This window comes from Pagrus major, chromosome 6 (assembly GCF_040436345.1).
Source record: "Pagrus major chromosome 6, Pma_NU_1.0".
Classification (NCBI taxonomy): Eukaryota; Metazoa; Chordata; class Actinopteri; order Spariformes; family Sparidae; genus Pagrus; species Pagrus major.
In genome coordinates this window covers 12,516,409-12,660,587 of record NC_133220.1, presented here as the reverse complement: position 1 = coordinate 12,660,587, position 144,179 = coordinate 12,516,409, and the positions used below count along the sequence as shown (strand labels likewise).

The window sequence follows — 144,179 nt, the reverse complement described above, 5'->3', positions numbered from 1 at the left end:
GGCAACGGATAATTCTCGCAGAAAAACCTGCCCCTGAAATGCCTTGTCAGTTGTCCCGCCTTTAATTATTTGACTTTGCGACATCACGCTACTTCATCGCGTCACACATTTGCATAATTTACGCAGAGCAGTGAGTTTGGCACGTAAGAACTGATTGAGCACTGCTGCTCTGTTGTTGTTAGTGGTACTGGGTCAGGCGTGTGAGAGCTGACCAATCAGAGGATCTGCAAAATTTGTTGAAGTTTCCTCATTGTGTGTCCCCGAAAGTGTTACATCTGGAACATACACAGACCAGAGAATGGGTATTTATGCCTTCAGAGTTCCTAAAATTATGTTTGTGCTTGCATTTCAGTCAGCCAAACATCAACTCAGTCCAAATGACCTCCATTCCAGCCAGTCAAGAGAGATTGTAAATAATGTTCCACTGAATTAAGAGGCCTAAATCCTGGAGCTTCATCTTGCTGACAGAGTCTGTGGCTTGTAATCTGGACACACAGTTCCGGGCCAACTGGGTTTTCAGGCGATAGCTTTTTTTGTAATGCCACGGAGAGGACAAAGTTTGTGTGATTAGACTCAAGTCAGACTGTAATTAACATAGTTAAATAGCTGCAACCGCAATCTCCAGGGACGGATGCATGTTATACTCAAGGTAAGGGAGGAGTAGGTGGTTTGGAGATGTAAAGCGAGTAATTAAATGAAGATTGTAGGCTATTGAGTTATCTCCTGGGCAAATACAGCAGCCCCTCTCCTTCCTCCCTCCTCTCCCTCCTTCCTCCCTCCTCTCCTTCCCTCCTCCAGCCCTCGCTCTCTAGCCTTGCACCTGAGATGAAAATGACAGTTAATGATGGTGTTTTTTAAAAACCACTTTAGCTCGTGCCCTATAGCTCACTCTCGCTCTCTCCAGACAGACCGAGGTTATTTTTTTCGCCTCCTCTTTCATCCTTTACTGAGATAGGCCCACATCATTTTTTCCTCCATGTTCCATTAGCAGATTGCCTCCCCCTCTTTCTCTACTCTTTGTTTCCACCTTCCCACCTGCCCCCCTAACCCTCCCATTAAAAAATCTAACTGGGGAATTCATTCATTTAGACTGGAAAAACAATGAGGTTCACTCCGGGGTCTGTTTTATTTTTCAGAAGTCCGAGAGGAGCCAGAGAGCGTGAGAGAGACTAATGTTAGATGGCATAGTAAAGACAACCTGAAGGACCTGGGAGCCATCATTCGCACAGAGTGGCAGCAAGGTCATCTGGCCAAGAGATGGTGAGTCTGTTATTTGCATATGCCGTGGGCTATGAGGTAATAAGGTCTGCTTGGCTCCACCATTTTAATCATTTTAAAAAGTGTTAAGACAACCATTAGTAAACTGACCAGAAGACTGTTTGATATGCACCGCTATTATCTACTTTCATGCATGCGTTGGCCTAGATAGGATCGTCCTACACATCTTTCAGAGAATGAAAAAAGAAAAACACAAGCTGTATAATTTTTTCGTCAGGCTGTTGATAACAGCCATAAAACTTGAATTTAGTATCGCACCCAGTAAGTGGATGACAGATCACAAAATTAATGGTTTGGATTTAGGATTAATAATTAAAGCATCTACAATGAACTTTCTTTCGTTGACTCTGGTGATCCCTGTGGACAAAAGTGGTATGAGCACACCACCTCGTGTAGTTGAGATCTTTTCTAGTCAGCATGTACACTACCACTACTACTACTACTTTAAACAGCTGTTTACAGCATGCATACGAATGAGGCAATGTATCTTTCTGTGGCTATGTAAGATACATAACTGTAATATGATGATGGTGAAACAAACGTTTCGGAGTACACAAAACATTTCTAGAGCTTCACAGCAAAACAGCATTGCAGCATTCTCCTAAACAACTGAAGTAGATGGGGACATGTCTTAAAATGTAAAAAAAAAAAAAAAAGGAAAAAACATAAAATGGCTCCATAGCTTGTCTGCCATAATCCCATTCTCTGGAAGCCCCAAGATCCCTAATTGATCCGGGTGTCCGGAAGGCTGGGATTACGCTGAAGACTGGGATTATGCCGGATTAATTGTATGGAGACGTCTTATGTTTGGTTTTTTTGGTTTGTTTGCTTGTTTGTTTTTTCTCTTTTTGTTCCTCCATTCAAAACAAGTCCCCATCTACTTCAGTGGTCAGGAAAATGCTGCAGCACTGTTTTTTCTGAGAAGCTCCAGAAATGTTTTGTGGACTACAAAACCCTACTGTTACTACTACTACTACTACTACTACTACTACTACTACTACTACTACTACTACTACTTCACCCAACTTTCCATTGGCACGGGGGTGACAAGATAATGACTGAATTAAATTTTTTGGTTGAACTAATCCTTTAAGAAAAACTATAAAGAGATAGCCTCTGGTCTCGATTGCTTATGTAGGTCAAATGGAGGCATTAGTATTAAATTGAGACTTTCATAACCAGTTAAAAACTACTTTTAGTGCATTTGAAATCATTCCACTGTAAAGCACAAGAGACAGCATTAACTCTCATGGTCTGAGTAGCATATAATCACAACAAAACCTCTTGCCGAATAAATACATTAATCTGATCCGTTATTACTAATCAATCTATTACATCCACGACATATTTGTATGCACAACACAACAGCTGCAATACATTTGGGGTAATCAGCACTTGATTACCATAATAAAATAAATCATTTTGTTAAAGCCGAGTCAATTAAATAGAGAGAGAGATGGGGGGAGAGAGATGGTGTTTCCGATCCGTGTGTGATTCACTCAATATTCTCACCTCATTTGTGTTTCACTACAGTATCTGTTTTTCCAAAGCTCTGGATAAACCCACATCCAAAAACTGCTGAGTCAGCCAGCTTAGCGCCCCTCGCAGACCGCTACTTGTCTTAATATGTCTGGTCCTGTGTCAGGTCTTTTGGGTATCAGGGTTAATATCTAACTGAAGGATCCAATCTTCAAGATTATGCGTGTTTGATTTTGTTTACAGCATCTGCCATCAGATGTAATTGAATGTACTGCATAGTATAATCTGATACATCCGGGGGTGATGTTCTGCTACTGCTGTCGTTTCATGCGTTTATGTCTGTGTGTGTGTGTGTGTGTGTGTGTGTGTGTGTGTGTGTGTGTGTGTGTGTGTGTGCGTGCGTGCGTGTGCAGTGTCCCATAGCCCATAGATGCCCTGTAGAAATCCAAAATAGCCTGTAGATGTCCTGCAGGAATATGTCCCTGCCTTATGGTGAATCATGCTCTCTTTTCTTAGGCCTTATATCGTTACAGTAATATCCTCTGCTTATGATTAAGGTGTTGAAGGATGCTGAACATCCTAATGAAAGCAAAGAGGGGGGGAAATCTGATCAACAAATACATGACATTTACTCAAGAGCAATTCCCAAGGGGAGCACTAAAAGTTGAACTGTAACTCTAACAAACACGCTGTCAACCTGCCTGCTAAAGAACGCTACATTGCATTGCCAGCTTCTCTCACTGACCCAAATTCAGCTGCTAAGACTGGTTGATGCTCCTTGCTGGCAAACGTCAGCTAACGGCATGCTAACATGAAGAGTCATCTTTTCATTTGTGTATGTGTTGTGTTTCCCAGAGACCTGAATCCAAACAGAGCTCTTCCTCGTAAGTTCATCTAGTTCATCTAACATATTCTCTATTTAGCTTTTGCACGTTTTTGTCCATGTAACGTATGTTTTCTAAGTTTGATTCAAGCCTTTTAATGGAGCAATAGGTTACCGCTGTGAATATTCAACACTGCTGTCCTCATGTACCACGACCTGAAGCATTTGATACTTGGACTTGACATACACATTAACATTTGAGTCTGATGCTGCCATGTAGAGTGATGAGTGAGCAGGAACAGTAGGGGGTTCAGTGTCAGGCTCAAGGACACTTCGACAGGGCACAAGGCTGCTGCTGGGACAAATCAGCTCTTGAGGTGATTAAATTGTCCCTATTTTAACCAGGTGTCTAACTGGCTGTCATACAATGAGACAGTAGTTCCAACTGTTCATACCCTCCTTTAGTAACTGCATGTGGACCTCAAATACTATCAGCTTAAGTAAGGAGTTTGACATCCTCTTTATCTCTGTTAAACCATTAGTTCTAAAGTTGGGGATATAAGTTTATTTTAGGTTTATTTTAGGCTTTAGGTGATAGCCAACTTATCATCAAAGGTCTGATTTGTAAGGTAGTTGGTAGATCGTGCCGCCTACCAGCCCAAGCTGTCAGTATTTAATGAGTTGACTCAACAATGAACTATCTTGCAAATTGGACTTTTAAGAGTGGAAGCAGAGGGAAATAGCTGGCCCGGCTGGACTATCTCTGGACCAGATCCAGTGTCTTCCTGTAGTGTTGTCATCACAGTGAGAATCAGACGCAACCGTATGTGACCTTGTTGTTGATTTTTTACACAACAGTTTTGCAAAGACTAAAAAAAAAAAACTAATGGGATATAATGTTTTAATTAGTGAGCTTTAGACAGAGCCAGGCTAGCTGTTTTCCTCTGCTCTCTATGCTAAGCTAAGCTAACATCCCCACCTTGTTGCATCAATAAACCTGTTTCCCAAAATGTTTAACTATTTAAGGGAGACCTATTATGTTTTTTACGCCTCGTCAGTAGTCCCTACTTCAATTCAGTGACTTCTTGACATCACACTACGTCACCATGTCACACATTTACATAATTTATGCCTATATTTCTCGGTAGAAGTGAAGCTACCTGGAAGAGGACAGAGCCAACAGGAGTCACTTTGAGCGATGCTGTCTCAGGTGTGTGTGAGCTGACCAATCAGAAGAGACAGGGTATTCAGGAGAGAGGCCTTACAGAGACAACAGAGCATCTCAGACATGGGGGAATACAGTGCTGTTACAATGGACGGTAAAATAAAACTGATGTTTTTCATAGCATTGAAGCATGTAAACCTATTTTAGTAGTAAAAATTTGAAAATGAGCGTAATATGACTTTAACTGAAATTCACAGTATTACCCATATATCCTACCAACATCCTGTAAACCTAGCATTAATACCCACCCGTCATGTGAAATGTAAATACATTTTTTTGGGTCCATATACGGCTCAGCAAAAGCATTTGTCGACATAAAAAACATCAGCTACAGTAGACTTCAAAGCTGTATCCAGATAAATACAAAAAGAGGATGTTACATGTGATTTGTTTTTTTCCCACTCCACAGAGCATCTGTAGTTCAAAGAGGTAGACTAGTGAAAAGTATGTCACTGGTACCAAGCCAGGATAAGGTATTACTAGCTTAAATCCTTCAGCTCTGATCAAAACCAGACTTACTACACACAGAGAAACTTGCACATTTAATAACACATGGCCCTCGTACACACATACACGCACAAACACATGCTTTGATGACTATAACTTGAACAATAGCACAAACAACAGTGACCTTTTTTCGGTTCGGTTCACAGGCCAGATGACAGTCAGCAGTAGATCATACCATGTGGCCGGAGATGCCTTTGTACGGTACTCCCTCGCTTTCATCACAGTGTCTAACCCTACATTTATTTTGTCCATTTTTAACAACTGCAGCATTATCAATAATGCATCAAAAAACAAGGCCAAAACATTGTTGTTTTTCTCCGACTATATTAGTCTCACAGATGTGGCTTTTGTACTGTAGTTGCAGTGTTCCTGTGTATAATGATTCAGCCTTTTACACCTATAAAAATTATGTTTTCCATGCTATATTTCTATTCTAATCAATTGTACCGTTACCACGGAACAATAACTTCACATTCAAAATGTGGCCTTAGAGGCAGTTTTGCTCCGGGATACTGAAATGATGAGAGATGGGAAATGCTCTTCAGAGTATGTTGCTCCAGCCCTAGAGATTTAACAACTAAAGATTTGGATTAACCTCTTCCAATGAAAATATGACTCTTAAGTCTGCAAGTCTGAGTTGCAGGGTTTTAGAGGCTTTTCCAAATCTCAAATTCTCACAGTTTAGTAAAATCTTTAATGTGCAAGCCTTAAAAAACATGGGTGAATATTTACAATATATCTGTGTGTGTGTGTGTCTGTCTATCTTGGTTTCTTCCATCAGTGTGTTTATACGTACACTAGGTATCTGTAACTGTGTGTGTATGAGAGTGGGACAGACTTTCAGTTCATTTGCTCATGCTTGTGTACTCACATGCCTCCATATGTCTCATAATCCAGGAGACTGGCACACATCACAGCGTTGGGAGCTGGGGAATTCAGAGCCGTTCTGCCACATTCATCAGTCTAAAGAAACAGACAGAGCGAACTTATGTGGCTGTGTTTAGCATATTACACAAAATAAAGAAAGATTCTGACTGTGCGCGGGGAACGGCTGCCTCACTGAATGAGGAATCCGCTGTGGAGGAGATTCAAAGGGGCAATTTTACACCAGCTTATGAGCAAGGGAGTGAATAGAGGGATGCACACTACCGAGAGACCGCCAGATGTTACACAAGGGAATCCATCCACAGCAAGATTGACCAAGGGTGGAATGATTCTAAATTGGCTCTGAAAAATTGGGTCCTCACACGCAAACAGATGAAGGAAATATTTAGGGAACAGAGTGTTTTATGAATAGCGGGTGCCAATTTAATTCAACGTCTTTTTCATTACCTCTGCCAAGAAGGTTATGTTATCTGCTCTGTTTTTCCGCCTGTTGTTAGTTTGTACGATATCTTAAAAACTACATAACAGATTTTCAACCACATTCAGTGGGAAGTCCAGCCACTGGCCAAGGAACGATTTGTTTTTGGTATGGATCCGAATTCAGATTTGGTAACGTTACAGCATTTTTCCTATCAACTACTGTGCATAATTAGAAAATGTCTCCTTTTCACACCTCTATTCAAATGTATGTTCAAGTGTAGTGCATATTAGACATTATTGAGATATTCCTATTATTAAAACAATAACACATGTAGATGATTGTGGAGATGTTGGAGTGCTGTTGAAGTAGCAGAGACGTGCTAGCATGCTTTGTACAATGTATAATGAGGTTGTGTGTGTTTAATTCAGAACCACACACAGTATACTCTTTATGCCAGTGCTATTATCGTGCACTGGCATATCTTTGCTCATGAAGTTTAAGTAATTCATAACACAATAGATTCAGGGACATTGAGTTGCTGCCTTAAAACTGAGTTAAATCAAAACTAGATAAATAAATGACGCAATAACTTAATTAATATGCCATTAAATGCACCAAAAATAATACTGCAGGCATTAATTAATGTGATGTAAATTGACATTTATGTTTTAATGTGCTTCTCTTTTTATTTACCTTCATTTTCATATTGATATTCTGTTATTTTTTATATTAGCTGTTTCGGTCTTCCATAGACCGAATCACTGTGACATTTCGGTGACAACAATTGAAATCGGCAAACGTATTTGTTTGCATTTTCATTTTTAGCTGTGACAGTAACATTTAAAGATATGTTGTAAAACATGTTGGTCTGACCTCTCTGAGGTTTCGACTGTGATTATATTATGTACTGTGTTGCTCTGCTAGCGTTTTTTAAATCTAGCCAGCAGCGTCATCTCAGACTGTTTACGCTAGTCATTTTAAGATATAAGATATGACAGCATCAAACATTCATTTCAGATTCATTATATGTATACACTATTAAATAACATCATGAAAAAAGACAATTCAATTGTGTGCAAGTTAATGCGCATTGCAGGGGTTTTCTACCTGAAGTTATCGTAAACAAACATTGTGACTCGGTCTATACAAAACCGTTCATAATCCAATGAGAATAATAGCATCATATCCTGTAAAGGCTTGAAAAAAAGTGTTAATTATTATCAACAGCCCCACATAGCACAAACATTTGATCTGGGTAGGACCTTCACATTTAAATGACATACATTTTGTTCTCAAGTCTCTTGAGGTAGAGTATTCAGCAGCGTAGAGTGGTTAAAGATGGATAACATTTTACAAATACCAGAAACGGGACAAGAAAATGTATAATATAAAGGTCACATAGGAAAACAGCTGCCTAAGCAGCCTAAAAGCATGTACTGGTAAATAGCTTGTGTCATACGTCCTTTATAAAGGCTACCTGGTCATTCCATTTGCTCCCAGCACCTAACAGTCCCCGGGAACGATGTCACATGAGGTTGACATTGAAGAAATAGCCACAAAGCAGGGCTGTAGAAGCAACGTGGTTACCACCAAAGATAATAATGGTCAAACTTTTTTCTAGCTATGATGGCGCACCAACAAATAGATGAATTTATATAGATGCTGCTTCAGTAATCCTATAAACACAATAAAAAACACAACCCAGCATGAGGCTGCCTTTTGTTCAAACGCTGTTATCCATCTCCAGAGATGCTGTGATTCCATGGCAGATGGGAGAGGTGAGAGGCAACAGCATAGTGCACACTGATCATTACATTGGGCAAACTGTGTCTGTCTGTGTGTTTGTGTGTATCCACAAGATTGAAGCAACCACTGATCTAATCATTCAGTGTGTTAGCTATGGCAGGTGGCTGGCAGTCAAGCATGCTCCATGTGAAATCCAGCTCCTGTTGCGTTTATTGATCTTTTATCTCTTCAGAAACGACAGACAGGTCTTTTGTTCTTCGCATCTGTAAACGTTGGTGGTTGTTGTAGGCGGTGGAGTTGATGTAGACAGTGATTGTGACTGATTAAAGGGCAGTCTATATCCAGTTGGTGCAGTAAGGTGTGGAAGATTTGCAAGAATTGGAAGTCTTTTGAGGGTAACGCTGGATAGATCCAGAGTCGTCTTCCTTCAGCAAGGGCTACCATAATATAAATCAAGCAGACGTTCTTCTTAGCTTGTTTTACAGTACATGTCTGTATTACTGTATTGTAATTGCGTGCCTCTATGAGATAAACAGCCAACTCAGGATGCTCATGTGATTCATACATTCAAACTAATAAGTTCCCATAAGTCCTTTCTCTCTGTTTCAAAAGCTTCCGTCGCATTCTGAACGCTTTCAGTCCTTCTTTGACTTCCTTTTCTATCTTGCACCAGCTGAAAATAAAAGAGAAAACCCACAGACATGAAACCGGAATGAAAATGCTGCCAGGCGCTGCCACCTCCTCAGATGCAATAGTGAACTGAGCGAGGGGATCTTTGAGGAAGCAAAGGGACTTTTAATGAACAGGCCCTTTATTGATCTGTGGACAAAACAGTCGTTAATTATGTGCAGGCTGGGCATTTAATTGAGGGAGCGAAACAAGGTCCCTGCTTGCTAAGCGAATACATGGTCAAGAATGAAGAGCATTTGATTGAGTCCTGTGCCATTGGGGTAAAGGATGAGACATGGCGGTCACCCAGCCAATGCCTCTGGATCTTCCCTTCTCCCTCTTGCTCTTGTGTCTTTCCTCTCCTCTGCCTCTTGCTGCCTCTCACTTTCTTTGTCTTTGAGTAAGTGACATTTGCCGGCTTATTCCACTCTCCCTTTGTTTCCAAATTAAGAGGAAATGCCCCCCATCTCCTCATTTTCCTCAGCTCTGTGTGCTCTTTTGTCATCCGTTGAGCCCAGTCTGCCTCGTGCATCTTTGATTTTCTGACTTGTATAAATGGCAGCAGTGAGAAAGTGCCTAAACCAACAGAGAAGAGGAGCGTATTGACTCAGTAGGCTGTGTTTATGGGTTGAGAGAGAGAGTTTATGTGTTATAGCACCCACATTTCTGCGGTTTGTGCATCCTAGTGTAACTCTTTCATTTGTCGCTGTCAGTCATCATCAGGCAGCCAGTTGTCTTATGGCTCTGCTCAGTGAGTCTTATTATGTGCAAGCACAACTCTCCATCTCTGCTGACCGTCTGTTGCATTGTCTCTGTGAACCCTCTGAAACCGATGGTCATTTTTTTTCTCAGTAGTTTGAGTCAGTGATTGTAAGCGTTCACAGGTCAAACTTCAATGGTTATTAAGTTTTCTTACAAGAGTTGAGAAATTAAGCCAAGGAGATGAATGCATTTTAAAATAGATAATTGCTACTGACAAATTGGTTAAATAAGAATAACAATGTAGACTTTAGCTTAAGATTTTGAGATACATCATAAGTCAATGACACGCTCATCGATCACCTGTTAGCAAAATTAGCACAATAACACAGAATATTCATGGAATTTTGAAATTATATACCACGCAAGTTTAAGTACTTTATTGCCATATGCACAGTGAAGTAGTCACTGACAATCCACCCTCTGAGCTCCACCAATCAACAAGCTCTTATGAAAAATGTGTAAAGAAGAATCACATAAGTCGAACAAAATCTAATAAGATTCTATAAGAGAAATATTGCCCCAGCAAAATATAGAAAAATAAGATGATATTATATGTTATGAAATCAAATGTAAAATAAAATATAGTACTGTGTAAGACAGATGGCAACCGTCGAAGCCCGGTGAATAACAGTAGTGGAAAATAACTAAGTACATTTACTCAAGAACCGCTTGCAAGTATTTCAAATATTGTACTTTTTTACTTCGATACATTCATTTTGCAACTTAAGCCACTATTGACTTTGCGGATTTAGATTACTAATACAAAATAAAATCAATAAATAAATTATAATGTAAAATTAAAGCTTTACTGGTGCCAGAGGGGAAATTATCTACCAGCAGATAAACTATATAAAGTAGTTAAACCACCTTTACCAGATTCAGCATTTAAGTGATGAACATATTAAGTCATCAACAATTGTAAAACAATATTATTATATACAGTACATTATTATGACATATGGCATTCTGCATGATGAGTACTTTTAGTTTTGGTATTTTCTTGTCATGCTAATACTAATAACTAATAAACTACTACTACTTTCTACTTTTGATTAAGTAAAAATGTAAATGTACGACTTTTACTTGTAACAGAGAATAGCATCACTGTAGTACATGTCTATGCATAATGAGAACAGGTTGTAAACAGGTATGCATATCGAGATACAGACAGTACTATGATGACACATGGGGTTATTTGAGTCACTAGTGTGAAAGCAGTCAGATGAGGCATTAGTCATCAGTCTCAGTGTGGTGTATATACCATAGGCAACAACATACCCTACGTCAGTCACACTGCACTTCTGGAGATGAATGGGTGGTGTTTAACTGAAGAACCACACAAGGTGTAATCCCTCAGGGGATGAGTTGTGTTGCTTGAGTATGAGTGTATAAGCTCAGCAGGAGTTAGATTCTCATTAAAAGAGGCTTATTTATCTCTACACTTCCTAAAGAATCAAGGCTGGCGTCTTCAAGTCTTTGGGCTGGCAGCAATTACCATACCTATCAAGTAGCTTTTATAACGCCTGTTCTGTGTCATAAGAAAGATGTGCCAAGCCATTACTCAAGCTGCCGGCACTTTTCACAAGGTGTAAGTGCTGAATGCGCTCTCAAAATGGATTTATGTAAAGGGATCAGTTTCTGTGCATGGGAAAAAAAAAACACATCCATTTTAGAAGTTAAAAATACAGCTTTGCCATCTTTGCCTGTCTGGAGAAAAGGGAATAGTAGCTTGCAGTTGTAAGTTGTTGAAACATCTTGTGTTGGGGTTTTTAACTGCAGCTACATTATACTTTGAATTTGTCAACACTAACTTTAGACAATGTTATATTAAACATCCAGCAAGCGCTTGCCTTTTAATGCTACCAGCAGTCAGCATCTTAAAGACAGATTTATGGAGAAAAATGTCATTCTGGTACTTGTTTATTCTAATTCCCTTTGATCATTGTTTTAACCATTAATTAGTCATCTCTAGAAATATGAAAGAAGAAAAAGAAAATTAAAAACATGCAGTATTTTCCCAAATCCAATCCTTTAAAATGCTATAATTTGTTTAATTTTACATGTTCGTGTCATAGGGAAGCCGACTATCACTCATAATAAATCCTGTGCATGTCAGTATTCTAATAGATGCTTTGACTTACATCAGCTCAGTCGAACAAAACCCTCATTTAATGTTATTTTATAGATTAACTCACTCTGCTTGTCAGCCAGAGCTTTGAAAGCACATAAGTTAATCCCCTCCTTCAGTGTGAACTGAACTGAATATTTACAGAATATTTCCATTGTGTCTCCTCCCTCTCGCATTACAATAACGTGAGACATATGTCAGAAACAGTGATGCCATTCCTTCCCACATGTAAACTTTTACTCCATGCTGAAAGCGAATGTAGAGGGCTTCAGAAATAACACGAGTCATACTGGTGGGAGTAATTTTAGTGCTAGTTTAAATTTCACTGCAATTCCTCACAGTGAGAGTGGATTGCCTTCTAAATAAGAGTGCTGATACTATATGATGAAACTCAAAGCAACTCCTTGAGCTCAAGGTATCCCGTGCTAATTTAGCATATGAAAACAAGAAATCCATTTATTAGCGTAAGTGGAGCTCTAGATCTTTAGTAATGCTAACAGACCTCCAAATGTTCACCCAGTGTCAGGATCTGGTTATCGAGAATTCCTCCGCTGTGTAGGAGCACATGGCTGTGTTCCTTTATATCTTTGATGTGAGGCCCTGTGTTTCTTATCACCTCTGTTTTTAAGTTTGAAGCAACTCTACAGGAAGAGAGGCGCCATCTTATCGCCTGGCATGAGAGGACAGTGTTTTTCTTGGTTGTAAATACTTCATATGAAGACACTTTTAATTAATTTACAACTCAAAGCCTTTGGATGAACCTCCTCTCCCTTGCAAGCACACATATCCTCTTTCACAGGTCATGGGGAGGCCTCTGTGAAGCTTACCAGGAGGGACAACTGGCCATCGGAAGGTGTCAATACAGAGTCTTTATATATGTAAATTAACTCACATCAAATGTTTTTCTTTCTTTGTTTTAGAGTATCTCTCTCTTTACCTGTGTCTCTCTCCTCACCTCTAACTTCTAAAGCACACATTAGCTTTTAAGAGAACACTGGAAACCTTCTGACTTGTTCTATGCAAACACTTCAGGTCTGAATTTATTACCCGTCTGGAGGTAATCTGGATCACATTCCACACCAAATGGTCTCTGTGTTCCTCCAGATTTCAGACCATTTCTAATTAACCATTAAGTCAGGATCTCATTCTCTTAATTCCAACAGATTAAGGGTCAGTAAGAGAAGCTCATAAAACTGATCTTTCTCCCGTTTCTCTGTGATGAAATTTGGCTAAAATCAAATTTAATGTTTAATTGTGTCATGTGTTTGGTGGAACCACAGTGCCCTCCAGTGGTGAGTCCGGGTACAAAGAAATTAAACTTTCAAGATATCTATGTTTTAATATGTTTTCCTGATTAAAAGTCTGTAATATGTTTCTTCATTTACAGGTATTAGAACTATAAGAAATGCTTATATATGTGGTCAGATTCTATCAGTTCTACTGTATCTTTAAGTGTTTTCATGTTTGATCCAGTGTTAATTTCTTTTATTCGTTCAGCGAATTTAATCAGGTCATATTATTTCATTAAGTCCATTTATTTTGCCATGGTAAGGTCCTGAGAAAGGTGAAGCACGATCGCGAAACATTAAATTGGTTTAATTTAATTTAAGTTTCGTAAGTGTCGAGTGATATGATCCACAGTGAACTCGCCTCCGCCCCTTAGGAACCGCCTGCTGATATGGACTACAAATACCAAGAGACAACGGCTCACTCGCTCTCTTGCTGTAATCTCTTGCTGTAACCTCTTTTTAAAATTTCTCTTCTTCTAAATTTTTCTTAGCTTTACTTTAAACCTTTACCTTTTGTATTTTTGCGACACGCTCTTAGGCAGAAATCTCCGCACAATTGACCACGTGCGATTTTTACCTCAATCTTCTAATTTGAGGACGCACTGATTCAAAGTGCTTTCGTTTTGTTAAGTATCGTTATTTTACTCAGTAGAAGTTAATTTGACTTAATTCGTCTTGTTTTGAGTAATAACTGAGGACTCGCCAGGCCAGCGTTATTCTCTAGTTATTTTCGTCAAGAAAGTTGAATTAGTTCGATCAAAAGTTCAGAGTCACCACTTCAGGCAAGAAGAAGACTTTTTATTACAACAACCAGCTTTGTGCAGTAATTGCCTGCATCAACAAACCGTGTGACGGTTTGCAACAATAGACATTTGCCAAGCCAAGACCGGCTCGCCCCCAACGCTCACAAGCGGTGCCATCCCGCTGGGCAGTGGACCGGGACCTTCCTGCCGGGTACTGGACAGACTGCGCTCTCCCTCCGACACCTGGACGAGAGAAACCCACTGGGAGACCGGACGAGCTGCGACATCCATCCGGCTCGAGCGGCATCTTCAAGCTGCAGACGATCCGCGACTCAGCTCCTTCTCCTGGACCGACACCTCAAGCCGAGGTCAAGCTATCAGCTCCGGAGAGGTCCAAAGTGGTGAACGTCTCCCAGTCTTCAGGGAAAGTAGGCTAAACACCCACGCACACTGCTGGAGTCACACGCATGTTCTTGAGTTGGTGGTGTCTCTTTTCTTTTGATTCATAGTAATCTTTAATTAATAAGAAATCCGGTTAGGTCTCGTTAGTGTCAAAATTACTATAGTAATCTTTGAATGCTTCCCAGACTCGTGACTTTACCATCCGCTCATCTCCATCCATTCATTACCATGATCATTTAGCCTCTACATTTTATGTTATCATTATTGTTTGTTTGAATCATCCTTTCATTTATTCACCTTGATTTATTTAGTAAATAAACAAAGTTAACCGTACGTCGTTGTCTGTGCAGGTTTGTTTTAATGTGGAGAACCGATGGATATGTGTAGAATTCACTCCTTCATATATGAGATGAATAAATTGATCTGAAATTGATTAGAATTGATACAAGTTAAACTTGTCCAGTCGAATTTGATTAATTACCTCCGGATTATTCAAATAGACAAAATAACGGAGGTGGTGCCCCATTAACGAGTGTTTATTATTAGTGTATCTCCTACAGCTGATAGTATTGTGTGACTAGGCATAATATCCCACTGCCGCTTGGAGGGCTATTACTGTCATAGTAACCCAACAGGGTGTCATTATATGGCTAGCAGCTGCGACTATTTGTTTTTTCCTGTTAACTCGGCCTCACAGCTGTGTTTGTGTCTGTCTATGTGCATGAAGAGGAATGTGTACTGTACATGTGTTGTTGTGTGTGTGCAGAGCTACATATGTGTGTGTATGTTTATCATGCATCTGTTCTTATAGCATGTATCAAGAGTGCCACTGTGAGCGTGTGTGTGTGCGTAATCTACAATGCTCTTTTCTCCCAGGGTCCATAACCTCCCATTGCTGTATGATAAATGTGTGGTACTGTGGTGCATGTGTGGCCTTAAAATGAAACGGTCGGCTGGTCCCTGCAGGAGGAAAGTGCACACTGTTTTCAGGCACATCATTACTGGTATGGATCTATCGATTGTTTGCTTGTGTGTTTTGTTTTGTTTTTCCTTTTCGTTGTGTTGGTTTTTTTTTTTCCCTTTCAATTAGCAGCACAACACAGGTGACGCATGCCAAATTATTTATCCAGTTGAAGTATACCCTTTGTCTTTTGAGACTGTCCTCAGCAGAAAAACAAAAGCACCGCTCATTCAAATACTTTTTTCTAACCTTTCTTCCATGTGAGACACGATTTTTCCCACAAAAAAGTCTGCATTGGTTTTTGTTCCATAGAAATACATTCAGTAGCAATGGTACTAGTATGACATCCTCCTGAATAAAAGTCTTGGGAGCGAGGTCAGTGTGGATCGATGGACATAGAAAGCGCCTGACTCTGACAACAGAGTCTGGGCTTTGAATCACGTCTCCAACAAATACACAGTGTTGATCTCTTCTCAGCATGAAGGTAATCCTTCCCTGACGTTGACTGAGAAGTTTTATTTCCCTAAACTTGATGATATATTTAAAAACATAGGAAATACATATCAGAAAATGCTCATATGATTCCTTTTGCACTGATTGACAAACTACCTGCTGTATTTCGTTGTTGAGGCATAATGAGCCTCAGGTCCATGACATTACAGTTTGGCTTCAGACCTCATTTGTCTCTAGCATGCCTTTGGGCCATATTTAAACGGTCTGTAGCGCATGGTCTACAGTGCATGGCACAAGTACATTTAGGGCGTTTTCAACTTTCTATTGCCAGTCCGACAATCCATAATCAGAGTGCGACTCAGGCGCAAGGCACAAAAGGGGTTGTATTTAGTCGCTTAATTAATCTTGGGTGTTTTGCTCATAACATAAACAAATCAGAGTGTCATCTCTCATTCCCTTTAAAACCCAGCTGCGCCTGCACCTGGGCATCGCAGTTTTAAAAAACATAACTCGTCTACGCTGAGGGACAGGTGGTCCAGGTGACCCTCTGCCTCTGCCGTCTCCTAATCTTCTGTCCCATCAACAACTCCATTTGACTGCATATGAGCAAATGCACCAATATTAAACTGAGGAGGAGGAGGAGGAGGACTACTGCTGTGCATGCCTCTGTGTAATTCACAGATTGGGCGTGCCGGGTCATAAAAATTATGGGTGAATTAATAATTATTTTTTTAATAAAAAAATAAGGACATTTTAATGACATTACCTGCAGCGATCCAACGAGAAGCATAAATGCACATTTATGCACGAGGCACAGCAGCTTAGCTTCATTAATTATTTAAGTCTCCTAACACAAGACTGTTCAACATCTACTCGTAGTTAATGTTCTGTGTTTTTACACACCCAAAAGGTCGTAGGAGTAAAGCAGCTGTCCTCCTGATAAATCCTGAGCCTCATCAGAGCTGTCTAACAAATATTTATTTCAGAAGATAAAAGTTTATTTCAGGGTCCTCTGGAGAGTTTGCACTGTCCTGTCAAGTTCATAACCACGATTTTTAGTCTTTTGCGCACAGATGGGCCCAAGTGCTACTTAAACAACCTGGGTTGTTGGACGCTAGCAATGACACTGGCACTTCGCCGTCCACAGGTCCCTTGGTGTCAGATAATACTGTTTATCATTATAAGCGCATAAATGTATGTATGTATATGTATATATATATGTATATCGTTTACTGGTACACATAATAGACATTAAATAGCTGTGTTAAGCAAAACCCTAAAAGCTGTTGTGTTTTGAAAATAGCCCAAAGGATGGGATTAGTATATGTTTTTTTAAGTTATTGTCATTCACTTTTTGTGTATCATTAGAGACATTAGCAAGGCTATAGGTGAAAATCTATAGGTGAAGTATTACTCGTATTATTGGTGTGTGCTGGATCTTACCTGAACAGTCATTAATTATCTTTCCTTGTGAAAAACATTTATTGATCACAGAAATTATATATGCCCATAAATTGTTAATGTGACAAATGTATACATATGAGATGTGTGTGAGTGATTTAGCCATGTCCATGCACTTCCTTCACTTGTCAGTCTGTCACTCATCACAACACAAGGCCTGCGTATTTTTGCTCAGTGTGAGGTCAGATGCAGCCAGTATCTTGCAGCCTTGGACAGGAATGCCTACCCACACACTGTTACCATTTTGACTGAACACCTTCAGGGCCTAACAGTCTCCAGCTCAACACTGTTTGGAACCGATCAATCATTTTATTTTTCTCAAGACTGCACGTGTCCCTGTCAATTCTTTAGCAAAGCATTCAGAACCTACAAGTCTTTTCCCTCCCTATAGTAAATGATAGTGTGGGTATGAAAGTTTAATTGTAAGTATTTTATTAAAGGTTATTGGCTGCACAATGTGGGTCGAGGGCTGTGTGTGTGACTTCTCTGTGAGGAGACACTTAACAATTTGTATAAGAATACAGAACTAATGTGTTTTTGATGCAAAACCAATCTGCCTTGACTTATCAGTGCAGTTGCTCCCCCTCTCCCTCCCCAAAAGCACTTGAAACCTGACAAGAGATTTTCAATTTCCAGCAGCGATCTTTGCTAACAACCCTGGCCTATCAGGATATATAAGGCTATTACCATTCATAGGAACAGCAAGAAACAAGGCAGAGCAGATGTCCCATAAGACTAACAGCAAATGCATGGTCTTGTCTCCTTGTGTTAAGTCAACATTACGCTCTATTTAAAAATGATTTTTTTAGGAAACTCTGCCCACACTGTTTGTATCTTTGCTGTCTGTGAAATGTGTTCCTTCTGAAGTAGGATCAGACGAGCCCTAATGCTTTATTTTGGCAAGGCGGCACGGCAAACTTAGAGGACACTGATTGCTTGTGTCCTCCACTCTAATGGTCTTGTTAATTCTCCAATGAAGCTGATTGCCACATTCAGATGTGCGGAGGGGGTTAGAGAGGAAAACCGTTAGCGGTGCAGTGACGAGGTCCTGCGGCAGGCTGCCATTAATTCAGCCACTGAGTTGTTTCACCTCTCGTCTTTTCCTCTTGCTCTCTCACTCGCATTCGTCTCACCCTCTCTCTCTCCCTTTTTCTGTCCCTCAACCGCTTCACATAACGCTCTAGGAATTAAATTAGGCCTTGCGAAATCTTCAGACATGCTTATTACCGGGCTGGCATTGTTGTAATGTGTCTGACCTTGACCTGTTAAGGATTAATCCAAGCAGACAGGGCTGAGCAGGCGCCCCGGCTGATTCCCATGCAGAGCACAGGCACCAGTTGTGTTTACCAATCTGAGATAGAAGAGGAGAACAAACAACAAGTACCAGCTCCTCACTCAAGTAGAGCAGTTCGGACTGGACTCACTGTGTCACATCAGACTGCGGGAGGGAAGGAGCTGTGACAATGAATGTGCGTGTGTTTGTGCGCTTTGTGTCTGTTAAGGATGCACTATTCTGACTCATTGGATGGAGATGGTGGTACAAGCCTGCATGTTCCTGTCTCTATGGGCAACATCCTCCGAGCTAGCAAAAATGTCAAGTTCACACTAACCTGGTCGCTAACAGTGGAAATAAGCTTGCAGCTGTTACCTTTTCTCTTGTGAGGATTTAGCCATTTTTATGCCATGTGCAAAACAAGTTTCCCCCAACACTATTTTGCAGGAGCACTGTCACCTCATATTGGGCTTAGTGCTGCCTAAGCCGATTGTGATTGGTTTAAAGAAATCCAAACAATCCAGAGCGTCTTTTTTCATCCTATACCAGAATGTGAAATGGTGTAGTCAGACCTTTCTCCATCGCAGACACAGCGCTTTGGAGATTGGTCTGGCTATGCAAGGCTAAGGATGTAGAAACTCATGTTCTGCGCTGTTTCTATGGTCAGCATCATCAACACCAGTATGTATATGAATATTCCAACATGTTGTCACTCCCAACTCGTCAATTACAAAAGCTTGGTCAGTGGACTTAGGCTTGAAGATGCAACACGAAAAACGCAAAATCCAGTTATGCTTTCAAAATAAAGCTTGCTGACAAACAGTTCACATATTTGACATTTTCTGACTTTTGGACAGTTGTTAATGTTGTCATTTGGGACAAAAACCACCCCAACCACCCCTTGGACTTTTCTTTACTTTATACTACTGCACTAGAGGGGTGCTTCAAGATGGGTACTGCATAAAAAAAATTAAAAAAAGCGTAGGGCCACTAACAAGCCTGGTGTATTTGACTAGTTGGGATTGAGAAAAGTCCTGGAATATTCAGTGTCCTTATTTGCGATAAGCGCTAACACCGAAAGAACAAAGAGTCACTTACACCCCAGTCAGAAGGTCCATGCATCACACTTAGGTTAGTAATGGGCTCAGTTCAGGTTACCATATGGACTCTAATGAGGCCAAAGTGGGCTCCAAGTGGGGGCCTAGTGAGCAACCACCCTTGGTTGCTTATATGGGTCATTTGGTACCCATGCACTGTTTGGGCCAGGGTACACTTCCACAAGTATTCAATTATTTGTTCATTATTTTCCAATTTTATCCAATCCCTCCCATTTTTAAACACAGAAAGCAAACATTGACTGTGATTACCCAAGGAATTATCCATATTGTTTCTCTTTCTGGATATATAATAATAAATCCAACAAGCCTATGATTTGAAAGCTATACTGCTGGACAGCACTGATCTCCCGTGCGATGCAGAGTGGGCTTTATATAAGCCCTTGAATAGAGCAACTTTAAACATTTGAAAAGGCCTCATAAAGGACTAATTAAATGCAGCCGAACTTAAGTTTTAGCAAAAGGCAATATCTGTAATGGCCTAAAACAGTTCTGTAAATAGAGCTGCCAACAAATTCAAAATGTTTTAAATAAGGTTTTCAGACTAATACAACAGAACTAGAGTGTTGGCCATGTAATTTTATATTTAAGATGGTGGAGTCAAAGAGCATTTCATCCTCTTATCCACTTCCCTTAATTTAGGGGTGTTGCAATTAATTATGGACCGTCTGCACAAGAGGGTATTTTGGATTTCCTGACATTTCTCGTACAGTCTGTTTCTTCGTGACATCTCACCATCCACAACTTAAAAACCTCACAGATGTATCAGACATCAGACACACTTATATTATAGGTTCTGTGCAGCTTCTGTGCAGATCTAAACAGGCTTTAGTGGTCCCCTAATCTGACAATCTATCAGACACTCTCATAACTTGAAGACCAGCAGTCCTCTAGTTGACCTGAGATGTTGACTTCAGAAGAAGAGATGTCTGATGTGTCTGACTGCTGAGGAATGCACATATCAGAATAGATTGTTCACACCTATACAGAACTTTCCCTTTGAAAGCTGATGTCTGTTCTGCCTGTCTGGTACTACACAGGGCCAGACAAGGGCCAGCTACGGTCTTACAGCTGTCCACATATGACCCTTGTTCTATTAGATCTGGACCATGTTTTTGTGTAACTCTAGTGTAAGTGGGCTGTGTGGCTCTTTGCCAGGCCAGACCAATTTTGTTATGTGGGAAGTGGCAGGAAAAGAGAAAAATAAATGGTCAAGAAAGCAAAATATGTCACAGTTTGGTGCATATCTCAAAGAAGCCACAAGTTGAATTAATAAACACTGATGAAAACACACGCCTTGATTTAAAAGTAACAACTCTTGCCAAGCAGAAAGCAGCTTCACCATGAGTGCAATTAAATGTGGAAACAAGCTAGACCTGAGAGGTGAAATGTGTTTGAATTTTGGTCCTTAAAACATAAAAACAGGCTAGAAGTCAGTGCAGTGGGAGCTGGAGTGATGTACTCAGCTGCCTTTGTTAAGACCGGAGCAGCAGTCTTCAGAGTCAGCTGTCTGGGGGCTTTTATAGAGACCTGTGAAAAGCTCATTATAATAGACTAAACTACCAAAGATGCAGTTATGGATTAGTTTTTCTAAACCTTTTTTAGAAATCCTTTCGGCATCTGTTTTTATTCTTGTTCTGATGGGGCTTTTCTAAATCCATCACTGCACCATGGTTTCTCATTTGGGTTGTCAGTTGGCAATGGGAGTTTAGATGATCATCCGCTTTCACTCTCTATTCTTTGGCACTGAAAATATTTTCTTTTTCTTTTTGTCCTTATTCAAGCAAAGGACATTTTTGGCAACACCAGTCACTGATCCAGTGCTCAATGCACTTCTGGGACTGTTTTCAGTAACAATATAAATGAAATAAGAAAATTTAGTTGATTGTTGTCAACTGTGTAAATGGGATGTATTCTTTATGCTCAAAACTTTCACCTTTTGTATTCGCCATTAAAAACTGGAGCACGCAGTTTAATCACTTTTGCTTCTCATGTCAGGGTCCAGGCTCCGGTGCTTTCCTCTGAAAGTTGAGAGAGCAATTTCTATTGCCTTTTTTAAAAAAAAAAAAAACATTAAAGCAAAAACAACAACTTTTGAACCCACTGTCTTTGAAATTGCTCCATATAGTCCTGTGTCTTTTCGTGAGCCTTGGTTGCTCCTATGTCCTAAGCTCCATCAATTCCCGGGGCTGCTCTTCTTTCATCAGGAGCCAGTTTGCTACGCTGCAGGAGGGAAGCACAGAGTACAAGGGTGACCATCTACATCTTGATTATAGTAAGAGTAAGAATTCCTCAAACTGAGCACAGCACTAACCGGGACCCTTACGAAAATGTCAGATGTGACATTTGCCTTTTCACATGTGAAAGTCAGAATTTAAAATCTTAATCGAAAATTAAAATAACATTTAAAGGGAAAGAATGTCACGTACAAACTGAACATTTTCATAAGTGAATTACACACGTGGAGTAACATGCAGAAAAAAACATGTAAAATACATACATACAAAATACATACATGCATGCATACAACTATTGTAGATCAGGTCTCAGTACCTGAGTACACCTGCAGCATTCAGCTGGGTGTGGGATGCAACAAGCACGAGAAAACCACTTAAATGCATTATAGTTGGCAGGTAGGCGGGAGGGTCGTGATCAAAAAATAGCAGTTTGATGGTGTGAGATCATCGCTTGTTGGGGCTGAAGTTGTTCAAAGGCGAACTACAAGTAAGTAAAGATCAGAGAGGGGGAACACGCAACATTTTTAGTCAGCATCACGCAATATACTACCACTGGTTAAGGCAGCGTTTGAATCAATCTTCCAAGTGTCATACAGTCTATCCTCCTAAACCAAGTAAAAGGATGTTTATCATGTCCACATAGTACTTGTGTGTTTTCTGTGCCGAATTCAAATGCAGAGGAAACCACTGCAAACAGAATATATGATATAAAATATACACTTCCAAAGTCTATTAGTTCTGAGGTATCCCTTGCTCACAACATGCAGAGTGAATCTAGTGGCAAGGTGACGCCTTTCAAAAAGGCCATATACCCTGCTCCTATGTAGGTCATTAGTTCTCAAAATCCTCTACTCTCAACGGTGTTAATCTGTTGCCTAAATTTAGTAATCCTTTGGCAGAGAGGGCAGAGATTCTGTTAGTTTGAGCCTGCAGAAATGTTGTGTCGCCGGTTAAGCTTGTCTCAGTATCTTCGACTGTAGAAATTGCTGAATGAGATTTGATTTTTTTTTTTTACAATTTATTTCATTCGACGTTCTATCAGTGCATTTATACAGTATTGATTCAGACATAATGGCTTCCGCCCGTGGTCAGTAAACCCAACTAGCCACGGAATAAATAAATAATAATGAAGTACCTATCATGTCTCTGGTGCATGCAAACCACAGCTACACAGTCTTAGTCTCCTTCTCTTCTTCAGACACCTTAATGCCAGTGTTTACCCAGGCTCCAATTAGTATCGAATATTCTTTGCATTTCCAGCATACCCAGTCTTATCTTTAACGCAGTAATGTAAAAACGAGGAGGAATGGAGTTATCGCCGTTTCCAGTTGTTTCTATAGCAGCCTGCAAACTCGAGTCCCTGACCCCTCATTTGGACTCTCGCCTGGCCCTGTAGCCCCTATTATCCCTAAAAGAGTCCTTCTCTCCGACGTATCTCTTATTCTTCTCCCTTTTTGTCTAATTTCTTCTCCATTTCCTCCTTTAACCGCAGTGACTTATCCTCTCTGTCTCACTCTTTCTCATCCACATTTCGGTCTCTCTCCCCCTCTCCTCCTCCCTCCTTGTCTTTGTCTCCATTCCTCTTTTCTCCCTCAGCAATGTTTTGTGATTGGCAGCTGAAGCTTGACTGCAGTAGAGTTAATAGAGAATACAGAGGAATACCTAGAGGATTTACAGCTGAGTGGAGACGCACAAATAAGATAATGACTTGGGAATAACAATTTCGCAGCACCGTTCAGGAAGGCACTGGAGAGAGAGAAAGAGACAGAGGGCGGAAAGAGAGAGAAAAGACAAAAGACAATGAAAGTCTTAAAGACAGTGAGGATGAGAGGGGGGGGGAAGGAGGCAGACATAAGTGAACAAATTCCAGGGGCGGCCGACTTAACAAGATTTTTCTAAATTGGAGAAAATAGTCCGAATCCCTGTGGGTTCTCTGAAACGATAAAGCTTTGTATTTTTATACAAGTACCGCTGATGAGCTAAAACTGCTATTTTCCTTCCTGATGCATTTGTTTTGATACGAATGTCTGGTTGATTGCTGACCATATCTTTTGTTTCCTAATGGGATACGAACGACATTTTGAATATTAATATTACAAGACAATGTTCATTTTGTCTCTCTGTGTGTGTGCGTGTGTGTGTGTGTGTGCGTGTGTGGTGTGGGGTGACTGTGCATCTGTCTTATATCGAGCTTTGTTTGCGCTGTTTACATTCCTCATCCGAGACAATGGCTAAGTACCGATATAAGGACATTTTTTCCACAATGGGAGAGGCGCCTGCTGAGGGGAGATAACCCGCTAAAATTCATAATGCCCAAGCATCCCTTCAACTTGCCAGACAGGAGTGGGTCACCCATCAAAACCATAATCTACAGTCATTTAGTTGTCAGAGTTGTTGGTTGAGTTATAGAGGCTGGCGGCACTCAGAAGGCCTTCTTAAGGGACCTAATCTCACACTAAAGACAAGGGCTCTCGGTGATATCATTTTCCCCCTCTCGCTTCACTGCTCTGTCCCTCCATCATCTCTTTGACATCACTCAACGCTCAACAAAGTAGCTAATGAAGCAGAAGAGGAGAGAATATTTGCCCGGTAATTAAGAAAAATGAAAGGAAGTGGAGTTTGAAAGCTGACACGGGTGCACACTGTAATTGTCCTCTCCTTGACGTGGGAGTACGACGTAGGCTATACTTTTCCAGTGCACTCTTCTTAATTCAAGTCTCATTAGCGTCTCACTCTTTGCAGCCCTAAGATCTCCGTCTATCTCACTATTTCTTTGTCAAGTCATTTCTCCATCTTTCTGTTAAGTCGAGATGGCATTCATTTGTTGCATTTGTCAAGGAGCTGGGGCAAAGAAACGCAACATGTGGTTGTAATTCAGGTCTTTATAAATTCTAAGAAATACTGATCTGGGTGCTGACGTCAATGCTTCTGCATCAAATCACCTCCTCAAACCAGTTCTGCCTAAAATGCTGACCTCAAATTATCAGTAATATGCTGCTGAGTGTACCCAGCACTGAATGCAAAGGGTTGAAGGTGTGCTCAACAGCTTGTGCTCATCGTTGGAAATTTCACTCTTGTTGAGAACAAAGCTGGTCGGCTGTAGGTACCAATTTTTCACGCATTTTCTTCAATTTAGTGTAAATGCTGGAAGAATTGCTGTGAGTCACCTGGGATTATGCCTGTTTAAACCGACGGAAACATTTCAGATATTTTTTTCCTGCTAATCAGAAGCTATCCATTCGAAATGAACCAGAGGCTTAAAGAGTAGAGAGAGGATTACTTCATCTTACCTGACCTTCATCTGAAAGGCAGATGTGTACCGTAGAAAACTTATGCACTTAGGAATGTAATTTGCCTCGAACAGTGACTTTAAAGTGGCAGCAGACAACTTTTTCCTCCGAGTTGTATTATCGTTGGTGCCACTGTTGCAAAGATTACTGTGTCGTTTTTGTTTTCCTAAGAGGTGCATGTGACAAAAAAAGCAGGACAACACATGAGTCTATTCAATCATTTAGTCTATAATGGAAATGGATCAGCAATTAGCCTTCCATTTCCCAGGTGACTGCATGCCCGGTGGCAGAAAAAATGGTATAGTGAAAGCAACATTTAGAGGGAATATATTAATCATATTACACAAGTTCAATGTAAAGGGTCAAATTTAATGTCATTTCTTTCTGTCATGTTGAGTCACTGTGTTAAATGCCCAGCTATGTGATTACAAGACACATAATAACCAGTCGAAACAATTAATTGTATGTAATACTTGAAAAATACAAATTTGAAAAACATTACATTTATGTAGAAATCCCCCTTAACTGTCAATATAATAAGCAAATAAAAACATAAGGTTTATGTATAAGTCTATAAATTAATTGAATTAAATCAGACAGTTATTTGATGTATCTACATTGACTGAACACAATAGAAAAAAAACCCTAAAACACTGACTATATGTAATTCAGTTAAATTAATTACATATAGGAATTCCATGTAATTAAATTACATAATCCGTACGTAGGAGTACATCATTCAATGGAAATTATTGTTTTATCACGCTGAGTTGATGTGAATAATTAAAATAACTTAGTCTTATTACAAAACTTGAAAAATTCCATTAACTTCATTAAAGGAGTGATGGAAATACTTTGCAGTGAATGATATACTAACAGTGGGGTTAACTGAGGTGTAATTGTTATTATTGTAATATATAACCTTAACATTTACTAAGCGGTTCTGATTTATAGGTACGTTTTAATGTAAAGCATATACACAAATTCTGACTGGCCGTCAAACCAATCAGAGACATTCAGTCATGACTAGTAACTCATAACTAATGTCAGATTAGACTAAAGTCTTTCATGGATATTGTTGTTCAAACATGCAGTCAACATTTAACAAATCACAAAAATCACATTGTTTTTATCTCTTCGTTTACTTTATGTTGCTTATACCGTGGTGTCTTTTTGAGGATTTAGTGGGGAAGTTACAGAGAGATCTATACCTTTAGTGGTCGGGTAATCAAAGCAATTAATAGTGAAGTATAATCCTAATCATGACATCCCCGAGGGAATACTTCGGCTGTGTAAACTCATTTTGAATGATTGACCTGTGCCAATTACAAATCTGACCTTCAGTTTTTACATTGACTAACAATATTTTCACATCTTAATTCTGTTTCATTTCACTCATTTGAGGGTATTAGTGTGCAAATTGCACTCGATTTTTCTATTCTATTAAAAAAGAGGGGTTTACTACTGTGTAATTGAAACAATTTTATTCTTCAATTCCCCACTCATAAATAATTGTAATCCTTAAAGTAGCTTGTCATGCATCCATTTTTCATCTAAAACAGCCTGTTCTTCCACAAAACATTGAACAAAAGAACACTAGAACTTATATCTTTATGTGCCCACGTCCGTTGTTCTATTCTCTGATGTCTGCGAAATAATGTGCAAACATTTCAAGCAATTATTGTTACATAACAGCTACAATAGTTTCATAACACAGCAGACGAATAGAATTGTCTGCAATCTATAGAGTAATGTTCCGTTTGCATCATATTGTACCCGCCAGTGAAATGAGGTATTTTTACTTGCTGATGAAGTCCAAGAAGTCGAGCTAGTTCGGCTGACTTTAACCCCATCCCCAGAACTAACACAGCCGCCCTCCTCCTGCCGGTCCACTTCTGGCCACATGCCGTGATTCTGATTGTCTTCTGATGGACATTATTCTTTTTATGATGGTAATAATAACCTCAATGCTGTCCTAATGACAGTGATCATAACGCTGGGAACTTACTCTCCCGATAGCGTGTTGATAGCCATACGGAAACCTCAGCGGGGAGTGAGTGAGCTGACTTCAAAAGGTGTGATTTACCTCACAGTGGAGTGCGGGGCATTGCAGCACATGCGGGTGGCCGTCATTTTCTTGGAGAACTTCTCCTTTTTGTGATCTTGTAGTTCAATATTAGTGCAGGCACTTGAGGAGTTGAGAAAAAAGGTCTTCAGTGATATTTTTCTCTCTTTTTTTACTGGAGCTCATACCTTGTCCTCCATATAGTATCTCTATAGATAGTGCACAAATTCTGTTATATCACCATTATGGCGATCTTGGCCACGCACTGTAGTGCCAGTTTTGATTAGACCAAGAAGGAAAGTTACACAGCACTCATCTTGACATTAATATTGATCAGTTCGCCAGTAAACGCCACTACTTTGCTCAGCCGCAAATTGAACCCTAACACTCATCCACTCCCCTCGTCTCTCCTTGGAATCCTTCCTGCACTGGCCCCATCATTTTCATGCAAAAGATTGCCTTTTTCTGCCTCGAGGAGAACACAATGAATAGATTGATTAGGTAATATCGTAATGGGGATAGGGTAATGAGCCTGTCAATCATACAGTGGCCAGTGTCTGACAGAGAAAATACGCCCAGGCAGCAGAATTACTTTAATAGCGGACAGGCATGGAGGGCAAAAAAAAAAATGACTGAGCGCGAGTCAAAGAGGAGCAGAAACAGAAACTATTTGGGCAAAAGATTATTTTTTTCTCTTTTTTATGCAACAGGCAAACTAACCAGAATGGAAGCGAGCCAAAGGAAGCATTTTAGGGTTTATTAAGTTAATCCATCAGAAAAAGTTAATCCATTAAAAATAAAATATTTATTTGTTGACAGTTCACAATGAGGATTTGTATTCATCTAAAGTCTAAAAAAACTACTGAATAAATAATGTTGATGCCTACCTAAATACCCAAACCCCAGATCAAAGCATGAAGCTGCTGAATTTGTTAGCACTGAAATTAAGAGCTCTTTAATCCTCTCATGAAAACAAAGGCTTCCCACTGACAGGAGTGAACAGTGACATCCTTATTTACCGGCAATAAACTGACAAGAAAGAAAGTCATAATCAGTAGATTTGCATTTCATGTCACCCTCTATGTCTTTCTCTTTTTTGTCTTGGATGTGAAGTAACTCAGAGGTGAAGAGTCACATTTCACATTTTCTAACGTGCACCTACCTTTCAGTGGATTTCTTCCCACTGAAAATAAAAAAGATTTACTGAAAAAAGTGCCAAAACATTTGTGCTTATAATACGTAAAACTAGAGTTATTGCATGGCGATTGTATGCCTCCGCGCACCAGTCATGTTGCTGCTTCAGAGCTGTGGTGTTGAATAATGGCCAGAACATGTCATTTAACCTCTGATCTTTTGGACATCAGATATCATAATGTCATCATTTTTTGTCAGTTCGTCTTTGAGTCCGAGTAAGCATTTGTACTAAACTTGAAGAAATTCCCTTCTGGCGTTCTTGAGATACTCTCAAAAGAAAGCACACACATGAGTTATATTAATGCCTTCCGCAGGGCCCAGTCCATTCCAGTGCGAACAAGTGCGTTATAAACCTAAAAGGAAGGCAACCTTCTCCGTGCCATCCCATTTGTTTTGCTGCTTGGCATGAAGAGCAAATTCGCTTGTATCTGAGGCTGAGGCAATTTGTTTTATTTGACTTCTTGCCCCATAAACTGTCAACTGTGGTTCCTCTAACCTAGAAGAAGTTCGCCGCAGAAAACAAATGGGCGCCGTAATGACCCTCTCCAGCGGAGTTCAGTTTTGGGGTGTGATCTATGTATTTATCCAAGAGCGCCGTCTCTGTTTATCTACGACTGGGCGGATAAGCAGCGGGTTTCTCCCCTTGCGCCTCAGTGCTTGTCCTTATCTTTGCGTGGATCCCTTCATTTCGTTACGGGGATGTTAGAAAATTGTGAGGAAAGTATTTAAATGGATTCAGAAAAAGCTGTTAAATGTATTTTTTTAGACGCAGACCTTTAAGGCACCTTGCACACCACTATTACTATAAATGTGTGTGTTTCTGTGTCTGAGCATGCTGCAGGGAGACAAAGAGAGAGAAGGATAAGCATTTGTGTTCATGTGTTTCAAACTATGAAGGAGTGAGTGTTCAGCCAACTATTGATTTTGGAAAAAAGCCTCTCACTGAGATGATGAGGAGGTGTGTCCTGTGAAGTGGCTATTATGTGAAATCAGTTGCCGTTGGCTGATTCTGTGTATTCTATATTCATCGCTTCCAGTTCTCCAAAATAGCTTAGGCTGCATCCTCCTTAGAATGCGCCAAATTACATTCAAATCCCCCAGTTTAAAGAACAACCAGTGCCTAAACATGATTTGCAGGTGCAGCCGCCGTGATTGCTCCAGCTCGAGGCGGAATTGTATTAATTGTTTTTTAAACTTGTTTATCTTGGACATTTGCGAGATTTAAAGGGAGATTTGTGTGGAAAGCCACCAAATCCATTTTCTCCACTTTAAAGAAAGTGTGTGGTGGTTGCCACAATGCTAATGCTGAGCAGGTGCAGGAGATTTTCACTTTTAATCACTTTGAATACAGAGTGGGAGGATGTGTTGTGTTCTTTCTCGGAGTATGAGCCAAGATATGTGCGCGAGGATTTCAAAGATGTGCTTGTAGTTGATTAAATAATGACATGATATTGGCTGTTTGTATAGGAAAATACTTGTCTCAGTAATGTAATGTTTAGATTTTGTGAAATCACTTACAGTACTCGCCTTATGAAAACTGTGTCATTGTATTAGTAAAACAAAACAACAACAACAAAAAAAGCTCAACAGAATCACACCTGTCTCAAAATCTGTGAAGGTACTTTGCTCAACGGTTTTGTGCACATTCAGAAATGCACAAGAACCCACACACTTCCTTGAATGCTCGCAAAGAAGCATATTAACATTTGATAAGCAATCAAGATTAAAATACTGTACAAAAATCGTGACCAAAACGTGGTGAAGTGCCCTCTAGGGTGCCCTTTTTATCGTTCCGCCCATGCCCCTCAAACATCCTGAGTGCGCCACTGCCATACAGCAAATTTAACAGAATAAAAAAGAATCTTGTTACAGATATTACTGAGAATGACTCAACCTCCACTTAAAAGCCAAAGTCCATTTTGTGTCAGGCTGTGTACTGTAATGGAGAAAATGCTGCTCATCACAGCCTTTCAGACAAATTCTGAACAAGATATGAAAGACGGGCAAAGAGTGGTATACGTCACTGAGTAAATAAACCTTATTTAAAAGGTGCAGTCTGTAGGATTTAGGGGCGGAAATGGAACATACTACTGAGAATTATGTTTTCATTAGTGTATAATCACCTAAGAAGGGCTCACCCTTTATATCTACAGTTTGATTCCTCTTTAAGGAGTCTGGCATGTTGCACCACCATGTTTCTACAGTAGCCTGGAACAGACAAACCGGCTGTAGAGAGGGCCTTTTACGATTTTAGCAGCCACTGTAGAGGAGGGTGAGACGAGTTCTCCTTCATACATCACCCCAGACCAGGGGTGTTCAGTTGGTTACAAACTGCAACCACACCGTTAGATACCACTAAATCCTACACACTGGACACACTTTAACTAATTACTTTTGTCAAGTCACTTCCTCACCAGTGACATTTGCCAACCCGCGGATGAGGATACAAACAGGCTGTGTCCTGGCTGTTGACATTTGACATGAAGTTCCCTCTAATTCCTGAGCAGCTACATAATAATTACTGCAGTTATACAACCTGTCCCCGGGCTTGGAGGCTTGACCTTTCTGCAAATAACATGTTCATTTCCCTTAATGTGAAAAACAAGGATGTCATTTCCTATTGTGCACTCCGAACTTAACGCAGATGTCATCTCGCATGAACTGCATGTACAATTAGCTTGTAAGTGCATGTCTGTTTTTTTGTTTTTGTTTCTGTGACTCTCTATATATGACTCACATGTAACCTATTCACCATCCATCCATCTATCCATCTATCCATCTATCTATCTAAATATATATAATATATTGGAGTAACGATCGCCCAGCCCTCACTAGGGTAGTTCTGCATGCGGGACTTCGAAAGGGAAGTGTTTGGGGTGGGGGGGTGGGCTTCACACATAAATTCACAAGCACAAACTCACTCACACACACACACACACACAGCCATCACAGAGTTGTCAAGGGTGAGAAGAAACACACAGTCAGGTTTGGTCCTTTCTGACCACAATCTGGCCTAATGGGAATCTTATGGCTGAGTGCACCACACAGCACACAGAGTCAGGATGTATGGCCACCTAGTGAAAGCATTCCAGCAGGAAAAAATGAACTACACTGAGAAAAAGAAAAAAAAAAATCGTAGGGCCATATTATGGGGGGATGAAGGGAGGACAGAGATGGGGTGGTGGTGGTGGAAAAGAAACAACGGGGTTGGTGATAAAGAGGTTACAGTGTGTTTCCTTTCTTTTTATGAGACACAGGAGTTCAGGTCTTATTTTCGTTTTTGCTCATATTGTTTTCACGTATTCAATTATTGAATAATTGGCTTTAATAGACTGACTTTTGCACACATTCCAGGCCTCGGTCGAAACCGACATGGAGCCGTGTGCAGTGTTTGCCTCGTCTTTTACTCTGTACATATTTGCTCCTCGCTTTGAGGTTTGAGATTGGCTGTTGTCACAACATATTGCTTCTCCGGGCTCACACGGCGATGAAGACGAAAGCAAAATAAACATGTAACTGCCTCTGAAGTCCTCTTGAAATGTTTATTCCTCTGAATATATTAAAGGATTAGAGATTGTATGTAACATGATTATGAACAAAGCAGCTGAAGTGCGATCAAAGTGAGGGAGAGAGTAAACACAGACGCACGCTCGCAGACGCATTCACGGGAGACAGGAAAAGGTGAGGGATAAACAGAAATTATTAGACGGATTAAGAGATTACTCCAGCACAAGATTTTTTTCATTAATTAAACAAACATAAGCAACATACCTTGGTAGGGAGGATATGTAGAACCTGGAAAAAGCACTTTTTAAGTTTTACCTGTGATTATTTGTTCTGACAGCTCTTATTCAAGTGTGAAAACTAACAAACCATAATTGAGTTCTTGACTTCTTTTAATCAGTATTTATTCTTCCCAGTGTGAATTCATTGTTTTTGTTTATATGCTTCACTGGTGTGTATTAGAGACGCTTAAATAGGATAAGGTTCAAATGCTAAAACAATGTAGTGACATAGAAATAGCCAAATACCATTGAGAGGTATGCAAGTAAATATTTAAATGTACAAAAAAATGCAGTTTTATTCATTTATCACTGGGTGTTAATTAGTTGTTCATCCATTTAAGTATCTATTTAGCTGTATTTAGCTCTGGAAACTAGTTTAAATACACTAAACAATAGATGTGGCCGACCAGTTTTGATCCCTAATTGCCACTCATTTAGTTATTCTTATCATTTAACCTTTGATCTTATTTTACTCACTCGATTTTCCCCGCTTATTGCTTGCTTGCTTTTGTATTAATTAAATAAAATGCATTACCCTGTCGTTATAGTAAGATTTATCCATATTTTATGCCAAAGGGCTCAAGTTCATGCATTCAATTTTAAAGTGTTATAATTTCCTCTGTGAGTAGGGTAATATTACGGATGAAGTCAGTTATGGTTGGTTGTGTGCCAGGTCCACAAAAGTCAAATAGAGCTAGTATTGTTTCACTTAAATAACCACAAGCAGCAGCAGAGTATGCTGGGTATGTGTGGAGCTCTAGAAAGTAGAAGGTTTACTTTCATCAAAATCAGGTTCCTTGCTTAAGAATCCTAAACTATTTACCATGCGTGGGCATGATATCCACCTGAAAGTGAGGCTGAACTGTGCTTGTCTGCTGACATGGAGGTACCTGCCTGAGGTTCTTCTTTAGTTTCTCAAAAGCCTGCTTCCAAATCATCTTCTTACTCTCACTTCCTCAGTCACCAGTGAGATTTGATGTCAATTACTGACAAAACAACATCCCCAAAGCCCTCATCTTCCCTCTAGTTTCCCCCTTTGGCGCTTCCATATACGCTGGGGCTGCTCCAAACACACTGGTGAATATATCATGTGCAGGTGACAAATGTGGGGAATGCTGATTTTGCTTAAGGGATGAGGGATGACAAATTGAGAAACAAGAGCAAATTGGATGACATAGTATGAAATGCTGAATTTGCCCTCTGTACCTACGTGTCTATTTTTACGTTTTCATGCAAGGAGTAAATATAGTTACAAGATACTTGCAGAGAAAATTGCCTATCCGTGTTGTTGCAGAGTCTTATTCTTGTCTAACAGCTTTACACAACAGAACAGGTTGCTTCAGCCGCGGGTGCCCATGGCGCATATACCGATTTATAGGCAGATGTTATCACGACTCCATGCCAAGTGAACCTAGGGCCAGTGTGCAGAAGTGTACGAGTCCATAGCTCTAAAATGCTCAAAATATGATGCAAATCCCTTTTCCCCAGACTAGCCTCCTGATCCACTGTGCATCAAGCTTCATTTCATAGAAAGAGCAAAGAAACCTGTCATACTTGTTCTGCAAGATACTCAACTTGTTGACATCATGGCAGCCCATCCAACTCACTCGCATTTGCATTGGCTTGAAGCAGCTCTGAAAGGCACCAGTGGTCTCTGGTTGTCCTGGGAGGGTCCTAAGTATAGTCAGTCTGAAGTTAAGGGCAGAGGCAGAGCAGTGTGTTGACAGACACCAACGCTCTTCTTACCATCCTGGGTCCATGTGCACTGACAGCTGTCATCTACCTTGGCCATCACCTGTCTTTGGCGGAGACGCACACATGCCACTACATGTATGCATGAACGCGCACATTGACACGCATAATATTTCCGTTGCACGCATACATGCACACACACAGGCATACATTTGCAAGTAGAACCACACACACACACACACACAAAGCCACAGAGGAGCAAGCTTTTGGCTCTGGCTCTTAGTCCGGTCCACGCCTCCAGAACGTACTGCACTGCCCTTTTCCTTTTTTTTTTGTTTCATTCATATACTACCTCACTTTCTCTTTCTCTCTCTCTCTCCCTCCAAGCCAAAGCTGGGGATACAGAGCGCCAGCCACCCGTGAGATGAGCGATTTAGTAATTGTGCAGCTGGCAGCCCAGGCATGGGGGCCTGTGCAGCAGTAGTGGACACTGTGGCATGTATGGGCACAAAGACTAGTCAAATGGAGAGAGAAGAGAGAAAGACAGAAAGACAAAGACAGACAGGCAGAGACAGAGGAGATGATTGAAACAGTTTTTAAAAAATAAAATAATAAACTTTAGAAAAATTAATGGATGTAAAGCGAGCAAAAAGAGAGTGGGTGCAGGCTCATCTTGGTATGTGGGTGGAAGCTTTTGAGTTTTGAAGAGTAGCAGCAGTATTGGCATGGGAGAGAGGGAACAAGGGAGGGGGAGAAGGAGGGGGTTGGAGAAATTTGAAGAGAAAGGAGGGGGAGGGAGGGACGGGGGTGGAAAAGCAGCAATTAGTGTAATTAGGAGGCCAGCTTTAGCAAGGCACTGACAATATGTCACCTCTCATTATAACCCATAAGCAAACACAGCAGCCTAATGCAAGGCAGCACCCATTCTCCAGACAGTTCCCTGTGTCAATGCAGATTTTGTTCTCCCCAGTCATGCTCGGCTGCATATCATTGACTTGCCAATACAACATGGGGGTTTTGGATTCAGAATATAGAGTCCGGTTGAGGAAAGAGAGAGACCCAAACAACAGCAAGGTCCAACTAGCATGCTGCCGGAGTGCACGGGATGTTTGGCAACCGGACAGAAAGGAGTCTGGATCCTTGTTAGACTACAGTGGGAGTGATTAATGCAGATGGATGAAATGTGTTAGGTGTTGGTGCTGAGCTGGTTTGAATGCAGGATTGTGTGTTGTGGTTAGTTGGAATTGATGTCTGGACAATTATGGCACGAGTACCGCATTGTGCTTTGAAGCTGTGAATGATTTGCATCAACATTTCATTTGACCATTGTAGAGACTTTGAACATAATATTATTTTACTTTGTGCTTTTCAAAAGCAATGCTGACATTATGTACAGTAGGCAACATTGTACATTGTACAACATTGTACAACATTGTAGCTGCATTTAATAAGACACATCATGGCCGTGCATCCTATGAATAGCTGAATAGACTGTGTACAGAATGAAGATAGCTTTGTCATCATGGGACGTTTCTCTGAGTTGCGTTTTGATCATCTCTGCCCATTTCTGAATATTTACATCTTTGAGCCAGTGCACTTGTTTTCATGGCAACCATATTGTGCTCCAAAGCATTTTTATTTTGTCTATTTTGTCTGACCAGCAGCAAACAGGCCATTAAAACTTTACCATTGCTATAGAAACACTTTAAAGACACAGGCATGTTTTTTGTTGTGCCTCTGGTTCTTTTTTTTTCACCCCTCTGTGACACGGCACGGGGGGCGCTGAGCCAAGTGACTGTGACAAATTGGGATTGGAAATGACAAAATAGGCTATTTAATAAGCATGGCGGAGGGGATTGGACTCTGGTGTCGGGTTCACTCGAATAAGCAGACTGTCTGAACTCCTCCTGGGCCCGGCTTTGATGGCAGCTTTCATCCATCTGATGGCGAGATTCTGGCAATGGAAGATGGAGCCGGGGTCTGTCTCGCTATCTACAGTGTGTATGTGTGTGTGTGTGTGTGTGTGTGTTAAGCTGTGCATGCTTGTGACTGTGCACAGGGACGGCTTTTGAGTTAATGCAAAATCAGTGCACACATCAATCCGAGGCAGAGATATACTGTGGCGAGCGAGTAGGCCAGGGGGGAGTAAATATGGCCATGAGTTAACCTCAGGCTATTAACTTCTAAATATAAACTCCTTCCCTCAGATAGTAATCACTTGTGCCAGTTCTTTTTTTTTTTTTTTGTCACATTGGCACCTGAAATGAGAAGTTGTTATTAGAGAGAGATAGAGATCATATTCCGTTATAACACCAAGCTGAACTGAGCTGACATATTGTATGTTTGGGCATGTGAGGCTGCAGAGAAAAATGTATGCAAGGATGTGCCGAAACACGGAAGGAAGTCAATTAAAATGTGCATTTTTAACTCCAACATACATCACTGACTCGAGACCTGTGTTTAGTAAAGCAGGATGGAACTGAGCATGATGAAGGAGTAAAAGGAGAGATAGACGGATTAAAACAGTTGGAAAAAGAAGACGAACAGATAATCCCACAAAGGGAGCGATGCTGGGACTGTTAAGCAGACAACGGGCGAAACAGGCAATAAAAGAACAAATAAAAATGACAGTGGAGTGCAAAGGAGAGATGAGTGAGAAAGATGATGTGGATGGGAAAACGTGCGTACGGGATGGTGGATAAAAGTGCAGCGGCAGTGTGACGGAGGAAAAGACTGAAGAGACAGAAAAGACAACAAAAGAAAGTGACAGAGAGAGGAAAAAAGCAGAAGGCTGAAAAGCAATAGGTTTTAGAACTTGTTGACAGTGAGTTAGACACGGAGACAGAGAGAGAAAAAGATCGAGAAGGCAAAGGGGCGCATAGAATATAGAATAAGATGGTGGAGGAAGGTGAGAGATAAAGAGTGACGGAGACGACTAATGGTGGGATAGGTGATGGAGCGACAGGGAGTGTGTGCCTTTGTGCACGTGGTGCTTGGACACATTACAAAACCATATGTTACTCAAGTTTGCATACGTATATGTGTGAAAAATATGTCTCTGCGTTTGCGCTCATGTCCATGTCTCTGAGTGACTCTTGTGTGTCTTTGCATGCATTCAGTTTTGTGATTACCAGCCTCGAAGGAAGGCAAAAGTTTCAGTCCAGTAGGAGAAGACGGCATTTCTGACCAGCTCCAACACACACTAATGTCTGTGAAAACATGAATTATGAATTAAAGCATGACATTTTCTGCTAATGCACAAATTCAATCCTATGAGGAATGTATTATTTCCCTGCCTCAAAATATTGCATGGTTGAAACTTTGGTTCGAGGGTATAACTCACACAGCTGCAAAGACTTCTGCGACAGATCCAGCTAAGCTCTCACTGCTAGCTGTCACTTGAGAATGCCTGTACATTCTTCTGACGGGCAGAGATGACTGCAGGGTCAATGTTTTTGTTTCTGTACCTGTAATGAAGGAATTGTTAAGAGTTCAAAAGGGTTTGCTGGCTGATGAGAGATGCAACAACATCCCTTTATACAGCCTTGAGCCCGTGAACCACTCAACTACGATATATTAGCTATGTTTTCCTAAGCAGTGAATAGACATAATAGTTTGGTCACATTCATCTGAAGATGAATGAAGTGAAGTGAATGTGTCCAAACTGAAGTTCTCACTTGTGTGAACATCTCTGATAGCGCGTGTTGTCATGCCTTTTGGACTCCATTTTGAAGCTCATTCTGTTGCTATTTTACAGCCCCTTTTAATGACATCTATGGTTATAAAAATCAGTCAGTTTTCTTGATGTCTAAGGAGATTTGTATCATTATAATATAGTTTCCCATTACAGGACAAAGAGTAGCCTAAGAGTCTGCAGCAGTGGCTTTGAGCTAAATGCTAACGTCGGCATAAAAAAATGTGCTTAGAATGATGACATTAACATACATCGTAATAACATGCTAACATTTGCATTAGCTTTGCAGGAATTCTGTCATTGGACAAGAGCATTTTTCACCGTATGCTGGTGCTAGATTAAAAGCTATCGGATCACCAAAGTTATTACGGTTTCTCCTGAGGGTAACAAATGGGTGTACCAAATTTAATGGTAATCCATCCAACAACAATGGAGATATTTAGCACAAAACAATAAATATTAATCTGCATGTGGCGCTAAATGAGAAAATCATTAGGAGGCTATCCTCATGGGCACTTAAATTGACCAAATTTGTACCAAATTTAATTGCAAGATACTTCAGCCGAGTCTGTTCTTGCACTTTATAGATAATCTGTCCAACACACTGATTGAGGTGTCTTTAGAAATCCACCAATACCTCAGCAAGATGGGGGAGGGGAAGAAAAATCTGGAATTTTAGGACACTGAAACTGCTCTCTATTCATTTGTCCTGCCAGTACATTAAAGGATCTGATGAGTTGTTGTCATCTACCTGCTTTGCCAGCTTTTGTCACAGCCATGGAGTCTGTGTTTGCAATAATTGTCAGTGCCTTAGAAATGAGCCAGCTTGATCTGCTTTACTTTGATCTCTGACAAATGGTACAAATACTCGCAGAGACTGATTCATCATTTTCAAGCCATGTTAAAAGGTGTTTCTGTGCAAAAAAAGAGAAGCAGCCTTGTGTTTTGCACTCAGTAATTCGCAGTACTCGTATGCACTCCACACAACTCACTGAAGTGGCACCTAATCTGATTGGTCAGAGAGGGCACGATAGAGAGGGAGAGTGAGCTAATGGCAGAGCAGACAGGCAAAGATAACGAGCTTATCACAGCGTGAAAAAAAAGTGAGCAAAATCTTGTTTTGGAGTCAAACTAAAAAGAAAAAGTAATGGACCAATCAGCTGCCAAGCCAGCCTCATGCTGGCACATGGCGTCAAAAATCCTTAACACCAATCACTGCAAAAGCTGCAGGAAATGATTGCAATGGAAGCAATTTTGTTCCATTTCCTTATTTTTCAGTCGTGCAAATATATATTCTTTTGTGTATATTGCCAGGTGTGACGCCCTTTCTTTATTTATATATGATTCTGATTTCCTCATATATAAGCTTTCCAAAATAGGGCCATTATCCCCTTCCCTCTACATCTGGTACTGTCTTTAACAAATGATCAGGTGTACATTTTAAACATGCAACAAAAGATTGAATTCATCACCACATAAAATATCACTGTCCACTTACATATGTATTTCTTTAAGATAGTGTGTAAAATCCACCTATATGCCTCCTACTGCTTTGAAACCAGTTTTGCAAAGAGCACAGTGCTTTGGCTGCCTCGCTTAGCTCTGCCTTTATATACTGCCTCTACCTTCTTTCTTTCGATTGCACTGACTGTAAACAATGAGCAACAACCATAATGACGCTTATCCATTAAAGCCAGATCAACCTCATTTAACCAAACTCAACAATTAGCCCATTACAGCTAAATACAATCAACAGAAGGACCATTGCGGTGTTAAGCAACTAAAAGCTCTAAGATATGTAATGAAACCAGCAATCAACAGGATGCAAACAATGACAATTTACTTACATCCATTTACACTGGATGACATTTGATGCACTCTCATTAACTGCTAATTGAGTTAACGATGCTACTTTCCAGGCTGAACCACAACAACCAATAGAGAGAGGCATCAAGCAATGGTAAACGTTTGTTAGCTGGCATACTACTGTTGACAGAAACTTATAATCTCGCCTCCAGTTCTCGCTGAGGAATAGAAAACCTGCACTGACCATGTCTCACCACTTTGCAGACTCTCACAATAAAAATCCTACCAAAATACCATCAAACTAGTCATTATAATGAAGTAAAATTTTCATTTTTAATTATTTAACTGCTTCTTTAGGCAGTTTTGACTACAGCAATGCAAAACCAAAAAGACAACCGGTTTAAGCCACTATGGCCAAATGGTACTTTGTGCTCACACACACACACACACACACACACATAGAATTATTGCATGCCTGTGAATGTTTTTGCATGTGTGAGAGTGTATGTCAGAGAGACAGAGAGGGCTGTCTGCCAGCCATTGGCCCCGTGCCTATCAGTTCGCAGTGATCAGTCTTGCTTGGCTGTCGTCTGTCCACTGCCAGCTGTCAAAGGGCCTGCTCTGGGCATGCCCACTGATGAGAGGCTGCAGCCATGCTCTAGAATCAATCCAGCTCTCTAATAGGTCACGTATGGCTGCACAGTGCTTGCCAATAGCTTTGGATTGGAGAACGAGTTGAGTAGGGAATGGAAAGGAAAGATGTAGAGGAAAGAGAGAGATACACAGGGAAAGACAGATATGTCAGCCATATTTTTATCATCAACAACAAGTTTTGCTGGCCACCGCTGAAAAAGAAAGGGCAGTAATTGACTTGCCACTAATTTGCCTCTGCTAGTGAAGACTTCTGACTCCGCTGCAATGATGGCCAAGTTTGAGTGAAACCAGAACACACTAAGATAAATCTCTGCTCCTCTGTCTCCCCCTCCAACTCATTAGAGTTTCCTACTTTTAGACCTAATTATGAGTAAATGTGTACACACTTAATGAAATTCCCCTGAGATTCATTTGAGGAGTGTGGATTTTGTTTTTAGATACCAAGAGCAGTTGGTGCTCAGAAAATGTTTCAGTTTGCAAAGCAACTTCTGGGCCGTTGGTGCACGCAGAAAAATATTTGATACAAATGCTCTCTAATTAAACATATTCGAACTGCCTGCCGCACTGTTAAGTCATCTACTGTAAGGGAACAGAGAAAGTGTAGATAGGCAAAAACGAATTAATTCTATCCTCTCAATGCTTTTTTGCCTTTGAGGCACAGATGAATAAACTGTATGTTTTTATTTCTTTGAAGTTATCACTCCACAGCTCAAACATATCTAATTGGAAACTTGAAAAGAAATATTTTTGATCAATTTAAGTCAAGCGAGAGACTTCAGATGAGTTTTATTTCCTCTTCTTTGAATCTGCCATTCAAAATGAAACAAGAGATTCACTTCTTTTTATCTAACTAAAGGTATACGTGATTCATTTTTCACAGAAACATAGCAACCTTTAATTGGAACTTGTGTTGTGGTTGACTCCTACATGATGCCATAAAGCGTTCCTTCTAAGTTACAATCCCTCAGAACTGTCTGTTCTGATCTGCTGTGTAATAAATAAATCGAGCATCCGTGTAAAATGTACTGGCTTGCAAGAGTGGTGCATTAGTTGGACATGATTCACAGAAAAAATAACAATGTCTGTGTTACTCGATCCGCAGTGATCTGCAAGCACGAGGCGAACCACCAGGCACCTGCCTTATATGTTTATTGTCAAAGTGCAGACCTGAAATAACTTTCTATTAAAAATCCATGAGTGGCTACATTGGCGTGGGTGTGTTGGAAAAATTGAATAAGATCAAGCAAGTCCACTTTCACTGCCTTGCAGAGTTCCAGACTCTGCACAACAGTTTCTATCCCTGTGAGTGTAGATTTGATCTGTAGAAAGTTATCTTGTCAGCAATCAATCTCTTGATCCAACTTGATGATTGCAAGAGAGATGATAGAATTAGCACAATGCTACATCGTTCACGCAGAAGATAATCTACCTAGAATCTGCGTGTATTTTTTTGGCCAGTGCTAAGTGTGTGTTGTCTGATGATCTTCTAACTCTCTGAGTGTACAGGAAAGCCCTAGTGTTACCATCAGTAGCCGTTCTGCCACAGAGGAGGGATCACAAAAAGAGACACATGCTGTGGCCTAGTGCCTCCTTGTACCTGAGCAGATGGTGTAGGTGCAGGACATTGTTCATATCTGGAACAGATTATTAATCTCAGGGTTAGTGATGCAGCAGACAGATCAGCATTGATGTGACAGCAGGATTGTCTGTAACTTTTACACATAGTCGGCCAGAACCTTGGCTCACAGTGACTCTGTAACTGGAGACACGGAAATGTTGGAACTTGCTCTTTAACATCACAATAGGGAATGCCTGGCTGCTGTGACACACAATTCTGCCTCACCATCTCCACTGCCAGGCAGCATGGATTGGCCATCATGCTCTGCAGGGGCAAGTGGTGAATCTTAGAGAAGGGCACAGGGCACAGTCGAGAAGAGCCCAGTCACATTCTGTCTCACTTCTGTCAGAGCAAGGCTCCATCTGAGGAGAATGCTGGAAAATAGGCCTATCACTGCCAACAAGCACATTCACCCCTACTGTTAGTGGACGCAGGCAGTGACATGTTCAGTGCCGAGGCACACAGTGCATCGCCAGGGTTGGTCTGCCATGCCAATCAGTCCAGGGCACGAAGGTGAGAGTCTATCTGTGTCAAGGGACAAAGTTACCCTTGGCTGCTGAATTGTCTCGCTCAGAGTTCAGTGTTGTCATGTCTGTTTTACAGGGGAAGTGTATGGGAAACTGGGTCAGAGCAGCTATTTTCTGTCTACAAGGGCTGTCTGCAAGTTCATCATTGATTGTCTGACCGTGAATGCACAAATTTCAGTTAATGGCTTCTGCGGTCAGGTGTGATCATTAGGTGGTTTAAGCGCCAATGACAACAACACCACAAGGCTTTTGCAGCTGATACCAGTACAGTTTTGAGGACACTCCAGCAAATCATCCTAGGGAGTCCAACTTAGCCTGTGAAAACATTTGTATACTGCCATGCCAATGGAAAAACCAATGCTAGTAAAAGGAGGGTCTAATGAAAGATGTTACATGAAAATTGCATCATGGGACTGTATCTACTGTTTCTGGAGCTTGACCCATATCGGGGTAAAAAAAATGATATCTCAGCCTCATATTTAATTTCTGTTTTTAGCCACACCAGCAGTCTGTTGACGAGTCCATTACTCCGGTCAAGACTGGAATATGCATATATAATATACAGCTACTGAATGGATTCCATGAAATTTACTGAAATCACTCACAGTCCCTAGAGAATGAAGTCTACTGACTGACCTTAGTGATCCATTGACTTTTCTTATAACACCACCATGAAGTTGACCTTTTTTGTTTTTTAAAGGTCACTTTGATAACATTTGTATGCAGACAAATCATTTTTGAAAACTAATACATCTACAGAGCTTTGGTGTGAACTGATCATTTTAAAAATGTCCAAAATGATTGTTTTGTTCATCTCTGTGTACAAATTCTGACCAGTTAGTTAGTTCCAGCTTCTAACGGTGATTGTGAACCAATAGACCTTTCTCACGACAGACAATCTGCGATTTGAACAAATGCGGTGTTGTGATGTGAATGCAATGATAGGGGGAGATGGAATGCCACATTTAGTGGCTTATTGTTATCAGTAACACCCTAAAGTGAAATATCTCAACAACTATTGGATGGACTGCCATGAAATTTGGTAAACACGTTCATGACTCCTTCGGGTGACCCTGACTTTTCATCAAGTGCTATCATCTTGGCTAAATTTAAATCTGTCCAATTATTTGGTTTATGACCATACACCTACTAAAATAATGATGTCATCAGCCAAAGTCATACTTTAGTTTTGTGCTAATCAGAATGTTACATTACACATACTGTACATGCTAACCTTTATGTGCCTCACAGAGTCCCCCCAGCTTGTTCAATACTGGAGCACCATTCAAGATCAGTATCAGTTACCCTACAAGTGTTGCACCAAACTGTGTAGGCATACAGCTAACACATATAATGTGAAACCACATGAGTGAATACACTTTATCTTCAATAATGTAACCAATGTATATGTGCAAATCCCCATATAGTTCCTCTTTTAACAACACCAAGTGTACCAAGCAAACATTGAGGTCTGAGCTGTTGAAGTTGCTCTTTAACTGTTTGCTCTGGAGATTGGACACCCCTGAAGCAGCTGGTTTCCAATACCATGGACATTGCCTTAACCAACAGTCTGAGAAGGAATTATTTCCGGAAGCTCGAAGCACGCTACCGGGCAGGAGGAAAGTGAGATTAGAAGTCCTCTCCAAGCCGGCAGAAACACAATAGGTTAAAACCACCTGCTGGCCTCAGGAGTTTTTCTTCGACTGGTGTTGCAATCTTCCTTTGTTGGGGTCGTAAGGCCAGAGACATACTAAATGTTACTGTTTCTCCTTACTTCTGTCATCCACCTCTTGTTCTGAATGTTCAAAGAAACCGTTGATCACAGCCAGACGCAACAGAACACAGTCTGTCTTGTTCCCTCTTTCAGTCTTTCACCCATTATTTTATTCTCTATTTGTCTCGCATCTTCGTCATTCATCACCCCTCCCTCTAACCCCTCTTTCTGTCTCTGCTCCGTCAGCTCGGTCTTTCTGCATAACCTCTGTGCATGTTTCACAACAGCCAAGAAGCGTATCTGGCCCCCCCTACTTTCCAATGTTTGTCTGAAGTATTAGGGAGTTGTTGCCTCATTGGATAGAATTAATTGATTAATACTTTTATCCAATTAGTGCTCCCTCATGCAATTAATCAGCTGGCTGATGTTAGGGTCGCTCCATCAGTCGGACGAAAGGCAGACAGATGCTTTGGGTCTGGTGCGTGATGAACAATGACCTCTTTCTCTCTCTTTCTCTCTCTCTCCTTCCTCTTTTCCACACACCTGGTTTCCTGTCCTCTTTTCACTGTTCTGCCATTGCTCTCCAGCTCATAGCACATTATTAGAATCCTTGCTGAACACAAGCATCTCTGGTGGAAAACAGTCTCCTCCAGATAATCCTAACAAAACCAACACATTATGGGGTTTGTAGCACAGAACACACAGAGGAAATGCAAGATGAATGGGGTATGGTATCTTTACTGTAAAATTTAAAAAAGCTGAGAAACTGATTTTGATGCTCAGAAGGACATTTTAAAAGTACGAAGTAGAAATCCCCTCCGTATCCTGCCCAAATGACAAGAACCGTGATAACAGCAGTTTTCTTTTATGTCTTACAGGTTTGTCCTTTTCCTGCCTTTGAATCGCTGATGGAGTTATCATGATGGCCACAGAAATACCATAGGACCTTTGAAGAATGAACTTTCAAAACCACTGGATTGTTCTTGGGAAAGTCATCGAAGATCAGACAAAATCACCAACAGAAAAGTCAGTTGACCTTTTCTCAGTTCAAGGACTCTGCTTCAGGAAGCAAAACCGGTCATTAAAAGGGATTTTTGTGGACTACCGAAATACTTTCTCTGCAAAAAAGTTCAGTAGAGTCATTTTTGGACAGCTTAGTGTCAAACCACCTGAAACAACCATTGGAAGTGGCCAGAAGTGAAATTGGGAGCAGCACAAAAGTCAAAATCAAGAATGGATGGAGAGCATCACTCTTCAGGGGCGTGTTCCTCAATGCCATTGCATCCCTGCTTCCCCCACATGTTCCCCTCTGATCAGTGAGCCATCCCAGTAAAATCTGTTATTTTTGTTGCCTTCAAAATTTCAGCTTGAAAGTCTGTTTGTGTCACTACTTTCTTTAAAAACTATCAGAAACTGTAAGATACCAGACGAATCACAATGACCGACCATGTTACAGTACAAAAAGAACTCTGCAGGAGGTAGGAATCCAATATGCTCCATGACCTGCTCTGTATTCAGCAGAAAACTTCAGCTTTATTCTCGATCCCATGGATTAACTTTCAAGTTCTCACACAAAGACCTTTTAAGTTTGTCTTAGTGGAGTTTTATTTGGTATAAAACTACAACCTGAAAACTATTCCTGTCTGCATGCATCTTGTATATTACATGTAGACCCAAGCCAGATTTCTGTCTTTTTTTTTCTTTTTTTTTCCTCTATTTTTTTTTTTATCAAAATGGCCCTTTCTTGGACAGTCGGAGCTGGGACACTGTTGGCAGCCTTGGGTCTTCTTAGTTGCTGTAGTTTTGGCTGGTGTGAGGTCTCAAGGACTAGTAGTTCAACCTCTGGAGGGAGTAAAGAGGAGCAAGGAGCCTCGTCGCTGGAACGAGTTAAGAGAGGATGGGTGTGGAACCAGTTTTTTGTGGTGGAGGAGTACACAGGCACAGAGCCGCTATACGTAGGAAAGGTAAGACATCTTTTTCTATCTCACTATGAAGCAAGGAATCTCTGTTTGTCTGTCTGCTACTCACATATCTCAAGAACCGTTCATCCGATCGACGATGTCGAATTTGGCGCAATATGGACACGCGACACGTTCAATATTAGCAGACATAAACAAAATAGAGGTTAGTCTGGTGCAAGAACTTGCTGTAGTAACACAATGCAGTTAGAAAAAGGGTTAAACGAGTGTGATTGACACAGGTCAGCTCAGGTTTTCTTTTCTTTTGCAACAACTGGAGGTGAGATTTTAAGTTTCTGTCAGTATGCTAGCTAACATTAACCTCAAGGGCCAGAATGTTTACTGTTGCTTGACAGCACCATCGCCCGCTCCAGGATGCCTCTCTCATTGTTTTTTGTGATCTGGCTTGGAAAATACCGATGTAATCTTCCAGAAATATCATCCATCAATATCAAACATGTTTGATTTTATCGGGGCGGCCCAGATAAGTCTGTGAGCAATTCAGCAGGGCTTAAGACTGGATCTGTAAACCCATCACATTACCAGATAATCTGTGCCGAATGGCATGCATTGAACGGGCACTGCACTAGTGATGTAAATAACAACTTTGCAAAGTGTTCTTTCCTTGAACAATTGCTCTTGCAAAGAAAAAAAACAATAAAACAAACCTGCCTCTGACAAGATTAAAAGGGATTTTTGTACGACAAGTTCTGAAGTTATAGTACAAGTAGGGCAGATTTATGCATGTTTCTGTTGTCAAAATGAATGCATTATTAGTAAGAAGCTCAGTCGCATCAGCTCCACACAGCAGCAGCTATTCCTTTTAATGAGCAGAATTAAAGTCAAGACCAGTTCCTCTAAAGTGAAAACTGTTCTTGTCCTTGAGGAGCAGAGTCCTAAAATGTAACTGTACAGCACCCAAATATAAGAATGTAACAAAACAAATAGGCTTCGAAGGGCAGAAATCAGTTTCTTATTCTCAACATGTTTTTTTTATACATTGTGACACATACAAGGTTCTTTAGAAGACAATACAATATCTGCATCCATCCATCATCTGTAACCACTTATCCTTTTCAGGGTCACGGGGGTGGGGCTGACATTTGGCGAGCGGTGGGGTACACCCTGGATAAGTCGTCAGTTCATCACATATAGGGACAAACAACCATTCACGCTCACATTCACACCTACGAACAATGGAGAGTAAACGATTAACCTAACTTCTTTGGATCGTGGGAGGAAGCCGGAGTACATGGAGAGACCCCGTGAGAACCCCCAGACACGGGGAGAACAAACTCCGCACAGAAAGGCACTGCCCCAGCCAATCTCTGCAGTGAGGGTGTAATAAATTAAATTAGTATAAGTTGTCATGGATTTCTTGCTTCTACTTTTATCAACTGAAGTGACTCAGAAGGTTTCTTTAAGTTAGTCATATTTGATTGTATTTAGAAGTGAATGACAGTGCCACTATTGTATGTATTGTAAAAAGTGATTACATAGACTGACAGCTCCCCATCAAAAAAACCCTTTAATAATCCAGTTTACATAACAGCATAGCAGAGACATTTTTTATGAGAAAAAAAAAATGTGATTTGAGTTTTATTTTTTGCAACCAGTGACATCATTATTGTTAATAATAGTCCATTAATCTAACTGAGCTCACAAATGAAACATTAATCACAATAACTGCACTACCCTGTGAAAGGAGGTCAAGATGTATTAAAAGGTGTTCATTTTCTAAACTTGTAACCATGTGACACCACAAAAAATAACCACAAAGGGTGCTCAGTGCATTTGTGTTGTAGAAAAACTGCATGACCTTAACATCAGTATAAACACTCCACCCACCTCAGCTTCAAGGTTGGTTCGGAGGAATTATTTTACAAAAAGACACAAGCATAAAAAAGACTTCAATTCTATGCCACTGGCAAGATGGCACCTGCATGGAGATACAGTGCACAGCACCTGAGGTCAAACCATAAAATGTGTTTAAGAACAAGGAAGAGATAAAGAAGGAGTCCCCGTGGTTTTCTGCAAAGGACTACCTCTGAAAGGTCCTCTTTCACCAGTAAACAAGCTGTAAAACTCTGCCACTGCAAAGACATTAGAAATTAAAAATTAAAAGCCCTGGAGACACTGTTGCCTCCATTGCATTGCCCAAATATATACAGTATTTTTCCCTGTCATTTTTTTTCATTCCATTTTGCTTTGGCGAACCCTGGTATGCCACAAATGTGAGCTCATGCACTAAAGAGAAGCAGACTTTTTTTTGTGTGTCTACCTTCAGCTGTCAGTAGTTTTGGAGCTCTTGTGCAATGTAGGAGTTGTGGTTTTGAGTTCTATTTTACTCCTACGTTCTTGTTCTCGTTGTTATCTAATGATGGGAGCCTCATTGTTCTCTGATCCACTCTGTGAGGCTGTAGAAACTCTGAAACCTGTATAAGTCCATTGGCTACTTTTAATGCAAACGGAGTAATTAATGCGAATGCTTCAAGTGAAAAGTTTTGAGGTGAACTGCTGAAACATTTTTATCGTAAAGCAGCTACACTTTCACTTTAAGATGCAACATGCCTTTTTTGAAAGTCTGAACTGGTCTATAATTCATGGCTTACTCTACATTCTTCATGAGATTTGAAATTCTTTGTATCAATTTTAAAATATTGCTTGAGGTGAATGGATCGGAAGAAGAAGCGCTTGACCTCGTATCATCATTACATATGGAAAATACTGGCAGTTGGCCTGAATCAAACATTCTCATCAGGAAAATGTATTTAAATTACCTTTTGAACTACGAAAAGTCGACAAAAGTTTTTTTTCCATGACTGACTGACGTCATCCACTATCCAATTATACAACCCAGTAATTCTATTTCATTTCATTTGTCTTGCAAATAAACAGAAGGAACTTTTCTGAGAGTTCAGGAACCATTTTAGGAGCAGGAGCCTGACTCAACTACCCACCAGAGGAACCGGGATCCAAGCAGGCATGGCCGGGCCTCTTAATTACCGAAGTTAATACCGTCTGCTTTCCTCTGACGGTTTTCAGTCTCAAGCGGAAGTGACTGATATCATGCTGTGGAAAAAGACATTTTCAATGCAGAGAAAACATATTATTTACCTGCGGCAGTTTATAACAAACAGTGGACACAGAGAATAATGCTCAAATTGGGCTAAAATTAAACATATGTCTATTATGTTTGGGCTATTATTTTCTGTGGATTGTGTAGACCAATACATCAATCGTTAAGAGGAAATACCAACTTGTTTGGATGATGTGGCTGGATAATTATTTCTTTACATTTATTGCAAGGAGAGAGAGTGAGAGATTGACTGATGGGTGAGCTAGATTGACTTTCAACAAGCAAGAGAGCATCATCAGTTCAGCAGCATGTCTCAACAGAAACCGTCTACTATGCTTTCAAGGCATTAATGAGACAATCAAGTCAGGCAGGTCCTGTCCTGTCTACAGTTTTCTGGCTTCTTCTAGTCTCAGTTGGAAAAGCATTTGCAGTTACGAAATTAAAAAGTGACGACTTCCTAACAGTGACATGCGTGTGTGGGCTACAAGGGCGGTTCCCCTCTTGTGACCGGTCCAGACCTCACATTTGATAGTAGCCAGATGAATGTTGTCTTAGAAATGAAAATGATTTTGAGTATTTGTTGGGTATTTAAATGTTAATTAAAATAATTAGAAATAAAGGTTAAGAAAATGCATTCTCCTAGTCTTTTAGGATGGGCCAGTTGTAAAAGTGGGTCGGCCCAGGCCTGTTAGTCCAGTGTACAGGGTTCCTACACCTCTTCAATGGTCCAATTTGAGCACTTTTTTCTAGCCAGAGTTTACACCAGCCATTTAAAACAGTATTAAATCACAAAAATTACAAAAAAACACTATCCACTTTCTTAAAATGTGTCACCTGTGAGTGAGTAGACTTGGCATCCTGTATAACCAGGTTGAGCCAATACAAAACACTCAAACATTCACTAGACAGTTACTTGAATTTCAATAAAACTTCAAGTTTGATGACATCAGTTCTCCACTTCTTTATCTAAAAACCAAACTATTCAGTCAGTTAGCCATTCATCACTGAAGTTATGCAGTCAAACAGTTTTTAGGATTTCCACCACCTTGGTCCTTTTGCCGTAATTCCTGGATAACAAAAAGTCTCTGCTCTCGAGGCCATAGCAAACACAAACAACTTCATTCTTAGTGTTTAAGCAACAAGAGATTGAACAAGACACGATTTGCCAACTTTTTCATTGCTGTCCCCAAGCAAACTAATTAAACTAATTTGTGGGATCTTCGCAGTTGCTCAGATGCTGTGGAGACTTAGTGTGTAAAAGAGACCTTGTTTAGTTCCTGGAACTATTTGGTCCAACGGTGGGAATTACTCAGTGATGGCAGCCTCGACAATGTCCTTCTCTTTCGTGTTGAGGACGTCTCGACACCAGAAATGCAATAATATTATTGAATGTTATTCTTCTAATGTAATTACGGATGATAAAAAAACATGTCAAACAAAATCTTGTTCGCTATCATCTTGGTGCCATGAGTATGTTTGGGAATATTTTGCCCCCCCCCCCATCTTCTCATTCACATCCCATTCATCAGCTGCTTCTCAAACGAACCTCAGTGAGTTGATGAGAGCGGACAGCACGTATGATTCGATTGCCTTGCATGGGACGTGATGTGAAAAGACGGAATATTAATGCAGACAGCATGAGACTCAGCGTTGAGTCACACACATCAATCACGCGATCCCCTTGTTTCTAATCATTTAGACATGCCAATTGACCGGCTAATATTGCATCTGCATATATTGATCTCTCTATTCTTACAAATGAATGAAGATGTTTGTGCAGCAGGGCAGCTTGTTACAAAATAATTATCCTTTGGCCATTATTTGTCTGCCATTGTGATTGCGCTTCATCCCTGCTGGCAAGACCGACAACAAGGCTAACAGCCAGTGCTGTGTCTGTCTGCTGGGGGACGGAGAGCTAGGCACAGAGAAATTGAGCGTTACGTGAGGGAAGGAGTGGAGAGGGAAAAGGGAAGGCTGCAAAGGGAGCCTGGGAGAGAAGACACTTCATACTCTGACTTGTGATTCATTACTGGACAGGGTGCCCAGGGAAGGCAGTGAACTGATATAAAAGGGCTGAAGGGAGCTCGAGGGAGTGACACAGCAGGAGGGGAAAGAAAGATGATTTTATTAATAAAATTATCTGAAGTTATTGCACTTCATGCGACTAGGGCACCGTCCGGCACTATCAGTGCCATTAATGGTGTGTGTGTGTGTGAGTGTGGATGTGACTTTCTGTCCATCCGTCTGTGTGTATCTCTCTCTCTCTCTCTCTCTCTCTCTCTCTCTCTCTCTCTCTCACACACACACACACACACACACACACACACACACACACCCAGATGGACTCTGCTGGATTTTTGGTATCAACACTTTAAATTGAGCAGTAGCGGATTAAAGCCAAGCAGTGTGCCTCTGTACTGGATAATTACAACAAGCTTTTTTTTTCATATTGCTTTACTCCAACTCAGCAAACTTGCCAAGCTCGCTCCATCTCACACTGTGGCTGCCACTACTCTGCTAATGAAATCACATTTACCAATAAAATGGTCACTCATATGACATTAAACTGGCTGCTTTGGTCAGGACATTTAGGTAATAAATCCCTGTGGACTTTAAACAATACATCTATACATGTTTTCTTGCCAACTACCTTCGAAAAGGTGCCGTATAGTGGGAAGGGGAGGTGGCGGTGCTTTTGTAAGAGTTGCTGTTGAGCCCAGATAATCCTAAATGGCGGTTGTTAAAGGAAGTAAAGGACACAGAAATGACACATTCTTCTCCCCGGTCATGTTGCTCTCTCCTCTACTTTGACAAAAGCTGTCAAAAATAAATCCATGGGTTGTGTGTGTGTGCAAGAGAGAGAGGGAGAGATTGTGGGACTTTATGTAGCATGCGACTGTGCGTTTATTCTTCCTCAGCACTAACTGAAGAAAGTGCCTGTAGACTCCATGTTCAGCGTGCTTCTTCGTCCCTTCTTAACTTTTCTGCATTCAACCAGGAGCCAAATGAAGCAGATGGCCTCGTAGTTTTTGCCCACTGAAACGTCTAGATTCTTCTGAAGAATATCAGTTTGATTTATGGCGTATGGTAGTCTGTTGTTCTGGTTTGGACAACAGCAGGTTTGGTGTGGTCTTGGATATAAAATACTTTCAAATCCTCAAGCACGAGTAAGGATTTTGTATCTAGTTTTTTTTTCCTATTGCTGTTTTCCTTTACTGTGGTTGGTAGAGGAAATTTAATCTGTTTCATGTTTTGTCTGATTCGATATTTTTCTTTTGACACCTGAATAGTCTCTGGGTGGCATATTTTTAATGCCATGTCTGAGTTATGAATGAGAATAAAAGGTGTTTGGCCATGGACAGAGGCAGTCAGACAACAGAAAAATGCACATAGTATGCCTGTTAAAGTAATTCTCCTCGTCGCAGTGATCCAAGCTATAATTAGTCAAATCTAAGTCCAATTGTAACAACATCACAAGACTGTCATCAAAGAGGAACAAAGCAGCTTAAGATGAGGGGTGAAAAAAAAAACCACACTGTTCTGTCACTGGGTATGGCGTTTTAGCGATCCGCGTTACCCATTTTGGACGATGAGAAAGCCTTTTGTTTGCTCTGTGTTATCAGCTTTCAGAATTATTTATACATAAAGTCATCGTAATGTCATGATGTTCTTTTCTCTCCTCTATCCCCCATCTAAGCCTCTGCAGCTCTGCCTCTCATTCCAGCACATCCCAGCAATAGTATCCACCTAGGCTGTCTCTGATACAGTCACCTTGTTAACACTTTGAAGCTGTTAAGATCAGAGAGCTTGACAAGCTGCAGTGAAATGTGGCAGGCCTACTCCTGATTACACAGACTTAAATATAAGACAGCCAATTTGCTCCCGCTTTGAAACCCTCAATAAACCGAGGATTCAGTGCAGCCCACGTTCTGCTATCTCCACTGGAAATGTAAAATCCTGCTCCCCAAATATCTCCCTATTCTAACGTATTCTATTTTTTTCTTCTGTCGTGTTATGCTGGTTACTTTATAGTATGTTTACCTGTGCTTAGAAGCCTGTAAGTATTTAAAACTTTAAACACACTTCCAAGTCACGTGTGACTTGGAAGTGCTGCAGGTGTTTTCAGGAGACATATTATGCTCATTTTCAGGTTCATAATTTTATTTTGGATTACTTCGAGAATAGGCTTACATGCTTTAATGCTCAAAAAACACATCAGTTTTCTCATATTGTCCAATACAGCAGCATTGTATTCCCCCTCTGTCTGAAACGCTCCTGTCTCTTTAAGGGCCCCCCTCCTGAATACCCAGTATCCTCCGATTGGTCAGCATGCACATGCCTGAGCTAGCATCACTGACAACAACAGCGCAGCCTCACGTAATTAATTCTTAAGCGCAGAACTAGCCTCTTGGCATAAATTATGCAAATGTGTGACATAGTGACGTAGCGTGATGTCAAGAAGTCACGTCACGTTTCAGGAGCAGTGTTTTCTGAAGGGGAGAATAGCTGTTTTTGGTGTGGACTTTCATCTTTTTAACTTTCAAGATCTTTTACATGCACAAGAACTTTTATAAAACACTGAAGGAAAGGAATAAACCAAAAAGCATAATAGGTCTCCTTTAGGTTTCTAAAAATAGCGCCTTTTCAAAAGCAAATTATCACTAAACACTCTCATAGGTTAGTTTAGTCTGAGTTTGATCTTTAACATACTCTCAGTCAACAAAAGAGCTGACTACCGCATAAGAAGGAAACTTTCCGTCACTGCATGTGAGTCATATGTCATCCCCTTCAGCAGGTTAGCCCACAGTGACAGCTAGACACTTTGTTATGACCCAAAGGTGAACCTGACAGGGCATCATCAACCTCACTCTCCCCTGAGTCACCACACTGTAAACCCCAAGGCATTGCTTACTACTACTCGCATGAAGTTTGGACTTAAATCCAGACAATGAGTCATAATAAGTGCCGAGCTACATTTAAAAATACACATTTTTAGTAAGACATATTATTTTTATGCCTCTACTATATTCCAATGCCAGATTTTTGAGGGAGTTCGCTGTAACTGTTTCGCTGTAACCTTCCATACTGGCCGTGAGGTAATCCGTTGAGTAAGAACTTCACATGGTTCTGTGCAAAAATACCTTCCAAAGTTTAGGACAGGGCTTTTATTTGTTTATTTTATTTATTTTGGCCACACATGCAGTCCAACTAAACATTTTGCACTGTTCGCACTGGTGCGCTTGAAATTTAGTTTGCCTTTTAAAGAGAGATTATCGCCGTTACTTTTTGTGTGTGCTGTGGTTCAGAAATACTTGACGAAAAGTATGTATTGCACCTTTTTTCCTGTTATCAATCATTTACTGTACACCTGTTCACTTGAATTATGTGCACCTTAATGCTAAAAAGTTAGGCGCACCTGTTTAAAAAAAGTTAGTCCGAAGCCCTGCAGAAGCAATATGAGGCTGCAGCACTCAGCGGCCAAATAAGGGTGAATTTCAAGGGTGATTACAACCAGTAACTCTTAAATTATATAAATTATATATGCTTGATGTCCACTAATCATTAAATATGCGTATTGTCTAGCAAATCCCTGATGACACTGGGCTATCACTGGTTTTCCTGACAACTTTCCTGAGGCCAATTAATAATAGACCACTGACTTTTTGTACCCCATAGTTTGAAAGCCTCTGGGTTGGCATGATGACACATGAAGTTAGCAGACCCAAAAAATCCTCCACAAAATGTCAAACTTAAATTGTTGACAGTCGAGTCACAGAGAAATATTTGGCATTTAAAGTTCCTCCAAACCACTGATACACAGTCGTACAGGTCACAGGCTTTGTGCTATATTGATATTCCAACAAAATATAATATATATATATATATACGAAATCACATGAGCTGACATTGAGTTTGTGGTGACAAAAAACAGGTATTATAAAAACCAAAACATGATCTTTTCCTAACCCTAACCAAGTGGGGTTTTTTTTTGGTCTACACCTAACCAGAGCATTTGTACGGCATTGTCTAAAAATAAAATAAAAAATTGAAGCTGAAGAAAAGTAAAGTTGCAACATAAAGAAATGTAAACTTTCAACATATCTATGGTTTGCATTTATTCTGCCTGCTGGGTTGTGATAGAATTGATTTCAAGTGAGCAATGACAGTGCCATAGTACACCACTGATGCAACACACTGTTTTATGTAGGCCTGTTTCACATGTTGCAGAAAATCTGTATTGGACTGACCAATATTCATACTCCATCTTTGTAAGTAGATGTGTGCTCCTGCCTTTAATGTCAACACATTATGCCTGCATCCAGGGGGTAGTAAAACTCCCTCCCCCAAAATGTTAATGTCAAACCAAATAGTGAAAACTCTTCCTGCAGCTTTGAAAAGTGGTTCTAAAGTGTTTTGTACTTTCCTCACAGACTGGGATCGGTGGCAGTGGTTAGCTTGAATTCAGCCTGTAATAATGGAATCCAATGGTGACCCATTTTCACTGTGGGAGAACGACCATAATCACTGCTGGAATCAGTTGTTAGCGACTGAACTCAAGCTGACCGAAAGCTGCTGCTCTCTGTCAATGAGGAAACTACATTTTTTTTATTTTTTTTTATGACCACCTTTCTAGGCCGCAGGGGGAGTGTTTTATCAACAAATGGTAGATTTTGTGTGGAGTATCGATTTACCATTTATGAGGAGTTTTTTGTGGGTCAGGATGTATACGTTTTTTAGAGTTTAACCTCTCAAGACTATTGAGCTGGCCAGTGAAAATCTTACATGCCCCTGGTCAAGCAAAAAGGGTGGATTATTATATATTTTTCTCATCGTATTACTGTATTTATCTGACGTCACAGCTGCGGTATCTAAAACATGACGTGTTCACGAAGATGCATCAAAGATTAGACCAATGAAGCGGTCATGACTACTACTCAGCTGTAGTGGAGAATTTGTTTCCTCTCCATCTTCTTCTCATGCAAATTTGTTAATGGGACTTTGGACTCCTGGTTATTTTGCAAAGTAAGTGACGTCCTGGCTCTGACCTTTAGTTAGAACGACTTAGCTAAGCGTAGTGTTTGTGTTTTTCAAGCTGCCAACTTGAATCACTCCAGCGAGGATAGACTGACAGACGGATGGGTATATCCAGCCTGAGGGGGGAGAAATAGCATCATCCCAGCAGAATGATGAACCCACTGTGTGTGTGTGCAAGCATGCACAGTAGGTAGGTGTGTGTGGCTGCGTATGCACATACAGTAGGTAAGAAGTTGGCGTGCATGGTGACAGCATTTGCGCAATTGAATTAACACTTGATGACAACATTTCACACACATTCTTGTCTGCAGAATCTAATTTAGAAATACAGAAACAGGGTTAGCGAGAGGGAGAGTGATATCCAGTTGGGCATGACTATGCACATTTTTATTGGATAACCCTCACGGTTTGGACCAATGAAACTTCTTTTATTATAACTGAAATATTGATACCACCAAAGTATTCGGCAGTATATTTTCTCAGAGCGTTCATGTATTTGTCTTCAGGATGATTCAGAATGGTGGGAAAAAGGCAAAAACAGATAGATAAAAAGGGAGGGGAAAATGGATGAGGGAAGCAATATCACGGCGCAGGCTTGCATTATTCCGCAGTTTTACGACAAATACTTAATGAAAACCCCCGCGAGGGTGATAGAAGCCTGTATTTAATTAAGCCTTTATAAAATATTAACCAGGGAGGCCAGGGCGATTTCCCCTCTCCCCTGGTCTGCTCAGTAGATTGAACCACAGTTACACTGCATAGACAGCTCTGAATTATAATTTCGGATGGAAGGTAAGCGAGGGAGGGAGAGAGAGAGGGAGCAGGTCTAGTGCTCACTAAAGAGCCAAAGGGGAGGTTGGGATGGGGGACCGATGCTGCTCCTATTGCTGCCTCTGGAATGTCTTCTAATCACATTAGGGGGGAACTATAGCTCTGATTTATAAGGGCTCTTTTAAGTTCACTTTTCAGCCCCGGCACCTCCATGTCTCTACCTTTAACAATCTTTGAAATGACTTTGATCTCCTAGTTTGGGCGTCACATCCTGTGAAGGGCAATATGTGCAGGAAAGGTGTAAATCATCGCTAGAAGTGCGGTGTCTTTTTTTCCTCTGACAACGATGATGGCTGGGCTGCGGGGAGCTCTCAGAGGGCCTTAAGCTGCAATTGCTATTGGGGAATAAGATAAGGGAATGGGTGGAAGAAATGTGCTAATTTCTTTTGGTCACGGCTGATGACAAAATGTCATTTTCTGACAACTATCAATTACCAAAACCCTCAGCTTCCACAGCAGCTGAAACTAAATAAAATTCCTTGCAGAATGTGTGACATAATCTCAACTCAAAGGTCCAGGTGCTAGTTTTTCTGCACTTTCAACTGCATCTCACAGTATTCATCAATGAATGGAGCTCAGGTCTCTTAATGTGATCTAAGTGTGGAGTGTGAGTCATGTGATAGAGAGTGGCCTAAATATCGGGGGAAATTGTAACGTCTTATCTCTCTGTTGTCACTGACTGGATCGTGATTGATGACTTTGAACCCTTCCCAGTTGACGCTGCGACTTGTGTTGTCTGCTTCAAAATGTAATAAAAGTGTAAAATGGTTTCAAGAACTCATCTTTTGATTATAACTTCGTAGTCTGCCTTCAAATGTACTCCAACAAAAATGGTACTTGAATTTAATCATAATAAATTACAGTATCTGCTGCATGTAAAAGCATTCTCTGAATGATTCATTTATATAGAAGACTTGATTAGATTAACCTTCATGAATGTCCCTTTAACTTTACCTCTAAGCAGTTTTAAAGCTAGAAAATAATCTCTCAAATTGTATTATAACATATTTTGTATTTAATTGTTCAAACATGTCTTTTAAGCTATATTTGTTTGATTGATAATAATGACATGTCTGATGAAGAAAATCTACTAAAACTGAGGTCGGCCGTAATTTTCATGGCTGTAACATCACATGAGAACTAAATAATCATAATCTTGTACATTTTCATGCAAATATCCCCAAAAATTCAGTTAGCTATTTTTGATAAATTTGAGATTTTGACTAATTAGATGTTTTGTCTGAACAAAATTGAGTTGCATCGATGATCCCTGTGTTAGGTCTAGGTTGAAAAGGTTAAAGTAAATAACCTGTGGATTCTAACATTTGAATGTTAAACTCGTTGCTAAGTATTCAGTCCATTGGTTAAATAACTTTAACCAAAATGTCTAGCGATGTTAAAAAAAGTGAGAAAAAGTTCCTCCATCCCTTTATCCGGATCCGCTCCAAAACTTAATGAGTTCTATTCTGTGCTGAGACCCATCCTCCATCCATCCTAACCCAACAACCAACCAATAATGACTAAAAACAAAACCTCCTTTGCAGAAGTAAAAAACAAAATGCTTTTGTCACTATGAGCAGACGTAGTGTAAGAGCTGATATTATAGGGAATACAAATTAATTATATTGTCAGTGAATGCTTGGCAAATATGTTAATTAACAATGTTAATAGCAGCATTAATTTACATTTCAAACAAAATGTAATTACTGTTGCAGATTACTATTACGTAAATGTAATATCTAGAGTAAGGGGGTTACAATGACTGACAATGAATGTTCCTCCTATAATGAACTCACTGTCCTCACATTTATTTTTGCATCAATCCACAGATCCATACTGACTCTGACGAAGGTGAGGGCAACATCAAGTACACCATCTCTGGAGAAGGGGCGGGCACCATCTTCATCATCGATGAGCTAACAGGAGACATCCACGCCACAGAGAGACTGGACCGAGAAGAGAAGGCCTTTTACACACTTCGGGCTCAGGCCCGCGACCGTCTCTCCAACGGCCCTCTGGAACCAGAGTCGGAGTTTGTCATCAAGGTCCAGGACATCAACGACAGCGAGCCCAAGTTCTTGGAGGGTCCTTATATCGGCAGTGTGGCGGAGCTGTCACCAATAGGTAAGGCGGGAAACATGCAGTGCAGTGAGACAGGGACCATCTGGATAGTTGTTTCAAGCTTTGAGCTTTGGATGGCCCAAAGGTGCAGATGCTGTACAGAATTACCGGTTATATTACAGCTATTTTCATGATGCATAAGTAGGGTCTGCAACATAATGCTTTGTCCCGGGCTCAGGGGAAGCTGAAAAGTGCCAGGAAGAGCAGTATGCTAAAATTCTGCCCCATTGTGGAGATGGAAATAGGAAAAAGCAGACAGGAGATTAGATGAAAATAGATGTGGAGTCAGTGAATTCATTGTGGATGAGGAAGAAGTAGAATGGTGACATGGACATTTGAGGAGGATCCCCGCACGGACTGACTCAGAGCTATGACCCGTAGTTAGGAATGAGATGGGAAATGAAGGAGACGGCGTAGGCATATAGAGAAAGGAGAAATGAATTGCATTACAGCCAGATGAGCTTTGTGGCTGTGTTCTGACACACTGCTATGAAGCAAATGATGAAAGTGGGAATACAGGGGAAAGAGGAGAGGTGCTTCAGAAGAGTAGATAATGGCGAGGGTACACCACATTTCCATGAACGCTTTTGACACGGAAAACACAATGCTTTTAATCTCAACAAACATGTTTTTTATTGTGAGCCACAGTATTAGCGGCGCCTCACGGCTGCTTAAAATTCTCAGCGAAATGGAAGAGACAGGTGAATGAGGGTGTCAGGGGCTTCATTAGCATGGTATTAATGTCAACGACACAGCCGATGTGCAATAAACAAAATTCTGTTTGGCTGCTAAGCGATAGCACAATAACACGTGTGCTGAGAATGTTGTGTGTGTGAGTCTGAATGTGTGTATGTGTGTGTGTATGTGTGTGTTCATGCATATGCAGTAGAGGTGGGGGTGCTTCTTGTTTGAGTGACTCCAGGAGTGGTGCAAAATGGAATGGCTCTTCCCTGTTCTAGCCTGATTGGAATTAATTCCTGCTTCCTCAGCATGATCCAAACCAATGGCATTTCTGCCTACAGTGCTTTCTAAAACTTGAATGGTGAGTGCGTATGTGTGTGCAGAGAGAGAGAGTGAGGGACAGAGCAATTGAAAGGCAGTAAAAAAAAAAAAACAGGAGAGAGAAAAAGAGAATAGAAATAACGGATTTGTAGAAAGAGATGCCACACCTTGGGAGGCAAGAGAGAATTGGAGTCACGTAGACCATGCTTAGGTAATGTTAGTTAATATTATCTTAATGATCATGACCCTTCCACTTTGCGCCCCCTTGTTCGACCCTGTCGCACCTCAGTCAAATTACGCGCTAAATGAGTGTGCAGTTCATGTTTTAAACATCATTGTGGAGCACCAGCCCTAATGAGGTAACAGCTACTGCTTAGTCAAGCATTCTCCTGCCCTGTCCCTGCTTCTTTTCTTTTCCGCTGTTCTCCTGTTGAACATCTGCGAAGGTCAGCAGTATTTTTTTGGCATGTCGGTGATGAGGTCACAAGCACAATTGCAATAACTTTACAACAAAATAAAAAGGGACTCCGGACAGAGAGACCAGCATGACTGCCACCTGTCACATCCCAGCTTGTGGGCTGCATAATGTCGTTCCACACCGATTGTTTGAAGACTGAAAAGGTGGAATAAAAATGTATCACTCGTCTTCAAGGGTGATTGATAAACAAGGATATGAATTGATCCTACTAAGAAATACTGTCTGTTACAACTAACTACAACTAATTATTACATATTCTCACTCTCAACTTCTCACTTTGATGCTCTACCTACCCCTCTAGTATCAGTTTTGCACGTGAAGGGCTCTGTAATATGTAATATGTAATATGCAACGTCTGGTTAGACTTTCAAAATGAAGCTTGCTGACAGCTGTTCACATATTAAGCCATGGGCCACGGTTTGGTTAGGTTAAGAGAAAGATCATACTTTGGGTTAAAATAACTACTTTCAGTCTCGTAACTTACATAACGCTTGTTATGTGACGCATCTCAGGTCATGTAGTGTCAGTCAATAAATAACTTTTAAGTCACAAACAGGAAAGTCTAGTGTATGAAGCATCAAACCACCCCGCTTTTGACTTTTCTGGCTCTTCATAGCCTAGCATGGCACTTCAAGAGGTGATACTAGAGGGGTTCCTACAGCTACAACCTACAACTTAGAGGGTCAGAGCCACTGACCAGGCTGCTGTATTTGACAATTTGTGAGTGAGAACAGGCTGTACATGCACACTGGTGAGCCATGAAGTTGACGTGTTTCTTCTTTACGATGAACCGTCACAGGCGCTGAAGTTTATTTTGGGTCTATTCTACAGATACTATTCTGCTGCCGCGACTACTCACAGCATTAAACGTGTATTAATCGAGAGCTAAAAATAACCCTCTAGAAAAGTACTGTTTACTCCTGTTTGAGTGACGCTGGATAAAGATTGCAGTGCCTAGCTGTTGCTTAGCTGTCTTCAAAATCAAATTTTTATTTTTGTACCTGTCCTAAAAGATTTGTATCAATACAAATGGGCATGGGGCTGAGTGCTGTAGACAGAGAAGGTAAGTCAGAAAGTATTGACGGACAGAATGAGTGTATTGTTGTTTTAGTCTTTTCAAACTATAGAAACACCAGGCTCATTGTTTAAAATAAAGTGTTTTTCCAAAGGTTTGATAGTTTGTGGGTTTGTTTGTTTGCTTTTGCGACATTTCCTTTTTGGCTGTGTCAAAGACATCCGCAATTTGCTTTAATTTTTTTACCAGCTATGAGTAGCTCCTTTATTTCTTCTGTGCACTACACTGTCAGATAATCGTCAGTTAATGCCGCATAAAGAGATGTTATAAGCATACCCGACTTTGTCACTTTACTTAAATGAATGCGCTACATACTCAAAACCTGGTGAGAATCAGTATATTTTATGTAATTTCGACACAGCTGCTGTGATCTGAAGCAGGGTTGCGTTTTATGCGGTGATGGAAGCAGGTTGCAAGCATTAGCCACACCAGTGATATGCTCACTGTGCTGTTTTACAGCCCGCCATAGAGCAAACTGCCTTGGAAACGTGAGGCCATAATAGTAAGAAAGTAATCAGTAGTCAGCTGCCTGAGGCATATTCATTTTTACTTATCACTCCTGTCATGTCTCCCAGTGCACGTCTTTGTCACAGCTTTACAGCCTCTATACCTGCCTATATCCTCTTTTTGCAAAGGCTTCCTGTCTGTCTCTCTGACTGTCTGTCTGTCTTTTCAGCATCTGCTCCCAAAAACATGTACATAGCCTGTTTGTTTTTCAGGGTTGGTTAACTCTAAAAAGAAGAGGGGGCAAATAAAACTGGATTGGCAAAGATGATGATGAAGTGTGAGGGCCTGAGCTCTGCATGTGTTGTCCTCTGGAAAATGTGCGGCTAATGAAATTGAAGTCTTAAATCAAATTTGCAGTGCATGGGTGATTGAATGTTGCTTTGAGGAGCGTGCATGTCTTTATGTCGGGGCAGACGAGGAAACATGGACGGAGTCACTCTGCAGAATGCTGGCTGTGTCCTCTGACTTGTGATGATAAAGACTGTGAAAAATTGATTTAATACAGTGTCTTGGTAGAGGACATCCTGGAAAAAGAAACCGACCAGAAAAGGTTGCTCAGGGATTTCCTGTATTAATTATAACCCAAATAAATATGTGTTCACTTTCTGTATTTCTGTAGATTCAAGCTCTGTAAAAACAGTTTAGGTGAAGCAAACTGAGTGGCCTTGAGGTGAAGAGCTTCACTAGAAAATGTCAGCTTTCTGGCTTACTTATCATCACCAAAAGGAGGGTACATTTTTAGCTGGAGTGAAAAAAAAGACAAGCACATTGGTGTTTTTTTAAAATTGATGTCTAAGCTACTTCAACAGTGTATTCTGACAGGAGTGCACTAACTAGTAGGATGGTGTTTAGCACTATGGCAACAAGGTTATTATTTTTTTTTTTTTGACAGAGACAGTGCACAGCTTCTTAGCTGTACCAGAGTTAGCTGAAAGCTAATTTACATCTGCAGTCCCTGGGCAGGAGACAGAGACAAACAGACCTGAGGCCGTTTGCAAAAATTCTCTGAAATTTGCCTATTCTCCAAGTATCCACTCTATGATTGACTGGCCACCTGTTCATGGTGTTTCCCTGCCTCTCTCTCCTGTGCATGCATGATCAGCAGATTGAGCAAATGGATGGATATGGCTGTTGTCTGGTCAAAGAAATAAATGTATCTGTGTGAGAAGATACATTGCATACATTTAGTGGCGCAATGAATCCTCCATCTGCCTTTTATTTACCTTCCTCCCTTTTGTGGTTGCTAATTCATTGTTTTCTTGTCTTTTCTCCTGCATCTTTATCCAACAGATGCGGGAGGATCAGCCTTCTTAAATAGTTATCTTTTAAAAACCAAAGCAAACCACAGTAATTGCTCACCACTATTAGCCTGTGACAGGAGTACATTTAACAGCATGCTGCACAGTGTAACACATGAAAAGAGACAATATATGAATATCTGACCTGAACCTGAATTCTACAAGCTTTAGAGTAGCTGCATAGCCTTGAACTGACTTCAACTTTTGTTCCAAAACATTCTCTAGGTGAGCTGCACTGTAAAAGTTATGTGCATATGCATTGTATGAATGTATGTGTGTATGCTTAGGTGGAAAGAAAACAGAAGCACTTTATCTGGTAGAAGAATGATGCATTTTTACTTGCCTTCTGTTCGAAGTTTTAATTTACTACATGTTTTTTCGGGCTTAAAAGAGATAAAGCTGTATTGTATTCTGAAATCAAAAACTGTGTATTGTAGGTCTGTTTGATTAATGGATGTTCACCACAATACAACAGGTCATCTTTCTTTTTATGGCTCATCGTCTTCGTATTTTCTGAATAAAATATGGACTCGTCATTAATGTTAATCACCTGTGATGTTAAAAGCTAATGTTGCCTCATGTCCATTTGCAAAGTAATGTTAGGGGGACAGGTCTCTCCATTTTAAAACACCCATCCTTCCATTACAAAAGGCCTCAAATTCATCTTTGGCAAAAAGCCTTGGGTCATCATAAAAATCTTAATAACATTCACTTAGACCACTTAAAGTTACAAAATGTATAACCTACCACCTCAAATGCTGGAAGTTTTGTTTTTTTAAGAAAATAACATCAAAGACAACTTAGAAGCAGGTACAACAGAACAGTAATATATATGATACATCATTTTTAGCAAATTGTTTGACATTTTTGGAGACTGTGGATTCACTTTCTTGCAGAGAAGCTTAATATATATATTCTGTATGGACCAAGAACATTGTAGATCTAGAGCATAAGATAGATGATCTTGGCATGAAGACTGGAAAAAAAGGGGGAAAAGGCTAGCCTGCCTCTGTCAAAAGGTAAAATCCTACCTGCCAGCCCCTCAAAGCTCACTAAATAGCACAATATATCCATTGACTGTATAAAGAGCCATTATAAAGTCAGTATTGTGGCTCTGGATGTTGCCATCCTGGCAGTGTCTGACTCTAAAAAACTCATGGCCAATCCAAAAATGGACAAAAAGGTGAAGCATGGTGGGGTTCTGGTGGGTCGAATGAATCTGAATATGTGAGTTTCATAAGAATTCATCTCCCACACAGTTGCATAGAACAGGGGAAATTAGTTAGAGAGAAAAACTGTCTTTTGTACCAGCCTGTGTGAAAAAGTGTGTATTTCAGCTGTTAAGTTGGGCATTCTAATATGGAAGTCGAAGGGATTTGATTGCTTTTGGAGCCAGCCTCAAGTGGAACTGTTTTTGGCACTTCTGTGTTGGCTTCTTTTTTCAGCCCCAGACGTTGGCACTTCATTATATGTCATTTGTTAAAACCATACAAAAACTGCAATAGTATAACAGTGTTTTGAACCTTCCCATCACTGTGAGGCAACCCAGAGACTCCAGAAAGTCAATGAACCAACTAACAAATATTTCCAAAACCTACTTTCCAGCAAAACCACAACCTTGTTGGCACATTGTTATTTTTTTTAATTAAACAAACACAATGTGATGTGTCAATTAGTGAGCTTTGAATGTGCTGGCATATGCATTTTATTTACCTTTAGACAGAGCCTGAACTGTGTGCCCTGCTGAGAGTGGTGTTAAGCACTTTATCTAACTCTTTCCAATTATAAATGAGGAGACTGCAGACAGGACAACTACAATATGTTTAGTTTTGCATATTATGTTGGTGTGTGTACAAATAATTGTTAATGTAGGTACTGTAGACCATATTGTGTATGGTGTATGAGTCATTTAATGGCATGTATATATGGGGAATATGTCATCTGAAAGGTGAAGTATGGTCTGATGGATCTTAGCTTGAGTGTGTCTTTTAATGGCCAGAAATGGTTTTGTAGAAATAGCACTATTTCATCTGCATAAAGTATGATTGTACATGTGAGGTAGTATGGTGAAAGTCCATGTCTGTGTCATTTCTTTCAGTGAAGTGGAATTATGAATAGACGTCAAAGCAAGGTCTGTGCAGTGTTTCAATAGAAGCATGATTGTGGTTAGATTTACATTGTAAGGGAATCTCCACAGAGTTTTAAATTGAATGTTGTACAATCAAAAAGAGGAGCTACAATACTCAAGAGGTACTTGTTTGAGTCAGGGGAAAGCCATCAGGTCCTGATTTTGTTATTTAGTTGAGAGTTTATGTGAATTGGCTTCAAGGGTTCATTTGAAAAACAGATTATCTCTGTTTTCATTTATTTTTCTGGATCATGTCTTTTTACTGAACATTCAAGGGAATATCAAAACTGGTGTTGGAGTTTTCATTTTAAGACTGGCAGTTATCTGTTTTTTTTTTTAAAAAATGTCTTTGGTGAGATTTAGCAGATAAATAGAGCTGATGCCTCCTTGATTTGGGCTCTGTTTTGTTGCATATTAGTTGGATTAAAACCTTTGAAAATAATTTCTTATTTCCTAAAGAGACTGTGTGGTGTCCCTGCTGACTGTAATAACTGCTGTTTTTCTTGTCTAATTTAATTATATTTTCCATGTATTTTTCTTATTTTTTACTGCTTAAAATGTCCAGGTCTGCATCTGTTAGGGCTGTTAGGAATTGAGTTTTCCTATTAATAAAACCTAATTTAGTTGAAGTTTATTTGTTTGTTTCTTAGTTCATTCTAGGTTTCCTTGGCTGATTTATATCCACTGGTGATTTCTAATTATCTAGTTTTATATTCCAAATTAGCCTTCCATTCCTTGTGTATCTTTGTTTATCAAAGTGGGATTATTTTTTCCTCTAAGCAGAGCTTTTCCCAAAGTAATGTTGAATTTTTGCTTGCAGCAAAGCTTGCAGATGCTTGAAAAGTGAATGAGTCAGGTGGGATTTGTCTTTAAAGATTCTAAAATACACTTGGCTGAAAATAATAAAATATTCGTATAATGATGATAACACGTATTAGACGTATTAGACAGATGGATTGGCACATGTTGTGGTTTAGGTGATATATCTATTTAAAGAATGTAATGGACATCTATATTGGTGCAATGTGATAAGTGACTGTAAAGTTAAAGAGATGGGAAAATATTTTCCTCAGATTCTTGTTTTGCATAGCACTTATAAATACATTTTCTACTTGAACAACAGCTTTCACATGGTGCTTAGTGTATTTGGTAATATTCGTGGTTAGGATGACCTGTTGCGCTAATGTTTATGTTTTTGGAAAGCCTGATCATTAATATTTGAATCAGATCCATCTCTTTTCCTTTTGGTTTTCCCCAGCCATAAGTGTTTAAATATTTATGTAGCTTTGAGCTAGGCCCTCAAAAGTTTTAAAAACCCATTGGCCCTATCTATTTAAAAACCTCAAGCAAAGTCAAACTGGTCTGCTGCCCGACAAAACTATAGTGTAGCCCTGCATCATCAACAGTTAAGCACTGGATAGATTGAGATTTTAGACTCACTATATAGCACACATACTGCAGAGACATTATTGGTAGTGACACTGTGGCACCCCAAACTAATGCTTATGCTCCACACGCCCAGCTAATATTGAAGTAATAAAGACAGGCCTTTTCCAATTTGAAATCAGTATTACACCGTGTTACAACATGCATACTAAGACATCCACCAATCTGTTTTTTCAGTCTTTATGCGAGTTGACTGACTAAGTAGCACAGTTTGCTGGGTTTGAAGCCATTTATTCACAGAAGCAGACATCCTTTCCCAACACTCAAAGGCTGTGTGACAACAAGCGAGTCGGGTGGAAATGCGGCTGGGAGAGGCAGCTCTTGATGGTGGAATCACAACAGGGTGAAAAGTTTCCACGGAGCTAATCCTGTGATTGATGTGGTTCCATTAGAGAGGACCTCGGGACCTCTGAGTGGCAGAGATGTGGCACGACACGACGTCTGTGCTGCAGCCTCTAACCTCAGGTAACGCTGACTGACAAGCCAGTGCACAGTGTCCAAAGAACAACAGGCAGGCAAATGGCAGTCTGATAGCAGACATTAAGCTGACCACTATCCTCAGCTATTATCTACTAATGACACAAGCTGATGTAGTGGAGAATTGCCAAACACAAAGAACAACACAGTTCAAAGTAGCAGCATGGTAGCCTTGATGTGACATTTATCCTGGCTTTATACGTTGGACACAGTCTAATGTAAAGCCAGGTTCTACAGTTCTCCAGAGATATTTTTTAAGACAACATCCTGCACCTTTATCTATGAAACAAATGTCACCCTTTGAGGCTTTCTTGCATTTCTCCAAAACTCAAGGCATGTTATCTCTGTAAATGTCAAAACACTGTCCAGTTTTAAGGATCATTTTAATTGAAGTATGTTGTAGCAGCTTGTCTTTGGACTATTTTAATTGAAACTGTATTGATTTCAAGTATCATGCACACTGTTTGAGGATCTCACAACTACAACACAGCATCTGCAGTATCTGTATAGGTGTATTTGCTGCTGCAAATGACATTGAGTAGATGGAATTTTATAATACTGGAAGTGCGGTACAGAGATCTACGAAAATAAAAGCTCACGTAGCAGCGTAGGAGAAGCCTTTTAGAATGTTCTCCTCAAGTGTCTTTGTAAAGGTCACTCTCCTATATATCATTGTGTACTTGTGTATAACATTGATGTTAGATGTACACACAAAATACACAAAATAACTGGCATTTGAAGGGTTTTAGTGACTGGCGCATAGAAAAGCTACAGAGTAAAGCAGTAAAAACAAATGTCCAATAATGTTAACCCTAAATTATATTGCTTTGGCAATTGACCTGCACACACATAAATATTATAGCTTAAATTAAGGACTAAGAGGTCTTTGTATAATGCAACAACATAAACCATTGAGGTAGTGGTTCAAAAACCAACCTCTCTCTCTCTTTCTTTCTCTCTCACAGTGAGCATGAGCAATAAATTCCCCACTTCTTTTGTATGTAATGTGAGAACTCCACAGGGGGATTAAAGTAATAATCACCCTTCCTGTTGCTGTAGTCCAGGGAGGTTGCCCAGGAGGCTGCAAATTGCTGCAGTCACCATTAGGACAGCCGGGGCCTGTCATGCTAACAGGAGATGAGACATTTGGAGCAGCAGGATCACGGGAGAGAGCAATGCGACAAGACAGGAGTAACTTACAATCAATATTCTCTGCCAACTACCTTTATGTATATGACCAGTAACATCCAACCATTATGTGCTCAACCACAGTGCTTGACATAATTGATTTTGGCTGATCTCTGAGTGTGTGGCCATGTGTATGAATCAGTGTGTATGCTAAGGAGGAGGAGGGGGGCAATGGACAGAGAGAGATCGTGTATGACAACAGCAGCACGATAGATTTGCAATTGTGAAATTGATTAAGGCTCTCACTTTTTCATTATTGAAGAGATGCAATGACGCAGAGCAGCATGGACACCTCAGTCCTCAGTTGCTTGAACATTATAGATCTGATATTGTGCAAGTAATACACTGTGTCTAAAATAGGGTTGAAGCAATGTACCGGTTTCACAAAGTGATTCTGTTGCCAGGGCCTCTCGGATTTTTGAGCAAAATACAACTTTATAACTTCTAATGAAAACCAATTTCAACAATGACATGAATAACATCGATCAGCTTGTCATAATTCTGCTTTCAAAACTTGGGTCCTGGCATTCATATGGATGTCACTTGACATACACCAACAACCTAAACAATGCCGCAAGTAAGTACACCCCCTTACTGCAACAGCACTACCTAATGGCAGTGCCCCCTCCAGCAGGACAATATACCCTGCCACAGTGCATAAACTGCTTAGGAATGATCAGGAGCATGACAAAGAGCACAAGGTGTCGATTTTGCGTCCAAATTCCCCAGATCCCAATCTGAATGAGCATCTGTGGGAAGTGCCAGAACAAGTCTGATCCAGGGAGGCCCCACCTTACAATCCAAATGACTCAAAGGATCTGCCACAACACCCTGGTGCCAGACACTACAGGACACCCCCAGAGTTCCTGCGCCAATGCCTGAGCGGGTGAGCGCCAAGTCCTATCCACAGTTGGGCCTCCCTGGATTGGACTTGTGCTGGCACACCCCACAGATGCTGGATTGGATTGAAATTGGGGAAATTTGGAGGCCAGGTCGACACCTTGACCTCTTTGTCACATTACTTGGACTATTACTGAGCACTTTTTGTGTTTTGGCAGGGTGCTTTGTCCTCCTTAAGGGCACTGACAGCACTTTGCCATGAGGGGGTGTAACTGGTCTGCAACTGTGTTTGGATTGGTGGTGCTTTGTTAAAGTAACATCCACATGAATCCCAGGACACAAGGTTTTCCCAGCATACTGTTGCATTGTAACGAGATGATCAAAGTTATTCACTTCATGTGTCAGTGGTTTTAATCGTGTGGCTGATCATTGTGATGGCAGCTTATTGTCACCCGTATTCACATTGCTTATTAGGTCACAACCTCTAGTGGCCGTAGTCATGGTAGCAAAGGAGGAAGTCAGGTGATGGAGGATAAAGAGCGACAAGGTTGCACAGGGAGGAGATTGGAGATGTTTATTTTTCTTCAGGAAACAAGTAAATAAGCCGAAGCAAATGGCATTCCACAATACCTAGTTTCATACCTAGGAACCTAAAGGTTACAGAAAGGTTCCTGTACCTTAATGTTTGTTCACTCAGAGTTAAAAATTGTTTGTATTGAGACAATTTTTATCAAAAAATGATGAGAGGTTAAGATCTAAAGTTGACCACAATGTTGTCTACAAAACAAATAACAATATAATCTATTGAAAGACACAGGTTCAAAGGCTCAAGAAGATAAGATTTACAATCTCTGTCAGGAGAGATGAAAAATATTCCTAAAGCCTTGTAGAGATCTCCAAGAGGATCAATGTAAGCAGGCCATTGGCTTTTATGACATGGCGGATTTTGCTTCCCTATATACTTCATTCTCTCTCACCCTCCATTCTCTCCCTCTCTCTCTCCCCACCTCCCACTCCTGGGGCATTTATGTGGATGAGAGAGGAATGAATCACAGTAGAAGTAGTGAAGAAATAACTTTTCATGTGAAAACACCTCAGCTTTTATGGCTTTACTAAATGATCCATAATGCGGGCGGGGAGCACTCAGTCCTGCAGATTAAGGCGGGTCGGAGCGAGAAAGAGGCTCAGTGCTGCAGCCGTTAGACCCCTCCACTGAAGCTCGCACCAGTACGGCACCAGCTGAGATAGGCACAAATCTCTTTTACGAGGCTGCCTCTTAAATAGCTGTCAGTCTAGTGTCTCACACGTGGCGCACTCCTCCAGCTCCCCTCACAGTAATTGAACCATCTCTCCCAGAGTGCTGAAATGGTGTGGGAAGTCATTCCGACAGCCTGTGTTGATACCATTAAACCAAACTCATGCATAAATCTAACTACATAGCCATCGTCACCCACCCTCCGCCCCAATCCTCCACACCCAAAAAGCAACCCTACTTCTTACTCCATTTCACCACAGATGGTCCCAGGCTCAGGTTTCATCTGAGTGTTATTTATATATTGCTTAAAGACTGTATTACTGTGTTATTATTTTGGAATGACTGTTGCTTCCCTCATGTTGGTCATCACATGTTCCAGTCATAAAACAGACAAATATATAGAAAGGAATAACTTCTAAGCTAGCAATGTGAATTGTAACTGGAGGTTATTTACTTTACTTAGTTAGCTGTTGAGCTCAAGTACCTGGTGGGATTTTAAGTGCTTTAAATACCAGTTATCATTTTGTAATCAAACAATTATAGAAATATTAATATGTTAAAGGATGTTTAATAAATAGCTGCCATACAACCCCAATTATGTCCCAGGCACTTTGCTGTGCTAGAGGATTAAATGAATAACAAAGCCATATCCTCATTATAGTTGCATGGCAATGAGATGTTGTAACTCAGTCTAGTCCTCCATGCTGAGACAAGTCACTGGGAGAAACATTGCGAAACAGTGGTGCTCTAATGAATGCTTTAGGGAAACAAGCGGAATTGTAATTTGTTTTTCCATAATTTGAAAAAGTGATCTCATTTTTATACAAAAAATCAGTTGTCTAACATTTGGGACAATGTAACACAATGCAGACTCCTCTCTTTTTGTCTTAATATTGTTTTGATGGTGCCATCAACAATGTACATAGAGTTGCTGGAGGATGATTAAATATTTGTGTCACAAGTTGACTCAGACTTCTGACACAGTTATGGAGCATACATACACATAAAGATTAACTTAACCTAGCTTAAAATGACTGTTTTATTGACCTCTTCTGGTTGACAGTTGCACATTTGAAATCCGCTGATTGGGTGTTGTCAGAAATGTGTCATCTTCATGGCTGAATCCAAATGTCTACCATCTGGACTTGCAGACTGAGGCCTATTATGTATTTTTCCTGATGTGGTTGAATATGATTTCTTGCCTTCATGATTCAAGTACTATTTTGAAAAAGTAATTATTTTATTCATGTTAAGTTCTTTTGGTTTGATTCATCAGCATTTGGAAACACTGTAATGTCACATCTATATTGCAGTGAATCGTGGTTAAATAAGTCTAGTGGAGTCTGCACTGCAAGCGAACTCTTTGGAAGTCTGTAGACAGTCAGCTTGAGGCCCCTTGTGGACTGAGTGAATTGTGGGTTTGGACAGCCCTCAGCACTTGCAGACTTCCTGGAAACGTGTCCACAAAGTTCACAAGTCAGCAAGAGCTGTTGAATCCAGACATTTGGATTCAGCCTGTTGCACCTGGAAGAACATCCCACAGTGATGTCAGGGTGTACTTAATACACACATTTCTACACTAATGCAGCAAGTAAAAAAACACAAACCACTGGGGGTTTGCAAAATAATATCCTTTTTAATGTGTTGAGGTAAAAAATTAGAATGGCCCTCAGTAGAGCGCATACATCCCTAACACTAAGCCCTTTTTCATCAAGATCCACGCGTTATTTCCTGAGAAATAACAAAAATGTGGAAAAATGCCAAATCCCACAATTTTAAAGAAAGTGAGAAAAAAAATTGATCTGTCCCTTTATCTAGATTTGCACCATGGGGTCTGTTTTGGGCCAAAACCCATCCTCCATCTAAGTTTTGTGGAAATTTGGTCTGTAGTTTTTGTGTAATTGTGTAATAAAACCAACCAATAAACAAAAATAACCTCCTTGGCAGGGGTAGAAATCTGTAGCAATAAGACAAGGTATAATTGACTGTTTCATTCAATTTCATCAGTGGTTTTATTGCACGGATATGTGAAGAAAATGATGTGGAAAGTTCTGTTGTATAACCAAACCAAACACTCAGCCTCAGCCCAAACAAATGTGCCCATGAGGGGGGATAAAGAGAGACAAACCTGTATATTTTGGTAATTAAAATTATTATTGCCACAGCGCATGCTGTCTCATCTGAGAGCAATTTGTGATTGAAGTTTTAGTTGGTGCTAGAAAAACAACTCTTTAGCTAATGAATATCTGCTGCTTCTCTCCATTAGACATACTTCTCCTAGTACTGCAATATGCATTACATTTGAATTTAAGAAAGTCAATAATTTTTATTGAATCCCCACAAGTCCATCAAAAGTAGAATCTGCTTAAGCGAGACGCCCATGCCAACAGATACTGTAAGTAATGACTTCTCCCACTGAAAACACTGATGCAAGCTACGGCTTTAATAAGAACCCAAGTGCCAAACTCACTGCTTCACTTCTCTTTTTAATATAAACACAATAAAGAAGCATTTGCATTTATATAGTTCTTCCAAGCCATCTGACGTTGCTGCCAGCCAGTACCCAGAAACAGCTGAGCTTCAAACTGATTGTTACCTGGGGAAAATTAAGATAAGAGAGTAATCCCATGGATGAAAATGGCTTTGTTCGACCCACAGCAGTAGGGCCAACGAGGTAGGCAGAATTAACAGACCCCTGCCTGTTGCCAGTAATGAAAATGCCTGACCACTGTATCACCTTATGTCTTCAATATGATAGAAATGATATCTCACTCATCCCCCAACTGAGATGCAGCAGATCTTGATCTTCTAAGGATCACGCTGATGTGTACTTTTGCATATTTGGATGAGGTAATGACTGATACGACTCAGAATATGATTTAAAAGCTCATTCCATCCTAGTTAATATGCACCGCTTTGAATCCACTCGGAGCTGAAAAATATCCGGATTTAACTGATAAACCACACAAGGTTGTTGACACCACCAGAATTCATGATTTCTTGGGTGTTGAATATACTGGAGAAACACTGATTCGTTCATTGGTCAATCCATTTGCGGGTGCCATCACTCCTTTCTCACACCAGTTGTTTTTACCTTTGAGCTAATTTGTCACGTTGCCACAAAGTTTAAAATAGCTGTGACATAGCACAGCCTCATTTGTTTCACTTGTATCATAGACCAGGTGCAGGAGTGCTGCATCGTATGCTAGCTACAGTGTATGGTAGCATGCAAATGGCCAGCTCCTATCTGCATACAGGGGGGACAAAAGAGTGCTATAGGTGACAGCGACAGGAAAGTGATCTGAACTGTCGGATTTAATGGCTGGGTGGCTTTAATGATAATCCACTAGCTTCTCCCTCCCTCTTTCCCCCTTAAGAGCTCCGTGGGATGACAGGAAACAAACAGTGCTCTGACACTTCCCGCTAATTAGCATCATTAGCATACGGCCATTATGTGGCTGGACAGTGGCATGACAGGGCTCTGAGGAAGGCTACAGCAATGACCTTTGGTGGACAACACCAGCTGTCAGTAATTACCCATAGCATCGGCCAGAGGGCTGGAGACAAAGACTGACTCCTTGTCCTTGAGGACCTATGGCACCCAGGAACGTCTCCCTTTTTTATATTCCTTTTCCTGTAAGTGGAGTTATTTATAAAAATGTGCTTACATGCTGAGAGGCAAGTATATGGTTGTTTCTTAACCTAAAAATGAAGAACCTTAAAGTTTCACAGGCTTTAGGCTGAGCTTTAACTAAAATGCGTGACTAAATGTCGAGATGCACCCGCGCATTTGCTGCCAGAGGCTTGTGTATGCCAGTGTTGACAAATATACAACACTGAGTGGGAAATAATGACTTGACTTGCTCCACAAATACAAATTTTGAAGTCTTTAAGTGGAAATGTCTGTATTCTCTGCCTAAGTGCCAGTAATCACCAGTAATTGTTTGTTGTAGATTTCTAGAGCTTCTAACAGTCTTTGAAGCTATAATGTTGACTTTATGACTCCATGTTTCCTTTCATCTCTGTGCGCAACTTCTGTGCCAACGAGGCAAAACAACTCTGAGCGCTCGTGTAGTGAGGAGGTAATTTGAAACATCAAAAAATTTGTTTGGAATATTATGTGCATAAAGATGAAATAGCTACCTGGTGCAGTCGTACCCAGATGCATTAACCTCTGTCTCCCAAGTATAATCACAGACAAACATGCGTAAACACACACACACACAAACACACTCATGCACACTCATCTGCTGCGCCACTTACAGTAAAGTACACCAACATAATCTGAAGTGTTTATCCTCTTTATTGACGTCACATTTCTCTTTTCAATAGGAACGTCTGTAATGAAGGTTACTGCGTCGGACGCTGACGACCCTACATACGGCAGCAGTGCTAGAGTGGTGTACAGTGTACTGGATGGAGAAAAGTTCTTCACTGTTGACAGACACACAGGTAAGAGCACACATTCAGAACTCAGTACACCCACTATTTTTTTTCGTCTCATAAGATTTTCTTGTGCTCCTTCTCTTTTCCAACAATACCTTAAAGCTAGCTGAGCTAACTGTCTCTCCTTCCTTACCACGTGAACACGCAGGCAGTAAGCACCAGACATAGCAGCAAACAGGAGGATCCTTCCCTCTCTGCCTTCATGAGCACACAGGACTTTCTGGAGTTCTCTGTCCTGATTGGATTGGAAGTGGGAAGGGATACCAGAAAATGTATTTTCTCTGTTGCTGCATGAGCAGGGGAGGGAGACACATGGGTCGCTGACCAAAAGCTCTATTACAGGGATTTCTGTTGGAATATAAAGCTATTTAAAATATTTTAATACAAATATATCACTTACAACAGCGTTAAAGCTCAGAGACCATGATTTCCAGATCAATCAAAAATTTGGAGCTGAAAACATGGAATCAACTGGCCAAAAACACACACTTCCCATGAAGATTTATCCGATAACTACCAAACTCAAAATGCGATACGGCATAAATTTGCTTGGCCCATGTTGCACCTTCAGGCCTATCTCTGAATTATTTAATGTGTTTGAGAAAAAAAAAATCTATTTTGGTTTTATTGTTACCACATGTTTTATTCTGCTGTTTATCAAACCAAGAATAACAAGTTTGTCTAAGTAATCAACTAGCATTACATCAAAATACTGGGATATTTCCACCAGAACCACCTTTACCTGAATCTCCACTTGCTGTAGGCCTGTAATGGAAAATTCCCTCTTCCCCAACTGGTCTTGGGCTTATAGGAGTGATATTGTCTGACCCACAGTCTTTCAGGAGCAGCTTAGCACTGGTGTTGCCTTTGAATGCCCCTCCAGGGAAAAGCACTAAAGTTTTAATGATTCCTTTTTTGGTCTCCACCACTTTGATTTGGTCAGCCTGGGAGCAGGGATGATAAATGGCTCTGCCTTGTTGGGACTAGCCGGGAGACCGGATGGTTCATTCTAGCTTCTGTCTCGCGGCCCCGATTCCACCCACCCCCTTTCCCCTCGTTTTGTAGGCAGGCGGGCCAGCCTAATAGGTGCAAGTCAAGAAGGTCAAAATAGAGAGGAGATAGAACAGCTGCAAAATCTGCCTCATTAATATCACTCTCACTCACTCTGACAACAAACTGAACTGCAAGTCGCAGTGTTTTCTCTGCCGCTCTGGCCATGCTCGAACTGTCTGAAGGTGTTGTTGAATGTCTGGGTCAAAGGTTTGATTTAACAAGGGCTGAACTTTATATGAGGACATTTCCATTTTATTTGAAAGTAGATCATTGTATAAAAAAATAATAATTCATGATTCATTTATTTATGAAGAGATGTTACTCACAGAGTGTAATACATTTGAGTGAAGTCATGTATTACAAAATAATAAGCAGTATTGATAATAATATCCATGACATACAATACGCAGTGCAGTGTACAGCGGCTTGGGGTACCACTGACTCTGCCTTAGGGCCTTGAATGCCTTTTGTGCTGGTGTGTTCGTTTTTGGATGCACAACCTCGAAACCTGCTGTGAGCTTCTTCTTCTGTAACAATGTTAGTTTCTATACATCAAGGCAAAAAGTACAAAAAAACCCACCTGTTCTGTACATGGATGCAATTATTAAAAGTGTAGACGAGGAGATGTGTTACTTTTCCCGGCTCTGTCCATACCGAGGCTGGCTGATCTATGTGCTGCCTGTAAATTTGTCCACAGGGCTTGTTACTCTGTAAAAGTGCAGTGGAACCTCTCGTTAGAAAGGGCAGCGCAGCAGTATGTACAGAACCTCTCGTGCTGCCGTTGATCACATGGCAGCAGAGGAAATGACACTCTGACGGGCACAAAAGGCAAAGTGACACCTTACCCTGGCAAAGCTTCTTCTTTTCAATTATCATGGTAGCCATGAAGGCCCACGTGGAAGGACAGCTAGTGTCTTAGGTACACAGGGGAATTAGATTTCCATTGCCACGTGAGATGTGGGTAGAAAAAATGATTGGAACAGCATCATTTATTTTACATTAATGTAATACATTACCATGCCGAGGTACTATTTCACAGTTGCTGTACACCGCCCTATTACTCGGTTAAATTGGTTAATGTTAAGGCTACGTGATGTGCATTGGAATATAGACCACATAGACTGACTGCATTCATGAATACAGACCGGTCATTTGCATACAGTCTCTGCCATGGTGTTGGAGCAATGTGTACTAGTTTGGGACTGGGGCTTTACTTTTGACAGCCCTGATTTAGATGCATTCCTTCTGGTCTTTGGTGGATGAAAGAGGAGCATGTCATCTGCCTCCCTCCTTAACTCCACTGCTGCATGTACTGCATTTTGGCTACTTATAGAACATGGCCCAGGGCTAAATGTGACTGGAATCAGTGAGTTGTGTACCCGACACAATGCAAACCTTTGGGAGTGAGACAGCACACCAAGCTCAGGAAATGCATCAATAGATTCTGATGTGGGAAAATCCCAAAGGGGTAAAGTGGAATTATATTACTACTGCACAGCAAACCAGCCAACTACTGATGCTGCTGCTGCTTGGCTACTACGGAAGAGATGTACCTACAAAGGGCCAAGTGCTAGTTTGTAAGAGTGTAGGTGGGGCTGTAACTATAATTAGTTAATTAATCAATTAGTCGATCAAAATAAAATTAATTGCCAACTGCTTTCACAATCCATTAATCATTTCAGTCATTTTACAAGCAAAAATGTAAGAAAGGGTAATTACATTTTTTTTAAAAACAAAAAAAAAAAAAACAATTTTCCACATTAAAGTGTGTTTTCAGCTCTTGGGGAGTACTACTGCATATGTGAAAAAAGTAGTGTAAAGCCTTTTGTGGCTCCAGAAGAAGCTGCATGTAATTGGATAAATTATCACTGTCACTCAGTTGCTAACTTGGATTGTGGGTAATGTAGGCGCCAGGTTTTGTAGGAATGCGTGAAATAAAAAAAGGTGATGACTGTGGCTCTTCTGTATTGATCATTTGTTTTAAACTGTCCATAATGAGTCCAAATATTGAACTGCTTTTCAAAACCCATCGCCTACATTACCCAGAATCCAACTTTGCCAATGAGTGACGTCATTAGAGGCAATTTATCATCATGTACATTTGACTTCCTCTGGAGCGACAAAAAAGCTATGCACTACTTCTTTTTTCTGTATACAGTAGTACTCCCCAAGACCTGTTAACACACTTTAATGTGGAAAATTGTTGGAGTCACCCTTTAAATGTGAGGATTTTCTGCTTTCCTTTGTCATTTATGACAGTAAATGAAGAGTCTTTGGGTTTTGGACTGTAGCCTGGACAAAAGAATCAATTTGAAGACATCACTTTGGAGCATTTAAAAAAAAAAATTGATATATGTTATAGACTAAACGGTTAATCAGTCAATCATTTAAAGAATCAGCCAGTTAATGACAATAATCTTTGGCATGAGAGACAGATACAGAATAAAAAGAGAGAGCTACCAAATATAGTTTTCATGTAAACATCACAAAAAGAACGTCATGTACTTTTAGCCCAACACCGACATGGCATTATGGTCACATCAAATCTAACATAACCTTTTGCTGGCATTGGACAGGCTGTTTGCATTCACTCATAAGCTGACCAGACGTGAATCCAAACTGAAGTGTTAGTTCTTTGTTGCTCTGCTGATCTTAAATTGAAATTAGGGGGTTGCAGTTATACATTTTAGAATAAATTGGAACACTACCATGGCTTTGCTCAGTAAAAGGCTTGTTTTTTAACTGACCACTGACTCTGTTCAAGTGCGACAGAAAGTTCACTCTGGAGGAGCCATCGAAGCTTTCTGCTTGCCTTCCAACTCACTCTCTACACTATATTACTTTCTCTATGTCCCTCGCTTGCTCTTTGGAAATCCACTTCTCGGGTTTGATTGCAGTCCTACCCACCATGGAAGAGTTGTAAGGCTGTTCAGGGTGGCTGAGGCATGCCTTCATTCTGCCCCTATATATTATTCATTTTAATACAGCTGAGCCATAAAATGGTGTACGCGGAGAGGCACAAATATGACACAATCTCATCCATCCAGCCAGTCTTAGGAGGTGAAATGTACTGCGCTGCACTTGTGTCTCTATGATCCAGTGCTTAGTAGAAGTTGATATTCAAACCGAGAGGGGAAATATAGTTGGTTATTGCATAAGTGCTAGCCACTAATGTAACCTTTCCATTGGCCTCCCTTACTACTCCTACTCTCTCTCTCTCCATCCTCATCCCTCTGTCTTTCTCCTCCAATCTCTCCTCTGTCCCTCATTCATTAGGGATCATCATGACAGCAGTGGCAGATTTGGACCGCGAGACGCAGGATCGTTATGAGTTGGTCGTCAAGGCAACAGACATGGCAGGACAAATGGGTGGTCTGTCCGGCTCCACCACGGTGACCATAGTGATCACAGACGTTAATGACAACCCACCGCGCTTCCCACAGAGTGAGTGTCTCATGCACATTATCTTACTTTGGGCAAAGAGAGAGATGGCGAGACACAAGAAGAGAGGGAGGAAATGACAAAGAGAATGGAGTGAGAGTGGAGACGAATGAGGTGAGAATTGAGAGAGGGAGGAAAAATAATGAGGAAAAAAGGAAAGCAGAGACACAGAGAAGATGATAAAAGACACACAGATACTGTATATAGTTTGCGACCTGCAGGCCGCCGACACCAATAAGCGATGGCAGCATCAGCTGCCATACTGAATGGCCTGCATGTAGTCCGAGTAAAATCGTCTAACTTCAATTTATTGGCCTATCAAGCCTTCAGCCCATAACAAAGCAGTCTATCAAATATGGAGAATTGATGCGTTCCACTGCACGTTTGATCATTCCTTTTAAGCGAGGCTCAAGAGAGGACTGCATCAATACGGCTGATTGTTCCCTCATTATAATGCTATGGATTTATGATGGTGAGATGGTTTTTGGGATAAATGGTTTTCAGTGCACAACAGTTAGAGTTGAAACGTTCAGCTAAGAATGCAATCTGTCTCACCTCGCCACACAAACAACTGAAAGATACAGTAGCTTTATATCAAGCAAACTAAAGAAGCTGTTTATTTTAGGACATATCAGCCAATAAAAGGTGATAAAGTTTCACACCTTTTAAAAGTTTATTTCATCAGCACCTAATGACACCTACGACACATTAAAGGGACAGTTCACACCAAAAAAAAAAAAACATGTTTTCCCTTACCTGTAGTGCTATGTATCCATCTAGAATGTTTAATGGGCTGCAGAGTTTTGGAGATGTAGACATAAAGACCTGGATGGTGCTCAGCTTGTGGTGCTTAAAGTGCTGAAAAAGTCATTTAAAAAACTCAGCAGTAATGTCTCTTCTTAGGAATACACCCACCAACTATATCACTGTGCAGAACGGTGAGTACATCTGCTCATGAAAGAGATTCTTTAATGTCGTCCTCCTTAACTGAGCTGTAAAGTTAGCTAGCGGCGTGGTGAAGCATGCTTCCTTTTGCGCAGTGATATAGTTGGCGATATAGTTGGGTGTGTTTTGGTAGAAAGAAAAGTTAAAGATCCTACATGAAACTGCTCAGAACAAGGCATGTGGATCTTGAGTAAAGAGCAAAGACACATTGCTGTCAAGTTTGTCAAATGTATTTTGTGGCGCTTAGAGCACAAAAAGCCGATTGTCATCTAGTTCCGTTATGATTGAGAGAAGGCAGACAACTTGACGGCTGATATCTCCTAAACTCGGCAACTCACACCAAAACAATCTAGATGATAAGAGGAAAAATATGTATTTTAAATTTTGGGCGAACTGTCCCTTTAATATGCTCACATGTAACTCCTTGCTGAATAATATTTAGCTCTATGAACACAATAGTGCTTCCATGTCTTCTTTCTTTCATCTCAACTTTTTATTTTGTCCTCCTTTTTGGAGATAAACCATAACACTATTACTTTTGTTACAGCTAGAGGAACACCATCTGACAGGCTGGTTGATTGTATTTGATATGTCTCCACACACCTTTTCTTATTTCTGTATAAATCCTTTTTTCATCTCAGTAAATCATATTTACCCAGTCAGAGGGATAAACCCCGCTGCAAGATTGTAGTGTCTCCACTCTATGGTATGGGGAATAGATAGACTTTGGAAAGCAGCCTCATAAATAAGATGCAAAGGAAGATGGCGTAGTGTATAATGTGAGGACTTTGATGTTGGCACATGATTTGCCTCTTGGGAACAATAAAGTTTCATCTCCTTTAATCTTTTTTTTATCTTTTTCATAATGAAGTCTGGCAGATCTCATACATTTTCTTTAGTCTGTTCCTTCATTTGAAGTATGACATTAGATTTAAGATTGAGAACATGTGTCGGCATAAGTAATCATATGCTTGATCATGGACACCAGCAAGTGTTTTTTCGTGACATGCTTTATTATTTTTTCATTAATTTAATTTAAATTGCATGTTGTTCTCATCTATATTGTTTTAATTAAACATTTTCTAATTATGATAGTAAATAGGTGAAAAAGCTATTAAAGTACTATGGATTTGGTTGTGGACGGTCAAAGATTATTTTGTGTATTCCATTTTCTGTGAATGCAGCGATCACACTGACAACAACCGCCTGAAGTCTATTTCTTGCTGTTCTTTCATTTTAATCCCATCCCTACTTCATTTTTCCATTACCCGTCTCTTCCCCTTTTTACCCTCTTTATCTTTGTTACTCTCTCATCCCCTCCTCCTCCCACTTTTCTATTTCTGCTCCCTATCCATCTCTTCTACCAATATCCTGCTCTTATACCTTCTTTTTCCACCTACGGCCTACCATCTATCTCTCCTCATCCTTCCTCCGCTGGGGTCTTCCCTCTTGTTCTCTGTGTTGTTTTGTGCTATTTTCCATACTCCATCCCTCTGCTGCTTCTCTGAATCTGACTCTCCTTGTTTTTTCCTTCCCTATCCTCCGACCACTTTCTCCATATACCAGAGATGTACCAGTTTTCGGTGTCAGAAGGGGCGGCTGTGGGGACACCGGTTGGACGCGTCATTGCCACAGATGCAGACATGGGGGAGAACACAGACATGAGCTATCTGATCAAAGAGGGAGGCGAGCTCTTCAAGGTCACCACCGATGTTGAGACGCAGGAAGCTGTTGTCGCCATCAAGAAGGTATGGTTAACTTAAAGGAGGACTATACTGCTGTTCTGGTCTGCAAAGCCACTATATATTTTTACCATTATAGAGGCAAACATTCATACAAATATGTTAAATTTGAGTGTTATTTTCTACTTGTGCAACACAATTTTGTATACATCCTCATACGAGAGTCAAGAGATGCTGCTCGATGCTGGAAAAGTGTGACATAGAATCAGATTAGCTACCATTACCAGCTGTGCTGATACTGAATGTAAGACTTTGTTGTTTGTCCACTTAGAGTGATCAAGTATGTAGGATTTAGGGACATCTATAGGCAGAAACAGAACTTCATAATTATGTTTACATTAGTGTATAATTGCATGCAAATAAGAATGGCTGTGTTGTGTTAACGTAAGGCCCTGTACACACTGGGAGCATTTTATCCTGTAGTAAATTTGCACCCTGTATTTTATGGCAAAGGATACAATATTATAAAGACAATGGGACAAAAGTTATTTGGAATGAGTAACCTTGGTACTTCCTGCCCAGACAGACTGCTATAAATGATTACCGGCGGGGAACTGAAGCTGTAATATCCATCTCTTCTACTACTTTGATGAAAACAGTAATTTTACCTCCCAGAACGTGGGAGTTTCTGGTCTACCTCTGCCACATTCAGATAGTTTGTTTCTAACTTTGGTCTTTGACCATATTTATACATATTAATGGACTGGCATGGAGCCCTGGAACAGACAGCTGAGATGAACCTGGTGAATTCAACCTCTCACTACCAGTTAGAGAGCTGGTCAGTGCTGCAGTGCATCCCCAGAGGCCCAGTCAGAGCCCTGCAAGCTGGAACAGTTGTTCTGTCAGTCCTGCTTGGTCTGGTTATTATCTAAATGTGATAATACGACCTTGTTGAAAATTTGCATATGTTTGTGTATATTTTTGCATCACTGCCAGTGTCAATAGTTTCAATAGGACATATTGGCAGGTGAGGATTTGGCATATTTGTGTTGTTTATTAGCCTTTTATAGCTACAGAGGTAGCAGGTCCTGTGCCATGGAGTCGCCATGATTCCTCGCCATTTGCTACAGGCCAAACCAAACACTGGCTCTGCAGAGGGCCTTTCATGTTTTTGTGTTTTTTGCATTATGTGCGTTATTCACATTTTCAGTGGCCATAGGTTCTCCCACACATTCGGAAGGTGAGGTTGAGAGAAGCGTTACTTAGTTGGTTTTCTGCAACCTCACGGCAAGATGACACTAAATCCTGCACACCGGACTTTTAATTGTTGAAGGAATATTTCAAGCTGCCTTGTCACACAAAGCTGTTCTTACCATCTCTGACAAAATCCAGTGAAAAGTGATTTGGATTCATTTGGCTAGAAATCAACGAGTGACTGGGCCTTTGCTGGTGAGCATTCAACTTGTAGCTTTTGGTAAAGTTAATACTGTTTGCACCTTGCATCCAAGTCTTTCCAGTTAGTAGGCCTAATAGGGTATGTTCAGACAGAGAAGCCTACAGTAAGGTGCACTGAAGAGATGGAGAAAGAAAGATGACTGGTCTTTGATGATTGATGATCATTAGTCGCTCACTGGGGTTTGACTGTCAGTGCCGCTTCTCTTCAAAAGCTGAACTGTTTTCAACTTAAATTGTACTCTGTGTCGAAATCTGAAAACCATATGCAGAATTTTAGCAGCAGTATCTTTTCATTCATTCATTCAAGTGTCTCCTAAATGACATATCGCTCTTGTGAATGGGGCCGAATGGCAAAATGAACATGTGAATAATAAGCCAGCAGCTGTATGTTGGTTCAATGGACTGTTTTCATTATTCTAGCTACCACTAGTGATGACCTGGTGCTGCAGACACAACAATAACTAGAAAGAAACCATCAACTCGACCGAGACGGGATATGTGTACACTGATATCTGAGCGTCGGTATCAGTACTGAGCCTGGTGTCACTTTTAATAGATTGCTGTGAAATTAAAACAGGATCTTGTTTTTCTTTCAGACGCTGGACTTCGAGAGCAAGCGCACACATAATGTCGTGGTAGAGGCAGTGAATAAGCATGTGGACCCTCGCTTCGTGGACTTAGGTTCCTTCCGAGACCAGACCATCGTCCGGGTCAGCGTGTCGGACATAGACGAGCCACCCATCTTTCAACCACCAGAGGGCGCTACTATGGAAGTGCAAGAGGACGCCAAAGTAGGAGCGCTGGTTGGAATTGTCACTGCCAGGGATCCAGATGAGAAGAGAAAACCTGTCAGGTACAGCAATGAACCTAATGCCAACTTCGCTGGAAAGTTGGTGGTTTAAAATTGGTGCAGCATATGGCAAACAGAGGCTACTTGTTGTGAAAAAGGTTATAGTTTACTTTTAATCGCATTAATTAGGTCCCTTATGTTTTATATAATTGCGAACTGTGACTGTTGTAAACGGTCCATATGCATAACACAGGACAAACACAATCATGGTCAACAACTACTAGTACTTAAAACATAATGGACAGAGTGGACTGCAGCTTTAAAGGAGAGAATTGTTTCTGACCCAACTGTACTGGTGCACATGAGTGATTTGATTTGGTAATAATATCGAAGTTGGTATAAATGAAAATCTTTTGGCTGTGTAAAAGTGTGGCATATAAAAAATGCATGAAAATGTAGAGATACGATTAAAGTAGTACTTAGATACTGGATGAACACAACTGCTTTTTGCAACAGCCTGATAAAAACTATATCAACCAAAACATTGGCAATAAAACATCGCTGTGGAAAGGTTACTGCTAAGTATGAATAACAGGATTTTAAAGCAAAGTTTTGCATGACTGAGTGAGTCATTTTTATGTGGCTTGGACGGGACACTGCAGCACTGCAACACGGGCAGCCATTCCACAAGACTTTACCACTGTATACATTTTTGTGAGCACAGAATTTCTCCCATGAAAAATGTAACTTTGATGTACTATAACTCACTTGCCACAAGTAGATACATAGGTAGCTTAAGAGCAAAATCTTTTTTAAACAATTCCTCTCGAAGATGGAGTGAAAGCCCGAGCAAACGGTGAACGGTGTGGCTCGCACAATGGACGACGCTGTGCTGAACACCTCTTCTTTTCTCTCCGATCACTGTGTGTGATAAAAACAATATCATCTGGTAATCTTCTGTACCAAGGTCTCAAGTTTATATGTCCTCAGAAGAGCAATCGCAGTGTTAGAGGAGAATGTAGATAAGGGCTAAGACAGTCTCACTGACAGAGTACACACCGACCCACGCAGCGCCTGTGCAAATTACCTCGATTAAAAATGCATGAGGCCCAGAGTTCCAGGTGTAATAAAGTGCAACACAATGGCAGGGCTGTCGTTCACCAGTGTCTTGGCAGCCTGGAGCTGAAAGTGTGTGATACGTGTGCAAGCATAAATGAGTGTGTGTGGTCGTGTGTGTGCACGTGTTTGAGTAAGTGAATGCGTAAGTGAAAGGGAGGGAGAGGGGTTGGCATGGAGCCACCTACTGGGCAGAGTTAGCGAGCCGATGGCCTCTGGCACTGGGAAACACACACTGAACTCTGGATAATCAAGCACCCTGAGTGGTGTTGTATTAGAGCAAAGTATGCATCTGCTGTGGTTTTGATCAGCAAGATGATTTATTGATGAGTGAATAGTTATGGAGCAGTAAAAACAAACTGCAAAGGGTACCATGCCTCATGTTAACAAAGAATGTCCAACACACGAGGATTCAAGCAGGTGATCAAACAACTGGAAGACAGCTTGTCAAAAGATGCTCTAAGATACAAAACAAATGAGCTTAAACAATTATAGTCTAGTTTAAAGGGCACGAATGCTGTTTTGCCAACATGATAGGCATTCCAAAAACTGTGTGTGCAGCAGCCAAGTTTGTGTTTTGTGATGCAGACAGATTGTGTTAGAAAAAAAAGGTTTTTTTTTACTCTGATGGAGCGTGAATCAGTGTTTATGAGGACAGGGATTTTTTTTTAGTCTAAAAACATGGTGCTGATGCCCCCTTACTCGCATCCCGTGAAAACTGACATGCACTGGAAACCAAAGGTTCAGTTTTTGTCTCCTTTTGAATAGTAATCATGTGGGGAAGCAAATGTGTACAAAAACAAGAGGTTTTATTTATTTATCTATTTGTTTTGTCTGTCGTGCTGTCATATCTGTCATCTGAATCCAATTATGAAAAAAAAAGAAAGAAATACAACGAGGCATTGTGCAGCACAGTTTGAGATTCGGTAGAGCAGAGAGAGAAGTATATTTTTCATGTTTACGCTGGAGACAAAAGTCAATGGCAGGTGTTAATGTAACCCAGTCGGATCTAATCACCATCCTACATGATGCATATTGATGTGAGATGTAACAGAGTATTACACTGACGGATACGTGAATGCATACACATGTACAGTAGGCTGTGTGATTGTGTGGAAGGGCGCAACGTCAGTTCAGTATCTTAAACACTGATCGGTTGGCTGCCATGGTGTCGTTTCAGATGCAAGAGTTTATTTCCAACAGGGAAAATCTCATTCTATCCAAATCTAGTTACACCATGACGGAAAAAAAGAATAGAGGAATTGGTGATCCTGCTCAAGTCAGAATCAGTTTAATTTATTGATGTCCGGCGAGTTTAAAGGCTAACTCCACCAATTTTACTCATTAAAGTGTGTTAACAGGTATATGTAAATAAAGCAGAATGAAGCCTTTTGTGGCTCCAGAGGACGCTGGATGCCATCTAATTAATTGACTCCAGTTGTGCTAAGTTGCATTGTGGGTAATGTAGGTGCCAGGCTGTGAAAAGGAAGAAGAATGTGCTGGATAGAAAAGGCTGTACTGATTTTGATCATTTGTTTTTTAAACTGTCCTTAATGAGTCCAACCGTGTTAAAAGCCTAGTACCTACATTACCCACAATGCAATGTAGCCTCTGAGTGACATCACTGGAGGCAATTTATCCGATTGCATGCAGCTTCCTCTGGAGCCACAAAAAGCTTTATATAGCTTTTTTAACATATGCGGTAGTACCCCCAGTGACCTGGTAACACACTTCACACGTGTTACCCTTTAACTGAATTTAATGCAAATGCAGTTCTACCCCCACACTATTTAATAAATCGACCTGTGATCAGAAGCTGACTTTATTCTGTTCTCTATACCACATCAGTTTAACATATGGGTCTCTTGACATTACGTTTTATATCCACAACATGTGACGATCATTCTCATGAGACCTGCTGGTTGATGTTTGTCAGAGAGGCCTTAAGAGCTTGTAATGCCCATGGTACTGTATCATGGTTTATGTGGGCTTGAGAAAGTGTATGCATGCGTGTGTGTGTGTGTGTGTGTGTGTGTGTGTGTGTGTGTGTGTGTGTGTGTGAGGAACTAAGAACAAAGAAACCTTTCAGCGAGTTTTTGTTGACTCACCAATCTTCTCAGAGCACCAAGTACCCCGAAGAAGGAGAGATGCATTTGTGGTTTTTCTAGAGTGCACAATGAAAATTTAATGTTTATTTTCTTACTCTGAATAGGCAGAGAAAAGCTGACTATATGGCCGCGTGCAGTTGCAGGGACACAGTGCTATTAGGGTCACAGGACCCTGTGACAAGCCTCCAGTACTGTAAATACCTTTCAAATATAATTGCTTTAACTGTTGTCCCTTCTGTATAAATTGGTATTATTTATTGGCGCCCAGAGCCAACTCTCCACGTCCTTGTTAAGTTCTAAGAAAAAAAATACAAAGACCTTAATTAAATTACTTCAAAATGTACATTTCTGTGTAATTATTGACTTTCTTCCTTCCTCTCGCTTACTGCTTCTTTTTCTCAACATTTATGTCTCCTTTTTAATCCGTTGTTCCAGGTTTTCCATCGATCGGACCACAGACCAGGAGATGATCTTCCATATCGATCCCGATTCGGGTGCCATCACACTGGGCAAGATTCTGGACCGAGAGACTGCTGGCTGGCACAATATCACTGTAAAAGCTGTCGAAGCAGGTACATTGCTTTTCATTTCAAATTGAGCGTATCACACATAGGATGTTTGCATCTTCATACTGCTGGGAAATGTATGGTGTTTATTATACTCTAGTGACTTTTTCAGTATGTACAATTAACTCCACCAAGTACAATCTGAGCCAAAGTGAAAAAGGCTTTTTTTCACCCCATGCGAGACTTGTGGATCTTAACATAGTCAAAACAAAGCCTTTAAAAAATGCACCATCAAGATAACACCAGTACAAACAAACAAGTAATCAAAATGAATCTTATTACTGTACTCCTCCTCATATCACCCGAAAACCAAGCAATGACAAAATGTAGCTGAGGGGCAACTGAAGCTGCTCTTAAGGAGAGCACTTGTATTTGTTTGAACAATTCACTGCCCAGTTTTGAAAACAAGAAAGTTAAACTTGGCTTTGTGTGCACACAGTGCCTGCCAGTGATGGAGACTGTACAAGTTGAATTAGCTGTCCAACATTTGCCGACTCCCACCAGGGGTGATAAGGGGTGACAGACAACCTCACACGGCTGTGCGTCATTAGCTACCAAAGCTTTTGGCACATTCTCAGCAGCAGAGTGTTGTGGCTTTTAGCTTTGAGAAAGACAAGGAAAGTAATGCACGGTGGTAGAACAGCACTTAAATGGATGTCAGGGTTTGCTGCAAACAAAATTCATCATCTGAGAACAAGAGACCAGTGTCATGGGATACGTAACAATACCAGTAACTCTAAGTTGATTAAATATACAGTATTCATATTACTGTATATGCGGTATCTGCATGACAGTTAGTTTTATAATGTAGTTTTACATAAACCTTTGGAAGACATAATAAGCATTTTATGTATGTCTTAACATCTTAAGTGTTTTTTTTTTTGTGGTGGTGATTCTGGAAGACGGGACCTCGACTCGAGACCGTGGACATTTGGATTGAGCTTCAGTCTCAGTTTCAATATTACTACAACCTTACTGGTCATATTTGACCATACATTTGTTAACAAACATGAGTAATGTAAACCTTTATGTCATTAGAAAACCTAGTTCTTTGTTTACATGTGAGTGTTGTCCTAGCACTTGTTGGACCTGTCAGTCAATTTGGGATTGATAGCAGCTTTAAACCAATTGGCGGAATAATTGTTGGCAATGTACACCCTGCAAACCAGGGATATGTTAAAGCAACTCTGTGTTTCTTTAAGTTGAATTTTCAATGGTCTGGTTGGGTTTAGGCACAAAAAACATTCTTCCCCTTCAATCTTCCCCTGACCCTAACATTGTTAGGGTCAGGGGAAGATTGTGTTTTGCCGTAAATTGTTCTGTCACCACAAAAACAGCTAGAAATCGAGTCCGTGTCCTTGGATTAATCCTTGAAAGAACTCTTTGTTTCTCTTGGTTCAGTGCTTAAGGTCTGGTTAGGTTAAGGCTCATCTGAGTTCCATATAATATTGTAATGTAATGTTAATAGGATACCTATGACATGTCTTTTATTTTGAAATTTGGTGGCCGGGCTACGTTCTTCTTCACAGTTGATTCAAAAATATATTTACTGTATATTTGTATATCGTTCTGCTTCACGAGCAAAACAGCTGTACAGCTTGTTTTCATATGTTCTGCCAACCTATGAAGGACATCACACTCCACTGTAGTCATCAATGTCATCTTTCTGATACCAGGATGAAAATACAGTCATCGTTTTATCGCTTGCCTTCGAGCTGACAAACGTATCACTGAAAATGAAGGAAGGGCTTCTATTTTTTTTTTTTTTTTTTTCATCTCATTGGGTCCTTTTGTCATTGCAAAGAAAATGAAGAATGTAATAACTTGGGGGAGCTGGGAAGTTATTACTATACCATTAGAAGTAAACTTGAGGAAGGAAGGAGGAGGCCTGGTGTTCCCCACTTTTTTCAATCTTATACAGATGAAGTGATTTTGGGATTGCGGTGAAAGCAGAGGAGATTGCATTCTGCATCTAACTGGTATCCGCCATTGCACACAGGAAGGAGGAGGAGAACAATGCACATAAACAAAGCTGATTTTGAAAATGTCTTCATACTTGTTCCACTCTCATATAGCCTCAGACTGTCATTACTCCAATAATCAATACAGCCTAAACTGAATAGTAAGCAGTCTCACCCAACACAAACATTCTGACAAAATTAGACTGGAGTCTTTTTTTTTTTTTTTTCGAGCTGTAATTCCCAGAGCAATTTGGGCGCTTTTGTGCTCTGCCTCTTTGTGCTTGGCATTATGTCATAGGCACATTTTAATGTTAATTGAACATTTAAGCGGCCCTAACCCCTCCGATATCAGACATAAACACATGCCTGCACTTGATAGATAAAGCCTCTCACATTGCCTTCCAAAGAAACATCCGGACAGACGGAGTCAGTGGTCAACGCCATCAGAATTCCCATCCAGAATGTTTCTTTATCGCCTGTTAGCTCAGGGAGTCCTGAGAGCTGTAGACGCTCAGACAGGAGATGGAGTAAGAAAAAAAAGAGAGAGACAGAAAGAAAATAAAAAAAAGGCCACATGAGAGATGGGAAGAGAGAGGGGGTAAGGACTTGTGAATCAGCTAGCTAGAGTATTTTAAGAAAGGACTTTATTTTCTCTATAATGATTTTGTTCTTTTTTTTTTGTTGGGTCCCTCTCCTCATTAAGGCCCGGAAAGCCACAAGGTCAACTTGTCTGAGGACATTGTTAAAGCTAGAGTTTTGTGGCTCACCCCTTAATTATTCTCCCAGTCCATTTCTGACCTCTGAACTCTTGTATTGCCTCCGTATCAGTATTGGACAAGTGACAACAGCTTTTCTGACATGCTCCGAGTCTGTGCCCTGAGATTAACCCTGGCTACAAAATTGCAACACACACTAAATGTCAATAACCGCACATGTGTCTGTGCTAAGAAAAGATGTTTTAGTTCAAGTGCAGCTACGAGCCCACCCCACTAATCAAACGCAAATACACACACATGCACACACGGCATGTCTTCGAAATCATCCAATTAAAAATAGCAACCCTGAGCATCTCCTCTGCAGACATTGTCAGTGTGAAGGAGGAAACAACCTCTCATCTGCGTAGTACTTGTCTACTTTCCAGAAAACACAGAACCCCCTGAGTACAGGAGGAGCATTTAACTGCACTGTCACTAGCCGGCGTACTTCCTGACAGTCTTCTCCATAGAAACGTATCAGGGTAAGTTAGAGTGACATATAATTTTCGAGAACTGATAGCAAGTATGATATCACCTTGCAGAACTGCTTTTTTTACCCAGACAGGTTGGTGGAAAAAAAAGGAGCATCACCCTGAGGGCGAAAAGATACCGAAGTAGCTGGAAAGTCTTTATCTCTTGCACTGTTGCAGTGAAGAGACATTTTCTGCAGCATAACTTTTTCTCACTCGCTGTCTGGCAAACATGCACCTTGTTTGATTGTTATGGCGTTAGAACATTTTTCTCTCTGACTCCAAATGAATAACACACATTGTGAGGGGAGATAAGTGTCTCTATTCAATCAAAGTCGGAGAATGCGAAGGAAAAAACGGATCTAAAGAGCAGTGTAACGGAAAGCAAGACCTGTTTACGGAGCACAATAAGTGGTTCACATTAAACTGAGAGTCAAAATAAGAGGAAATTTGGCAAGAAAGTGCACAACATAGGGTTTAAAGTGCCTCTGTTTGAATGAATGTAGTTTGAGCTATTGTAGTGAAACTCCCATCTGTGGGGAGACATAATAATGTGTAATCAGGGAGCAGAGGTTGTGACCCGGCTGATGTGGGTTGCTGGTCTGTCCTGTTACATAATCGCTCACATGTCCTCACTGCCAGTGTAGTTGCGGAGGAGGAGGAAGAGAACCTGAATACTCAAACAGCGTGTTTTGTTTTCCTTCTTTTGGTAGGCTGACATAATTAATTCATCAAATAGTGGTCGTGCATAGTATACCGAGTGCTTGTGGGGACATTTCTGGCATTCGAGGCCACAGAGTTGCTCACTTGCATTGTATTACTCTCACAATATTGTAGAGATGAATGGTCAATCAGGGTTGTTGTGTGTTGATGTGCTTCAGAGAAGAGTGGTCTTCACTTGGATGAATATGAAGTGGACCTTTTTGTTTGGTTGCCTCATCATCTGTCTTCTGATGATTTAAACCCCACTCAGTGAATGTTGATGAAACACAGAGACTTGATGCATCCACTACTGGAGTGCAGCATGTTCATAATCACATCATTGCATTGATTACCATTACTTATTTAACTGTTATAAAACTTTGTGATTGCAGTTGCAAACTCAGACCTTCAGTGACCGGTCAAGGGGATTGCTATTGGCTTAAAAGAGCACTTACATTTGTTGTTTATTCTGGCAGCCCCTGTGGACAAAAGTAGAATGAGCACCACTGCCTTGAGTCTAACGATTTTGATCTGGCTAAAAAAAATGTTGTTTTCTTAGCCAGTAAAAGGAAGATGCAACATATTTTTAACAAGGATGTGAATGTTTTCAGACGTGTCTGTTTGTCGGTTGGTTTTTCAACAGGATGACACAAACAATACCAAACAAATTCCCACAAAACTTGGATTGAAGATGGGTCTCTGCCCAGAATACACTCTTAACTTTTGGTGCAGATCTGAATAAAAGGACAGATGAAGGAATTTCTTAGTGGAATTTCTCAGGGAAGAATGCTATGAGTGAGTTTTATTTGATGTGGATCCTAGATCTGGTGATCTTAGATTATGGTTGAGCAGTTGTGGGTTGTTTAAAATTTAGAGTGATACAGGGCTATTGAGTTTGATTTGATTGGATGCGGCTTGACTGAATTAAAGGGAACCGTTGGGCACATGTGTTCTACTGACTGCCATTCTAATTAATACTATTTCTCTTTTTCAAACGCAGCTTTTTGAAGGATGCATTGTGATGAGATAACGTATCTGTTTGTGGCTATGTAAGATTAACAACTAATATGACGAAGATCCGTAAAGCAACCTTTGTTTTACTCCTGTACCGTACCACTTGGTCTGGCTGCATCAGTGTTCATTCTGTTATAGGGTGACGAAACCGCTCTGGCTTGTTTGTATTTATGCAAACCAATAACAGTCGTCTTCGGCGGTGCTAAATCCAGAATGCAGTGACAAAATAGTGTCGTAGAAACTTGTTTTGCACATTTGGAGCTCACATTTTCAGCATGTAGGTTATGAACTAACAGGTGGTTGTTGTGGTTGTAGGCAGCCAGTGGCAGACTTATACCCACAGTCTGCATCCCGTGAGTCAGACTCGTGTAGTCTCAGACAAGGCATCAGTATTACATTGAAACCTGTTCATGACCAGTTCAAAACTCCTTGAAATGAAGTGAAATGACTCACCAGTAATAACGTGATGTTACGATAAAATGTCTTGTCAATGGTCAGTAATATTCTGTCTATAATAAAGATTCCAGAGATTCCAGTGCAAATAAAAAAGTGGCATAGAAGGGTCAGTGTGTCTGACCTATCTTCAAATGCAGATAATATGAAGGAATTCACCATATCATCATATTCTGTGTGTGTCTGTGTGTGTACAGCCGGTTTCATTAAGGTTGGACAGGTTATTGATTCAAATTATATCCATTAATACCAGTAACCTTGGCGACAAAGAATGAGAAACATTTTTAAGGAGCTAACGTTGTGTTATTTTGCAGATAAATCCACCACCAGCAGGAACATAAAACAGCATATGTTTAGAGAGGGATGTGAAAAATCTTCACAGGAAAGTGTGTTGAGAATTTTCTGAACTCAGATTGCCGCACGTCATTGCCGAGACCAAAAAAGTAACACATCGATTGAATGATGGAGCCTATTCAAGTTTTCTGTCACCAGCAGAGGTGTGTTGGCAGAGACACTATGATCACCATTCATTTCTCCGTTTTCAAACTCACAAAAGGAAGCGTCATTATCCAGTTCAACAAGAATGTCATTGACAAGGCAATCTTGTGTTACATTGTGACATGTGTCTTGACATCAGCCAACAAAAAGGCTCCTCGCTCATTATTGATTGATACAAAGAGAAGGAGGAAGTCTTTCTGCCAGAATGGTCAAAACTTGCTAAAATATTTGATAACAAAGTTAAAGTTCTGTTTTCATACAATCGTATGCTTTCTGATATTTATAAGGCATCGACTAGCATGTGTAGTATTTTTCATAGTTTTTTTACGCTGATCATGTCTCATGCCGCAAGCTGTTTCTCTGATGCTGCATCGTGTATAACGCTTCACGTGAACATGGGTGGAATTGAAACCAAGTTGTTTGTGCTCAGTCGGTGTTTAGATGGAAAGGCTTATAGGGATTTTGTTTATTTGTTGATGTTATGGGTTTAACGAGTTTGTTGTTTGCCTTCACTTTATCCTAGAAATGTTTTTTTTTATTATTTGTCATGGAAATGAATGAAAAGCAGGCGCCGCCACAGCACAGAGAAGAAAACCAATGCATTTAGAAGCATGTTTTCTCCTTTGTGTATAAGGCTTATTCCCCAAATGCGAAACCTGTTTAATCTTGATGGTGGTAAAATTAAATTATTTTCCTTCTTTGTTGGCTGAATATTGTAATGGAAATGAATGTCCGTCATTGCAAATGGGAATTAGCACCTGATAGCGTTTGTCTTTGATGTGATGTAATTGTGGAATCTTTATTTTTCCTTTGGGCGCGTTTGTGCCGGAAGATTTGACAATTTTATTGGATATTTTCAATTATGTAGGATGTTCAGAGGGCCTGGAAATGTTTTGTTGTGGGCATTTACAGCTGTTAGTTCTAACACACAATAACTTAAGCTGTATTAGCGAGGTTTTGGTTGAACTACTGTGTAATATTGGAACTATGCAACTGGCGAAAAATGGCCGTAATACTCTGCAGCATACGTGCCTACATGTCCAGGCCTCTGGCTAAGTGACGAGACCAGAAGAGTTTTTATCCACATTTTCCACTCCTGACAAAAGTGACATTTTAAACCAAACTGTTTCCTCCAGCGAAGAAGATGAACCATTTGGTTGCAAGGAGCATGACACTCCTGTCACACACCCACATGCGCTCATGCAGGCACGCACATGTATGCAAAGACTTGCACACACACTCTTACATCCTCTATCTGTCTTCCCTGAAGTTATGTCAGTATAATTCAGTGCCTGGGAGATCTACTATGCAGTTGTTCTGAAAGATTCGCAACAGCTGGTGAGTGCCGCACAGATGCAGAGCATGCCAATAATCTGTTGAAATCCTTTTATTCTTCTTCCCTATCTGCAGACAGATTTAGAACAGCGCCACTTGGTCCAGATGAATGAACCTGTCTCACTGAATAACTCTTTTTCCCCACGGAGGGAGTTTGGGGTGGGTAGAGGCGGGGCATTTCTCACATTGTTTCATCTGTTTTCAATTCTGGGAATTGAAATGTAAAATGTGTAACATCTGATGATTGCTGGTTTTCATTCTGACACAGCAGGGACAGCGGCATAATGTGAAGACGAAATTAGACAGAGTAAAAAGAAGAAGAAGAGAGGAGATATCTAGCACTGGTGGAGCTCTCTGTGCGTTTATGTTCTTGCTGCTCTGGCAAAAAGCAGTCAATTAAAATCCGGCATTGATGTGAGGATTATGCTATTAGTTGAGACCAGCATTCTCATTAGCAGCTGTGCCACTGTCGGGCAGAACTGTGTGCTGAGATAGAGAGCTGGAGAATTTGTCTGCAAAAGTCTGTTGACTATCAGTTTCCCTGACTGACTGTCTTTGGTAAACCTTGTCTTTTTCTTCTATCCGGCTTATGGCTCACCTGTATGCTAGCTGTCAATTTCTGTCATCTGTCCCGACATTGTACCTTTGAAAAGTTTACTTTTTATTTGTGCGCCCGAAGTTTACCCTTGACATCATCTTGTGACAAGTTGCTGGAAAAATCCATAAAATCCAATATGGGCAACAAAGAGGAAACTGGGTGGAGCTGAGATGGGGCAAGAAAGAAGCAATTACCATGGCTGAGTGTGGGGCAGATTTATCATTTAAAGCAAACACGCCTCCAAATATGTCACTCTTTAAGCCTTAATATCTTTTTTATGGAACAATAATTTTAAAATAGCTGTGAAGACACAAATTAGAGGAGAAGTGGCTGCTGTGACCCAATGTCCTTATGAATAAATGACTGAGTCTGTAGAGAGAAGGTGAAGGTCTTTCTAAGGACCTCAGTCTGTAGTCTCCAGGGCCATTAGACCAAGTGGCAAAAACAGAAACAAAAACATTCATCATTAATAAAAAAAAGTATCAGTTTGTCGATTTTTTTTAAATCAGAATAATGATTGTCTATTTTAACTTGTGAACTATAGTTTTGAGATGTGAAAAGAAAATAATGTCACACTTAATTTGGACGTTTTGGTGCAGATGATTGGATTTTTTCATGTTCACAAAATTTCAACATGTGAATTACATACATTCATATGTGAAAAGCTTTTTTTCACATGTGGAAACAAAACATGCCATATGAAATCACAGTGAAATTTCACATGTGGAATCCACATTTTTTCACAATTACATGTGATTGGCTTTTACACATATGAACCTCAATTTTAACATGGAAAAATGAAATAATGCCACATATGAGCTGGACGTTTTTCGCACGTGAGACGTTTCACATGTGAATGAAAACTCTCACACACATTTATATTTCCACATGTGAATGATGTACACTCATCATGTGATTTTCTGTTTTTGTGGATTAGAATTTCCACACGTGGAAACAAAAAAGTTATCTTAATACATACCACAGCTTTAACTATGAAGGTGATCTTTCTCTAACCTTAACCTTGACCTTAAGATTTCCCCTTAACATAGCTAGGTAGTTGTAGTTTCCCAAATCTATCCCTACCCCTGTGATACAACAAAGAACACTCAAGTCGTTTTTTGCACGAGAACTCTTATTAACCTGCTGTTTGAGCATTTAGCTCAAACTTCCGAAGGTTACTACTACTATTATATTAATAACTAACTTCTCATTAAAACTGCAAACGCTACCCTCGATCGCTTAACGGTGTTAATTTATTTTTCCATATACATGCCTCAGTAATGTGAATATACTCATTCTTAAGAGTGAGTTCACTTAATTGCACTTAATTCTCTGCTATTTTTACATAATTATAGCAATTGAAATTCATCCAGTGGAGCTCTTTGTACTGCAGTGATTTGCATGTTTTTTTTTTCTCACCAGTGGGTTATTGTCAGTAGTTGCATGGTGTAACACTGTCTGTAGGGTGCATGAACTGGGTGGTGACAGCTGTGCACTGTTTTAGTCATAAGCTATGTACAGTAATTAACCAGGACATCTGGACCAACACTTAGAGCTACCAGATCGTTCATTTAACACACAGATGACGCCGTCTCTCAAGCTTTTTCTACGTCTTTCTCACACTCTCCTCTCTCTCTCTTACACACACACACATACAGACACACAAACCCTAAGTGCCCCTAGCACCCTTATGTACTGTACATAGTGTTTCAGAGCGAAATGCTAACTCTATCACACATTATCATATGATTAAGAATGGGAATTAAGATTCAACGAGAAGTCGGACTAATTTGAAGTGGGTTTTGATTGTACTAATTACATAATCTCCTCCACTCCCACGTTTACATTGTGGCCCATTAAGAAAAATGTCTTGAGAGTGCATTGTGGTGTTATTACTTGAGATTTATGCAGTAGAAAATGGCATGAGAAATAAAAATTACAGCACTACATTTGCAATTTTGTCAAAAGCATTTATTTGTCATTATCATTGTGCTGATGTGTACCTCTTGCACTCACACTATTAAACTGCGAGTGCTAAATACTATAGTGTCATTATCACGTAGTGAGGACCTAGAGACAAAAATGGAATCTTTGGTACCATTTTCATGTCACTCAACGGTGCAAGAAAGTGTTATTCAGGTAATGGGTGCAATTTGTGGAGGCATTAGATTAAAACTCTTCAGTACTTACCCACAATACCGTCTGCTTCTTCGTGGAAAATTGCATCCATCTGAGTCTCTGTGTCTTGTCTCACTCGTCCTCATGCCTGACAGGAAGAGCATTTGTGATCTTGCCCATTAACCCATGTCCACAGCTCGTATGGCAACATGAGCATGTCAGCAGCATCTGCAGTCCTCTGTCAACATCTACTCTGGATCTGTTCTCCCAAAGGACTTTTGTGTTCAGCCCGAAACACAATCCCCGTAGTTATCCATATAAGTGAAGAAAACTGAAAGGTAAAAATACACCTTGAGTTGCAGTGAAGTACAAGTGAAAAGCGACTTGTTTTGAAGTCTGTGCAGACAGCTGTATTGATTAAAGTAAATGCATATCTGTGCAGTCGGATGAGCACAAGATGGACGACTATGACTGAAACGCCTCTGGTGTAGACAGCCTGTTACTTGAGAAGCACTCCAAACAGGATCGGAACCTCAGTCATTCAGTTGCCAGGCACTGGTATTATGTCTGCTTTACCCAACCAGTTTACTCAGTGTGATTTGTTTCACACTGTCAGCCACTTACTGTGTTGTTGTTGGGTCTATTTACACTATTAATTATGTGTGTTGTCTTTTCTGCCTCTTCTACAGATAATCACACCATGGAGTCTCACTCAGCAGTGAGTATCCGGATTCTGGATGTAAATGACAATCCCCCTGAGCTGGCCACACCATACGAAGCCTCTATATGTGAAGATGCCGAACCAGGGAAGGTAAGTTCCTAATCTGTACATTTATTAAAGGGGATCCATGTAACAATTTGTGGCAATTTACGTGTATTTATCCCTTTTTTATTGGCCATATCTGAGCCAATTGTAATGTGACGTGAGGAATGAAATCTTCACCGTTTTTCTCGGTTGCCTGTGGACGGTTTTGTTTAATGCTGCTGGACTAAGGATTTTCAGTGACATTCCAAAGGATGTGACTTCATGAATGTTCTCAAGTGCCTCAACTCTCTCCGCTCCGCTAGCAGAGAGCAATAGTCCCTAACATTGGAGTCCACTAATGTTGCTTTAGCATTCCAGATTTATCCTCCATTTCATCTGTGTTGATGGTAATGAAGGAAGGAGTCGGGTAACAGTGTACCAAAGCACTAACACTGCATTAATATCATAAGAAAAAAAGATTTTTAAAGCAATATTATGTAAAAAATTGGCATTGTGAGTGATTTGGCGCCCCCCACAGTTTCTAAGTGCAACACCACTGTTGTAAATACAAATCCAGGTCTAAAAAACAATTTGTCAGACATAATGTAGGCGCTTACTACAAACAAAACATATATATGTCCTAACAATGTTATGTGCTGAAAACTTGTATCTTGAAGTAAACATGTATGTAACGCTGTGATCCTACCCTCTCACTGATGTTGCAAGTGATAGGGGGGTGGGGTGGCTGAGTCAGAGACAGCATTCACCCTATTATAAAGACACTGTGCCATCAAAATGATTTTGAAGCTGTTATTTAAAGGGAAAAAAAGTTACATAATGTTGCTTTTACAATGCCACAAAGAAACATATTACCTGTGGATAATGCAGAAAGGCAGCACTGAAAACAGCACATGGCCCACACAATGTTGAGCACAACACATTTATTAGTGTACTGTACAAAACCGGAAGCTAATCATTGATGTGACGTGAGCTGAAGAGCGCTCAGCTGTGGATGCTTTATTAGAACGTCAATGATTTTGTCCTGCATTGTAGCCATCCGTCGCAAAAATACTGTAGGAAGAAGTACATACTGTATATTGAAACAAGCAAGTCACACATTAAAAACAATTAACACAAAAGCATTGCTTCATTCAAATCAATTCACAGATTACATGAAGTATAATTAGAAGAAAAACTGAAAAATAATGAATACTACAGTTGTAAAATAAAATATTAATACACTACTTTCACTGATCTCTATACCAAAAAGCTATGTTGTTATCTTAAGTGAGTCACTCAAACATGCAGAACAGAAGCAAAGACAAAGTTCTCGATTCTAACTCCCACCTTCACTGAGAATTATGTCAGACAGAAGTGTGGAACTATGTGGATCAACGTTAATGAAGATGTCTGAGTCTAAGAAACAGTAGCCTTTGTTCTGTGAGCTAATTTGATTTAGACCTAATCAGTAAGTCGCAGATAGCAGCATGGTCTCCAATGTGTCTTTAAATTGGTAGCTTTTTCTGCCTCACACATCACTCACTTTTTATAATAACCCTAGAAGGTTTTTATAGAAAACGAATGCTGTTGAATGTGTCGTATCTTCCTTCCACCTGCATTACTCTTGATTTAGAAATCAGCATTAACTTTCCCAAGTGTTACATGCACCATGATAGACCATGAAAGCCATACAACTATTATGATATGTGATGTATTTCACATATTATTAGTTACATTTAGAGCTGCAACTAACAGTTATTTTCATGATTGATTATTTTAACAATTACTGTCACGATAAATTGATCAAAATCATTTTTTATATAAAATGTCAAAAACTGTGATCAATGCTTATCGCAGTTTCACAAAGCCAAAACTGAAGTCTACAAATTGCTTGTTTTGATCAAGGATTCTCTGTTTTGATATAAAAAAAACTGCAATCCTTACATTTACGAAGTTGAAACACCTATGTTTGATAGTTTTTCTCGGAAAAAATAACCAAAACAGTTCATCGATTATCAAAGTAGTGGGCAATCAATCTTCTTTTGATTGACTTATCATTTAATTGACTGCATTGACTTGAATTGTTGCAGCTCTAATCTAAATATTCTACAATAATACACAGAATGTATTTAAAAGCAAAGAAGAATAAAAGCAAATGTTGAACAAAAGAAACAATGAAATTGAGTTTGAAGATAAAATGTCAGGAGTAAAGTTAACATTGTGATATCTGTGCCAGTGCCAAAAAGCAGAAGGCTATATCACAATCACGGTCTACCTTGAGAGTGGAGATTCATCTTTGACCATGGGAACACCTTCTTATTTAGAAAATCGAAGTTGCTCAGGTGCCATCACGTGATTGCATGTGGTCGTATATCTCTCCTGACATCTCCTTGACACCTTGGCAAGTTCCATTCGCTGAAGACCAGAACATGTTCAACTGCCCCAGAAAAAGTCAACAAGTGAGTCTTGAGTTTAGATGATGTCTTGTCTTTCTGTAACTGCCTGATTATGTCCGTACTTCTGGTTGAGATAGTTTTCGATTGAACAATTATATCTATCTGACACTCACATACAGAGGGCAATTTATAACTCAGCTTTTGGGCAAAGACAAAGGAGGGTCAGAAAACAACAAACTGTTTTCGAAAGAATATTTTTCTTTCTGTTTATTTTGCTGGATGCAGATATAAAGTCAGTAGGATCCATATTTCACGGCTTCCAATATTGGATTTCTGTTTTTGTCAGCAATGTGGTTGTTCAAACCAACTAGAAAAGATTTAGGGAATTCACATTTGAACGGATACACAGATTGTACAACCATTCTGCCTGCCAAAAAGTTTTCTGCATGCCAAACTCCTCATGAAAGACATCAATCATTGATTATTTTCATTGTTACTAAAGATACACCCAGAGAAAAGCAGTGCTTCTTTTGCTTGTTTAACCATGTCTTATCACAGAAAGTGATACAGAAGTCAGCTTAGATTAACATAAATTCCTTAATGTTAAACAGGTGACAAAATTAAACTCTTGGATGTTTTTTATGTGCATCATTACCCAGCCCCAATCAAACAGTGGGAGTCTAAGAAATCAAGACAAAAGGCAATACCATGGTTATTTCCAGTCCAACAGGAGGCCAGGTTTTTCTCCTGATCACCATTAAAAATGGCCTTTTAGTCATTAGGGTGTTTTATTCTTTTTACATAGTCAACAGGCCCTGGGCCGAGTTAGACCCAATTATCATGTGCAGAGCAAAGGAATAATTAAAAAAGCAGGGCTTTAAAGTGGGGCCTCCATGCTGGAAGCTGCATTTACATGTGTAATGAGGCTCAGGCCTCTCCTCCCCTTGATCCACAGACTCTTAACCACTTATAGCCCCCCTGTGCCTCTGCAACGCCGCACGCCTGTGCCTTTCTAGAACATTGTCTGGTCTGATCTCCCTCACTCCCACCTCGCTCCCTCTCCCATCTGCGTGAGCCCACATTAACCTTCAGCTCCTAATCACACAGAGATGATTAGTCTTCCAGCAAAAAGATCATTGCTGGCTCCCAGCATTGTGAAAGAAAAGGTTTTATTATTGCTCTCATTAGAGTGAAATGCAGTGAAATACTTCACACCGTGATTATGTACCGAAGAAAGGGATTTGGAGGTACATATTTTGCATCAGCTTTGCTATTTCTATCTATCTATCCATTTATCCATCTATCTATCAGTCTATCCATCACCAACAAATGACAACGTCTCTTCTATCTTTTCGATCGATTGTATCTCAGTTTTTGTCTTCTCTCTATAGAGTGTCTTTTTTTGTTATTTTTGAGAAGCTCTCTCGGGGTTGGCTGCCGAGATTGAATGAAAATGTGTTAGTCTTGGGTCAAAGGCTTTCCAGCGCTCATTTTCAGCCTCAGGGGTAACCACTGGGGGGCATGGGGGAAACAATTTTCTCCTCCATGTTATTTTCAGAATAATATAAAAACAGGTTTCCACTAGTTGTTGTTGGGCACTACATCTTTACCTTTGAAAAATGGAGTGAGTAGTGTGAAAAAAAATATTTTGAGTCCAGGGATTTGCTGTGTTTTTTTTTTCTGATTAATGGCACGCACCGAGCCTTTCAATTGTTGGCCTTCCAACTCTGAGAGAGAAATGAATGAGTAAATCAACGGGCTAATGCATTAATCATTTTTCATAGATATACTTCTCCATTGAAGGGTGACCAATAACGGGTTAGGTAATAACAGGATAAACAAGGCTGAACCAACAAAATAGTACTCTGAGAAAATTAAAGGTACCGGTGCACTGCCCTCCTCTAAAACTTTGGTCTCTTGAGAGGTTGTTCAGTTGTTGGGCAACTTTCTGATTAGAGCAGCTTGGCCACATCAGATATTCAAGCTAGCAATTGAGCACATAAGAAGGTTGTTACATGCACTGTAGGTCCAGTTGTCTGTGTTGTATGAGACACACAGGGATGTGACAAAATGTCAGTGTTACACCCTGGAAATTAGACCAGGGTCACACTTGCAAGCGCATACACATGCAAAAATCTTGAAAAAGGTTTCATTTTGCCACGCTACGCTATTGTTTATGATCAAGATCACATGAATACATGTATTGCCAGTAGGCAATTTGCAAGTATTTGACAGGGGAGACACCTCAAAAACACCCACCCCAACCCCCGGCAGAGAGTTACAGAGAATTTACTCGAGCACAGGTCCAGAGGATCATAATTTTTGCTATTGCGTTACAATTCAGATTCATTGCCATCGAGAATGTTTTATTCACTGTGCCCTCTGTTAGGATTTGAGTGGGAATATTTCCTCAAAATACGCTCTGTGCTTGGTCTAGTAGTGGTGCATAACATTGCCGCTTTTAATAATCGCCACTGTCTCAGGTATGAGTCATCGTGATTTTAAACAGCCTGTGGGAAGAATGGACATGTCCATTCTTGATTAAAAGCTCCTTGTTGGTTGTCTATATTCTCCATCTGCTGTCTCTTGTCTCGTCTTTCGTCTGTCTGTGTGTCCGACTCAAAGTAGCATCGTAGTTGCGCCACTTGAGTGATTAACAACACATGCAATTTTTCTGTGTTTTTCCCAGGCCACTACTGCTGTGAAGGCTAGAAAAGCGGTGCTGGTTAAAAAAGAAATGCCAAAAATGTAATAATTGTCAATGATTTATGAGTTACATGTCCAGACAAGATGGCATCTGGGTATAAGTGATCTCATATGACAGTACAGTAATTGCAGGAGTGACGGTATACATCAGTTGCATGTTTTTCATTCTCAGCTAACAGCCTGATTCATTATCTTTTTGTGCATATTCCTTCTTTATTCATTCATATAAGAGGGTTACATTGTCTTAGCACAAGCTATTTGATTATAACCAACAATATATTTCAGTGCTCCACATAAAGTGGTCTGTGTAATCTTCAGACTTAAATTACAGTCTGCTGTGAAAAAAAAAAAAAAAAAAAAAAAAAAAATTAATGGTGCATTTCAAACTCAAATCAGGATAATGCAGAGGATAAAACTAATTTCTTGGCACATTGTAAGAAAGCCCCAATGAATATTTCACAAATATTGATTTCAGCAAATTATTGTCAATGTTGTGAGTCTTGTACGGGTGTCTGCCTGTATAACACTCAAATGTTCTAACTAATAACGGTCAAAGAACAACTGAAAATTGGTTTCTGCTTGGAACTGACAATTTTACTGTCAAAGATAAAAAATAAAACTTCTGCAGAAGCTTTCTATAGCATGATAAATTATGATTCGAACAAGCTTTCCAGCCTTTTCTAAAATGTTCTACGGTGTTCTCTTAATATCAATTCTGGTGTTCTCGTAAAATCAATTCAGATGTCAAAATTGGACAGTCCTAGTGAAGCAGAGGACTGTTGCCTGATATGTTGGAGCACTTTGATGTCTAGTGCTTCCCAGGATGAACTTATTTATTCAGTAAAATAAGCTGCCAAAGGAGGAGCCCAGAGATATAAACATCATCCGACAAATGTTTGCGTGTAAAATTATCTTCAATTTTGTTTCAGCTCCCCAGAATGTTGTTCATCAGTTTTTGAAACGTGGACAGTGCAACAGCTCTTTGAAATAGGCATTATTAAATCCATTTTTCTTTCACCTGGATTAGACCTCAGACACTAGAGAGGCGCCCTCCTTTCCTTTATGCATATGCCTCTAGAGCCAGAGAACATGCACTTTGTGGCCTTTTGTGAAAAAGGAAATCCAAAGTTAGAAAAGGGTTATTGTTGCTTTGTTCAGTGGCTGGCCTGTTTCACCCTCTTTACAGGCCTGCTACACTGGAAGAATTAATTAGGGCAAACACAGCACCTGTTATTTTTCAAATGAATCAACTTGCCTGGCTTGTGATTCAAAAGTTTTCACAGAAGAGTGGTCTTTAGTTCTATGTCGCCATTGTAAATCAGCTAAAACCCACTCGTGAGGCATTATGAGTATCACTTGATTGATAGCAGGACTTGATGGCTAATTATAAGTAAACAGTCATTTGTTTTATACCTAAGTCGTTCAATCAAGCTGTCAGTGGAACAACGCGGCATATGCCATACTGTATGTGTTTTTTTCTGTTGGTGGTGGGAGTGTTTTGTTTTGTTTGAGAGAGTTTTGTTATTATTTACTGACATGACCCATGCGTAGATTGTGTTGTTTTTGCAGCGACGTTGTGGGGACTCGCCTCCCATCTGGGGACAAGGGACCTCTCCCCACATAACCCTCAATACATCCATTCATCTGTCAGTCCACCCCAGCTGAACCTGCTCGCTATTTGTTTACCACAAATTATAATTAACATAATCACATGTGCCTGCCGCTGCACAGATGTATGCGACAATGAAATAAAGACACGCATGCACACACCCACACACGCTGTACACACACATCCTTCACTGTCACACTTTTAATATTCCAGATCAACCCCCGGTTTACAAAGCTAATGAGGAGCGTTCCATTGTCTCCTGTTGTGTGAAGTGTTATCACCCAGTCTTGTTCATGGAGTGTCAGCTCCCTGGCTCAGGTCTAGCTTTCGGTGGAACCACAGAGAAAATCAGATTAACCTAAGCCTTTTAACTGCGGTTGGGTTTGATCCCATTTGAGGGTTGGCAACACACTCCATTTTGTTTGTGTTTAGAGGGAGAATGCATGTGGAGAGAGGAGGAAGGGTTGTGATGAGTGGTTAAAAAAAAAAAAAAATGTAAAAAACAGGCGTCACTGCCTAAGCAGCTTTTGCTTTGAGACACAGTTCAAGCCAGGGCCATGACACAAAGTGTTAAATAGCATCTTACCTTTTATTCAAGGGGCCTTCGAGAGGTTTTATGAAGTCAGCTGTTCAAAGATGCGAGAAAGCAGAATAGTTTACTGGAAGACAGACTGAGAAGGGAGAAAGCCTCACGGCAAATAGAGATTGGATTCACACTTCCATCGTACTATCATGTAGAACACATGTGCACATCCATGCCAAAAATAAATGCATTCTTAATCCATTTTCAGTGCATCAGTTACAGGTTTGTCTCCACAGAAAATATATTTCTATACACCTCTTTTTAAGTGCAGTTTTGATCTTGCTTCTTTGAGGATGTGTTTCATGTCTTTGGAATTAGAGTTCATGCTTAATAGCAAAAGCAAGGCAAAGAGAGTATCCTACTGGTTTTCGCCTTGGGCCTGAGACTCTCTGAAACTGCCTGTTTGCACCACAAACACACACACACACACACACACGCACACACACACACACACACACACAGTCAAGTCTTCATCACTTTTGGGGACATAAGTAAACTTACATTCATTAATTTTCTGAAGACTTACCCAACTTTTCTAACAGGAACACTTACACGACTTTAACCTAAACCTAACCTTATCCTAACCTTAAGCCTAATCTTCACCCTTAAATTTAATGATTTACATCATGTGTTTTGTCCCCATAAGGATGGGGGGTCCCCACAATGTGACTGTGTAAACAGATGTATTTCCCCACAACATAGTATGTGCAATCTGGGCCAAAGCCCAGAATATACCCCATTAACTTTTGGTGCAATGGTCCCAGATAAAGGGATGAATCCAGGAATTTTTTTCTCACTTTCTTTAACAAAGTGGGATCAACCATTTTTCGACATTTTCTTCAATTTCTCAAGGGATAATGCATGGACCCTTATGAAAAAACAGGTGTTTTTAGGTGGTTCATATCCATAAGTGAGTACAATTCAATGCGGATAAGGTGGACTATTGTGCCTTGGTGGAGTTACTGGCGATTATAGTTAACAAGATTTAAATCCCCTCTTGATTTCTACCATCCTGTATCCATGTCCTAATGTGCTCATTTTCCAAATCTGTTGCACCTCGCTGACTGACACGTGAACGCAATCTTCGCCTCCCAGCCCATTCCTCGCCCACCTTGTGGTATTTATCTGACTGAATGCAGAGGGACAGATATCATATAGTGCCATGTGTGCAGAAAAAAGGCTGGGTGGAAAGCCAAATACTAAGTATGGCCCGGGGTAACGGAGGCCTGTCAGCTCTGCCGTGCCGTCTCACAGCTGGCTGAGTGGGTCACTGCGACAGATCACCTCAGTTTGGCCACGGCACCGCCAACCCCTGGGAGAGTGATTTTGCAACAGCTAAATGTTAAGCCTGTCTGAAACACACATCACATCACATACACGTGAGTGCAGCACTTACTCACCTCATGCATTTAGAGAAAGGATACTAAAAACAAACACACACAGGCCCACGTTAGACGTACAACAGAAGTGAGTAAAAGACGAAACAAACCAACACAGACGGGGAAAAGAGTCCAGACACACACACAGTTTTGCCAGACAGCATTTCATGAGTAGGAGACGGAGTGAGTCATCTGTTCTACTCACCAAATGCCGCTTCCTTTTGTCTCTCAAACGTTAATGTTGAATCAGACAAACCGACAGACTAGAGAGACTTGAATATTCACGGTTTCCAGCTTTATTTTTATATATATCTGTTGTGTGACACTGCCCGTTTGCTGTCTCAGTGGCTCTTTTGTAGGAGGAAACTCCTGAAGTCTAAATTAAAGTCTGTTGGTGCAAACCAAAAGATTGGATTTTCTGATTTGGGGCATAAGATTAAGAAAAAAAAAAAAAAACAATTCTAGAAAAGAATGATCTGATGGTTAAGTTTAGATTGTCTTAAATAAAAAGTAATGGATAGGTTTTAATGTGTAACATTCCAGACTACAGAAATGAAACTAATACTTCAGTTGTGTTTTTTTAAATTTATTTATTCATTTCATTGCTGCTCAAAGCTGATCTCTGCTGTGAACGAAAAAGCTGCCTCCCTCTCACAACCTTGACCTTTCAGACTCCTCTGGTGTATACCGGGTGTACTTTTGGGAAAGTCTCCTCTTCTAGCTTTTCAGAGATGCAGGAGATTTAAGGGGGTCAGGAAAGGGGACCGCAAGATAGAAATCTAATTAGGTGATTGCGCTTTAGGGAGCTTCTCTAGCTGCTCAATAAACTCCCACACACTCGCTCTCTTCCTCTCTTATTTCCCTCTTTCGCTTCACTCTCTCTCTCCCTCAGCAGTTTTCACTCACCCCAAGACGCTGCCTCAGAGTCCCCCTGCTGAGGACACAGTCACAGGATGCAGATCATGGCTCACTTACTACATCTTCACCGCTGTTCGCATTTCTCCCAAGAAGCCCTCAGCTGATAATAACGCTTTAAGTGTCTTCCCTTTGCTCATTATTCTTTTACTGTCAGACTGAAGCAAACCTGAAAGGGCCGCTAAGAAAGATGACAAGATAAGATCAGGTCTGTTTTGGCACACAGCTCACTCAGTTGTATTTTCCGTAGATCACCGCGGATTGACTGGATGCATGATAGTCTTTGCCTCGGCTCATTGTTTTTGCATCTTTTTGTTTGAACAAACATGTGAAGAAGTCGAATGCAATTCAAAATAGTTGACTCGTACAAAGAACTGACACAATTCTCTGAATGATAACGTTGTTAGCCTGTTAAAGGTTTGTTTGGCCTCTGCCCTCCTTTCTTTTCTCCTTTCAACTGAATATAGTTGTAAGTATATCTGGTTATTTCAAGTGTACACAGTGGCTGTTGTTTGGTTTGATCTTTATTTAAAGCAACAGTATTTATCTTTGCACTTAAAATGACAGCTTCGGAAATATTTTAATGTTATTGTGACTAATAATGCTATAATAGGCTGAATGGTGTCTCTGTGTCAGCCAGTCAACTGGATTCTATTTCATGGAAAATAATTGTCCTCCAGTTTTCCCTGTGATGTCATCCGGCTGCTCTGTCTCAGCTGTTGAGATCTACATTTCTTGAAAGCAACCTGTAACTGCTGCGTATTGTAGCTACAAGTTACCTTTGCTAGCTGACAGTGCTCTGACCACTGCTGATGAGTGTGATCACACTCAGATAGCAAAATTGTTGAGATCTGGCCCACAGCATCTACGGATCTGAGCCACAAGCATGCCATAGCATGGCCAGATGTCAGCCAAGAGCGAACTCCATAAGCCACAACTGGCCCAAACCTGGGCCACAGTTCATTTTATTCTGGTGGCCTGGATCTGGCCCTGACTTGGGCTAGTTCTGGTTTATTTGGTTCATTCTTGGCCATATAGATTTGAGATGGCATGTAATTTTTTTTTTTTTTTATCTTGTACTCACCTTGGTAGGACTACAGCCAATCAATTCAGGTTCATTTCCATGCATTGCTGTGTGTTTCTCGAGTGCAGATTCCGCAGCAGCGTGCTCAGGAAGAAGCGTGTGATTTACCTTGAAATCATGCCGTAGCATTTTGTAATTACAAAGTAAGCCATATTATCCCAAACAGCCTCCCTGAGCTGTGGGTATGACTAAGCCTGTTCTGTGTCTGTGATGCAACGTCAATGCTGAGGAGCTGTTTATTGTGAAGGCACAATTGTAGCCCGGAAGTGTGCTCGGCAGTAGCTTAGTCACAGTAATGCATAGCCACTGCTCGGGCGCATAATTCAGAGTCGTGTGCTGTGCTAAATGAATGAGGCTGTCTCACACAGACAGGCAACATGAGCTTAAAAAACACACTAAAACAGATGTCTTTATGTACCAGAAAGGTGTGGAGTATATCTACAGGATCATTGTTGGGATAATCAGTTTGCAGGTGGATGATAAATGAGGGACACATTTTTCCAGAGAGGACAAGGATGGGAGGGAGATAGTTTGGAGAAGATAAATGCAAAGGACAAGGAATCAGAGGAAGAGGAAAACAGTGATGAATAGAGAGATCAGGCTGAAGAGGCAGGGAGGTGGAGGGGAAAGGTTAGACGGAGGAAGGGTTCAGTCCGGTGAACAAAGCCACATTTAATATTTTAGTGTCCAAGTATCCAATCTCTGAAACAACTACAAAGACTTTTCATTTTGTCTTGCTTTTGGCAGCTCCTGTGGACAAAAGCTGTATAATAAATATTTTTTTATCTCTCATGGGTGATCAGGCCATATACAAAATAACGCATGCATTTTTCTAAACTCTGCCTGCTTCCTTTTAAATGGCTTTCATACTTGCACTAAAACTTTGCCTTGAAAAATGCCAACATAGGCTCTTGTGTGTGCTATAAGTCATTTTGTCTGAATCGGACCCGGGAACAAGCATGAACGACTCAGATAAATAAAAATATCTTCTTGCTTCTGGTCTTGTTTCCTTATGTAGGTCATAAAGAGGCATCAGTATTAAATTTAGAATGTGTTACAGCCAGTTAAAATCACCTTGTAGCTGCTTTCAATGGGAGACTGTAAGAGCTGAGTAATGGTTTGATATATTTCCCTCGATCTTATCTGGAACCGTAAGCTGTGTGAGACCAGACAAAAGGAATTAGTCATTGAACATCCTGCTTTAATCATTCTGAGAAATGCCTCTCTTTATAGTAGTTCGGGGGGTTGTTTGTCATGTGTGTCTCTGCTGATTTCTAACAGGGCTCTCTGAGAAAATCACCTATACGTGAAACAGATATTATCTGCTCGATAAAACTTGTCTTCCTTAGGTAAAGGCAAAAAGAACATTTCTCATGACATTCAGAAACAAATTATTATTATTCCCCGGACTTCCAATTCAAAATGAATTTGGGGCTGTACTGACAAGCTTCTACAAAAATTTTAAAAAGCCAGTGGTGGATGTGGGTTGCCTCTCTCAGCCGATTTCCCCAACTATGCACAACTTATATATTATTAGGTTCTATTTTTGTGATGTGATGAATTCAAGGATAAAATGTTTTGCAAAGAAAGTCCTTTGTGTAGAATAAGAATGACAACAGCTGAATGTGTGTGCACTGGGAGTATTGCTAGACACTTTCAAAGACAGATGAGGTGGAGTGAACTGTTACTAAAAAGATACCTGAGCTATCAGTGGTTAGGACAGTTTGCAAATAAACAGAACGTAGTTGTCAGTGGCAGCATTCAGCTTTTTTCTGTAAACTAGGACAAAAACAATCATTGTTTAATTGACATTTGCCATCTGTGCTTCGTGCCTGCTGCATTTTGTGATAGATACAACAACAGCAGCAAATGCATTCTTGTTAAAAAAGTACACTGTTGAGCTTTTCTTCATAGTTCATAGTTCTTCATTTGCTTTAAAGAGTTTAAATTTCGACATTTTGAGAAATGTTGAGCTTTGTTGTACTTGTTTTCTGGCGGAGAAGTATACGAGAAGATTGATATCACTTTTATCTGTCTGTTTGATACGACTGGAAACAGGATTTAATGGCTTCTACTGTAGCAGTGAGGTTGGAGATTGCAACCAACTGAACACCCCTCACTTCACCCTCTAGATTTAGCGTTCGGTTTGTCCATTCTGGGCTACTGTAGAAACATCTCTGCCCCTAAATATTACACTTTTGACCTTTAACACATTATAATTAGTTTGTTTGATCTGTACAAAAAAACTAAAAAAACTAATGTATAAATGACTATTTATTTATTTATGTTTCTTGAGAGTAGTACCTTCCTGAAGTCTACTCTGGTTTTATTGTAACTGCTCACTGCTAACTTCCAGTAAGTTATTTTTTCTTAGCAAATAAGCTATTACGTGTTAATAATCAAGTTTTAGAGGCGATAGTTAACTTTGTGATTTTTTATTATTGTCTCAAAAAATTGCCATGGCTATCATTTTTCCCAAATAAAGAGCCTCAACCCAAAGAGGAAAACCAACTCACCTCCTTAGATGCTTCATATTTTACACCAACAAATACTACTACTCACACAAGTACAACTACTATTACCATGTTGCTTTAGGTGTGCTACACCAGCTCATGCAAATGTAGGAAAAATCCTGAAAATCACATCATTCCCCAAGTGTATTATCAGGAGAATAGATCCATTATTTAAACTGAGAAAAAAATGCCTGAGAGGCAAAATCTTCAGCTCTCTGTAAAATATTCTCAGGAAAAATGTAAATATATTTTGCTAACACATAGAGAAGGAAAAGAATAGCTTTTGTTTGCTCAAGGCAAGCATACATCATTCATAGCAGTTTCTAACTGGTTATAGATAATAGTATTGGTCAACATGGTTCTGGAAAATTGAGAGTTCCACAGCTAACATTCTGACATTTTTAAAGCACTGAGGTAAAACCTAATAAAAAAATTGGATTTTAGTTCCTGATTTTGCCAGAAGGCTTACACCTTCTCGCCAAAACATGTTTTAGCTTGGCTCAGAGTTGCTCTGCTGTTGAATTATTGTCTTCTTACTTAATTCATGTATAGAATTTTGACATTTAAGCTTCTTTTAAAACATATTTTAACAAATTCTGTTTGAACTGCACCATATGTCATCTGCAACGTCTATGCTTTGTTTTATTCTGCAACATCGAAGAGTCGTTTTTCTGTTTGCTTGTTTGAAGTAATGGTGAAGGAAATCAAAATAATAAGAAATATGTGGATTCATACGTAGTGAGCCGGCAGAGGAGGAAACAGCGGTCGGATGTGATGTGAAAATATAATTCATCAGCTTGTGGTTTGGCACTGGCTGCAGATTAACAGGATGAGAGGAGGATGAATTGTCACCGAGAGGCCTGTGTTAAGGTGAAAGGATCTCCAGGGGCTGTTTGATGTCTGTTCAGCACACACTGAATCCTATCTCACCTTATTGTGTCCACACAGAGTTCTTAAAATTGGATCACAGTTGAGTTTTATCTTTAAATGTGGATCACTATTATTGCATTAGATAGAAGGACTACAACATCGCCGAGTCTCTGTCTCCTTCTTTTTGTTCCTCTGCACATTTGCATTTTGACTTTGCTCCGTCTTCAAGCAAATGTGGCAGCCTCACAGAATATCTGTCCTTTTCTGTTCAAAAAAAGCTTTTGAGCGAAGCATTTTATAATAGTTTTGCATTTCTAACATTAAGACTTTTTTTATATCACTGTGTCAACTTTCTGAAGAAAGAAGGTTTTTTTTTCCTCTCTTTGTGACTGTAACACGTTTGAACTGCACTTTCACAGGAAGTCTTCTGAGTCAGTTGCATTCAACTCACTCCACCTCACTCCCTTCCCCATAAAAGAGGTGTTTGAAATGCAAAGTGTAAAGTGTTTTTCATATTCATTTTCTTGTTCCCATTGAGTGGATCTTAGTCGGAAATCTAACCCTTGTTTCTTTTCTTTCTTGTTCTTTTATATCCTTTTTTCTGCTTTGGTTGCTTTCTTTAGCTAATTCACACCATCAGTGTGGTGGATCGAGACGAGCCGCAATCTGGACATCGCTTCTACTTCACCCTCCAGTCTCCACCATCCAGCAATCAACACTTCACCCTGTGGGATGTCAAAGGTGAGAGGGCAAAGGTGTTACACTGGGGTTACGAGTTAAAATGCACATTTGAGCGGTTATGCTGATGGCTTTATCAGCATAATCTGATTTTAAGCGTCTAATGGAACAACCGGGGGTCGTTTAGACTGGTTGTTATATGTGTTGGGTGAGTGGGTGAGAGCATTCCTAATGTGCACAGGTGCAGCAAAACTATGCTGAACTGACAAAATGTTCAAGAGAGCTCGTAAAGATGGAAAAGTTTAAATTGTGAATATGATTGGTGATGTAAGAGTTTGGAGAAATTTGCTTGAGGGCATCCTGCAAATGTAGACCTTTAGGCGATATTAAGTTAGTTTAAAAGACTGCAGCTCCAAGATACTTCAACATTTTCAACGGCTCAGTCGTTTCATTTAACTGCCAGATGGTTGACGTTTTTAAAATATGACAATTTATGGAGTACATTACCGGAAGATTTTGACAATCACAGGAGACTTTTTTTCAAACTGAATGCAAAATAGTCTTTTTTTTTTCTGTGACTTAGCATTCACCTGATAATCAGGCAGATTCTTTTTTTATTATTTCTGGATAAACACCACCTGTTCCGGTCCTCGAAGCAAAGTATTACACTGCATATGTGACACTTTTTTCTTGTACAGTTTTGTGTGAAGAAGTTTGCTTGACAGTAAAGGCAATGCTAAGCCGAGCACTCTTTTTTCCACAGTAGAACCATCTTGTACGAAAAACATATTACTGTTTTGAACACTTTGTTTAACACAGAATCTTTCCTCGACTCTGCTTGAACAGAATGTCAACAGCTTACAAAATTTTCTCAAGTATCATCATGAAAATTGCATTCTGTACAAAAACACCACATTCATGCACAATGTGAGGAAACATTAAAATCACTGTGCCCCCCAGTGATGACTTTGCTTTGTCAGGGGAAGATACAGTTTTTTCATGCTTGTCTGTGTTTTTGCAAATGCGCTTGCAGATCCCTCGTTTAGAGATGTGTACCTAAGTGAATGTGACATCTGGCTAAATCAAGATTGATCTGACACCAGGGAAATGTCATGGGAGCAGCCCGAGCTAGGGAAAATGTCACCGTGTGGAGGCAGCGTGGTTTGCTGCAGCCCCGCTCGCATGCTCACATGTATCAATGGATACACACATGACCTCGTGTAACATACACACACACTGTACATATGTATGTGCGTAGAAGCAGGAAGAAGTATGACAGAAGTGTTCCTCTTGCCTTCTCTAACCTTTGCATATAAATACTCATGCCCACATATACACACACCACCACATCATGCAGACCGTCTTCTGCTCCGTTTCATTTTTTCCCCACTGCCTCTCTGTGAATGTGTGTGGATGTGTGTGTAGGTAAAAGATTGAAATGGTGTGAACGTCAGTGACTAAGGAGGATGATTAATAGGTATATTCAAGCTCAGATGTTAATGCTACACCTCCCACCCCTAAACATTTCATGTATCCACAAACACAAACACAGCAGCAGACCCTATTTATATTTTGGTAAAAGACAAACAAAACCCCACACAGATTTTTTTTTTTCTTTTTTGTCCTCCCACCCTTCTTTTTTCCCACTGTGGTGTCTCTTTTCATGGACACATTTGTCAACCTGTCACTTTCAATCTGTCACTTCTTCTTTTCCCCATCATGGCCTCACATTGCGTTGTGTCTCCAAGCCTTGACATACAATGATGAAAAGGCTTTTTCCCCCCCATGTTGCTAAACTCTTTTAAGTCGTTGCTGGCAGTCTTTAGAGCAAAACCTCATCTTTAGCAAATAAACTTTGCTGTGACATGACAAACTGCCATCAGTTTACCTGGAAAATGTCCCGCACCATCAAAAAATCTCATGGAGAGCTGAGGAAATTCACATTTTAGTGTTTTAAACGCTCATTTTATTTGATTTGTTTGGTCAGTGCCACGCAGAATCATCATTACCGTTATTTAAGATTGAAAGCAAGCTCTCAAGAAATTTCAGTATATTTAAAACAATAAAACAATATAGCATATCAGTCTTTTCTCTGGTAATGGTGGCTGTATTTGTTTTTTACGCCTTTGTGTCTGTTAATGAATACAAAGAATAAAATAACTGTTTTAAGGGGGTTCAAGTTCAGGTTCAAGATTGTGGCCAAAAGAATAAACAACAGCATTTGTTTTTCAAATGGCTTGAATGACCTGTGTTCCTTCCAGCAGTCAACAATGCTTTCTCTTAACCATGACCGTGATCTTTCCTTGATCTCGAACAAGTTGTTCTTATTAGTCATGCTAGCGGTGTGGCCCTAGAGGTTGCAGAATCAGACTGTTGGTTGGTCCAGCCTTTTGGTTGAGACTGAAATAGTCCAAAAAATTACTGAATGGATTGCCGTGGACATTTGTACTGGTATGCATGCTCAACAGAGAATGAATAAAAATGACCTTGATGATTCCCTGACTTTTCATGTAGCATCACCAGCACTCGGCTCACACTTTTACTTGGTCCAGTGAATTGGGTTTTAACCAAATACCTGCATGACATTCCCATCAGCCTCAGCTGTATTTTGTGTGCAATGCGGTAAGCTTGTAATAAGCATTATTTAATAGGAAATGATTACATCCTTCAACATGGTTGTTGTTATGACCATTGTAAAACTTATTTGTCTTATGATTCTTTAAATAGCATAACAAACACATTAAATTTAACTCAACTATTATCCCTGTACTACACCTTAAGTAAGATTTTTGTGTTACACTTTATAATAACCATCATTAATAAATGGTTAATTAAAATGAATAGTTATTTATTAACTGTTAACAAACAATAAAAATTACCCATAAACCATTATTAAGCAATTCTAAACAATGTATAACATTTTTGCAACTTTAAAATAAATGTGTTACCTTTTTTGTTGCCATTTGAAAAGTTATTCATTTTTTTAACAGGTAATTGTGTATTTTGCAGATATGCAATGCCATTTTAAGATTCATTAACATTGATAAAATATCGCTCTTAAGACTTTTATAAACCGTTAGAGTTGCTTATAAATGTCTTATTATCCTACAATAAGCATGCCCGTATTAATACAAACACTATTAAGATGTAATGATATTAATGAGCATCTTATACAGACTTACAAGGGCCATAAATTATGCTTATTACAAGGACCTTACCTTAACTTTTGGATTTATAAGGCCAATGTTAGCATGACTAAGATGAAGAGCATGGAAAACATTATGCGTGTTAACATTGTCACAAAGCATGCTGACAGTACGGCCTCACACAGGTGTTTAAGCTATGATTATGTCAAACAATAGCAGCCTTCCAATAAGGTCAACAGATATGTGTCCTTGTAGAAGGCAAAGACAAAAAACATATTGTTGTATTGTGTAAAGGACTTAAAGGCAATGGCAGATGTGGGAGGCTGTTCTGTTCAAACGTATACATCACCAACGTTTTGATTTTGATTCAAAACTACACAAGATGCCTCAGTCTATATTAAACCAAGTGTCTCGAGAGAATCTTTCTACAGCAGACAGCCATGGAGGAGAATGCTGTGTAAAAGTCAAAAGGACAAACTCATGGGCGGAACGTTCCCGCACATAAGCTGTAATATGAAGATTGTTCTACATGTGCCAGAGAAGCTTTAGGGCGACATGGATAACGGTGATATATGTTCTGAGAGATGGATTGCTCGGTATCCTCCGTGCAGTTCTACTCACACAGCTTCTCTGACTCTATTTGTCAAAGCCTCCTCCTGCATTCTGTGTTACATTTATCTATGTCTCCAGGAGAGCGCTCATATATACAGCGGTGAAGTTTAATTTCAAACAGTGGCTCTCTCACTCATTTTCTCTACTGTTTTTGTTTTGTTTTGTTTTTTTGTTTTTTTTTAAAAAACATGATAAATGTTAATAGTGCAAAAGCAGTTCTCTTCCCCGGAGAAATCATTCAACACAAAGTTAAACCTGACAGTCCTGCCAACCTTCGTCTGGAGTCCTTGAACTATGCATTATTGCATGTCAAATGATTTATTCAGACTGTGCAAACAAAGGGTAGCACTCTTCTGTCTGTCTTTTTCTTCAATACTTCAGCACTTGGCCGTTTCTTGGAAATTTTCATTGTTATTTTTTATTCGTCATATCGTATCAAGCATCTTATTGTCAAATGTCAAGTCTTGAAAAATATGATTTCTCTTGACATTTGAGTAATATCAATAGGCCTGCATGATCATTTTCTACTCCTCCTGTCAGTACAGTCTTCAGTTCAAAGGAGTATAAACAAGAAGGGAGATAAAAGTACACACTGGATGGAGTTTCATCAAATCTAGTGCAGCCTGATAAAAAAACAGACATCAGTGAGCAGACTACGAGGGTTTGTTCTTCAAATATTAAGTCCCTCATGTGTAATTCTCTGCTTTACCTTGTCTCTCTGACCCACACCCCCCAACCCCTGACACACTCATACCTCCCACCCCAGACAACACAGCTAGCATCCGGACCCAGCGTACAGGGTTTAACCGCCATGAGCAGAATGTGTACTTCCTGCCCATCCTGGTGGTTGACAGCGGGCCTCCCTCCCTCAGCTCCACAGGCACCCTGACCATTCATGTCTGTGGCTGTGACACAGGTAAGAGCCACTGCCGGAGTCGCACCATTACTTACATTATCATCACTGTCACCTTCTGCATCAGCATCAGCAGCAGCAGCAGCGCTAAAAAGGTCATCTGCATGCCATTGTTTTGGTCAGCAAACAGTTCTTATCAGCTTATATTTGTGGAAAACAAAATAACACAAGGCCACAAATCGGCAGACAAATTGCCCTCAGCTGTGATTTCCGCCGGTTTAAAATATAATATATGCATCATAGAAACACATTTTTTCTCTTGATAAAACAACACTTAATCCTTGTCCACTGACCTGACTCATAACTGGTGTTGAATCTGTACAGTTAATGCTAATCTTTCTTTTGTGACACAGATGGAGCCATCCAGTCCTGCAACGCCACAGCCTACGTAATGAGTGCTGCTCTCAGCCCTGGGGCACTTATAGCACTACTGGTCTGCATGCTCATCCTCATAGGTAAGCAGATGGATGAACTCATGTATGTATGTATGGATGTACGAGGAGATAAATGGATGGATGTGTGATGGATGGCTAGAAGGATGGATAAGCACAATTCATTACTATTGCTTTTCTGGGGTCACTGCTGAGTTCAACTACTCCTGCAGGACCACTGGGAGCATTACGTTCAATACTGGGATGTAGTAAAACTGGTAAAAAGGCAAGACTGGGGGCTGGGCCTAAAGACACGACTCAAGGTCCTCTGCTCATGAAATCATGCAACCAAGCATGTGTCTTTTAATGGATTGACCACTTTTAGAAGTTATCTATATTTCACGAAAGAAATTGCACATGCAGTGGCATAAAAACTGGCGTTGAAAATGGGGTCAATATTCAATCTTTCGTTCATTCAGCGGCTTTTACTGTCGGACATTTTGTCGCTGCTTTTACGAGTAGAGAGCTTTTGTTCAAACAGGAGCACAGATGATGCCTGGGTTTATGAATGATATCAAGCCACTTTGATCCTTGGAACACAGACGGAGATGGAGTGAATGGGAGTGAAGTGGAGTGGAGGGGGGGGGGAGAGCAAACAGGCGAAAGAGCTGCCTCAGCAGTTGTATACTTCTGGAGGAGCAGCCTTTAAATAGACGCGGCTTTCCAGACATTGTCTGATTTTTTTACACACACATGCACACACCGACATACACATGCGTGCAAGCGCTCACCCTCTCAGAGACCGAAGAGGTTTTGTATTGTCATATCTGAAAATTTTATGAGTTTGCTCCCCCCTCCCACTGCACATCTGAGCATCACACTCCTCGGTGACAGAAAGAAACGACAGCACTGTCAAAGTGTTTTGTCTGCCCCGCTCGCGCCCATGCACGTTTTACATCCTTCAAGTGGTGAATGATGGATGATGATGACACCAGGCAGATCTAACTGTAACTAACATTGCTATCTATTACTTTTTAAGAGCTTTTCTAATGAGAGCTGTTAAAACTCTGCCTCCATTAACCAAACCATCTACTGGAGTGAACTTAAAAAGCACGGCATCATTTATTCATCATGGTTTTAAAAGCCTCAACAAAAATGTTATGTACAAATCTGAGGCAACCTCTGCTGGCAATAAAAAAATTTAAAAAAAACTGTGTTTGCTTGGGATCGTGGTTTTGGTGTTCTGGGTGAGATGACATCCCCTCAAAGGCCTGAATTTCAAACAATTCTCTGCCCTTTAAACTTGAGGAAAGCTAGACACTGCAGAAAATACATGGCACAAAGATTTTTCTTTTTCACTGCAGCCTCCAGTGATGTGGATGAAAAACATGCACTAAAAAGTAACATACTTCTGATAAAGACTGTGAAGATTTGACTGTCACGGTGTTATTTGATATGTCGTACCTTTTGATTCCACTAATGACAGGACTCCATGTTGATTCCAATAGTGTCAGTAACTCTAATATTTGTCGAGTCCGTGCCACTTTCAATGACTGATACTGATTGGTAGAAAATGGACTGAACAGGCCTCATCAAAGCGCTGAGGGACAGGCTAAGTCGGAGCGCCTGGCTCCTGCCAGTCAGCATGTGGACAGTAGAGTCTCAGGGCAGCAGGGATTGGGATCAGTGGGATGAACAGTGTTTTCACAACTATCTTGCGGTGTGAATAACAGACGGGAGTGAGGCATGTGGCAGCAATCTTATCGACTGCACATTGCCTGACACTTTCATGTTCCTGCTTTACTTACCACACACGCGCGCGCACACATTTGGTCTGCGTCTGCTCATACATGCTAAGCACACATCCGCGCACTAAGACATATCACTCCGCTGCAATGCAATCAGCTCTCTCATTGTGCTATTACTGCGTGCCATCACACGCACGCAGACACACTCCCTCCTACCTAACCAGCTCAGCCAGCACTCCCTCTCTCCAGAGGCTGGACCACCTCTATTACATCAATTGTTGGATGATGAGAAAAATGAAAACAAATTTCTGCCTAATTACCTTACAAACAAACAGTCCCTCCATCAGTTCATTTATAGGCCTGATGTGATGAATCCATTCCACTGCGCCGCAGCATCTGCATGCATCCATTCCAATTACCTCCCATCTGCTTGTGATGAACTCCTGGGTGGGGGCAACCAGTGCAGCCCAAGGGTAAATTAAACGTCTTGTCAGGAACGTTTATGGCAACATCTGTACACATGGGGACCAGCTTTCTATGTATAGCAGGCCGCTATACACAGGTACATATGCTTCCTACAAAGGTAAATTCTTTACACGGTGTATTAATATTGCCTAAGGTATTCTAATCTCCAAGTCAAATAGGAGCTTGATTGCTCACAGGTCAAGCATCTGTGTATCAAATAGGCAGTGAGGAGGGTGTTTGTCAGAAGTGAGGTTATCCGATTGTCTTGAACCGCTACATGCTCCTTCAATACTATGTAGATAAGAAGCTGCCGATCTGCATGTATGAGGGAGTTCACAACGCCAACTTTCTACCTCCTATTACTCTCCTCATTAGTGTGAATTTAGAGTAATTGTCTTAGCTCTTGTTTAGTATGCAAAGCAGCGTGAGCCTCAATTTACCACAAACCATGACTGTTTCCTCAACCCCGTGGCAATTAATTCACCCCATTCATGGAGGAGAAGAATAAACACAATGGTTACAGACACCGCTTTCCCAATGGAGCCCAGCAAACAATGTAAGAGGAGAACTAATGTACATTATCAGTCAGAGATACTGCATAAAATCCCCATTCAAGATCAGCGAGGCTCTTTAGGCTGGCACAGCTCTTTAGGCAGGGAACACACGGGGCGTTTTCACTCCGAGTTTTTTTTAAGTCCATTTACACCCAATGAAGACCATTACCAGGAGAAGCAACAAGTCATTTGTACGGATTATATGCTCGAACCAAAGTGTTTCTGTGCCCTTTGCTTCAGAGAAAGAAAATGAGATGAAAGCGAAGAAGAAACATGGTGTTTAATAGTCACATCCTGACTTCCAAGGTCACTTTGAGAATCCATTTGTCCATGGCTTTTTTCTATACACTCTAATGAATGTGCTTTAGCATGTGTGAATTGTGTATAGGCAGCACATAATGTCTTGACATTGATCTAGTTTGACTGCAAAACGACGTGGGAATATCTCATTTTCACAATGTACGGACGGGTGTTCTGGTGGGTTCAGAGCATCAAACAATCTGTGTCGTCCCAGACAGCTCAGGTCCCATTATAATTGATGGCCTTTTTATCTCTGTGGGCTTGTAGGCATTTGTTTTAGGCAACAGGCTATCTGTTCCAGAAGATGCATGGTGCCTCCTGGTTAATGATCTATCTAAATGTCCCTTCACTGGAATCCCTTTAGAGTAGTTGCTCATTGTCTCTACTAAAAAAGGAGGAAAAAGGGTTTCTGTCCACTCGCTCCATAGGCGACTGGCCACAGAACCCAACTCTTGCTGCCAATCAAAACTATCTGAGGACAGTCATTTCCATCTCCTCATCTGACTTATCTGGTATTGCAGAATTTTATGCTTGTTTTTTTAATCACATGGATATCATTAATGTTAATTTTCCTTGACCGTGTATGACAATTGCTAAAAAGCCACTCATAACACATGCCAACCAACTCGTTAGTAATTTAGATGGATTTGTGAAGTGGTTGATCGTAAAGAATAAACATTTTTGGATGGAATCACTTATTTTGATCAGTTATCTGCTGTAGAAGGAAATACATGAGCTGATCTATTACTAGCTACTCTGAATTCATGGAAAACAAATGAATAAAATATAGTAATCATAATATAATGCGCCTGAACTGTAGTTATACAGGCTCACTTTCTGTTTGCATTGCCTGAACCCCTCTTGTTGTCCTCTTTGGTTGAATAAATGAATGTCGGCATAATTTCGCCGACACAAATATTCTGATTATATCAGCCATTGTTAATTTTTATTTCATGTTTCACATACTATATCAATCCATGTCCACATTCGTCTTCGCTTATTAATTAGCTGGTTGCTGGTTTCTGTTTATACATAGGGCTTGTATAAATGGAGCTGTTCATTATCATTCTCATACTCCCCAGTGTGCATAATTCATTCATTGGTGCCTGTAATATGTTTTTATCATCGCTGAAAATGACATTTGATGTTGCTGCACGTCTGAGGCAAATCACGAGGAGGTTTCAGAGGGAAGGGTGCAGCCCTGAGAAGGGATCATTAAGTCAGGGGTCGGGTGTCTGAGCCAAGTGAGACTTGTCTAATCACAAATGTAGGCTGTAATTAAAATAACTTAGCTGAAATTAAAGCCTCATTGATTCATCTGTGCATACAGCCTTTGTTTTCCTCTCGTTTAATTAGTATGTAACGTAATCCAACTCAATCTTTTTTTAATCCAGACTTAATTTTCCGAGGCATTTCTCTTTCTTTATGGGGGTGTTGCCTCTGGTTTTAAGTAGCGATGGAACGGTAAAGTCTTTGTTTCACTCGACTTGGATGAGTATTGATATACAGATTGGGCTCCATTAGGCCTTTTGAATCATATTTCTGGGCAAGGCAATCAGTATTGCGAAAAATCAATGCTCATGCATTTGAAATGTAAAACTTGATAATATATTATCTTCCCCCCTGCTGTGCCTTTGTCCTGAGAGGTGAAATGAAAGTTAAAATGGGAGTAGTTAAAAACTTGCCCATGGAAAGTACAAGCAAATCCATCATGCAAAGTGAATGTTTAATGTTCAGTGCTTTGCAGTATGTACACATTTAGTGCAATTATTTTCTTTGGTACAGTTGTTTTTTCTTTAGAACTGAACGCTCTGAATCTGGGTTTAGTATGTCATTAGTAAGATGAAGGAATTCCATTTTTTTGCATCCAAGCTCTTTAAACCCTGCCTGACAACGCTTGATCCATGTCTGCAGTGCAGCAAGAGATTTAAGCCACAGATCACAAAACACTTGCTGCGATGACAGTTCATAAAATCCCTTAAACGGGAACCTGTCTTTCTCCTTGCTTTTATCTCATACTACTGACAAATTCATATTCAAAGCAGAAATAGTCAACTTTTCAACGCCTCCCTCCTCCCAGTGTTTCCCTCTTGTATTACTGTTGCCGCTGTCACAAACACAGTGTTAGCAACATGGCCACCGCTAGCAGCCTGGCTACTGCCCAAAGCAAAAAAAAACAACTGTAAGAATCCTAATTTGACCGAGAAACCCCGATCTCAGTGCAATGAGAATGAGTAAAAAATTAATAAGAAGGCAGGTTTTGTTATTTAATGATCTAGTAGAAAGAATGCTGATTTTGAACCGTCTCAATTCCCACTGGTAAAGGAAAACACATATCAGCGGGGGAACAGACTTTAACACAACACCGGTGCTCTCCATTGAGTGAATGCCTCTCTGTTCACTCTTGTTTATCGGCTTCTATTACTCTCCCTCTTCACCGTTTTTGCCTCCTCCATCAGCGAGGTTTGTTTTCTTTCACCGTGTAAAAATTTCCACAGTTATTCCAGTTGTTCCACTGTTACCTGGGGATAGTGACCAGGGGGGAAAAAAATGCCTCTTTCTGTTTTGGTTGCATATTGGCAGACACATTTCCTTTGTGCTGCCTGTTGAATTCACCTGTACAGATACGACCATGAGTGTGTAATAGTTCCTCTCTCTTTCTCTTTCTCTGTCTTGTTTTGTCTGTCTCCCCACCAGTCCTTGTCCTGCTGATCCTGACCCTGAAACGCCACAGAAAGGGCCAGAGAATGGCGGAGGATGAGGAGGACATGAGGGATAATGTCATCAAGTACAATGACGAGGGCGGAGGGGAGCAGGACACGCAGGCTTACGACATGAGCGCCCTGAGGAATCTCTATGACTTCCCGGAGGCCAAGAGCTGTGACTCTGGCCCAGACATCCGCTCACTGCCGCAGTGGATACAGGCCAACCGGGTGGGTGGAGGAGCAGAGGGACCTGCAGCGGCGGCAACGGCGGCGGCAGACTTCTCCCTATTCAAAGGCTACATCCGAAAGAAGGTAGAACAGGCTGACGCTGATCTGTCTGTGCCGCCGTATGACTCCTTCCAGACGTACGCCTTTGAGGGCACCAGTTCACCAGCGCTTTCACTAAGCTCCATCCACACGCTGTCCACCACCTCGGAGCAGGATTTCTCCTACCTCAGCGACTGGGGGCCGCGTTTCAGGCAACTGGCGGGCTACTACGCGCCGGGAAACCTCGAGGAGGAAGGGTCCTAGCACAGCCTCTCCTTCTCCGCAGAGAGACGTTTAGACTCCCTCTTCTTCCTCCTCCTTCTTTCACCCTCTGGCACTCTACTGAGATCATCAGAGTCAGCACTGTGTACCCTTTTAAAGACAGACCACCATCTCTTCATCTCTTTGAAAGAAAATTCACAGTGTTGAACTTTAAACTCCAGATTTTTTTTAAACTCTTTGGTGTTGATGGGAGTTTTCAGACATTAGCATGAAGCTCTCAGGATGAAATGAGAAAGAGTTATTAAAGAGATATCCCGTCACCAAAATTGCCATTTAGTCTGAAGGGAGGATTTTTGTTCACTTCCAAATCATAAGTGAGAACCCTAACTTTAAAGCTGTGAGACTGTTTTCAGAGATCAGAGCATCAAGATTAAGTATGTAGGGTTGAACCATGTACCATGTATTTATTTAAAGGAGGAGATATTTATGTATTTATTTGTTTTTATGTATTTATTTATTTATTTACACCATGATCACTATGGTAACTGCAACAGTTGACTCTGCTGAAGTGCTGAAGAGAAAGAGGAGAAGGACATTATAAAAGAAATGAGAGACAATATGGAAGACAGGACTGCATTGGCAGAGGACTCTACACAATACTGACACAGAGGTGACATCTGGGTCATATAAAAATTACATTCTGGAAAGTATTTGTATTTATTTTCTATGACCACTTTTGTAAAATAACCAACTCAAGACAGATAAATGAAAAGCAGAGAGGGAACAGAGGGAATGAAAAAACTGCAGAAGAAAAGAGCGCTGCCACGTCGGTCCGAACACTTCAGACTGACATACTTTTGCTGTATTTCAGTGATTTATAAAAAGGGTGTTTTTGGAGGTCACAAACTGAGGACAGTTGTGTGTTAACAATGTCTTTTCTTATCCTTTCCACAGCCAATTGTAAGGCAATAAGGCACAAACCGCAACAGTGATTTATGACTAAACAAAATGACTGTTTCATGGAATTGGCTTGGTGGCCAGCTTCATCCCATCGGGAGACAATTTTCATTCCAGATTTGTGTGTGAATGTGTACAATATGTTCAGTTCATTTTATATCCTGAGACATTTGATTTTGCTTTTGATGTTTTATTTCCTTTGGGGGAGGGAGGAAGGGAGGGGGAACTAGTGATGGTTTTGTCTAATTAAGAGGGAGAGGGTTGGGGGTGACACATGATGAATGGACTGGTCACATCCACCTGATATCCACAACCTATTCAATGTTGACCCTAACTTGCAAAATGTATGGAAAATTTAAAAAAAGATGAAAACAAATAAATATTTAATTTTTTTGGTAAAAGCCTACATCTCGCTGTGTGCAATAAACTAAATTACTCAGTAAATGGGATCACACTGATAAAGTAAATGGAGCGTCCCTGTTACTAATTATTGTTTGCCACTTGTTTGCTGAAGATGTCTCCTGAATTATTAATGAATGTGGAGCTAGTTTGTGTTTACACCAGGGGTAGATTCAGAGAGTAGTCCTAGATGGAAACAAACAGACCATATGACAGGCCAGAGCCAAACAAAGACTCTTCTCTCAGCGCGGCTCCCTCCTGGCTGCCTTCTGCCAAACTACTGTAATTGTCACGGTCACCAGAGAATGCTGAGCCATAAGAAGTTGCTTTCATCTTTATGATCTGCTGCTAAAATGGCCAGTCAGACATTGGCTGAGATTTACATTCAGTTGCTTTTATAAGTGTTTCAAAGAAAATGTCAGCTTCCCCCACCGGTCATTAGTAGGTCTATATCCACTGATTGGTGAGAGCTGACGTCGGTTTGTGTTTCAACATAAATTATCCATCACTGCTAAACAAAAAAGAGGCTTTCTCCAGACTTTCAGTGTTCTGTTATGGAGCTGAAGAGGCAGCACTACTCCTTTTTGTCTATGCAAGCGTAGGACTGATGACACAGTTAGCCAAGTCAGGCTTCGTTCATTGAATAACAGTGTTGAAATTTATGGTTTTACTCACAGGTAAATTGTGTCACAACTTACCATTTCACCTAAAGCATTGTGGTGCCCCAGGTTACAAATCAAAGGCCTATTCTCCAGATGTAAGGGGATATTCTCATATTGCAATCAGAATCTGATTTATTTTTATTTTTTGTTTGGAAAAAAACATAGAAAATAAGATGTTTTGTTGAAGTTAGACCTTACAGTTATTTCATAATTTGCATCACATTTTACATCACTGCCTTTATCAATATTCAGCACACTCTATTATACTGTGCTGACCTATACTGCTGCACTGTATGTATTTATTTGTGTATCTTTGCCAAGGAGTGATTTGGCCATCCATTATTAATCACACCCTGTAGCCCAACAGCCTTGTCTAACTGACAAGCAAATGCCATGGTCTGGATGAATATATACAGATGTAGGTCAGCATGAGCTCCACAGTCACAGTCATACAGCAGGGCGGTGAAGACATGTGTGCCTTTAAAGAAACACTAAACAGGGCAAAACCATCCCAACGCAATCACCAGAATAAATGTTGGCTAAGGTTTCTGCATCACCACAGATAGGTTAACTTTACATTTGTTTAGGTTCAGTTTTCTCTTTCTCTCTTGTTACAGTGCTCTGCTTATGCTCCAGCTAGGTTCAGGCACAAAAACTTACTCGGTTAGGGGTTAGGAAACCATCATGGCTTGGCTTAAAATATCTGTTTTGAACACCACAAACACGAGGTCTCCTTCAATACACACGGTTCTGTCAACAAAAACACGGCTGGAGATGGCCCAACTTGCCATGAGAAATATCTGTTTGTGGTCGCAACCAACAGGGCTGGAAATTGTCTCACCTTATCCTTAGAAATATCCAGTGGTGTAACAAATGTTGAAACGCAGACTCGATCTCGATTTGGCAGCTGCATCATATGCCACATTTTGTATAATGTCAATATAGTGCAAACTTGCATGTATCTCTGGTTTGCAGAGAGGTTAAGTGCTAACATTATATCCCGTGACTTGTGACTAATGCTGTCAAAGCTGAGGTTAAAGCATGAGCACATGTTTTGGGGTAAGAAAGCCCCCCATGTCACTTCAATCCTATTTTCCCTGCGAACGAGCTTCTCATTTATCTTTCATCAGCGTCAGAGAAAATGTCACTCCTTACTGATGGCCTACACGTGTGAACATAAGAATGTCTTTCCATAAATCAGACTTTTTCCCCCCAACTCCAAGGGCAACGTGAGGCCCAACATTAGTTATGCAGATAGATGTTTGGTGATTGACAGTTCTCTAAGGGGACAGCTGTGTGCACATAATATATCCTCTTCTCTTCTCTCTGCACTTGGCTGGGTAATGACAATTGATTAAACATTGGGGGCGAGATATGAATGCGCACTGACGAAAATATCAATCATACATAGCCTAATAGCCAAATAGCAATAAGTTATTTACGTTTCAGACACACTCAAAACAAAGCTTTCACCTTCACAACAAATCCATTTAGCTAAAACACACTGCATGAGCAAACCTGACTTTACCACAGCGAATGCAAATGCAGCACAATGAAAAGGTGAATTAATAAAGTGAGATGACTGTTATAGTTACATGGCCATTGCCTCTTTACAAACACTTCACTCAAGTAGAAAACAGCTCGAGCCGTTTGTTATGTACAAAATTTGACCCTTTCTGTGTCCTGACGAGCTTAATTCAAAGCTCGGATAATGACGGTGACTTTCTTGTTGCAGTTGTTGTTGTTTTTGTGGCGATACATCAATTGAGCCTGTGAAGATCATTCAATTTACTTCCTTCAATACTAAATCAAAAACAATGGTAGCATTTATTTATCTAGTACTTTAAAAACTCAGGACTCGGAGTGCTTGGGAATCAAATGAAACATAAATAATAAAACAAAGTAAGAAACAAAGTAAGACAAGATAAGGTGAAACAAAGACTAAGGCATCATATAATAACATGCATCCATTCTCTAAACCACTTAGCTTGTTTGGAGCACAGTGGGGCAGGAGCCATTCCCAGCATGTACTGGACAAGAGGCAGGCTACACTCTTGACAGGTCGAAAGTCTGTCACAAGGGTAATGCATATAGACAGGCCCACAGGCACTGGAGAGTTTCCTCTTCACCTAACCTACATGGCTTTAGGCTGCAGGAGGAAACAGGAGCACCTGGAGGAAACCCGGCCCAGGTACGTGCATAACACGCCAGCTCCAGAGAAAGAGGCCAGGACCTTTTCGCTTTGAGGCAGCAGTGCCTCAATCAAATAAAAACACATCTATGAAAATAAGTTTTAAGCCATTAAAACGATATTGATTGTGTTATTGCTCGAGCTCCTCGGGCAGGTTGTTCAAAATCACAGAGGCCCTGATGGAAAAGGCCTGGTTACCCCTTCATTTAATTCTAAATGTTGAATCAGCCAGAAGGGCCCTGTTGGAGGATCAGAGGCTGTGCACTGGCTCATGGAAGGATAAAATGTGTGCAATATAGCCAGAGGCCAGACCTAACTAGGCTTTAAAGGTGGTCAAGTGGATTTACGTTACAGTGACAGTTTAGCTTTTTGCAGGTTTGTGACACAGAGGATGCTTTTGATTTTTACTCCAATAAAGAGAGTTATCTATACCAGGAGTCTAAACAAGAATAAAAATGTCTTATAGCTCCATCATGTACATTTGTGTGTGTGTTACAGCTACTCCTGCTCCTACTGAGAATCAACAGCAGGTTTCTTACTGCTCGCTGTTTTCTTCTTTTGGTTTGTTGGTTTATGTGGATGAGTCCTTCTGGCTATCACAACTCCCCCACACAAAGCTGTATACCCTTCAGTCACTTTCAGTCCACAAGTTCCCAAAACAACTCAGAAATGGCAGAGAGCCAAACTAAGAAAGACCAGGTGAGAAAAGATGTACACAGAAAGTCAGAGAGAGACAGATTTCTCCCTCAGGTGTGGACTCCAGTGGAAGATGTCGGCATTTACTGCTCGCTTCTTCTGGACGTGTAAGTATTGTAGGTGTGAAACAACTGCTTGCTGTCATGCTAGAAACAAGATGATTTGGTTTATAGAGGCTTGCTGCTTTTTTCCTCCTTGTAATGAAAAATATTCAAAGTTTAATTCTAAATGTATTAATGAAACTTATTGATAAATGAATGTTTTTTCTGCAAACGAGTGAAAAAGCGATATAGTTTGACTGTCAAGTGTGCCTGAAAACCAACATCTACAGTGACGAAGTGAAGTAGAGCACACTTTGTGCCTGAACGTCCAACCATCCTGTTCCCTTCTGTCCTTTATGTCTGGTTGAATTGAGCTTCTCGCCACTGTCAAAAGATCCTTCAGAGTACATGTATTATATACAGGGCTTACCGCAAACCTACTGGAAGAAAATTGCTTTACCAATGTTCTTTCCCTTGCAGCCAGTGTCCAAGGTCGCTAAAAGTTCATGTTTTGTTGATGTATAAATCAGAAATTAACAGGAGAAGGGTTTGAGGGCACTACATTCAATCTCTCGCCTTTTCTGGTTTGTGTTTTTGTGATACATTTGAGAACAAATTTTGTTCATTTACGTTTTTCCTCTGGGTTTGGTGCTTTTATCAACATGTGTACTTAATGACCAGTGTTTTTCCAGATGTTGGAACGTACCAAGTTGATTTTCTGGGAGGGATGATTCTTTTTCTTTCTTTTTTACATTTTGAATTTATGTGTCCTTCCAGCACACATAAAACAATCTCTACTCTGTATGTAATGTTGTAAAGTGATTATGCAGTTAATACTTAAATGGAAGAAATGTATTCATCTGCTTCTGTTGTTCACTTTTGTCTGAGCCTTGCTAATGTCTCAGTGGTTCTACCCGTGGAGTATTTAAAGCTGCTGTTTCCTTCATCAAAGTTTTTGTCAGTGAGCTAAGAGAACCCCTCTCCATCTTTGTGTTTTTCTTTGTTCAAACAATCACACAGTGTAGGAAGCAGCGTGAAAGAGAAGAGCTCTGAACCACGTTTCTGGATGGTTGGCGTTATTGGTAGTGCTCCGAGCTTCACAGATGTGTGGGCCCACAACCTTTGCAAAGGGTTTTTCAAAATCCATTCCTTACCGAGTTTCAAGTCAAAAGAAAAATGATAGTATTTCAGTGAAAATCTTCACTATCACAGGACGACCTGTGGCTCTCAAGATTTTAGATTTAACATCAACCAAAGCAAATAATCCTCCTAGAAAACTAAGATGAAGATTCTACTAAAAGCTCTACCTCCTCATAGTTTCATAGCAGTCAAATAGAGCACGTAGACCTGAGTTAGAGGTCAGTGGTGACTCCTCTATAACTCACTGCACTCTTGCAGTGTAGCAGACAATTGATTTGACGCTGTCTCTGTGTTACTACATTTGAGTCTGCCTCTACAGCATCTCTGTCACTTTAAATAAACATGAACATCTCACTGAGGCCTCGCTATACTGTACAACGTGGAGAGCATTAGTGCTGTCTCTTGACATGCGTGCGGCTTGTGTGGGTGCAGTGAAGTGCATTATTTCACAGCTTTAGATGCACAGAGGGAAAAGATGACTTTTTAAATGGTTTTTACATTTTGCTAACATGCAGGAATACGAGGCAGAGAACCACTCTAGCGTAGCTCACAGTGCCCTTTTCAGCAGGTTGACGAGGAAACAAAAAAATGGAGAACTCCTACTCTTGCCACAAATGCTTGCGTTTGTATTATATTTTTTTTATATCTTTATATTATTCATTTATTGGGGACTATTGATAAAAAAAAATGCAATCTCAAGAACCATTTTTAGTTACAAACTATTTCCCATCTGCAGTACCTAGGCATTATTTTGGTTGGTTAAAAAAACAAGTAATTTTAATGGAGACCTATTATATTTTTTTTCTTTCCTTCAGTGTGCTGTAAAGGTTCTTGAAAGTTAGAAAGCCCAACAGGAGCCTGAGGGGCCCGAAATGCCTCGTCAGTAGTCCTGCCTTTAATTCTGTGACTTCTTGACATCACTACACCACCATGTACTACATTTGCATAATTTATGTATATATTCACGGTAAAAGTGAAGCTAACTGGAAGCTTAAAACACGACACAGCCGACCGGAGACATGGTGAGCTGTGCCGGCTCAGGTATGTGTGAGTTGACCAATCACAGCAGACTGGGGGGGCTTAAAGAGACAGGAGCTACATCAGAGCATCTCAGACTGAGGGGAGAAAACTGATGTGTTTTTTGAGCATTAAAGGGGCTATTTGTAAGAAAAGTTGATTTTTTTAGTCTCATTCCCAACTCGTCAAAAACTGACGTTTTGGGATTGTAGGATGGGTCGTCATTATTTGACGAGTTGGGACTGAGACTCAAAAATCAACCTTTCTTACAAATAGTCCCGTTTAAGCATGGAAACCTTTTCTAGTAGTAGCCCACAAAAAAAATCTGAACCTGAAAATGAGCATAATAAGTCCCCTTTGAATAATTCATATGTTTTCTGTGTCAGCTTATTCATAATTGCCATAAATTACAAATATGATTTTGTTTTTATGATATAACATTTGCTTGTGGTGAATTAAGGAGAAATCTTGGAGAATTATTTTTTAAGATACCATACTGTGATGATGCACATATATATATATATATATATATATATATATATATATATATATATATATATATATATATATATATATATATATATATATATATATATATGAATATTATTGACTTTGAAGATAAAATTTCAAATGGATGTCATGGTTTTAGAATAATGACATTTTTGTGTTCAAGAAACCTTTCTCTTTTCACATATTTTTTTCCTGGCAAACCAGCAGAAGCTTGTGACCAGAAAAAAACCCAACTAATCTAACTACAGAGTTGTTGAAGGTGATTTGATTCACTCTCGTGTCTCTTTGTAGATGCCCTTCAGACCCTCCTTCTGTGGCCTTGCGCTCTCTAAGGCTTCCAGAGCTGTTGTATGATGCCCTCCTCCCTGAGAACACCACATCAACCATCATCACATCTACCGAAAATGTTTCCAAAAAGAAAAACAACCCCCTTTTTTCACTTAACATGATCTCCCTTGAGTCATAAACTTTTAAAAAATAAAATGGAACAAAATGCTTCAAAATCTGAACTTAATCATGTTTGATGTCATCATAAACCCCCCACAACAAAAGGCTACATTTTGTTTGCCCTCCAAGCCCCACGCAGCAGGAAAGAGTCTGCAGATTCTGATCCAGCGCCTGCAACACACGGTGCATACTAATACTATTTAATCCAGCCATTTAACCAGCACCTTGCAAAGCCTTATCCAAGGAGACATACAGCATAGTTCCATACCTACATGTCAAAAGTTGTCTTCTTGAACATGCCACACTTCATCAGTGATGCTCACATTTAAGATTTATGGATGAACTAATGGGTGTCGAGGTAGTTGATCTCTCTACTGGGAGGTGTTTCAAGCGCAAGTCTCTTTTCCCACAGGGAGGTAGACTGAGTCCCTCATGCCTCAAGCCATGCTGTACTAGCCTCTATATAATAGTAGGAAGACACAGATAGAGCATATATCACCTCATGCAGAGGTGTTCTCCCACTATCCTCCACAATTTCTTGCCCCGGTTCGATCAATTGTTCTCTAAATTGAGATCGTAATTCAGCTCAGGGTTGACAAAGGACCCAACTCGTCAAGGACAAGGGTAGAGCTGTCTTATTGTGGAGCTCAAAATTAGTCTTTAAAGCCTGTGCTTTTTGTTGGATCACTCTTTAAATGAAGTTGTCGTTGTTGTTTTCGACTCCATTTCTGGGGTACAATTTATTTTTATGTATGAAAATTATGTGCAAAATGGGTTATTACGCTCTTTCCTACTTGATTGACTATTCAAACATTTATCGTAGCCCCACAGACACGAGCTACCAAACAACAATGACCAGTCACTTGAACTGGCATTCAATATACAATAACAGTGCTAGAAAAACTCCAGTAAATGGCAACTGAACAGTGATAAACAGGCATCGTACTGCCGGTTTGATGTGCTCGCCAGCACTTTGTTTTCACACTTGTGCTAAAATTGGCCATAAAACAGCATTTGGCACAACAGATGCCGTGAAGATAAAGGAAAAGTAATGTCCAGGGGTACGTGACTCACTTTTGTGTCTCACATGAATGAGCATTGTGTTGTCAAAAATTTGCTGTGACTTTGTTCATCAATGCTGTGGCAATTCATTGCTATTCATGAGCTGAAGATGTTATAAGGTCACCTCAATACAAAAAAGGCTCGAGTCTCTGGAGAGGCTACTTCAACAATGGATTTAGGAGAGCTGTGGTCCGCCTGAGCCTCACTCTTTGATTAGAAATCACATGTGCCTGCATTAATAAGAGAAACCCTAATCTAGGTATGGTCATTCCAATGGCTGAACAATGAACACAACCCTTTTAATTAAAAAAAGAGGGATCTAATTTCATTAAATCTAAGGATTTACTGAAAATAAATAGCCAAAGGTGGCACAGGAGCCTCAGTGTTTAGCACTGATGGCTCACAGCTGGCCAGTTGGATCATTTCTGTGTTGGATTTGCATGTTCTTCTTGCGTCAGTGAGGGTCAAGGTAAATTGGAAACTCTGCTGGCTGTAGATGAAAAGGTGAGTGTGAGAGTCTGTCTGCTCTTAATTTGTCAGCCCTGGTAGACTGGTGACCTACCTACTATCGTACAAAGTTGAGTGGAGTTGCACCTTAGACTACAGATACATAAGTCTGGGGAAGAGGCAAAGCCAGGTGCAGAGTCCAAGCCTGCACCCCCCCTCAGAAACTTTAAACTGGACACCAACATTTGAGTTTCTTAAATGTTTGAAGGAATAGTTTGACATTTTGGGAAATGTGTTTATTTGCTTCCTTGCCAAGAGTAGGATGAGGAGATCAATACACTCTGTCTGTACGGTAAATACTGTATTAAGCTACCGTCAGCATCAGTCCATTTACCAGGATGTATGTCTGCGGTTAACGTTTCTGCAAACCACAGTTGTGTCCAAGGTTGACATTTGTACCAAACGTTCACATTATATGCTTTTTAGCCACCTGTCATGGCAGAAGGTGGACAAGAAGGTGGTGGTGTTATTATAAGCCAACAAGGCTGCCAAACAACTGGCCGGAGTTAGAGTCCCACCACTGGATATTTTTGTAGCATCAAAACAAGCTGTTTAAGGAGACCTGCGTACATTTTCAGCGGTTTTGTGGAGACCAAAGAAGTGAATAAGAATGGGGGATGTGACAAGAGAAATAGAAAATGCAACCTAAACAAACGGAAAGTTGCAACACGTTTCCGTGGTTTAGCTAACATGTATTCTGGCGATTGAGTTGTCAGCAGTCCAATTTGCACAAAGACTGGAGAAAGGTTGAAACTAATCTGGCTCTGTTCAAAGAAAAAATGCCTACCAACACCTCCAAAGCTCACCAGTTAACATGTTAGATAAATATTCATACCAAAAAAAAAAAAAAAGTGGTTTTAAGCGGGATTATGTGCCATTTGGTTGACTGGCGCAATAGCTTCCTGGAGCCTTGTCATCACAGGTAAGTTGCCAGCCAGCCAGTGTACTTAGCTCTGGCTAACTGCCTGCTGACAGCAACATAATATTTACCCACAGAGAGTGATATGAGTGTGGTACCAGTCTACTCATCTAACTCTCGGCCAGAAAAGCAAATAAGCGTTATCTCCCAAAATGTCAGACTATTGGTTTAGATTATTTGGATTAGTCATATTGTATTTGTTCAGCTAATTGTTATATTATGATGGTCTAAATGCTGTCTTAATACCTTCTCCATGCTGCAAGGATGATAATTCTGAATGGATATACTGACTATCTAATTTATTTCTAAATGTATTGCCCTAAAAGAAGACAAACTTAGATATACTAAGAACACTGAAATCAGCTGATGTACAACATAAACTCTCATCAGGCATCAGGCAGGGCTAAGCTGGAGGCGATGTCACATACTTCAGTGCACCAATCAGCATTTAGGATCACTTGTATTAGAATGTGATGACACTTTAACTTGCCGTGGACGTTTACTTATAGCGAAAAATAGATTTTCAGGAAAACGTGCGTGCCTGCATGTAGGTATGAAGCATGCATTGCTGCCTCAAATGGTGCGGTACACAGTAAGGATTTTACTTTTTGTTCAGGCCTTCTCTCTACTCACCTGACATTTCAGCAATCGTGAGAGGAAGCAGACATAAAGACTTAGCCTTCATACATTATTAAGTGCAAGGCAGCAGAGAGGAGAGGCCCTGGTGGAGGGGAGCTGCAGCAGTCTCTAGATATCAATCCTCTGAGACGCTTTCATGTCTTTTCTCATGGGTTGGGTTGGGGCGTATTGATGTCTTGTATGTTCATGAAGAGCATGAACCATGAATGAAGTCCATCAAAAGTCCATTGATCTGACAAGAACACATCTGAAAATAGTACACGGAATAATGCCTGTTTTTGGCTTCCACCAGTCCTTCCATAATGAAAAATATGCAGCCAAAAAAAACAATCACATCCAAACTAATTTAACTTCACTGAATTTACTAATGAACATTTACTCCGGTCCCATTTTCCCAATCTCAGTCATATTCATGTCAACATTTGGGAGATCCCGGGCTCGCATGTATCACAATCAAAAGCGATCCCACACCCCAGAATGATACCCAGAACAGAGATATAAGAAATTACAGAATAATTGGATGAGAATCTTTGTTGAAGGTTGCCAAGCATTACCATGATAATAGAAATGTAATTAGTAATAACACCTAGGAAAGTGGAGGCTGTCACTGGGGTTGGCGACATTCTAATTTCCTTTTTTTTTTTAAACACCAGCGATTAGCCAATTTGTGGTGTTGTAAGGCTCGCTGCGGCTTTGAATGAGTCTTTATAGCTTTGTCGAACGAAATAATGTGAACCGCCTATCTGGGTATTTTTGTACGTGCTGGAATTATGGGTTTATTGAAGCTGTATAATTGCATTTTATTGTTTCTTTCTTTCACCTCTCCCTTCCTCTTGTGGCTCATACCCCATCCGCCCTCAGAGAAAAGTCCTTTTTTATTTCTATTTTACTTCAGTACAGTAAATTTGATCTCCTTTAATTATGCAAATCAATTTAATTTCGGCTAAAACCTGGAGAGAGCAAGTGAGGGAGACTAAGCAAGAGAGGAAGATGAATTAGAGAAAGATGAAAGGGAAATACAACAAAATGCATTTGGAATGAAGCATTAGATTCTCCCTGGATCTAATTTCAAAAGATTAAACCCCCCCCCCTCCCCCCGTCCGGCCTGCCCAAGTTGATTTAGGATGACACCTGTTTTGCCCTAAAACAATTGCACTCCTTGCCCAATGTCGCAGGGTGAGAGACAGATGGAGCTTTAGGATAAACTGTCTCAGTGATTACCCTCTCTGTCTTGTACAGTAAGTCAACATTATAAATCTCTGCGGAGACAGTGGAACAGTATCAGCCAACGCTAAAAGCCAATTACTTTCTCAATGACCTGGCTCATGTAATATTTACAGCGATATAGTGGCTTCTCCTTACTTTCGAGTCTATGAAACTGTGATGTGGAAATAATAAAATTATTATCTTACATTTTCTATATGGCTCTGTATCAAATGAGGCCACTGTGTGACAAGAAATGTTTAAACAGCAGGAACGTTTTATTTCAAATATGATTTCTCTTCAAGTTAATTTCCCATTTTCCACATTGAGGATTTTCTGAAAAGATTTATTTTCTCATGGATTTTGCTTTGATGTTCATTTATTCATTGCGGATAACACAATCTCACACAGTGTGGCATGTTTATGAATGAAGATTCCTCTAAATTGCGGCTCGTTTTCCTCCTCCACCCTGGACAAATTTAATTACTATTACCAGTTCACAATCAAGCAGTTTGTTAAGTGATGTGAAGGCAACAGGCCAGACCCCATGGTGAGAAGGTTGCATCTCCTCTCCACATGGAACTATTCGATGAGTGTGTCCACGCTTTGATTCTTGTGTGTGCATGTGTGTGTGTGTGTGTGTCTGCATGGGGCCAGACAGACGCTGGGGAGTGTACAAGCTGTCTCAGCTGGCCATTCGCTGCCCACGCCGACAAAGTGGCTGCCCCAGTGCGCACACACAAACACAAACACACGCGCACACACACACAGACAATGTATGCCACTGGCAAGGTTATTACTCACTCTCATGTGTCTTTTACGATCCCCCTTTCTTCTCTACTTTTTGATCTATTCGCTTTTTCGATGCAAAATAATGAGGACGTCATTGCGGATACATCAAAGAGGTCAAACTGCATGAATGCGGTGGGTACGTTAGCTTGTTTATTTTATGCAGCTATATGCTCTAAGTGCACACTCATATGAAATTTGGCACACAGTCATTTATGTGTCTGTCCGGAGGCATCTCTGTCAAACACAGCACCACACACTCCAGCCTCGAAAATTATATTGAATTGAATCGACCCATGACAACAACAATCGAATTTTGCTGGAATAAGATTTATGCACTGGTGGACTCAGGGTCATGATGCATCCCTTGTTTGAATAAAACCCACGAAAGTGCCTTCTTGGATGCCCTTATGGTTGATAAAACATGATGAAGTGCCCTCTAGGGTGCCCTTCCAGTGGAGAAAACGTGATAACGTGACCTCTAGGGTGCACTTCCAGTGGACAAAATGTGATAACGTGACCTCTAGGGTGCCCTTCCAGTGGAGAAAATGTGATAACATGACCTCTAGGGTGCCCTTCTAGTGGAAGAAAACGTGATGAAGTGACCTCTCTTCACCACAAATGTATCATGACTTTCTTGTGTGCTGGTCCCCCACTGCATAAAGCTGGTGCCCTTTTAATTTTGTTCACCCCTGCCCCTCAAACATCCTGAGTCCGCCACTGGATTACCTTATGTGAGCAGCAATTGTACAAGATTGCATGAAATGAGGTTGTCGACCCCCCGTATCTTTAGATTTATTCTGTTTTCCAGAGTCTCCTAATGCTGATTAAAACTGCCATTCTGACCTATAAAATGCCGAGCAGTTTGTCGCCAGAACATACTGTACATGAAGTGCATTTATGGTATTTGTGGCCTCAGTTTCAGCCAAGAGCAAACGCTGCCAACTCCTGTTTCTTGGCTTTCACTTGACAAGCTTTTCCGCTCAGGGATTTTAAGTCATATTTTCAGAGGTACAATGCTGTGCTTCCTGATAGAGGTGAGGTGTTCTGTGGATCAAACGTGTATTGTAAATCTCGTTTCGATGTTATGGTGACAAAGCTTCAAGGTCAGCTGCAGTCTGAGATAAAAAAAAAAAGAGGAGAAAACAGCAGTAGTTCATTCACGCAGGAAGCTGGAAAAAAAATCTGTTAAACCTTACACCACATACGATCAGATTTTAAAAGCGTCAGTGAAACATTTCTGAGCAAATATTTATCATATTCTAAAACTCTTGAGGTAAAGTATTAGCTGTGTCTATTTTTAATTACCCATTAGTCTCTATCAGGAGACTGTAAAAAGATTAAAAACACCTGCCACCTGCTCAGTGGCAGTGCTGCTAACAAGCATTAACGCCGCTCATGAGGAATAGAAGCTTTGGGCCTTACAGACATGTTCAGTGGTTAATTATTATGGATTATGTATAAGATTTATAATAAAATAGAGGAAACAAAAACTTTTGTAGAATGGTGACCAATTACATCATATGTCCCTGTATTTACTACATGATTACATTTTGTAATTTATAATAAAATAATATTTTGTCAGAGCCCTTCACCTGTGCTTTGAATTTGAAAGGCTTATTAACAACTACCGATGGACACGGCTTCTTTTATTTTCGAATGTCAAATAACGTTTTGATCAATTGCTGCTCGGGATTTACAGCGGGCTTTTTATTTTCACATTAATCTTGTAAAAAAAGGCTCATCAGTAGACAAAGTTGCCCACTCAGGACAGCTTAGCGGAGAAGTTATTGCCTTGGCTTTATAATGCCAGTCCTCGACAACATCTGCATTATGCCTTGATGTCGATGCTGATGTCGACAAAACGATGCAGACCCTGGTGAAAACGAGGACAGTTACAGCAGCCTGCTTTTCCCCATGTGCTGCGCTGTGGCAGATCCAACAGGTAGACCTGAGGGTGTGATTTTCATTACAACCATGGTGGAGACATCTGCTTGGAACTGTAACTATTACTACAATTAAAGTCTTTTTACAAGAGCAGTGTGACATAAGAGAATGCTGTTAATATGCATAACACACTGCATATACCACATATAACTCACTGCCACTTACGAAACTCTGACATGAGCAGTGGATTGAAAAAGGGGGTTGACTCTGCAGTTCTCATTTACTCATTTTTGGAGGGGAAGAAATATCAAATTAAATAAATTTTGGCATTGAGAACTTTTGAACCCCCAGTTTTTGTCATGCAAAACATTCCTTTTTAGCCTCATCTGCTCTGACACAGAAAATAAAGTCAAGATCAGACCATAAGCTTGATCATTAGCAGAATTTATACCAGAGTTCATCAATAGTCTGAAAAACCATAAATAAAAAAACATGAAATAAATAAAATATTTCTCAGTCATGTAAGTGGTGAGACTGTCGCGCATTATTAAAATTACACTGAGGCTTCAGGAGGCTGATTAAAAAAAATTAAATAAAATACAAAATACTGCTAAGACTTCTCTTTTTCTCAAGAACGCCTGTCTTAAGTGCTCCAGCTTTTCCAGGACAGCAGCCTGCACTCAACACTCGAGCCTGGATGTGCCTGAAGAGCCCTGAGAGATGCTGCCTGCCGTTCATGTGACTGTCTTGTGCACAGAGATGAAAGTACTGCCAGCACCATGAAAATGGTATTTTCAGTGAAAGGGTAAATGCCCAATCGGATGTTGGCTGTCTGAAAATGGCAGCAGTGTTTCCCCCACAGCCCTCAAACATGATGATGCTTCGCCCTCGTCCTGGCCTAGACAGCAGCAGTGATGGATCCTGTAGAGCTCGCTGTACTCAGCACTTGAGCTTTGGCCAGTGAAATGGAGGCTTCAAGAGATGCATTGAACTAACCACTCATTATTTTCTGATGGTGCAAAGAGAGTATGGCAGGAATGATGTTTTATCTTTAAGGAGAGTCATGCCTCACCATGCATCAAGGTCTGACTGGTGTCTGGAGTGGATGTCTGACAAGGAACCACCAGCTGCGTTTTGGTTATGGTTCTTTGACACTTGCAGATCCAACAGTAACAGGCTGTCTCTTGCTTCTACAGCTTTCTGCGGTGCTTAAAATTGAACATTTATTTTTGCATCGTCAGCTTTGATTGGTCTTTTTTTTTTTTTTCAGCGTCGTCACTATACAGGCACACGATAAAGTATGCTCTGAATTCACTGCTTAGCCACCTTAATCCTAGGGCACGACTCCCAGCTTGTCCAGTTACTTAACCGGAACCAGCGTTTTCCAAGATAACAGGACGCTAATCCTCGTTCTTAAAACAATTGGTATGGCGTATCATTCATTCATTCATGAAGATCTAGGTGAACAACTTTATCAAGTGAATATTATTGTTGCTTAGCCCACTTAGCTAATGCTTCTAAAGCCTTGATAAATACCACTGGTTCATCAATTTTTTATGATTTTTCCACTGAGTATTAGAAGTATCACCAGTTACTGTTTCCCAAGTAACCTCCCCAGGAAACTTATTGTTAGGTGTTTATACGCCAAACTATTTCTGTCAGCAGCAGTCACTTCCTGGAGTTTCTGCAGGTTGCCTGGCAAATGTACTTAGTCAAGAAATGGTCTGACAGATACATTTTTGGACATAATACACATATATAACATGTTAATGAATGAGCTTAAGAGGTGCTGGTAGGCAGAATGTGTTACCTTTGGACAAAGCCAAAGCCAATGCGAAGTTAACCTGCTGCGGGCTGCAGACTTGTATTTAATGGACAGACAGACAGCATATCTTCTCGTGTAACAATTAAGTGTATTTTCCAAAATGCTGAACTATTGACTCGAAGAATGTTTACTCAGTAAAGAGAAGTAAAAAACAACCCTGTGCTTTTGTTTCCTGTGGCAATCAAAATGAACACCACAGTTTGTAACTTCAGAGGACATCTGCACAAAGTTGAAGCTTTCTCAACTCTCTCTCAACTCTAACCAAGTTGTCGGAGGCTGGTGCCAACAAGTGTATTGATATTCTATTCATAATGGCTGGTACCCTGCTGCTGTTGTTACTCTGTGCCCCACTATAATGATATTTGTAGCAGAGAAGCTTCAGAGATACAGCCTCAGTTCCAGTGACTGTTTCTAGAAAGGATTGGACAAAGCTGTTTTGACTTATTTTTCATTTAGACACTGAAGGAAAGTTGATTCTTTAAGCCTCACTTACAGTACCTCATACAACAATACATTTATTGTTGCTGTCGTGGTTTTAATTTATTTACAATGAAAAATGACAAATGGTGGGATCTTTTATTTTATGAGGACAGAACAAACTAAATTCAAAAAATGTTTACCGAAGCTGTTGGATTTCGTGTGAGTCGTTAGGGAATTATTTTAGCTGCACAACTTTGGTAACCTTCTGTCTCAGTGTGGGATCAAAATCACCCCTGCCCATCGAACTTCAGCTCTTCAATCCGGTGTAAATCCAACAAGGCATTTTTATTACACACACAACCAGCACATACAGTATCTGCCCTTTGCTGAGTAAGCTGGTAGTGCGGGAAAGCAGATATGCCACACAATTAATTATCAGTGTTTGTACATCATTAATTTTTATTAAAGCCAGCTGCAAGTGTGAGCATGCATTAAATAAAACAGATAAACAGATCATTAGGCTTTCTATGTCCGGAGAGAGAGGGGGGAAAAAAGTAAATGCTTGCAAAAAGGTAAAAATTAAATAATGAACTCTAATCAATGTTCTGTAATGTAACAATGTCGTCTGAATGATTCTGAATTGAGACACGATGTCTGGAAACGGACCCTGACTCAGACAGAGTGGACCTCTTAGATTCAGCATAGGCAATCAATAATATGCTTGTCAAAGCAGAAGGGCTGGTTAAATTATGGACAAGTACCAATCATTACCATAAACTGCGTGGTTCATTAGCCGGTATCCTCCATATCATTTCATTAACTTAAAATGTCCCTATTAGTACATGTATCTGGTGTAGTGAGGCACGCACATCATGCTGGAGAGATGTATGACCTTAATCAACTGTCTCTCTGTCTGAAGATTAAAGTCTGTTAACTCTGGCCTATGATTTTCAGTCTAAAATGCTTTGAGCTATGTAAATATTACTCCAAATGATGGTCTGTGTAGGTGACTGCCCACTTATACACAGACAATACATCACTAGTTTACTACTGTTCTCATAAACTGAAAGAGAAGCTGTTGCTTTATAATGCAAATGGATTTCTTTATGATGTGCTGATGGATCATCGGCTGCAGAGCAGAAATTCATTGCAGTATGACATCCAAGGTATAGCCAAGATTAAATCCTTTTGAATAATTGCATTACAACCGCTGGTATATGAATTACTGCCAAATGCATCTTTTACTGCAACATCGCCCCAGAAATGTACCTCCAGCATTCAGTATCACCATTGTTGTATTTGGCCTGTATTGGGCCTGTAATTGCCATGATAAGTGCAATTAACAAAGCATGGTAATTGCCTCTCGTCTCTCTTCACTCTCTCCCTCCCTCTCTGTTTTTCTTTCCCTCTCTCACTCCCTTTCCTAATGATCCCCTCATTTTGGTAGACAGATCTGCTACAGATTAGAATCTGGGACCAGGACGACAGCAGAAATAAATAATGGTCATTAGAGCGTGTTCAACCAACGCAGCACCGGGAAGTAACTTGCTCATTTCCTGCATACGCGAAGCCTCCGCGGCTCCCTCGCTCCTTTGCTTTTCTTTCTTCCAATGAGATTTATAGATGAGTAAAAATAGGGTTGTGAATCTGATTTATCACAACAAAGCTCTTTGGCTGGATCTCTCTGCCACTGTGCCCATGGTCCTCTCAGGAGAGCTTCACCTGGCATCCAGCCACCAGCCACTCCATCTCTCCCTCCCTCGCTGCCTCCCTCCCTCCCACCCTCGGTGTTTTTTATGGTTCCGCGGCGCAGAGCTAATTTCAGTCAATTTCTGAAAAGCACTCTGTTATACTGTGAAATGGGTCTCCAAAGAGGTCATCAGGGAGGAAGTTTCTGGTTGATGGGATGTTATTCTATGTTACAGCATTTTCGAGATTTACTGTGTTTGGCAACAAATATTCTAACC

The 144,179-nt window shown here is 40.4% G+C and overlaps 1 protein-coding gene across 1 annotated transcript; it reads left to right on the top strand.

Annotated features, from left to right (window-relative positions):
* The first annotated feature begins 45,629 nt into the window (after positions 1 to 45,629).
* On the top strand, positions 45,630 to 124,943 carry LOC140998205 (cadherin-22). The gene is made up of 12 exons (XM_073468403.1): positions 45,630 to 45,860; positions 58,629 to 58,923; positions 74,947 to 75,066; positions 79,390 to 79,557; positions 82,066 to 82,247; positions 84,233 to 84,489; positions 88,086 to 88,222; positions 98,810 to 98,931; positions 113,544 to 113,661; positions 118,123 to 118,272; positions 118,623 to 118,724; positions 124,405 to 124,943. Exons 1-12 carry the CDS (start codon positions 45,630 to 45,632, stop codon positions 124,941 to 124,943), a joined length of 2,421 nt encoding a protein of 806 aa, XP_073324504.1.
* The last annotated feature ends 19,236 nt before the right edge of the window (positions 124,944 to 144,179 follow it).

What these genes read in the sequence shown, in the direction of transcription:
- LOC140998205 (XM_073468403.1), top strand. Translation starts at nt 45,630, where the DNA reads ATGGCCCTTTCTTGGACAGTCGGAGCTGGGACACTGTTGGCAGCCTTG. An exon ending in AAGATGCCGAACCAGGGAAG is followed by an intron (nt 98,932 to 113,543) that starts GTAAGTTCCTAA and finishes TGCTTTCTTTAG; the next exon opens with CTAATTCACACCATCAGTGT. An exon ending in TGTCTGTGGCTGTGACACAG is followed by an intron (nt 118,273 to 118,622) that starts GTAAGAGCCACT and finishes TTTGTGACACAG; the next exon opens with ATGGAGCCATCCAGTCCTGC.